A 122854-nucleotide genomic window follows, 5' to 3' on the forward strand; every position below is an offset into this window, starting at 1 on the left:
ACACACCACACCCCGCACGTTATGTACAAAATCAGTGACCCCACACACCCCACCCCGCACGTTATGTACAAAATCAGTGACCCCAACACACCCCACCCCGCACGTTATGTACAAAATCAATGGCGCCCCCACCTTCCCATAATTTCTAAGCATAATTTTAAACATATTTTTATGTAAAAATTGCTGACCCCCCATTGTACGTGTGTACAAAATGAATGACCCGCTAGCTCCCCAGAACAAAATGGGTGACCCCAACCCCCCTTAAAATCAACATGAGCCCTCCCCAGCCATAAATTATGAACGGTCCGTTACATGTGATACAATCGAAAGGTTAATACAGGATAATGTACATAATTTAAACGTTTATGCATTACATTCGCCAGCTGTAAAGTTCTCAGTTTGATATAGAATATGGCTGAAGGGGTCGTTGTCGGCACAGGTACTACAGATATGTACCCCAAGGTACTATGTCGGACAATCAGGTCATCACTACAGTATACTGAGTAACACCACTCTGTGAGAGTACTATGTCGGACAATCAGGTCATAACTACAGTATAATGAGTAACACCACACTGTCAGGGTACTATGTCGGGCAATCAGGTCATAACTACAGTATAATGAGTAACACCACACTGTCAGGGTACTATGTCGGGCAATCAGGTCATAACTACAGTATAATGAGTAACACCACACTGTGAGAGTACTATGTCGGACAATCAAGTCATGAGTACAGTATAATGAGTAACACCCACTCTGTGACACTGGACAATCAGGGTACTACAGTATAATGAGTAACACCACTCTGTCAGGGTACTATGTCACAATCAACATAACTACAGTATAATGAGTAACACCACACTGTGAGAGTACTATGTCGGACAATCAGGTCATAACTACAGTATAATGAGTAACACCACACTGTCAGGGTACTATGTCGGACAATCAGGTCATAACTAGTATAATGAGTAACACCACACTGTGAGAGTACTATGTCGGACAATCAAGTCATAACTACAGTATAATGAGTAACACCACACTGTGAGGGTACTATGTCGGACAATCAAGTCATGACTACAGTATAATGAGTAACACCACCACACTGTCGGACAGGGTACTACAGTAATGGGCTGTGATCAGGTCATAACTGACACAGTATAATGAGTAACACCACTCTGTGAGAGTACTATGTCGGACAATCAGGTCATAACTACAGTATAATGAGTAACACCACACTGTCAGGGTACTATGTCGGGCAATCAGGTCATAACTACAGTATAATGAGTAACACCACACTGTCAGGGTACTATGTCGGGCAATCAGGTAGTTCATAACTACAACTACAGTATAATGAGTAACACCACACTGTCAGGGTACTATGTCGGACAATCAGGTCATAACTACAGTATAATGAGTAACACCACTCTGTGAGAGTACTATGTCGACAATCAGGTCATAACTACAGTATAATGAGTAACACCACACTGTCAGGGTACTATGTCGGACAATCAGGTCATAACTACAGTATAATGAGTAACACCACACTGTCAGGGTACTATGTCGGGCAATCAGGTCATAACTACAGTATAATGAGTAACACCACACTGTCAGGGTACTATGTCGGGCAATCAGGTCATAACTACAGTATAATGAGTAACACCACACTGTGAGGGTACTATGTCGGGCAATCAGGTCATAACTACAGTATAATGAGTAACACCACACTGTGAGAGTACTATGTCGGGCAATCAGGTCATAACTACAGTATAATGAGTAACACCACTCTGTGAGAGTACTATGTCGGGCAATCAGGTCATAACTACAGTATAATGAGTAACACCACTCTGTGAGAGTACTATGTCGGGCAATCAGGTCATAACTACAGTATAATGAGTAACACCACAGGTCATCATAACTACAGTATAATGAGTAACACCACTCTGTGAGAGTACTATGTCGGGCAATCAGGTCATAACTACAGTATACTGAGTAACACCGCTCTGTGAGAGTACTATGTCGGGCAATCAGTTCATAACTACAGTATAGTGAGTAACACCACACTGTCAGAGTACTATGTCGGGCAATCAGGTCATAACTACAGTATAATGAGTAACACCACACTGTGAGAGTACTATGTCGGGCAATCAGGTCATAACTACAGTATAGTGAGTAACACCACACTGTCAGGGTACTATGTCGGGCAATCAGTTCATAACTACAGTATAATGAGTAACACCACTCTGTGAGAGTACTATGTCGGACAATCAAGTCATGACTACAGTATAATGAGTAACACCACTCTGTGAGAGTACTATGTCGGGCAATCAGGTCATAACTTCAGTATAATGAGTAACACCACTCTGTGAGAGTACTATGTCGGACAATCAAGTCAACAAGCCGATCAACTTAGTCGCTGCTCATCAGTATATGTTGCTGTGGCTGTATTTAACCTGGGAGACATGGTTGTATTATGTATGCTGTCTGATGTGTTCCATTTTTGAAATATGAAATCATTTCCTTGAAAACGATATGTATTAAAAACACAGATAATAACAAGAGGCGCCAACATGCATGGCAAGGCTTTATTCTGTGCTGGCTCTGTCTCAGTGGAATATGGGACGCCTCCTAAACTCCAAATACACCTGTAGACACAGTCACTGTATCACAAACAAGACACCGTTTGGTTTGTTTTCGTACTTGTGTGGCATACACTGGCAATCCTCATTCCAAGAAAATATCGAGTGTACAACCTAGCCTGTGTACACACCAGTGTAGCATGTACTCTACCCCCAGGGTACACCCTATCCTGAGTACACTCCAGTGTAGTATGTGCCTTTCTCCCAGAGTACACCCTATCCTGAGTACACTCCAGTGTAGTATGTGCCCTTCTCCCAGAGTACACCCTATCCTGAGTACACTCCAGTGTAGTATGTGCCCTTCTTCCAGAGTACACCCTATCCTGAGTACGCTCCAGTGTAGTATGTACTCTACCCCCAGAGTACACCCTATCCGAGTACACTCCAGTGTAGCATGTACTCTACCCCCAGAGTACACCCTATCCTGAGTACACTCCAGTGTAGCATGTACTCTACCCCCAGAGTACACCGTATCCTGATTACACTCCAGTGTAGTAAGTACACTTCTTCCAGAGTACACCCTATCCTGAGCACGCTCCAGTGTAGTATGTGCCCTTCTCCCAGAGTACACCATATCCTGAGTACGCTCCAGTGTAGTATGTACACTTCTCCAAAAGTACACCCTATCCTGATTACGCTCCAGTGTGGCATGTACACTTCTCCCAGAGTACACCCTATCCTGATTACACTCCAGTGTAGTACACACCCTTCTCCCAGAGTACACCCTATCCAGAGTACACTCCAGTGTAGTATGTACCCTTCTCCCAGAGTACACCCTATCCTGAGTACACTCCAGTGTAGTATGTGCCCTTCTTCCAGAGTACACCCTATCCTGAGTACGCTCCAGTGTAGTATGTACTCTACCCCCAGAGTACACCCTATCCGAGTACACTCCAGTGTAGCATGTACTCTACCCCCAGAGTACACCCTATCCTGAGTACACTCCAGTGTAGCATGTACTCTACCCCCAGAGTACACCGTATCCTGATTACACTCCAGTGTAGTAAGTACACTTCTTCCAGAGTACACCCTATCCTGAGCACGCTCCAGTGTAGTATGTGCCCTTCTCCCAGAGTACACCATATCCTGAGTACGCTCCAGTGTAGTATGTACACTTCTCCAAAAGTACACCCTATCCTGATTACGCTCCAGTGTGGCATGTACACTTCTCCCAGAGTACACCCTATCCTGATTACACTCCAGTGTAGTACACACCCTTCTCCCAGAGTACACCCTATCCAGAGTACACTCCAGTGTAGTATGTACCCTTCTCCCAGAGTACACCCTATCCTGAGTACGCTCCAGTGTAGCATGTACACTTCTCCCAGAGTACACCCAGTCCTGAGTACACTCCAGTGTAGTACGCACCATTCTCCCTGAGTACACCCTCTCCTGATTACGCTCCATTGTAGTATGTACACTTCTTCCAGAGTACACCCTCTCCTGAGTACATTCCAGTGTAATATGTACACTTCTCCCAAAGTACACCCAGTCCTGAGTACACTCCAGTGTAGTACGCACCCTTCTCATGGAGTACACCCTATCCTGAGTACATTCCAGTGTAGTACGCACCCTTCTCCCAGAGTACACCCAATCCTGAGTACACTCCAGTGTAGTATGTACCCTTCTCCCAAAGTACACCCTATCCTGAGTACACTCCAGTGTAGTATATACCCTTCTCCCAGAGTACACCTTATCCTGAATACGCTCCAGTGTAGTATGCACAGTTCTCCCAGAGAACTGCCTATCCTGAGTACACTCCAGTGTAGTATGTACCCTTCTCCCAGAGTACACCCTATCCTGAGTACACTCCAGTGTAGTATGTACCCTTCTCCCAGAGTACACCCTATCCTGAGTACACTCTAGTGTAGTATGTACCCTTCTCCCAGAGTACTCCCTCTCCTGAGTACACTCCAGTGTAGTATGTACCCTTCTCCCAAAGTACACCCAGTCCTGAGTACACTCCAGTGTAGTACGCACCATTCTCCCAAAGTTCACCCTATCCTCAGTACACTCGAGTGTAGTACGCAACCTTCTCCCAGAGAACACCCTATCCTGATTACGCTCCAGTGTAGTATGTACACTTCTCCCAGAGAACACCCTATCCTGATTACACTCCAGTGTAGTATGTACCCTTCTCCCAAAGTACACCCTATCCTAAGTACACTCCAGTGTAGTATGTACACTTCTCCCAGAGAACACCCTATCCTGATTACACTCCAGTGTAGTATGTACCCTTCTTCCAAAGTACACCCAGTCCTGAGTACACTCCAGTGTAGTACGCACCCTTCTTCCGGAGTACACCCTCTCCTGAGTACACTCCAGTGTAGTATGTATCCTTCTCCCAGAGTACACCCTATCCTGATTACGCTCCAGTGTAGTATGTACACTTCTCCCAGAGTACACCATATCCTGAGTACACTCCAGTGTAGTATGTGCCCTTCTCCCGAAGTGCACCCAGTCCTGAGTCCACTCCAGTGTAGTATGTACACCTCTCCCGGAGATCAACCTATCCTAAGTACACTCCAGTGTAGTATGTACACCTCTCCCAAAGTACACCCTATCCTAAGTACACTCCAGTGTAGCATGTACTTTACCCCCAGAGTACACCATGTCCTAAGTACCTTCCAGTGAAGTATGTACACTTCTCCCAGAGTACACCCTATCCTAAGTACGCTCCAGTGAAGCATGTACACTTCTCCCAGAGTACACCCAGTCCTGAGTACAGTCCAGTGTAGTAGGCACCATTCTCCCAAAGTACACCCTATCCTGAGTACACTCCAGTGTAGTACGCACCATTCTCCCAGAGTACACCCTATCCTGAGTACACTCCAGTGTAGTACGCACCCTTCTCCCAGAGTACACCCTATCCTGAGTACACTCCAGTGTAATATGTACTCTACCCCCAGAGTACACCCTATCCTGAGTACTGTCTAGTGTAGTATGTGCCCTTCTCCCAGAGTACACCCAGTCCTGAGTACACTCCAGTGTAGTACGCACCCTTCTCTCAGAGTACTCTCAATTCTGAGTACGCTTTAGTGTAGTACGCACCCTTCTCCCAGAGTACACCATATCCTGAGTACGCTGCAGTGTAGTATGTGCCCTTCTCCCGAAGTGCACCCTATCCTGAGTACACTCCAGTGTAGACGCACCCTTCTCCCAGAGTACACCATATCCTGGTTACACTCCAGTGTAGTATGTACACTTCTCCCAAAGTACACCCAGTCCTGAGTACACTCCAGTGTAGTACGCACCCTTCTCCCGGAGTACACCCAATCCTGAGTACACTCCAGTGTAGTACGCACCCTTCTCCCAGAGTACACCCATCCTGAGTACACTCCAGTGTAGTATGTACCCTTCTCCAAAAGTACACCCTATCCTGATTACGCTCCTGTGTAGTATGTACACTTGTCCCAGAGTACACCCTATCCTGAGTACGCTCCAGTGTATCATGTACACTTCTCCCAGAGTACACCCAGTCCTGAGTACACTCCAGTGTAGTACACACCATTCTCCCAAAGTACACCCTATCCTGAGTACACTCCAGTGTAGAACGCACCCTTCTCCCAGAGTACACCCTATCCTGAGTACACTCCAGTGTAGGACGCACCCTTCTCCCAGAGTACACCCTATCCTGAGTACACTCCAGTGTAGTATATACCCTTCTCCCAGAGTACACCTTATCCTGAATACGCTCCAGTGTAGTATGTACACTTCTCCCAGAGAACACCCTATCCGAGTACACTCCAGTGTAGTATGTACACTTCTCCCAGAGTACACCCACTCCTGAGTAAACTCCAGTGTAGTACGCACCATTCTCCCAAAGTACACCCTATCCTGAGTACACTCCAGTGTAGTACGCACCCTTCTCCCAGAGTACACCCTATCCTGAGTACACTGGAGTGTAGTACGCAACCTTCTCCCAGAGTACACCCTATCCTGATTACGCTCCAGTGAAGTATGTACACTTCTCCCAGAGAACACCCTATCCTGATTACACTCCAGTGTAGTATATACCCTTCTCACAAAGTACACCCTCTCCTGAGTACACTCCAGTGTAGTATGTACCCTTCTCCCAGAGTACACCCTATCCTGATTATACTCCAGTGTAGTATGTACCCTTCTCCCAGAGTACACCCTCTCCTGAGTACACTCCAGTGTAGCATGTACACCTCTCCCAAAGTACACCCTATCCTAAGTACACTCCTGTGTAGCATGTACTCTACCCCCAGAGTAGACCATGTCCTAAGTACACTCCAGTGTAGTATGTACACTTCTCCCAAAGTACACCCTATCCTAAGTATACCCCAGTGTAGTATGTACACTTCTCCCAGAGTACACCCTATCCTGAGTACACTCCAGTGTAGTATGTACACTTCTCCCAGAGTACACCCTATCCTGAGTACACTCCAGTGTAGTATGTACCCTTCTTCCAAAGTACACCCAGTCCTGAGTACGCTCCAGTGTAGTACGCACCCTTCTTCAGGAGTACACCCTCTCCTGAGTACACTCTAGTGTAGTATGTATCCTTCTCCCAGAGTACACCCTATCCTGATTACGCTCCAGTGTAGTATGTACACTTCACCCTGAGTACACCTTATCCTGATTACACTCCAGTGTAGTATGTACACTTCTTCCAGAGTACACCTTATCCTGATTACGCTCCAGTGTGGCATGTACACTTCTCCCAGAGTACACCCTATCCTGAGTACACTCCAGTGTAGTATGTACACTTCTCCCAGAGTACACCCTGTCCTGATTACACTCCAGTGTAGTATGTACACTTCTCCCAGAGTACACCTTATCCTGATTACGCTCCAGTGTGGCATGTACACTTCTCCCAGAGTACACCCTATCCTGAGTACGCTCCAGTGTAGTATGTACACTTCTCCCAGAGTACACCTTATCCTGATTACGCTCCAGTATGGCATGTACACTTCTTCCAGAGAACACCCTATCCTGATTACACTCCAGTGTAGTATGTACCCTTCTTCCAAAGTACACCCAGTCCTGAGTACACTCCAGTGTAGTTGGCACCCTTCTTCCGGAGTACACCCTCTCCTGAGTACACTCCAGTGTAGTATGTATGCTTCTCCCAGAGTACACCCTATCCTGATTACGCTCCAGTGTAGTATGTACCCTTCTTCCAAAGTACACCCAGTCCTGAGTACGCTCCAGTGTAGTACGCACCCTTCTTCCGGAGTACACCCTCTCCTGAGTACACTCTAGTGTAGTATGTATCCTTCTCCCAGAGTACACCCTATCCTGATTACGCTCCAGTGTAGTATGTACACTTCACCCTGAGTACACCTTATCCTGATTACACTCCAGTGTAGTATGTACACTTCTTCCAGAGTACACCTTATCCTGATTACGCTCCAGTGTGGCATGTACACTTCTCCCAGAGTACACCCTATCCTGAGTACACTCCAGTGTAGTATGTACACTTCTCCCAGAGTACACCCTATCCTGATTACACTCCAGTGTAGTATGTACACTTCTCCCAGAGTACACCTTATCCTGATTACGCTCCAGTGTGGCATGTACACTTCTCCCAGAGTACACCCTATCCTGAGTACGCTCCAGTGTAGTATGTACACTTCTCCCAGAGTACACCTTATCCTGATTACGCTCCAGTATGGCATGTACACTTCTTCCAGAGAACACCCTATCCTGATTACACTCCAGTGTAGTATGTACCCTTCTTCCAAAGTACACCCAGTCCTGAGTACACTCCAGTGTAGTTGGCACCCTTCTTCCGGAATACACCCTCTCCTGAGTACACTCCAGTGTAGTATGTATGCTTCTCCCAGAGTACACCCTATCCTGATTACGCTCCAGTGTAGTATGTACACTTCTTCCAGAGTACACCTTATCCTGGTTACACTCCAGTATAGTATGTACACTTCTCCCAGAGTACACCTTATCCTGATTAGTTTAATCATTAGATATCAATATCCACAGATAACCAGCAAATATGTTCAGACTACAATGTAAGATATGAAATGTAGTTAATTGTACCTGGTCATTACATACATGCGTACCAATAAACATGAGCCAGCAGAAGTAATTACATTGTATGGATGCATGAATTCAATAATGAATATATCTTCCGTTATACGAACACATATTTAGACGGGGGTAGTAAGAACAGGACATTATTATAATGAACCTGTAACATTTGTTCTAAATCAAAGTGAAACGTTTCTCTGTTGACATGAACCTGTACAAAATGTACAGATATCAAGACGTCGGTAGAACCTGCGGACTGCGGACAGCAAACACTAACAAGAAGCGGTTGTAAAATATATAAACGAAGTCTGAAACATCACACAACTTTATAGATTGTATTGACAAATATATTTATTATGTTTACATTACTTCTGCTTCTCATTATGACATGATTAATATAGGCAACAGATCCAGGTTAATGGAGGTTATTCTGCAAAGTGGATAGCACTGTTTGGACATCTTGGCCAGCCGTATCCCGAATAAGGACTGGCGTGTCGCGTATACCTTGCTGATAAACACCACGTGGTTTGCTCCTTCACTGAAAGGACAATTGAGTTTTATCAAAACGGCTCAAGTCCCTTCAATTTTTTTACGATAACCGACAGTGATCTGCGTCCAGCTAAATGTTAACAAGATTAGTGGCTTTATAAGTCAACATGAGCCCAATACTGTTGTGTGATACTACTTGGTTTATTCAGGAGTAAATAAGGCCACCGGCCCATATTACAACACAATCATACACTATATAAGGAGCAAAAGTAGTAATGATGTACAGGGGTTTGACAATAATCGCTTTGTGTTCTATTAAGAAACTTGGCACGTCTTTTAAGTCCCCAGAAGACATATTTAGTAAGGCAGTTTACAATATGAGAATTATCGCTTTTACAGAGCATAATCGATTTTTGTAAATATGGAGATTTACAATAATAGTCTGGCAAAATACTTTTCCTTAGATCTGAGTAAACTGGACATTGTAATAAAAAATGAAACTCAGATTCTTGCACAGGTACTATACAGAGTGGGCATAATCTATCCTCTGGTGTAATTATATATTGTCTACCAACTTCAGTCATTAGATTATGATTTGAGCAACGGAATTTACAAAGAGCAATGCGATAAGCGGTAATATTGATTGATAAGTAGTTTAACATGAGCCAAATAGTGTCGTGTAATGATGGCTGTGCCAGTCTCATTGTCCACACAACATCTTACAAACAGGTGATGATGGATTCCGCAAAAATCAACATAATCATACCGGGCTCGCTCTGCTTATATGGGTGAACACAGAGACACTGGTGTTTTACAGTAGGCGGCTGGTAGGTACGACTGACATTATTGCGGAGGCGGCCATATCAGCTTTGGCGAAGCAGCATCAGTGGCCAAGCTTCCAGGCAAGGATGGACATCTGAGCTGACAATACGAATCACCGCCGACTGAGAACGGCATTTGATGCAAAGAGATATCGGGGTAAGCGTGTGCCGCTCTATATGAAGGAACCTCCAAGACATGTCTGTACCGAATGTGAAGGAACCTCCAAGACACGTTTGTACTGAATGTGAAGGAACCTCCAAGACACGTCTGTACTGAATGTGAAGGAACTTCCAAGACACGTCTGTACTGAATGTGAAGCCCATTTCTGGTGTCCCCCGCCGTGATGTTGCTGGAATATTGCTAAAAGCGGCGTAAAACCAAACTCAGTCAGTCAGTCTGTACTGAATGTGAAGGAACCTCCAAGACATGTCTGTACTGAACGTGAAGGAACCTCCAAGACATGTATGTACTGAACGTGAAGGAACCTCCATGACACGTCTGTACTGAATGTGAAGGAACCTCCAAGACACGTACGTCTGTACTGAATGTGAAGGAACTTCCAAGACACGTCTGTACTGAATGTGAAGGAACCTCCAAGACACGTCTGTACTGAATGTGAAGGAACCTCCAAGACATGTCTGTACTGAATGTGAAGGAACCTCCAAGACATGTCTGTACTGAATGTGAAGGAACCTCCAAGACACATCTGTACTAAATGTGAAGGAACCTCCAAGACATGTCTGTACTGAATGTGAAGGAACCTCCAAGACACGTCTGTACTGAATGTGAAGGAACCTCCAAGACACGTCTGTACTGAATGTGAACGAACCTCCAAGACATGTCTGTACTGAATGTGAAGGAACCTCCAAGACATGTCTGTACTGAATGTGAAGGAACCTCCAAGACATGTCTATACTGAATATGAAGGAACTTCCAAGACATACCTGTACTGAATGTGAAGGAACATCCAAGACATGTCTATACTGAATATGAAGGAACTTCCAAGACATGTCTGTACTGAATATGAAGGAACTCCCAAGACATGTCTGTACTGAATGTGAAGGAACCTCCAAGACACGTCCGTGCTGAATGTGAAGGAACCTTCAAGACACGTCTGTACTGAATGTGAAGGAACCTCCAAGACATGTCTGTACTGAATGTGAAGGAACCTCCAAGACATGTCTGTACTGAATGTGAAGGAACCTCCAAGCCATGTCTGTACTGAATGTGAAGGAACCTCCAAGACACGTCTGTACTGAATGTGAAGGAACCTCCAAGCCATGTCTGTACTGAATGTGAAGGAACTTCCAAGACATGTCTGTACTGAATGTGAACGAACCTCCAAGCCATGTCTGTACTGAATCTGAAGGCATTCAGATGCCTGGGGTGTAAATATGTTTACAAGCGGCTGTCGGCTCCATTTTATTCATGAAAAGTGAATAACAGTCTAGAATTTCATAAGGCTGTGATCTCCAAGCAGAGAGTATATTACCACAAGTCGAGCAAGATGCATATACAGTACGTCTTAGAATATCAACGGAAATTGTTGGATAATGCATAGGGTAAGAAAGGTTAATATTTCAGATATTTAGATTACAAGGACAACATTATTTCATCCTCTATACCTGTAAGGACAGGTTCTTGAGAAGATGTTAGTTTCACTTCACTTTATTTCCGTAATCAGGCCACCGGCCCATATTACAATACAAAAAACATTATAGTTAGATCGAAGCAGCAACAGTTATGTTTTAAGCATTAAACATATAAGCACGCTTCTTCATGCCAAGAAATATGTATTTGGCAAGGCAGTTCAAAACAGCTGAAATTTGTGACATGAATAATATTGATATTATACTTGATAAATGATTTTCACAGAAATATTTAGGTAATTATAAAATGGACATTCAAATACGAAATGATATTCACTTTCACTTGGTACAATGTTTCAGATTCACTTAGGATACCAAGCATCTCAGAGCTCATCATCACCATCATCCACACAGAGAAAGTCTCTTCCATCTTGTGTCTTCGTCCATGATTCCTGGAGGTCTACAGCTGAACTGCCATGTAGTAGAGGAGGAAGTACCTCGATGCGGTGTCGGTAGAGGGCTGATTTCACACTTGGAAATGATGCCAGGGTAGCTGCATCATCGTCATCTTGATGCCCGAGGTCTTCATTGTACACCTGCTGGACTGGGGAGATGACTTCTTGAACACGCTGGCGGTGACGACTAACGAGACGAACATGCTCTGCGTTTTCAACAGGGGAATGAGTGTGATCACTGGTGGAAGTGACATGATCGCCCATGGTACTACAGCGGTCCCTACGTCCTTGAACAACACATTTACAATGTGTGGTAACATGTCGTCTAACGTTGAGTCGGTATCTGTAACCTGACGTGAATGACCTGCTGTCCGCCATGCTGAGAAATGAAGAACTCTGCTCTCTGTAGAAATGCCATTTTGCAATGGAAAGAAGACCTGGTATTTTATTAACATAATGGTGTCATGGCCCAGAGTACAAAAATACATGATTGTTTGTTTGTTTGTTTGTTTGTTTGTGCACAAACAATACATAAATATAAATATATTGCATCGATATATAGCAGTCAGACAGGTAAGTTTCTCTTCAGATAGATTGATAGGCTTTTAATAACATTCATATTTTTTTAGCATAACGACTGCTTAAACTAAAATACAGGTGGATTTATATGATAATACCCAGGAATAAATTGCATCCTACTTGTATGGTGGTAAGGACATACTAATAGAAAGTGGTATTCATCTTCTAAGACATCTAAATGACACTTGATACATATTGACATAGTATTGTCTACATTGTCTTTATTGAAACGCAACTGTGGGACACCCAATTTGTGCGATAACACAATCTTTCTGGAACTGGTATGTTGTGTTGTCTACCTTCATCAGTCATTAAATCATGATTACAACATCTAAGTTTACCCAAAGCTATTCTATATGATTTCATCGTTATCTATCTATCTATCCATCTATCTATCAATGGAAAAACGTATATGGCGCTATATCCAGAATTAAATGCTCTGCAACGCTTGAGACTCTGCCGGAAACTTAGTGTCATATGCTGTGCTTTGAATGAGTCCAGGTCGTGGTTAGATCTCAGATGTTATGTGTAATAAATATGAAGTTGTTAGTAGTAAATATCTAATTTTGATAAAATGTCAAAAGCACGTCTCCTTCACATGTTTATGAAATACCCCCTCCCCTCTTGCACTTGTTTGTGACACGTAAAACTAAACATCCAGCACATACCTTAACTTATCTGGCTACAATTGTGATGACGTCAGCATTTTACCATTGAAACCATTGGAGGGCACTAGTTTTGGTCGTGTGGCATCACCAGATAGTTGTCTGAAGTCACTAAAAGGAAACATACAAGCACGTTCGGTGCCGAACTAAATCTAGCGCTGTTAAATCTACATATAACCTAGCTTTACGCTAAAAGCACAACGTGTGTAATTAAAATACTGTTCAGTTCCGCATCAAGTCATTAACAATTAAATTACATTTGTGACGTCATTCCATTGTTTGCTCGCTCCATTACTTTTCGGAAATGGAGCGATGTGTACCAGTTTCAAATGAAAGCCTTCATTTTGTCATTTTGACATTTAATTTTGATAACAGAAATTACCCCAGTTCTTTGAATGTAATTTAAGCAGGGTAATATCCTCGTAACTCTCCATTCCTTACAAACAATGTGCCTCGGCCCCTCCGGGGCCTCGGCTCCATTATTTTAAAGGAATGGAGAGTTACTCGGACATTACCCTCTACGTAAACACTGTAGGTCTTCATGAGCTCCGTCCTACAGGTTAGCAATCCTGTATACAACACCAGGCCTGTGGTACACAGAGTATACTCTGTAGGTCTTTATGACATCCAACCTACAGGTTAGCAGCCCTGTACACAATACCAGGCCTGTGGTACACAGAGTAAACACTGTAGGTCTTCATGACATCCGACCTACAGGTTAGCAGCCCTGTACACAACACCGCGCCTGTGGTACACAGAGTAAACACTGTAGGTCTTTATGACATCCGACCTACAGGTTAGCAGCCCTGTATGCAACACCAGGCCTGTGGTTCACAGAGTAAACACTGTAGGTCTTTATGACATCCGACCTACAGGTTAGCAGCCCTGTATACAACACCAGGCCTGTGGTTCACAGAGTAAACACTGTAGGTCTTCATGACATCCGACCTACAGGTTAGCAATCCTGTATACAACACCAGGCCTGTGGTACACAGAGTAAACACTATATCTCTTCATGACATCCGACCTACAGGTTAGCAATCCTGTACACAACACCGCGCCTGTGGTACACAGAGTATACTCTGTAGGTCTTCATCACATCCGACCTACGAGTTAGCAGCCCTGTACACAATACCAGGCCTGTGGTACACAGAGTAAACACTGTAGGTCTTCATCACATCCGACCTACAGGTTAGCAGCCCTGTACACAACACCGCGCCTGTGGTACACAGAGTAAACACTGTAGGTCTTCATCACATCCGACCTACAGGTTAGCAGCCCTGTACACAACACCGCGCCTGTGGTACACAGAGTAAACACTGTAGGTCTTCATCACATCCGACCTACAGGTTGGCAGCCCTGTATGCAACACCAGGCCTGTGGTACAGAGAGTAAACACTGTAGGTCTTCATGACATCCGACCTACAGGTTAGCAGCCCTGTATGCAACACCAGGCCTGTGGTACACAGAGTAAACACTGTAGGTCTTCATGACATCCGACCTACAGGTTAGCAGCCCTGTACACAACACCGCGCCTGTGGTACACAGAGTAAACACTGTAGGTCTTCATCACATCCGACCTACAGGTTGGCAGCCCTGTATGCAACACCAGGCCTGTGGTACAGAGAGTAAACACTGTAGGTCTTCATGACATCCGACCTACAGGTTAGCAGCCCTGTATGCAACACCAGGCCTGTGGTACACAGAGTAAACACTGTAGGTCTTCATGACATCCGACCTACAGGTTAGCAGCCCTGTACACAACACCGCGCCTGTGGTACACAGAGTTAACACTGTAGGTCTTCATGACATCCGACCTACAGGTTAGCAGCCCTGTATACAATACCGCGCCTGTGGTACACAGAGTAAACACTGTAGGTCTTCATGACATCCGACCTACAGGTTAGCAATCCTGTATACAACACCGCGCCTGTGGTACACAGAGTAAACACTGTAGGTCTTTATGACATCCAACCTACAGGTTAGCAATCCTGTATACAACACCAGGCCTGTGGTACACAGGGTAAACACTGTAGGTCTTCATGACATCCGACCTACAGGTTAGCAATCCTGTATACAACACCAGGCCTGTGGTACAGGTAAACACTATATCTCTTCATGACATCCGACACAATCCTGTACACAACACCGCGCCTGTGGTACACAGAGGTCTACGAGTCATGTACACAATACCAGGCCTGTGGTACACAGGAGTAAACACATCCGACCTACAGGTTAGCAGCCCTGTACACAACACCGCGCCTGTGGTACACAGAGTAAACACTGTAGGTCTTCATCACATCCGACCTACAGGTTAGCAGCCCTGTACACAACACCAGGCCTGTGGTACACAGATGCAACACCAACACAGTAGGTCTTCATGACAGCCCTGTATGCAACACCAGTAGGTCTTCATGACATCCGACCTACAGGTTAGCAGCCCTGTACACAACACCGCGCCTGTGGTACACAGAGTAAACACTGTAGGTCTTCATCACATCCGACCTACAGGTTGGCAGCCCTGTATGCAACACCAGGCCCTGTGGTACAGAGAGTAAACACTGTAGGTCTTCATGACATCCGACCTACAGGTTAGCAGCCCTGTATGCAACACCAGGCCTGTGGTACACAGAGTAAACACTGTAGGTCTTCATGACATCCGACCTACAGGTTAGCAGCCCTGTATGACAACACCGCGCCTGTGGTACACAGAGAGTAAACACTGTAGGTCTTCATGACATCCGACCTACAGGTTAGCAGCCCTGTATACAACACCGCGCCTGCCTGTAGGTCTTCACACATCCGACCCACAGGTTAGCAGCCCTGTATACAACACCGCGCCTGTGGTACACAGAGTAAACACTGTAGGTCTTCATGACATCCGACCTACAGGTTAGCAGCCCTGTATGCAACACCAGGCCTGTGGTACACAGAGTAAACACTGTAGGTCTTCATGACATCCGACCTACAGGTTAGCAGCCCTGTACACAACACCGCGCCTGTGGTACACAGAGTAAACACTGTAGGTCTTCATCACATCCGACCTACAGGTTAGCAGCCCTGTATGCAACACCGCGCCTGCTGCACACAGAGTAAACACTGTAGGTCTTCATGACATCCGACCTACAGGTTAGCAGCCCTGTACACAACACCGCGCCTGTGGTACACAGAGTAAACACTGTAGGTCTTCATGACATCCGACCTACAGGTTAGCAGCCCTGTATGCAACACCGCGCCTGCTGCACACAGAGTAAACACTGTAGGTCTTCATGACATCCGACCTACAGGTTAGCAATCCTGTATACAACACCGCGCCTGTGGTACACAGAGTAAACACTGTAGGTCTTCATGACATCCAACCTACAGGTTAGCAATCCTGTATACAACACCAGGCCTGTAGTACACAGGGTAAACACTGTAGGTCTTCATGACATCCGACCTACAGGTTAGCAATCCTGTATACAACACCGCGCCTGTGGTACACAGAGTATACACTGTAGGTCTTCATGACATCCGACCTACAGGTTAGCAGCCCTGTATGCAACACCGCGCCTGTGGTACACAGAGTAAACACTGTAGGTCTTCATGACATCCGACCTACAGGTTAGCAGCCCTGTACACAACACCGCGCCTGTGGTACACAGAGTAAACACTGTAGGTCTTCATCACATCCGACCTACAGGTTAGCAGCCCTGTATGCAGCACCGCGCCTGCTGCACACAGAGTAAACACTGTAGGTCTTCATGACATCCGACCTACAGGTTGGCAGCCCTGTACACAACACCGCGCCTGTGGTACACAGAGTAAACACTGTAGGTCTTCATGACATCCGACCTACAGGTTAGCAGCCCTGTATGCAACACCGCGCCTGCTGCACACAGAGTAAACACTGTAGGTCTTCATGACATCCGACCTACAGGTTAGCAGCCCTGTACACAACACCGCGCCTGCTGTACACAGAGTAAACATTGTAGGTCTTCATGACATCCGACCTACAGGTTAGCAGCCCTGTACACAACACCGCGCCTGTGGTACACAGAGTAAACACTGTAGGTCTTTAAGAGCTGCGTCATCCGCTACGTGCGACCCATGTTCCGCTTACTGACACAGAGTGCAGCGCTTAACTCTACCAATAGGAGGAATCTGTTTTGGCACTAGTTTCACATTAACAAAGCACAAGCTGGCGGCAGTGTCTACAGGCAAATATATGTAAAAATATTTATTTAGTAAACTTGCTCGACATGAGGTTGTATACCAAGTCTTGTGTGTACACGATATCCTCAGGATGTATGTAGATACAATGTCGTGCACAGTTTCGCTGAATCACACGTGTAGTACAGTGTAGCGGAAGTACATCCTTCAGTAGATGTCACACACAAACATTGTGTTATGTCATAATCATAACTGAAGTATCTCATCCTGTATCCTGATCGATGTTTTATGAGAATATACGATAATTATGTTTATGTCACGCTTCCTCCGATACCTTCCAGTCATGTACACATGGCGCGTGACTGCAATTATGGACACTCATACATAGGAGAAACATCGAGGCCCGTCAACACCAGAATCAAGGAACATCAGACATCAACCATCAAATCGGACCAGAAATCAGCCATATCAGACCACATAGCAGCTCATCCTAATCACCAAATCAATTCACCATCCTCGCTACAAACCAACCAGACTTTACCAAACACAAGATAAATGAAGGAATTAACATCAACCGATACCGACCACTGATTAATAGAGCTCAAGGCTACTTCATCCCCACTGCCTCATCAATCAACCCTAGCCTCTTGTATAAACAGTATTGGCTTCTCCTGGCTTCTATGTGTATCCCCGTTGTCCTCTGCTACCCTTTATTCGCTATTATCACATTGTTAATCTAGTATACATTCTATGCCCTGTGTATCATCGGCTTCCGCTGGCCTCTATGTTTATCCCTGTAATCCCCTGTTATCCCTTTATTTGTCATCATCACATCGTTATTCCGCTTTCCCTTGTTAATTAGTCTGTACACGAGGGCTCCTTTCCACAAAATGATCTGTGCGTTGAGACAATGGTAGCCTATACTATAGGAGAGACTTATGACAGGCGTTGTGCTATGATATCTTCGTGGAACGGTGCTCTGGGTAACTCTTACGTATACTTGCACAGATAAGTGATTATGTCTGTTATTGTGAAACACTCTCAGAAGAAGCTAAGCGATACCTTGAAACAAAGAAATTCTTCGTATATGTTACGAAGAACCACAGGGGCTTGTAACGCTAAAAACTGCCATCAGGGTATATACTATCACTGACAGTAAGTTTAAATTTGGGGTCCAACCTAAATGGTAAATTTGGATTTCAATGTGTGATGAATAACTAAAGCGTTCCAATCTTCGTCCATCTATAACCACACACAACAGCTTATCGCCTTGTCATCTACTTTGTGACAGATGTAATCACCCTGAACCACCTTGTCCTCTACTTTGTTACCGATGTAATCACAATGAACCGCCTTGTCATCTACTTTGTTACCGATGTAATCACAATGAACCGCCTTGTCATCTACTTTGTTACCGATGTAATCACAATGAACCGCCTTGTCATCTACTTTGTTACCGATGTAATCACAATGAACCGCCTTGTCCTCTACTTTGTTACCGATGTAATCACAATCAACCGCCTTGTCCTCTACTTTGTTACCGATGTAATCACCATGAACCGCCTTGTCCTCTACTTTGTGACAGATGTAATCACCCTGAACCACCTTGTCATCTACTTTGTTACCAATGTAATCACCCTGAACTGCCTTGTCATCTACTTTGTTACCGATGTAATCACCCTGAACCGCCTTGTCCTCTACTTTGTTACCGATGTAATCACCATGAACCGCCTTGTCCTCTACTTTGTGACAGATGTAATCACACTGAACCACCTTGTCCTCGACTTTGTGACAGATGTAATCACCATGAACCGCCTTGTCATCTACTTTGTTACCAATGTAATCACCCTGAACTGCCTTGTCATCTACTTTGTGACAGATGTAATCACCCTGAACCACCTTGTTCTCTACTCTGTTACCTATGTAATCACCCTGAACCACCTTCTCCTCTACTTTGTTACCGATGTAATCACCCTGAACCACCTTGTCCTCTACTTTGTTACCGATGTTATCACCCTGAACTGCCTTGTCATCTACTTTGTTACGGATGTACACGTAATCACCCTGAACCGCCTTGTCCTCTACTTTGTTACCGATGTATTCTCCATGAATACAAATGCAGCAACAGGGTGAACACAACACGTTGAGCACTGATAACATCAGCCCTTCTGTAGGCGACATTTATAGCCAGTGTAACCGTGAGCTGTAGGAACGCCAGCCCACGCCGATGTGTGTTTTGGAATGTATATATCGTGGTTTTGTGTGCGTGCGTGTGTTCAGTATGGAATTATATTGTATTGTATAGTTCCTAGCAGTTAATTCTAAGTCCTTGACTTGTTCAGTCAAAAAAATATATATTTGTCCCTGGAACAACAATGCACGGTACCGTGCCTTATAGAATGTATACAATTGTATATCCTTCACAGGTTGTAGTTAATGACATGTAACATATTCATAAGCGTTCTCTAACAGATAACATCCTTGTCCACACTGTGTCCTACTGAACAAGGAAGAAAATCACCAAGGGTATATTACCGGTGACGGAGGGAGTCACTCACACGCTATGACTCGCCAGGGATACATCGCTGTCTGTGTAGGGCTCGTTATATCAGGTATGTGCATTAACACAATATTTTCAACACATTATGGAAAGTTCAGCAAATCACATGTGTCTTAGAAAAGCGCATTTCATTTTGAGAATATGATTACCGTCTGAAGGACGATTGGTCTAGCTCGGTCGGATAAACACTTCGTCACGACTTATTTAACATATACCAGACTTGTACACACAGACTTAAAAAATTTAAAATATAGTGACGGGCATGTTTGTATATATTACATTTTGGGATACGTTAATCAGAGGAGATATACCAGTCTGTTTTACTGTGTTTAGTTTGACCATCTCCTAGTCAGATTCATAGTCCACACACAATAGAAGAGGAGGGGAAAGGGGGAGGGAGGGGGGCAGATATTGTGTTTAGTTTATGTACAATGTACCTTGCTCATCACCAGAAAACACAGGCTAATATACCAGTATGGTTTCTCTCTGTTTGCTGTGCGTACCGAAGTAGACAATACAGGGGTAAAACAGAAGAGTATACCCGTATGTTCTACTTGTGTGCATTTTGTGTACCGGAGTCATCACATCACATACAACACAGAGGGGTATACAAGTGTGTTTTACTATGTTTAGTGTGTGTACCGGAGTCATCACATCACATACAACACAGAGGGGTATGCCAGTGTGTTTTACTATGTTTAGTGTGTGTACCGGAGTCATAACATCACATACAACACAGAGGGGTATGCCAGTGTGTTTTACTATGTTTAGTGTGTGTACCGGAGTCATAACATCACATACAACACAGAGGGGTATACCAGTGTGTTTTACTATGTTTAGTGTGTGTACCGGAGTCATCACATCACATACAACACAGAGGGGTATACCAGTCTGTTTTACTATGTTTAGTGTGTGTACCGGATCCATCACATCACATACAACACAGAGGGGTATACCAGTCTGTTTTACTATGTTTAGTGTGTGTACCGGATCCATCACATGGACAGAGCGGGATTGAGAAGGAACTGCATCCTCAAAATGGATTCTACAACAACCTATTTGAGCCTGAATGGGGGACCACAGGTAGGTCTTTAATAATACAAATAATAATGATGTTGTTGATGATGATGATGATGATGATGAGGAGGAGGAGGAGGAGGAGGAGGAGGAGGAGGAAGAGGATAAAAACGACCTTAAATACGAAGAGGGCGTCATGGGAAATGACTATAGATAATATTTCAGGAATTCCAGACCAACAAAGATACGCTTAGTTCTATAATACTGTTTTTTGCCGCTTTACAATTTTGATCAAACCACGGTTTCGACTGCTTACTATTTTTGGAAATATTTTTACACCCAATCGTTGCTTTTGCGGCAGATGTTATTTTTTCATATAGTGAGCTAGTGATACGAATAATGCATTCTTGAATATTGTCAACTTGAACATTGTCAATTTCATAACAAAATAATTCGATACATTTAGAATCAATATGATTGGAAAAATTCCTTTGTCATTGTTCAGCTTATTAATTTTAGACCGAGAGGAATATTGAGGACGATCACACCAGTTGATAACATACAGCCGTGGGACGATCCCGACTATGACTATGTTTTGAATAGACCTACTGCAGACTGGTATGCAAGTTACTTGCCTATCACATGTTCATGGAAAGCTGATTAGATACTGAATTAATTTTTCCGCGGTCACGGTAAAATTTGCAGTCATGATAACGGCAGTGTTCGATCAATGTGTTGAGCCTGTCTTCCGGTATACATCGGTATGGGAAGGTAAACACTGAAATAGTTACGTTCGAGGTTCATGATTTTATGAAGGTTATTAAGCAACTGTCAGCATTATTTCATAAAATGCGTCTTCTGCTAAATTTATCCGTAAAGGTTTAAGTATGGGGGTAATCTTTTCTATGAAATACGTACCGTTACGGAAGTCGATAAGTTCGATCTCACTACTGTATAGAGAAGTAACCTAAATTCTTTAGTGTATGTTTTCGGAGAAGTCGGTGTATCGATCGTCTCTGACATGGTATATCAAACATCAGTTTCATTACGTTTTCAATTTCCATACACGTGTAAAGCATCGGTTATATGTCGTGATACGTAGTCATATAAATCTGCAAAATATACGTAAAATGTAAAATGATAAAGACCTGTAACCTCCTTAACAGCTGATAATAGATATAATAAATAAATATAGATGCAAAAAATAGAACTGACAAATCCTTATCTATCTCTTTAATTGTCAGCTAGTGAAAAAGAAAATTCTTCATTGTGTTCTAGTAGTAACGTGTAAAGTGTGATCAGTCCCAAAGAAAGACCATGGATCAAATCAAGAAACCAGCACACAAAAAAATATAGCAAATAATTTATTTGCATACAAACTGTTTATGACAAAATAATGAATACAGTGTGTACACCAACATCATGAAGGCAAAGACTTGCATGTAACTTAACCGGATGGACTTTTAAAAGCCTAAGAAAACAAGATTGATCTCCAATAACACCATGTGACACAGTGGTGACTGCAATTTGGAAACATTTACCATCTGAACAAGTCCCAGGATTCAAACAGACGAATACAACAGACCTTAAGACATCAGGCACAACTGGTTTCAGTTCACACCCTAGACACATATACATGATTTCATTATATCTCGATATCAGTGAATTAACCAGTTCCTGTTTACTAGTTATAAATGAAAGTGTCTGGCAGAATATCCTGGGAAAATAGGCTGTTTGTGCTGCAAAGCTGTAGGAAGGAAACATGTTTCTTCTCTCGAGAATGGCCTACTGGGTAGGAATTCAACAAACTCTGTGAATAAATTTTACATTGAATTAGAGATATTTTGTAACACAATTTCAGTATATTTTGTTTTGGCAACATAATAATAATTTTCTTGGAAATCTCCGCTAAAAAAGTAAGTAATTTTGTCTTAACAAATGCTGAGAGGGAAAATAGATATGAGGATTAAAAACCAGTGTCTTTGCAAACAAGACTTAGTGTTAACTCATTGGTTTGGGAAAAACATGCAGTAAGAGGAACAGTGTTTTGTTTTGTTTTTCAAACTGGAGTGCACCAGTTCAACCAAAGATTATTGATTGTCTCAATTATATTTACCATGTACTTTCTTGTTCACTGGCTTGGCCTCTTGGTTTAGGCCTAGGGGTAGCTGATTGCCCAGTTGGGTTCTCCAGTCTTGGTCACTTCTAGGGTATTTAGGCTGTTTTCATTGATGTGAAATGCTGCCATGTACATCCTAAAAAATAGCATTAAAGTAGCATTTTCACATTTGCCAAAAATAAAACCCACAAAGAAATACATTATCTGAATGAACATATTTCCCTGATTTCCCATTTTTGAAAGTGGGTTAAAAGTTACCTATATATACAGCTGCCATGGTGTTTTTACAAGGGGTCCATAAATACCTAAGTTTTATGCCAGTGCAGAGCAGTCATTTTCATTTTGTTTATTGTACATTTCCTTAAAGAGAAAGAATGAGAATCAACATTTTAATCATGCCCTAACACACACATGCACACGCACACACACAAAATTCACAAATTCTACCCATTTTAACATGGTAGGGGACCAGTCCCTGGTGGATAATTATCTGATATGACTTATTTTTAATTACGTTTTAGTAATTATGTGCTCTCTCTTACCACCGCGCCCATATGGAAAGGGACAGCCAGGTGTTCGAGAAGCACGTTCACAGACACAGCTATTTATTCATTAACCTGCGCTGTGCCGTCTCCATCCGTTCTCGAACACCTGGCTGTCCCTTTCTCTGCACCCCTCCCTCGTAACAAATAGTGAACTGTGTCAATATTTTAATGATAGATTGTTAAACAACTTTTTTTATTTTTAGGACAAAAATTCGGCAAAAAACCTCACAGAGTGGGTATGATGTTTTGATTATGATCAGCGTTTCATTGAGTATTTTATGCTTATTAGTTTTCGAGTTAGATTGCAATTCATCTGTCCCCTTTTGAGCCAAACGGACTACAGAGGGATTCACAAAATCCGCACGACAACAGTAAACAATCTATGCCCTTCCTCTCTTGACTCTTGTCAAATAGAATTTCTTTCGAATTTCCAATTTCGAAATTGCGCTTCGTGTCACTTTCAACTCGATGGCGTATACACTAGATCTACTGAAATGTCACCACACTGAGCGGACTCACATGACGTCACACCCACAAACGGCAGACCGCTAAAAATAAAAATATGCATACGAGTGGGCGGGGCTAAAGTGGTTTTAGTTTTGGTTCATATTTATAATTTTTACGACTATTGTTCGTAAATGGATGGTGCAGATGTGGTATATATTCATGTTTGAATGGCATTATGTAATAAAAATGCATAGTGTTTAACCTTTTTAAAAATCATTTAAACCTCAGCATTTAAAAAAACCCGTGTTGACTGTAGTTATGCAACAGAGCGAAAATAGAGATCACCAACAAAACGAAATATAGTTGCAGGCAACGATGAGGTCTCCTTGGCTTTACCTTCTATCTATTGTATCTGAGGGCTAGATATCATCGTCCAAAACGGAGCCAGAACACTTGTTTTGACAGGCGAGCGGATCTTCAAAATACAGCCGGGGTCGCGGGGGTCATGTACCTTTTCAAGTAGTTTTGGAGAAGAAATAGTTCCCTCTTTAAAAGGCTGTATCTCAGTTGTTCTTGGGTCTACGTTCAAAACAATTAGTGTTCTGGAATCACCAGGACATCATCTACCATACTGACACGTTTTGTGCAGAATTTTCACATTTTGGGAGCAAACTACTCAGAAAGTGCTGAAAAACATGGCCAAAAACTGAAAACAAAAATAACTGCCAAACGGTACGTTTTAGCGACTTGACCATTCAGGCAAAATTGTTGGGAATTCGATTGTGCATCTGTCCCCTTTGCTATTGGGCCAAGAGCCTAGAGATTTTTAAGGGGAATATCTACACCTCGGTGCGCATCTGTGTGATTTTTTGTAAGCGATTCGGAGCATTGGTTTAGGAGTTATGTTTGTAACAAAAATCGGCGGAATAATAAATAATAATAATAATAATAATCCGAACGATTACAATAGGTCTCCTGCCTAGAGGCAAGGAGCCCTAACAAAGTTATGTTAGCCCAGTGATGGACTTCTCTGTTTGAAAAACAGATATCCCAACCAAAACAGTACAGGACACTGTTTATGAAGAAAGAGTAGCTTCATTACTTAAGCCGCTAGAAGCCAAAATAGCTGCTGTTTCTGGAAATGTAGAATTGAATACAGTGCCAGAATGCACTGTTATCAAGAGGTATAAATATTTCATAATGCTCTTTGAACCTGACACGAGTTCCACTTGGCGACCATGTTGTGAGCCACTGTCAACCTTTATTATGATATACATGTTACTATCGGCTTATGAATTACTATGTCATGACCATAACTTGTTAGAAATCAACTATATGAATTATGATTGTGGACAAATAAGAGGCAGAGCATTTGGGAGAAAGGATATTTTTATAAAATAGGATTTCCTAATTTTTTAAATAAAAAGTAGGATTTCCTATTTTTTTAATTTTCCATATATGCTTGAAATCAATTGTTCTAAAGTTGATTACACTTATGATGATAATACCTTTAATATATATCACTCAAAGCTTTCATATTAAGTAATACATTTATAAACTAGGATTTCCTAAAAAAAATTATAAAGTAGGATTTCCTATTTTTTAAAATTTTCCATTGTTAGTAAACAAAACACAGGAAATTTTACAAATATTCCTGACACTACATACTGTAGCCTCATCAAACTTTTTATTTGTATGAGGTCATGTTCGCTTAAAAAAAACATTTTCGTTCATACATGTTCCTTTCCTTCGTCGTGTGACCTCGGCTAATCATCACCTACTACATTTTTCCAGTGTTTGATGCATTTTGGGCTGTTTCATAGGCGTACCAATGTAATTCAGAAAAGAGAACAGAAAACCGTACTTATTCAAAACAAATAAAAACTATGTGTGGCACGTAGTCTAAGACATTTCTGTATTCTTGACTACACCTTGACAGTCGGACCCAATGTTTACATTACCTGCCACGCCTCTTGCCGCTTCGCCGACGTCACGCTCGGACCAAACTTCCCTTCCAACACTCTGGCGTTTGTTTTCACGAGTTCTGTCAAAAGCAGGACCTCGTCTTTAGTCCAATTAGGTTTTCTCTTCTTTATCTCAGACTCCGACATATGTTTCACAATGTATTACCGCGATATCTCAATGTGTCGTCTGCCGTAAATAGCAAAAGGGAGATCCCAACGAAAGCCATTTTCACACCTTTTTATAAAAGAGTTCCGCCGGAAGTCTAAAAATAACTCGGATTCACCCTAGTGATCACGTACGGAAGCGCTGAAGGGACCTCATGAAATAAAAATTATTTTGAGCGCACAAGTTAATATCTTGAGCGCTCAAGTTAGTTATCTTGAGCGCACAAGTTAGTATATTGAACACCATTCGGGTCCAACAACGACCGTACAGTATCCTGTTTCACGATTAAACCGCATAGGGTACATTTTTGATGCATCAACGATAACCATGTCTTTGTTCAGATCGTCGAAGTTGTCCGCAATAAAGTATGGGTAGCCTCGTGGTTAAAGCGTTCGATCGTCACGCCTGGGTTTGATTTCCCATATGGGTACAATGTGTGCAGTCCATTTCTCGTGTTCCCCACCGTGATATTGCTGGAATATTGCCAAAAGCGGTGTAAACCGTACTCACTCACTGTAACATTAGCAAATCTGGTATCTGGTGCGAAAGAGGGACATACACCTCAGAATACGCTTCGTATGGCGTACTATACTATACCATGATTTTTGACAAGAAGATGTGTTATGTGTTTGTATCGGAACCCAAGACCGAAATAAGCATGAATCAGCTCGCGTTTCCGCTCCTCCTTGCTTCCACATGAACTGCTTATGAAGCAGTGTATCTCAATATACGAAGTTGAGCGCTCAACATACTAACGTGTGCGCTCAAGATATTAACTTGTGCGCTCAAGATATTAACTTGTGCGCTCAAGATATTAACTTGTGCGCTCAATATATTAACTTGTGCGCTCAATATACTAACTTGTGCGCTCAAGATAAATTATATTTCATCAGGTCCCTTCAGCGCTTCCGTACGTAATCACGCGGGTATGCACTACGAAAAAAACTTAGTTTGTCTTTGGAAACTTAGCTAAGTTTCTGACTTAGTAGCTTTATGAATAGCATCTTAAGTCTTAGACTTAGCTAAGTCAGTTTTAAAAAGCTTAAGTTTGGACTTAGGAAAAATCTTAGTTTCTTTATGAATACCGCCGCCCCTGGGCCCTGTTCCTCAAAGCGATCGTAGCGCTGCGACAGTCGTAAGTCTATGTTAAAGTATGGGAGTTCCGACTGTCGTTGCGCTACGATCGCTTTGAGGAACGGGGCCCAGGTAGCACCATCACTGATAAAGGAAGTACAGTGAAACACGCAAAGAGTGGTAGCCATCCAGGTGAAGATGGTATGCCTATACCGTTGTTTAAACAGTTTTTCACAATATTCATACTATTTATGAACAGTGTGTTTAACTGTGGCAGCGGTAATGTCTGGGATTGTTGGAATGTCGGACTGATTGTTCCATTACACAAGTCAAGTGGTAACAAGAACCTTGACAACTGTGAAGGAATGATCTGTTATCTTATTAATGCCTATATTACTTTATAGAATAATATCGTACTGGATAAGATAACCATCAACAAAATACTCCTGAAGGTGATATACTGGACACACAAGATTATTGGGTAACGTGGAGAAAAGTTCATTTTTTTCTGGCTTTTTCCTTGAAGAAATTGGAATGAATATAAGGATATATGGTTGCCAAGTGACGTGTTCGTCTACTTGAACGACCTTTGAAAACTGCCATGATCACTCAGACGCCAATCAGAAAAACAAGCTTTCAAGCTTTATGTGCTATTTAAACTGACTAACGTATCAAACGAACATTTTCAGGTAAATATTTTTCTGTTCTGTTATTACTTTTCACTAAATAGATAAAAATAATTGAAGCATCGGGTTATCCTTATGACGATACACTGAAACCATTATACCCAACCAATGTCGAGTCACACATATTTGTCTGCTGACAACAAACTATGGTAGAATGGAGATCAACATACCGTGTATTTAATCCACACCCAACTGAACTTTAGATTCACCCAAGCTAAATTTAAAACTTAAAACACTAATCCCAACCCTATTGGTTTGTCAGTTGGACAACAAGGAAGTACGAAAAACCAACATGTGTTACTTATGGTCTATATATTCGTATTTCATTTCACGTGGACAGAACCCATCCCATCTGCACAAATATGACGTACTTCCTGGTTGCAGTCACCATACAAGTATCAGTATCCAATTGAAGCAGTGAATCTGGGTGTTGTACAATCAGATATATACATACATGAGCAGGTAAACAATGTCAGGTGATCTGGGTGTTCTACAACCAGATATATACATACATGAGCATGTAAACAGTGTCAGGTGATCTGGGTGTTGTACAATCAGATATATACATACATGAGCAGGTAAACAATGTCAGGTGATCTGGGTGTTGTACAATCAGATATATACATACATGATCAGGTAAACAATGTCAGGTGATCTGGGTGTTGTACAATCAGATATATACATACATGATCAAGTAAACAATGTCAGGTGATCTGGGTGTTGTACATTCAGATATATACATACATGATCAAGTAAACAATGTCAGGTGATCTGGGTGTTGTACAATCAGATATATACATACATGATCAAGTAAACAATGTCAGGTGATCTGGGTGTTGTACAATCAGCTATATACATACATGAGCAAGTAAACAATGTCAGGTGATCTGGGTGTTTTACAATCAGATATATACATACATGATCAAATAAACAATGTCAGTTGATCTGGGTGTTGTACAATCAGATATATACATACATGATCAAGTAAACAATGTGAGGTGTTCTAGGTGTTGAACAATCAGTTATATACATACATGAGCAGGTAAACAGTGTCAGGTGATCTGGGTGTTGTACATTCAGATATATACATACATGATCAGGTAAACAGTGTCAGGTGATCTGGGTGTTGTACAATCAGATATATACATACATGATCAGGTAAACAATGTCAAGTGATCTGGGTGTTGTACAATCAGATATATACATACATGATCAGGTAAACAATGTGAGGTGTTCTGGGTGTTGTACAATCAGATATATACATACATGAGCAGGTAAACAATGTCAGGTGATCTGGGTGTTGTACAATCAGACATACACATACATGAACAGGTAAACAATGTCAGGTGATCTGGGTGTTGTACAATCAGATATATACATACATGATCAGGTAAACAATGTCAGGTGATCTGGGTGTTGTACAATCGGATATATACATACATGATCAAGTAAACAATGTCAGGTGATCTGGGTGTTGTACAATCAGATATATACATACATGATCAAGTAAACAATGTCAGGTGATCTTGGTGTTGTACAATCAGATATATACATACATGATCAAGTAAACAATGTCAGGTGATCTGGGTGTTGTACAATCAGATATATACATACATGATCAAGTAAACAATGTCAGGTGATCTGGGTGTTGTACAATCAGATATATACATACATGATCAAGTAAACAATGTCAGGTGATCTGGGTGTTGTACAATCAGATATATACATACATGATCAAGTAAACAATGTCAGGTGATCTGGGTGTTTTACAATCAGATATATACATACATGATCAAGTAAACAATGTCAGGTGATCTGGGTGTTGTACAATCAGATATATACATACAATGTCAGGTGATCTGGGTGTTGATCAGATATATACATACATGATCAAGTAAACAATGTCAGGTGATCTGGGTGTTGTACAATCAGATATATACATACATGATCAAGTAAACAATGTCAGGTGATCTGGGTGTTGTACAATCAGATATATACATACATGATCAGGTAAACAATGTCAGGTGATCTGGGTGTTGTACAATCAGATATATACATACATGATCAGGTAAACAATGTCAGGTGATCTGGGTGTTGTACAATCAGATATATACATACATGATCAAGTAAACAATGTCAGGTGATCTGGTTGTGTTGTACAATCAGTATATATACAATACATGATCATCAGTAAACAATGTCAGGTGATCTGGGTGTTGTACAATCAGATATATACATACATGATCAAGTAAACAATGTCAGGTGATCTGGGTGTTGTACAATCAGATATATACATACATGATCAGGTAAACAATGTCAGGTGATCTGGGTGTTGTACAATCAGATATATACATACATGATCAGGTAAACAATGTCAGGTGATCTTGGTGTTGTACAATCAGATATATATGCATACATGATCAAGTAAACAATGTGAGGTGATCTGGATGTTGTACAATCTGTTGTATACATGCATGATCAGGTAAACAATGTCAGGTGATCTGGGTGTTGTACAATCAGATATATACATACATGATCAAGTAAACAATGTCAGGTGATCTGGGTGTTGTACAATCAGATATATACATACATGATCAAGTTAACAATGTCAGGTGATCTGGGTGTTGTACAATCAGATATATACATACATGATCAAGTAAACAATGTGAGGTGTTCAAGGTGTTGTACAATCAAATATATACATACATGATCAGGTAAACAGTGTCAGGTGATCTGGGTGTTGTACAATCAGATACATACATACATTATCAGGTAAACAATGTCAGGTGTTCTGGGTGTTGTACAATCAGATATATACATACATGATCAGGTAAACAGTGTCAGGTGATCTGGGTGTTGTACAATCAGATATATACATACATGAGCAGGTAAACAGTGTCAGGTGATCTGGGTGTTGTACAATCAGATATATACATACATGAGCAGGTAAACAGTGTTAGGTGATCTGGGTGTTGTACAATCAGATATCTACATACATGAACAGGTAAACAATGTCAGGTGATCTGGGTGTTGTACAATATGATATATACATACATGATCAAGTAAACAATGTCAGGTGATCTGGGTGTTGTACAATCAGATATATATGCTTACATGATCAAGTAAACAATGTCAGGTGATATGGGTGTTGTACAATCTGTTGTATACCTGCATGATCAGGTAAACAATGTCAGATGATCTGGGTGTTGTACAATCAGATATATACATACATGATCAAATAAACAATGTCAGGTGATCTGGGTGTTGTACAATCAGATATATACATACATGATCAAGTAAACAATGTCAGGTGATCTGGGTGTTGTACAATCAGATATATACATACATGATCAAGTAAACAATGTCAGGTGATCTGGGTGTTGTACAATCAGATATATACATACATGATCAAGTAAACAATGTCAGGTGATCTGGGTGTTGTACAATCAGATATATACATACATGATCAAGTAAACAATGTCAGGTGTTCTGGGTGTTGTACAATCAGATATATACATACATGATCAGGTAAACAATGTCAGGTGATCTGGGTGTTGTACAATCAGATATATACATACATGATCAAGTAAACAATGTCAGGTGATCTGGGTGTTGTACAATCAGATATATACATACATGATCAAGTAAACAATGTCAGGTGATCTGGGTGTTGTACAATCAGATATATATACATACATGATCAAGTAAACAATGTCAGGTGATCTGGGTGTTGTACAATCAGATATAATCAATACATATATACATGATCAAGTAAACAATGTCAGGTGATCTGGGTGTTGTACAATCAGATATATACATACATGATCAAGTAAACAATGTAAAAGTGTACTGGGTGTTGTACAATCAGATATATATACATACATGATCAGGTAAACAATGTCAGGTGATCTGGGTGTTGTACAATCAGATATATATACATACATGATCAGGTAAACAATGTCAGGTGTTCTGGGTGTTGTACAATCAGATATATACATACATGATCAAGTAAACAATGTCAGGTGATCTGGGTGTTGTACAATCAGATATATACATACATGATCAAGTAAACAATGTCAGGTGATCTGGGTGTTGTACAATCAGATATATACATACATGATCAAGTAAACAATGTCAGGTGATCTGGGTGTTGTACAATCAGATATATACATACATGATCAAGTAAACAATGTCAGGTGATCTGGGTGTTGTACAATCAGATATATACATACATGATCAAGTAAACAATGTCAGGTGATCTGGGTGTTGTACAATCAGATATATACATACATGATCAAGTAAACAATGTCAGGTGATCTGGGTGTTGTACAATCAGATATATACATACATGATCAAGTAAACAATGTAAAAGTGTTCTGGGTGTTGTACAATCAGATATATACATACATGATCAAGTAAACAATGTCAGGTGATCTGGGTGTTGTACAATCAGATATATACATACATGATCAAGTAAACAATGTCAGGTGTTCTGGGTGTTGTACAATCAGATATATACATACATGATCAAGTAAACAATGTCAGGTGATCTGGGTGTTGTACAATCAGATATATACATACATGATCAAGTAAACAATGTCAGGTGATCTGGGTGTTGTACAATCAGATATATACATACATGATCAGGTAAACAATGTCAGGTGATCTGGGTGTTGTACAATCAGATATATACATACATGATCAAGTAAACAATGTCAGGTGATCTGGGTGTTGTACAATCAGATATATACATACATGATCAAGTAAACAATGTCAGGTGATCTGGGTGTTGTACAATCAGATATATACATACATGATCAAGTAAACAATGTCAGGTGATCTGGGTGTTGTACAATCAGATATATACATACATGATCAAGTAAACAATGTCAGGTGTTCTGGGTGTTACAATCAGATATATACATACATGAGCAGGTACAATCAGATATATACATACATGATCAGGTAAACAATGTCAGGTGATCTGGGTGTTGTACAATCAGATATATACATATACATGATCAAGGTAAACAATGTCAGGTGATCTGGGTGTTGTACAATCAGATATATACATACATGATCAAGTAAACAATGTCAGGTGATCTGGGTGTTGTACAATCAGATATATACATACATGATCAAGTAAACAATGTCAGGTGATCTGGGTGTTGTACAATCAGATATATACATACATGATCAAGTAAACAATGTCAGGTGATCTGGGTGTTGTACAATCAGATATATACATACATGATCAAGTAAACAATGTCAGGTGATCTGGGTGTTGTACAATCAGATATATATACATACATGATCAAGTAAACAATGTCAGGTGTTCTGGGTGTTGTACAATCAGATATATACATACATGATCAAGTAAACAATGTCAGGTGATCTGGGTGTTGTACAATCAGATATATACATACATGATCAAGTAAACAATGTCAGGTGATCTGGGTGTTGTACAATCAGATATATACATACATGAGCAGGTAAACAATGTCAGGTGATCTGGGTGTTGTACAATCAGATATATACATACATGAACAGGTAAACAATGTCAGGTGTGTCTGGGTGTTGTACAATCAGATATATACATACATGATCAAGTAAACAATGTCAGGTGATCTGGGTGTTGTACAATCAAGATATATACATACATGATCAAGTAAACAATGTCAGGTGATCTGGGTGTTGTACAATCAGATATATACATACATGATCAAGTAAACAATGTCAGGTGATCTGGGTGTTGTACAATCAGATATATACATACATGATCAAGTAAACAATGTCAGGTGATCTGGGTGTTGTACAATCAGATATATACATACATGATCAAGTAAACAATGTCAGGTGATCTGGGTGTTGTACAATCAGATATATACATACATGATCAAGTAAACAATGTAAAAGTGTTCTGGGTGTTGTACAATCAGATATATACATACATGATCAAGTAAACAATGTCAGGTGATCTGGGTGTTGTACAATCAGATATATACATACATGATCAAGTAAACAATGTAAAAGTGTTCTGGGTGTTGTACAATCAGATATATACATACATGAGCAGGTAAACAATGTCAGGTGATCTGGGTGTTGTACAATCTGTTGTATACATACATGAACAGGTAAACAGTGCGAAGTGATCTGGGTGTTGTACAATCAGATATATACATACATGATCAAGTAAACAATGTCAGGTGATCTGGGTGTTGTACAATCAGATATATACATACATGATCAAGTAAACAATGTCAGGTGATCTGGGTGTTGTACAATCAGATATATACATACATGATCAAGTAAACAATGTCAGGTGATCTGGGTGTTGTACAATCAGATATATACATACATGATCAAGTAAACAATGTCAGGTGATCTGGGTGTTGTACAATCAGATATATACATACATGATCAAGTAAACAATGTCAGGTGATCTGGGTGTTGTACAATCAGATATATACATACATGATCAAGTAAACAATGTCAGGTGATCTGGGTGTTGTACAATCAGATATATACATACATGATCAAGTAAACAATGTCAGGTGATCTGGGTGTTGTACAATCAGATATATACATACATGATCAAGTAAACAATGTCAGGTGATCTGGGTGTTGTACAATCAGATATATACATACATGATCAGGTAAACAATGTCAGGTGATCTGGGTGTTGTACAATCAGATATATACATACATGATCAGGTAAACAATGTCAGGTGATCTGGGTGTTGTACAATCAGATATATATGCATACATGATCAAGTAAACAATGTCAGGTGATCTGGGTGTTGTACAATCAGATATATACATACATGATCAGGTAAACAATGTCAGGTGATCTGGGTGTTGTACAATCAGATATATACATACATGATCAAGTAAACAATGTCAGGTGATCTGGGTGTTGTACAATCAGATATATACATACATGATCAAGTAAACAATGTCAGGTGATCTGGGTGTTGTGTACAATCAGATATATACATACATGATCAAGTAAACAATGTCAGGTGATCTGGGTGTTGTACAATCAGATATATACATACATGATCAAGTAAACAATGTCAGGTCAGTGATCTGGGTGTTGTACAATCAGATATATACATACATGATCAAGTAAACAATGTCAGGTGTCTGGGTCTGGGTGTTGTACAATCAGATATATACATACATGATCAGGTAAACAATGTCAGGTGATCTGGGTGTTGTACAATCAGATATATACATACATGATCAAGGTAAACAATGTCAGGTGATCTGGGTGTTGTACAATCAGATATATACATACATGATCAGGTAAACAATGTCAGGTGATCTGGGTGTTGTACAATCAGATATATACATACATGATCAGGTAAACAATGTCAGGTGATCTGGGTGTTGTACAATCAGATATATACATACATGATCAAGTAAACAATGTCAGGTGATCTGGGTGTTGTACAATCAGATATATACATACATGATCAAGTAAACAATGTCAGGTGATCTGGGTGTTGTACAATCAGATATATACATACATGATCAAGTAAACAATGTCAGGTGATCTGGGTGTTGTACAATCAGATATATACATACATGATCAAGTAAACAATGTCAGGTGATCTGGGTGTTGTACAATCAGATATATACATACATGATCAAGTAAACAATGTCAGGTGATCTGGGTGTTGTACAATCAGATCATATACATACATGATCAAGTAAACAATGTCAGGTGATCTGGGTGTTGTACAATCAGATATATACATACATGATCAAGTAAACAATGTCAGGTGTTCTGGGTGTTGTACAATCAGATATATACATACATGATCAAGTAAACAATGTCAGGTGATCTGGGTGTTGTACAATCAGATATATACATACATGATCAAGTAAACAATGTCAGGTGTTCTGGGTGTTGTACAATCAGATATATACATACATGATCAGGTAAACAATGTCAGGTGATCTGGGTGTTGTACAATCAGATATATACATACATGATCAGGTAAACAATGTCAGGTGATCTGGGTGTTGTACAATCAGATATATACATACATGATCAGGTAAACAATGTCAGGTGATCTGGGTGTTGTACAATCAGATATATACATACATGATCAAGTAAACAATGTCAGGTGATCTGGGTGTTGTACAATCAGATATATACATACATGATCAAGTAAACAATGTCAGGTGATCTGGGTGTTGTACAATCAGATATATACATACATGATCAAGTAAACAATGTCAGGTGATCTGGGTGTTGTACAATCAGATATATACATACATGATCAAGTAAACAATGTCAGGTGATCTGGGTGTTGTACAATCAGATATATACATACATGATCAAGTAAACAATGTCAGGTGATCTGGGTGTTGTACAATCAGATATATACATACATGATCAAGTAAACAATGTCAGGTGATCTGGGTGTTGTACAATCAGATATATACATACATGATCAAGTAAACAATGTCAGGGTGATCTGGGTGTTGTACAATCAGATATATACATACATGATCAAGTAAACAATGTCAGGTGATCTGGGTGTTGTACAATCAGATATATACATACATGATCAAGTAAACAATGTCAGGGGTGATCTGGGTGTTGTACAATCAGATATATATACATACATGATCAAGTAAACAATGTCAGGTGATCTGGGTGTTGTACAATCAGATATATACATACATGATCAAGTAAACAATGTCAGGTGATCTGGGTGTTGTACAATCAGATATATACATACATGATCAAGTAAACAATGTCAGGTGTTCTAGGTGTTGTACAATCAGATATATACATACATGATCAAGTAAACAATGTCAGGTGATCTGGGTGTTGTACAATCAGATATATACATACATGATCAAGTAAACAATGTCAGGTGATCTGGGTGTTGTACAATCAGATATATACATACATGATCAAGTAAACAATGTCAGGTGATCTGGGTGTTGTACAATCAGATATATACATACATGATCAAGTAAAGAATGTCATGTGTTCTGGGTGTTGTACAATCAGATATATACATACATGAGCAGGTAAACAATGTCAGGTGATCTGGTTGTTGTACAATCAGAATCTCCGATCCTACTAGTAGAGATTGTAATCGTAGTCTCTACTGGTTGAATCGGAGATCTCTACTAGTAGGATCGGAGATTCTACCAGTAGAGACTCCGATCACAATCTCTACTGGTAGAGACTCCGATCGCAATCTCTACTGGTAGAATCTCCGATTCTACCAGATCGCAGTCTCTACCCTGACATATACATACATGATCAAGTAAACAATGTCAGGTGATCTGGGTGTTGTACAATCAGATATATACATACATGAGCAGGTAAACAATGTAGGGTGATCTGGGTGTTGTACAATCTGTTGTATACATACATGATCAGGTAAACAATGTCAGGTGATCTGGGTGTTGTACAATCAGATATACACATACATGATCAAGTAAAGAATGTCATGTGTTCTGGGTGTTGTACAATCAGATATATACATACATGAGCAGGTAAACAATGTCAGGTGATCTGGTTGTTGTACAATCAGATATATACATACATGAGCAAGTAAACAATGTCAGGTTTTCTGGGTGTTGTACAATCAGATATATACATACATGAGCAGGTAAACAATGTCAGGTGATCTGGATGTTGTACAATCTGTTGTATACATATATGATCAGGTAAACAATGTCAGGTGATCTGGGTGTTGTACAATCAGATATATACATACATGATCAAGTAAACAATGTCAGGTGATCTGGGTGTTGTACAATCAGATATATACATACATGATCAGGTAAACAATGTCAGGTGATCTGGGTGTTGAACAATCAGTTATAGATATGTACAATCAGGTGATCCGATTGTCGTAGAATCAGTTATATACATACATGAGCACTTAAACATTGCAATGCTTGTATTGTTATGAAGGGGTTGCGTTCAATATTTTTGCGGTGTAATGGTGTAGTGGAGTGTTGCCTGGTAGTGTTATGAAGGCAATGTTACAATGTTGTATTCTGCAGGGCTGGCATGTAACTATGTAAATCTTTGATCTGCTGTTGTACACGTTTGTCATGTGGAAATATGAGTAATATTTGACTTGTGTTCTGATTGCCTTGTATGGTCTTGTACTTTTGCATTGGGAAGAAACAGAGAGTGGTCAACCCTGCCAGGAAAATGTCCGCAGGACAATAAATCCGGACATCACATGCATACTGCTCATGTATTCCTGTTTCAAAAGTCGATAGGAAGTGAACAGTGGCTGTTAAATGAAACTGTTTGGATGCCAACGATCGTACCGCAGTGGCAATTTGGTGCCTGACTCTGAGGATGTGGGTTCGAATCTCATATGGGACTCAACCCAACAAAAGTACTCGAATATGTACTTTACTGAGAAAGTGTAATCCCAAATACAACATTTGTTATATTGACCACTTTCTAAATGTCATTGTGTATTCACAAGATCTCTTAGACTTGTAAAACCGTAGTGGGCAATCATCACAATCACGACAATAAATCCTTTGTGTTTCAGGAAACGAATTGCTCCGGTCAGCACTGGCCTCATACAGTGACCAGGTTTTTGAGATGAAGCAACGCGGACGTGCTAACCCACTGGACATAAGTCAGGCAGTTCACGACGCCGGCAGCAGCGGAGAGCCTTCAACAACAGGCAAAAATGCCATGCTGGTGTATTTTGGTACGTGGAAGTATGAGGTGAAACCTGATGGTGAAGTGGTGTTGTGTAGATAGTTATTTAAAGTATTGTGTAGTGTTGTGTGAAGGATACGGTATGTATCATAGAGTGGTGTTGTGTCAAGGATAGTTATATAAAGTATTGTGTAGTGTTGTGTGTAGGATACGGTATGTATCATAGAGTGGTGTTGTGTCAAGGATAGTGATATGAAGTGTTGTGTAGTGCTGTGTGAAGGATACGGTATATGTCATAGAGCGGTGTTGTGTCAAGGATAGTGATATGAAGTGTTGTGTAGTGTTGTGTGAAGGACAGGGGTATATAGCATAGAGTGGTGTTGTGTCAAGGATAGTGATATGAAGTGTTGTGAAGTGTTGTGTGAAGGATACGGTATATGTCATAGAGTGGTGTTGTGTCAAGGATAGTGATATAAAGTGCTGTGTAGTATTGTGTGAAGGATACGGAATATGTCATAGAGTGGGGTTGTGTCAAGGATAGTGATATAAAGTGTTGTGTAGTGTTGTGTGAAGGATACGGTATATATCATAGAGCGGTGTTGTGTCAAGGATAGTGATATGAAGTGTTGTGTGAAGGACAGGGGTATATATCATAGAGTGGTGTTGTGTCAAGGATAGTGATATGAAGTGTTGTGTAGTGTTGTGTGAAGGACAGGGGTATATAGCATAGAGTGGTGTTGTGTCAAGGATAGTGATATGAAGTGTTGTGTGAAGGATACGGTATATGTCATAGAGTGGGGTTGTGTCAAGGATAGTGATATGAAGTGTTGTGTAGTGTTGTGTGAAGGACAGGGGTATATATCATAGAGTGGTGTTGTGTCAAGGATAGTGATATGAAGTGTTGTGTAGTGTTATGTGAAGGACAGGGGTATATATCATAGAGTGGTGTTGAGTCAAGGATAGTGATATAAAGTGTTGTGTAGTGTTGTGTGAAGGATACGGTATATGTCATAGAGTGGTGTTGTGTCAAGGATAGTGATATAAAGTGTTGTGTAGTGTTGTGTGAAGGATACGGTATATGTCATAGAGTGGTGTTGTGTCAAGGATAGTGATATAAAGTGTTGTGTAGTGTTGTGCAGGGGTATATAGCATAGAGCGGTGTTGTGTGTAGGGGAGTGGCACAGAGTATGGAGTGGTGTTGTGTGCAGTGGGGTGGTACATAGTATTGAGTGGTGTTGTGTGTAGAAGTGCGGTACAGAGTATGGTGTCGTGTTGTGTGAAGAAGAGTGGTACACAGTATGGAGTGGTGTTGTGTGAAGGACAGAGTTATATAGAATAGAGTGATGTTGTGTGTAGGGGGGTGGTACAGAGTATGGAGTGGTGTTGTGTGCAGGGGAGAGGTACAGAGTATGGAGTGGTGTTGTGTCTAGAAGAGTGGTACAGAGTATGGAGTTGTGTAGGAGAATGATGCGGAGTGCTGTGTAGCGCTGTATGGAGTACATGTTTACATAACGAATGGTTATTCTGCTCAAAGCACCAGGCACTCGCCATGTTGCAGTTGCTACGACAGTCTAGTTCTGCAAATGAAGTACCCGGATGTACCAATCGTGCGCTGTAGTTCTAATGCATTGTCTTGCATGTCTAAGCCGATTTAGTATTGAATAGTCTGTTGTAATGGTTTGTTTGTCCAGTTAATGACTGATGGTACCCAGGTGAACATTTAGGGGACGTGCCACGGCAGCCAAAAGACGTCCAAAGGCAATGCCTCCATTTACAGCAGTATTGTATCCTCCTTACCGAAAAATACCAATTATTGTCTGAAAGCAAAGCGGCTTCATATAGACCATGTTCCTGCTCACGATTCCTCAGAACATTTGGTGTATATTGAGAACTTCTTTTTCTCCATGATATTTCCATGCAATTTGACACTTTCAAAAGGCAAACTTGTTTTTAAGGTACCAAAGATGTTTAGTAGGTGGTATTCGTTCCATGGACGCAAAGAACTTTGTGAAGGCGAACCTATAACAATCTAACACAATTGCGAATTATATTTGTAATTCCACCTTTGAGTTTCGTTTTTGGGAAAGTATGCGCTGAATTGAAGGACGAAGCTGCGATTTAGTTTGTATCCGCTTAACACGTCTAACTCGCCTGTCAACATTCTTCTCAATGCATGCCTGGGGGCATGGTGGGCGAGCTGTCTAAAGCGCAAGGCTAGTGATCCAGCGAGCTTCAGGTGTAAGGATCGAGCCCACCTATGACCGGTCGTAAAAACCCTTGGAGGCAACTTTGTCACAGCCCATAGTGTACAGTTCACAACCCTGTGCACTTAAAAGAGCCCACGAATCCGTTGGGATATAACCAGATGGTGGGCACATGAACACGTGCAAACACCTAACTGGACAAAGTACTGTGACTATGTGTCCCAGTCCACCCAGCTGTGAATGGGTACCTCGTGAGGATGGGAATGCCGCAATAACTCGGTGCTCCTAGTGGCTGCAAGAGTTGTAAGCTCCCCAGACAGTTGGGATCGATATTACGATGTGCCGTTGAGATTAACATCCAACGAATGAGGGATAGAGGGGGAAAATACTAGCGCCTTGAGCATGTACTTGTTGCGTGAATAAGTGAGGTATGTAAATATCATGTCATAATCATAAAATATCGTCTTCAATCCAGAAAACTCAGTATGGAGAGATACTACTTCGTCTCTGACGTACCCTCGCGCTGGCATCCCTCAATGATAGTGCTCATGCTGTCACTTTGGCATCAATATTCATACATTGATTCAGTTTTGTTTGATTTAGCTGATGTAGGTAAACAACTGTTTGAATACTGTAGGTTTATTTACACGCGCAGAGGAGATACTAGTAGTTACTAGTAGAAGTTAATGCCTCCGCCTACACAGCACATTTGTGTCAACAAAACTTTTGTACAATTGTTTGGTATTAATTGTAAAAAAGAAATCAGATATTGGTTAAGCAAATTGTGTTTCATATTTGCGATATGTCACCCGTTGTCAGGGCAACTGGTTGCTGATGAAATTGCCAGTGCCCGTAGTGCAGGGTGTCCACCCGAGTATGAAAATATTCCGGTACCCGAGGGACATCTCTACAAAGACACAGCTGATGAGATGGTCTTCAAGAGGGCTGGTTACAATCAGAGGACAGGAGTCTCCCCCAACTACCCCAGACAGCAGGTAGGTTGTCTAGGGGACTGGCAGGTATCTCCCACCCCCCTCCCAAACCCCCTACCCCCACCACTAAATACATCAGAGGGCAGACTAGGAGTCTTACCTAACTATACCAGGTAACCAGGTCACACGCCGCGGCTATCATAAATTGTACACACTTGATTCTTTGGTAAAATATTTTCGTAAAACAACACTAATATTTAAAACATGTTTTGATTCTGCCTAGTCACAAACATTGTGCAAGTGTTTCCAAAACACCACAGGTATCGTACCCAATTACAACATTGCTTGGAAAATATTCATATGTTTTTTTTGAAATAGTCCCAAAACATGTACGTCAGTATAGATGTCAGACAAGCATTCACTTTACCCCTAACTATCCCAGTTGAGGGTATATGAGTTTCTCATCGTAAAGGAAGCAGTGGGGGCATCTGTCTCTCCTGTGAGCCCCAGCCAACAGTGGTTGAATGTATTTCTACCTTATGAAGCAAAACATAAGCATACATCTACATTAAAGGAGCGACATCTAATGGGCATCTAAACCGTGTGGGTCGTTTGGACGATGTTTAACCCTGTGCCTTCAGAGCCAGCAGTAGCACTTCAATTACAATGTAGTACTTCTGGGTGTTACAGCTGTAGTACGTCTGAGTGTTACAGCTGTAGTACTTCTGGGTGTTACAGCTGTAGTTAGTCTGTGTGTAACAGCTGTAGTACGTCTGGGTGTTACGGCTGTAGTACTTCTGGGTGTTACAGCTGAAGTACGTCTGTGTGTAACAGCTGTAGTACGTCTGGGTGTTACGGCTGTAGTACTTCTGGGTGTTACAGCTGTAGTACTTCTGGGTGTTACAGCTGTAGTACGTCTGGGTGTTACGGCTGTAGTACTTCTGGGTGTTACAGCTGTAGTACGTCTGGGTGTTACAGCTGTAGTATGTCTGGGTGTTACAGCTGTAGTACGTCTGGGTGTTACAGCTGTAGTACGTCTGGGTGTTACAGCTGTACTTCTTCTGGGTGTTACAGCAGAATGATGTGACGCCGTACCTTGACGCAGGGTTCCTATACGGAACAACGCGATTCTGGACCAACGCAATCAGGGAATTTAGAGGGGGTAGATTGAAGAGGCTGTCGCCTGTGGGCGTTAAGACAAGTTTCCCTGATCTGAACACCTACCGTCTGCCACTGTCCAACCCACCAGTACCCCGGGACCACAGCTTACGGGAGGCCAGGCGATTCTTTCGTAAGTTGCAAGTGTAAATAACTTCTGTATAACATGTCATGTGAGTGATATGTAACATGCATGTAACCTCATGAACACATTCTGGGGTATGGAAACGATATTTCATATCCGCACTGCCAGTAACACAAAACCCTATACTAAATGCATCTCCATGTAGCAGTCATCTTCAAACTGGAGTAGATTTGTTTGGTTTCTCTGCAGTCATGGGCAACAGAAGAGGCCACGAGAACCCGTTCCTGTTGAGTCTCCAGATTGTCTGGTTCCGATGGCACAACCATCTCGCTGATGACATTTCCAGTAACAATTCCACACTAACAGATGAACAGGTGTTCGAGGAAGCCCGACGCCGAGTTATTGCCCACTTCCAGGTAGTTTCTGCCGGCAGACCATGTTGAGATGAAGGGAACATTGCTGACATTATACTGCTGACATTTTGAAATGTGCATATTACAAGGAAAAGAAATTTTTGAAAACATTATTACACTAAGAACCACCCACAACAAGTTGGTTTGTAACTGAAGAACGTGACAACTGTTCTTGTGTTATGCTGTAAACGTAACACCGAATAATGAAATTTTAATCCCCATGCTTTATTTTTGTTTTCAGAAAATTGTTGTAAAGGATTGGCTTCCCCAATACCTGGGGCCGGGCCCCGACAACCCCGCGTACAGAGGTCAGTCACGACTGGGTGACCTGGTCAGCAGGTTCCTGGAGATACCAGGCTGCATCTTCCTTTATTGTTCTTGTATAGCTATGCGTTTCCTACTCATCCATGTATCTCTTCGAGGGGACATCAGTCCAGATTGGTAGTGTATATAGAGCTTTTAACCTCGTACGTTTCCCGACTATGCGAGCCTTATATATGTTTTTTAAAATATCTATATATATGATATTAATGATACCGAAACACACGATTTTAATAATCTCTTTATCATAACATGTCATTCTTATAATTACTCTAAAAAATGAAGCAAATCGTATATGAATGTATTTGAAGAGAATCGGGCATTTGCGTAAGAATACTGAGCGGTACACCTAAGGTGTAGGCCGTTCCTGTCGGCGGCATATGGTTGTGACTAGTCGTTAATGTAGTGCGAACATAACAAATTATCTCTGTTATGCCATGTTTATTCTACCCACCCATGTATCTTCCCCGAGGGTGCCTATACTCAAATTATCTCTGTAATGCCATGTTTATTCTACCCACCCATGTATCTTCCCCCAGGGTAAAATCCGAGGGTGCCTATTCTCAAATTATCTCTGTAATGCCATGTTTATTCTACCCACACATGTATCTCCCCCAGGGTACAACCCCAGAGTACACCCAGGCATCACCCAGGAGTTTGCCATGGCAGCCATGAAGTACGGCCACACCCTCGTTCCTGCCGGAGTCTGGACAATCAGGTATACTCCATTTATACAATCAGGTATACTCTATTTATACAATCACACTATTGATACAATCAGGTATACTCTATTTAAACAATCACACTATTGATACAATCAGGTATACACTATTTATACAAACAGGTATACTCTACTTATAAAATGACACTATTTCGGCAGTCTGGTATGCACTATTTATACAATCAGGTATACACTTTTTATACAATCAGGTATACACTTTTTATACAATCAGGTATACACTAATTATACAATCAGGTGTGCACTATTTACGCAATCAGACATACACTATTTATGCAATCATGTATACACTATTTATACAATCAAGTATACACAACTTATACAATTAGGTATACGCTATTTATACAATCAGATATACAGTATTTAGACAATTAGGCATACACTATTTATACAAGCAGGTATACCCTATTTATACAATCAAGCATACACTACTTATACAATCAGGTATACGCTATTTATACAATCAGATATACAGTATTTATACAATCAGGTATACACTATTTATACAAGCAGGTATACCCCATTTATACAATCAGGTATACACTATTTATACAATCAGGTATACACTATTTATACAATCAGGTATACACTACTTATACAGTCAGGTATACCTTGTCTATACAATCAGGTATACACTATTTATACAGTCAGGTATACACTGTCTATACAATCAGGTATACACTATTTATACAGTCAGGTATACACTGTCTATACAATCAGGTATACACTATTTATACAGTCTGGTATACACTGTCTATACAATCAGGTATACACTGTCTATACAATCAGGTATACCCTATTTATACAGTCAGGTATACACTGTCTATACAATCAGGTATACACTATTTATACAGTCAGGTATACACTGTCTATACAATCAGGTATACACTAATTATGCAGTCAGGTATACACTATTTATACAAGCAGGTATACCCTATTTATACAATCAGGTATACACTCTTTATACACAGGTAATCAGGCATACATTATTTATGCAATCAGGTATACACTATTTATACAATCAGGTAGGCACTATTTATACAATCAGGTATACATTATTTATGCAATCAGGTATACACTATTTATGCAATCAGGTATACACTATTTATACAATCAGGTATACACTATTTATGCAATCAGGTATACACTCTTTATACAATCAGGCATACATTATTTATGCAATCAGGTATACACTATTTATACAATCAGGTATACACTATTTATGCAATCAGGTATACACTATTTATGCAATCAGGTATACACTATTTATGCAATCAGGTATACACTATTTATGCAATCAAGTATACACTATTTATGCAATCAGGTATACACTATTTATACAATCAAGTATACACTATTTATGCAATCAAGTATACACTATTTATGCAATCAGGTATACACTCTTTATACAATCAAGTATACACTATTTATGCAATCAGGTATACACTCTTTATACAATCAAGTATACACTATATGCCAGCGTGTTAGTGTATGTAGAATGATGTTTACCCATTGTTTGTTCCAGTAACGACTGCAGCAACACCACAACCTCCGACCAGGGCCCAGACGGCGAAAACAGGCCCGTACAGGCTATCAGGCTATGCAACACATACTGGGACTCGCGGGTACTTGGTCTTACCTATTCATTCCCAAGCTGAAACTGAAAGTTGATTGAGGAAAGAACTTGGTGTGAAACCACCAAACAACAAATGCAACACGATATGAGTAACAACTGTATTCTAACATTACCTCAATTTACAAATCATTGCCAAGGTATTACAGAGGCAGGACATATTTGAGGGGTAGTATAACACACCAGCAGCGGTTATAGCTATCAAAATAAAGATGATAATATTCACCCACCTGCAGCCTGGGTAGGAATGAGCTCCACTGGTTATCTTGAAACGTTAGGTGTAAAGTGAGATGAGAGGCAAGAGTTGAACAAGATTCCAGATCTTTTTTATAATGCTTTCTGCGTCACTGGGTAGGCTCCATAACGATGGTATGCAACAAAATCACGCTCTGGTACTTGGTGGAACACATAATGACGCTCTGGTACTTGGTGGAACACATAATGACGCTCTGGTACTTTGTGGAACACATAATGACGCTCTGGTACTTGGTGGAACACATAATGACGCTCTGGTATTTGTTGGGACACATAATGACGCTCTGGTACTTGTTGGAACACATAATGACGCTCTGGTACTTGGTGGAACACATAATGACGCTCTGGTACTTGGTGGAACACATAATGACGCTCTGGTATTTGTTGGGACACATAATGACGCTCTGGTACTTGTTGGAACACATAATGACGCTCTGGTACTTGGTGGAACACATACTGACGCTCTGGTACTTGGTGGAGCACATAATGACGCTCTGGTACTTGGTGGAACACATAATGACGCTCTGGTACTTGTTGGGACACATAATGACGCTCTGGTTCTTGGTGGAACACATGACATTCGGGTACTTTGTTCAAAGGTCCATGGCGTACCGCAAATTGATATTTGGGTGCATCTAGAAAGCTTTTAACTTCTCAAGTCTGTCTTCTCAAAGAAGACATAGAACACTAATCTGTGGAAGCTCACCTGGATATATTGTGTTCCAGGATCTGGTACAACAAAACATCAACAGTATTCTCCAGGGAATGACGCTTACACTGGCGAAGGCCGACAACCCGTCGTATGTGCCTGACTTGAGAGGTAAATGGCACAGTATATATACTGAAGCTATCCCTTTGATGTTCTGTCTCATGATCGTCAGAGGTCCGTAATGAGGGGTTTAACTTGGCTTTAGAGAATATTTCACTATGCATATACGTATGTGTGGTTTCTAGGTTTCTAGGGTATATAGGTCATTTGACACGACTCGGTGAAGGGATCTCACCAGTGGGCGAATGTCCACTACTCCAAGGTGCCAGTTGCTATCGACTTCATACATAAATCACACCATAGTGGTCCTACCTGCATGTTTCAGAGTATCTGTACGGACCGTATGAGTTCTCTCGGCAAGATCTAGCAGCACTTGATATCCAGAGGTCACGTGATCATGGACTCGCCAGCTACAATGCAGTACGTCAAGCTTACAATTTGTCGTCTGCTACGTCCTGGAGCGATATCACAAACGACGCAAGAACCCAAGATGTAAGTAATTCAGGGGAAGCGTACTTGATCGGCACTGGTTTAATTCATATTAGCGATGTGTTTTAATTTTTTTTTCAGTGCATTAACTAGAATATCTGTGCACCAGGGCCCCGTTCCACATCGCTGAGATGATCGTAACTCACATACTTTAACATAGACTTACGGCTGTCGTAGCGCTACGATCGCTTTGAGGAACGGGGCCGAGGAAGCAACAACATCTGGTTTATCTACGATGCATCCACAGCTGTGTTACCAGAATGTTTCTTCCACCCTGAACAGAGACTGCAGGCAGTATATGGCAACACGTCCTTCCCGGAAAACCTTGACCTTATCACCGGGGGACTGCTTGAGACAAGGGGTAACGGACCGGGGAAGCTATTTTCCCTCATCATACAAGACCAGTTCCAGCGCATCATAGACGGAGACAGGTTCTGGTACGAAAACCCGCGGAATGGGTACGTCATCAGTTAGGAAGCGAGTTTATTGTCATCTTCTTGTAGCAAAATATTGCCTTTGGAAACGGATTCAAACCAGCCTACATCGCGAGAAGACATGAGTCGGAAAAGATCGCGTATTCCGAGTTCGTATCAATCAATTTACAAGGCTGTCTTCATGGGACAAGGTCAAGCCAAATTCCAATCTGTAAACAGTTCTGTATATATACGAATTACTACTGGGAAACATAATCATCAGTCAGAGTCTTTAATCAGCTTGTTGTCAGTTAATGTATATACTTTCGTTTGTACCCTGCCGACTATAATAAAGAGTAAAATATGTTGCAGACTTTTCAGCCGAGATGAAATACGACAGATTAACAGTTTGACGTTCCGGCAAATCTTATTGAACGTCACAGACATTCAAGAAAATAATTTGCCCAATGGTGTCTTCAGCTGTCGAGGTGAGTGACCGAGGTTATTGTTGGTTGGAGTTTAAAGCAGCAGAGATGAAAGGCAATTGAAAATACTGCAGATGCACCAATTTGTGATACATGGAGGAGGGGGTGACAGAGATTATTTTAACTCCCTTCATCATGTAGTCCCATACATCAACTGAATGTATTCATCCACCAAATATGTCTCAGTGTTATTATTTACTTATTCATCATAGAACAAAATATTATTGAGGTAACATTTAATGTAATTTTTATGTAAATCCCCGTCGTGGGTTTCAGGGAATGTGTCATGTAACTGTCGGTCGCCTCCAAATGTCGACGGAAACAACAACACAATGTTTGGCGTCTGCAGCAAGCTACAAACATACGACTTCTTCACTGGCAGCGAGGCATCCTTTGCACTCTCAATCCTGGCAACCGGTCTCTCCATTCCAGGTATATATGGTTTGTTTTATCTCATTCCTTATCCATCCGAGATTATGAGAAAGAGATTTGAAACTTACGAGAAAATCAGTCAGTATAATATTGACAGGTAGCCTGTTCCACAGACATGGCGCTGGATGTCGGAAAGATCGCTTGCCGAATGAAGCTAAGCGGATATAGGGGACTGTTAACAGGAACTGGTTTTGAGATCCAAGAGTTCAGGTTGGGGTGTATTCTGTGAAAAGAGCCTTGAAATAAGCTGGTGCAAGATTATGTAGACACCTGTAGACAATGCAGAGGAGCTTAAAGCCAAAATGAGATGGAATAGGAAGCCAATGTAGGAAATGTTGAAAATAGGGCTAAGTGATCTGAGTTGGATTTCAAAGAAACAATGCGAGCAGCTGTGTTCTGAACTTTTTTCAGTTTGTAAAGCTGAGCGTTGCTACAAGTAGTGTATTACAGTAATCTAATCGAGAGGGAGACAAGACACCTGACAAGGGCCTGACCACTTTTTCTAGTAATCCAATTGGAAGTTTCCAATCATGCGCAGATGAATGTAGCATGTTATACAGAGTTTATCTAATTGAGCTCCCATTGGAAGATGTGAATTAATCCAGACACCTAGATCTTTCACAAATGTTGAAAACGTAGCTTCTGAAGATCCAATGTTAACTTTTCTGTCAATGATGCCATTCTGGGTGCCGTTCCACTAACCGATCTTAGCCCTATGCCAATCGTAAACCCCTAAAATCCCAATCTTAGCGTGACGTTACGATCGGCATACCGTTCCACTAACCAATCTTACCTAAGTCAATCGTAAAGTTAAGATTCAAAGTCTAAGTTGCTCATGACCAACTTAGGATAGCTATAATCAATCGTAGAGAAACCAAAATGGTGACTTTCCTATTCTTTGTGAAAAATAAGAGCGAGCATTTCACCGTAAGCGTCCCCTAAAGTCCCCCATGAAATGAATTTGTATATTTCTGTGATGTAAACAAACACTGCACTGAAGCCTTACAAATGTCAGACCAGTCTGACCACTGTCGTCATTGGAACACAACCGAGCGTGTCGGTGTAACACATTTGTACAACAATATTGCAACGTCATGGTTAAGAATAGGGACAGCCGTGAAGTGAACAATGTTCTGAAGCAAAAAGATACAAATATGTTTGATTTCACTGCGCATATTTGGTGTGGGATTCTAAAGACAGGCCGCGTGTTATTCAAGACCACTGACAGATTCTACATACTTTATATATAGCCTCGTCACGCCTTGTTTATTCTGATTGACAAGGTTCAGGCACATATTAAAAGCTCTGACACAATGACATTTTTAAAGTCCAGACTTAAAACCTGTTCTCAGTATATTACTTATAATCTCGGCTGTAAATATTCTCGTGTAAATTATCTGTACACAGCGCTTTGAGCATGCCCAAGGATGTGGAATAGGCGCACTATAAATATGCATTTATTATTATTATATTATGCTTGATACCCAGCGTTCTCACGCACTTGCACCTGAAACCAAGGTGCTCACTACCCTAATATTTTGCTTTAGTTTTTTTCTCCACGTTTACACTTGGTTGGAAAAATACCCATGAAGGCCCGGGTTAGAATATTGAACTTCAATAACCCATGCCTGTCGTAAGAGGCCACTAACGGGATCGGGTGGTCAGGCTCGCTGACTTGGTTGACACATGTCATCGGTCCCCAACTGCGCAGATCGATGCGCATGCTGTTGATCACTGGATTGTCTGGTTTAACCTCGATTATTTATAGCTAAGATACATAGCGTTCACTAACATGAACGCTCATGCTAGTGAACGCTATGCATCTTAGCTAGATTATTTACCGACCGCCGCCATATAGCTGGACTATTGCTGAGGGCAGCGTAAATCTAAACTCACTCACTCACTCAGTTGGTTCGTAAACTACTTCCATCATTTTCTAGACTATGCAAAGGGAGATAACTCGTGCCTCGCATTCCTCCATCTCTCGCACGAAAGAGTCTCGATCTAAGCTTGGATCGGATCGTAAGATCGGGACCGGCTACGATCGGCCTAAGATCGGTTAGTGGAACGGGTGTAACTTTTAGCTAAGACGATTGTAAAATTGGCGTAACTTGCTAAGATTGATCTTAGTTAAGATCGGTTAGTGGAACGGCACCCTGGTATTGCTGCTTGACAACACGTAGGACTTCAGTAATCATCATTGAGTTGGAGGGTTACTTGTCATCCGTGATTTTATCGCATGAGTACAATTATCGATTTGCTTGAAAGTGGACTGAGCTGAGTTTGACATAAATCATTTACCAGTTGATTATCATGGGCATAGGAGTAATGAGGAGTGTTGATTTTGTCTGTAATTGAGGAAAGCTGATTCACGTAGAGGAGGAATAGAATAGGTCCCAGAACAGATACTTTTGGGAAGCACCAAAGTTAACATTGCATCTGAGGTCCTAAATAATTGTGAAGAAGTGCCTTAGTGGAATGATGCGGTCGCCAAGCGGACTTATAGCCATCCAAAATATTGCTCACTGACAAATACTCATACCCCATAAGCCGCTTTGTACCAGCTCGCTCAATCAGCTTTGACAGGAATGATAGATTTGAAACTGGTCTATAGTTCTTGATGATGTTAGAATCCAACTTTTCGTTTTTGATGACATGTTTAACTATTGCACCTTTACAAGATTTCCGTACCTTGCATCCGCCCTTATCTCTCTTCTTGCCTCAGGCCTCTGTACCTTGCATCCGTCCTTCTATCTCACCTTGCCTCAGGCCTCTATACCTTGTATCCGCCCTTATCTCTCTTCTTGCCTCAGGCCTCCGTACCTTGCATCCGCCCTTATCTCTCTCTTCTTGCCTCAGGCCTCTGTACCTTGCATCCGTCCTTCTCTCTCTTCTTGCCCCAGACCTCTGTACCTTGTATCCGTCCTTCTATCTCACCTTGCCTCAGGCCTCTGTACCTTGCATCCGTCCTTCTCTCTCTTCTTGCCCCACGCCTCTGTACCTTGCATCCGTCCTTCTCTCTCTTCTTGCATCCGTCCTTCTCTCTCTCTTCTCTTGCCCCAGGCCTCTGTACCTTGCATCCGTCCTTCTCTCTCTTCTTTGCCTCAGGCCTCTATACCTTGCATCCGTCCTTCTCTCTTCTTGCTTGCCTCAGGCCTCTATACCTTGTATCCGTCCTTCCTCTCTGTACCTCCTCTTTGCCTCAGGCCTCCTCATGTACTTTCTGTATCCGTCCTTCTATCTCACCTTGCCTCAGGCCTCTGTACCTTGCATCCGTCCTTCTATCTCTTCTTGCCTCAGGCCTCTGTACCTTGCATCCGTCCTTCTCTCTCTTCTTGCCTCAGGCCTCTGTACCTTGTGGGTACCTTGTATCCGTCCTTCTCTTCTCTTCCTTGTGCTTGCCTCCTCAGGCCTCTGTACCTTGTAGTCCTTCTCTCTCTTCTTTGCCTCTATACCTCTCTCTTTGCCTCAGGCCTCTGTACCTTTGTATCCGTCCTTCTATCTCACCTTGCCTCAGGGCCTCCTTGTATCCGTCCTTCTATCTCACCTTTGCCTCAGGCCTCTATACCTTGTGCTGCATCCGTCCTTCTCTCCTCTCCTTCTTCTCTCTGCCTCAGGCCTCTGTACCTTGTATCCGTCCTTCTATCTCACCTTGCCTCAGGCCTCTGTACCTTCTCTCTTCCTCTATCCGCCTTCCTTCCTTCTCTCTCTTCTTGCCTCAGGCTCTTCTCTTCACCTTGCCTCAGGCCTCTGTACCTTGCATCCGTCCTTCTATCTCTCCTTGCCTCAGGCCTCTGTACCTTGCCATCCGCCCTTATCTCTCTCTCTCTTGCCTCAGGCCTCTGTACCGTCCTGCATCCTCCCCAGGCCTCTGTCCTTCTCTCTTCTTGCCTCAGTCCTCTATTCACCTTGTGATCCGTCTGTACCTTGGCTCCTCCGTCCTCCTTCTCTCTCATCTTGCCTCAGGCCTCTGTACCTTGCATCCGTCCTTCTATCTCACCTTGCCTCAGGCCTCCTTCTCTCTTCTTGCCCCACCTTGTATCCGTCCTTCCTCCCCTTCCATCCTTGCATCCGTCCTTCTATCTCACCTTTTGCCTCAGGCCTCTGTACTCCTTCTGCTCTCTCTTGCCTCAGGCCCTCTACCTTTGTATCCTCCGTCCTTTCTCTCTCTCCAGGCCTCTGCCTTTTATCCGTCCTTCTCTCTTCTTCTTGCCCCAGGCCTCTGTACCTTGCATCCGTCCTTCTATCTCTTCTTTGCCCCAGGCCTCTGTACCTTGTATCCGTCCTTCTATCTCACCTTGCCTCAGGCCTCTCTGTACCTTGTATCCGTCCTTCTCTCTCTTGACCCAGGCCTCTGTACCTTGTATCCGTCCTCTCTCTCTTCTTCTTGCCTCAGTCCTCTGTACCTCCTGTCTCATCCCTCAGTCCTTCCTTGTATCCGTCCCTCATCTCACCTTGCCTCAGGCCTCTGTACCTTGCATCCGTCCTTCTATCTCTGCCTTGTCTCCTCAGGCCTCCTTACCTTTGCCTCAGGCCTCCTCTATCTTGCATCCTCCCTTCTTGCCTCAGGGCCTCTATACCTTGTATCCGCCCTTATCTCTTCTCTTCCTTGTCCTTCTATCCCCTGTGCTTGGTCCTCTCTCCACCTTGCCTCAGGCCTTGCCCCAGGCCCCTCTCTCTTCTGCCTCAGGCCTCCTCCTTGTCCGTCCTCTCTCATCTTTCTCTCAGGCCTCTGTACCTTGCATCCGTCCTTCTCTCTCATCTTGCCTCAGGCCTCTGTACCTTGTATCCTTCTATCTCCTTCCTTCTATCTCACCTTGCCTCTCATCTCTATACCCTCTGTACCTTGCATCCGTCCTTCTCTCTCTCTCTTGACCCAGACCTCTGTACCTTGTATCCGTCTTTCTCTCTCCCATCCGGCCTCTGTACCTTGCATCCGTCTTCTCTCTCTCTGCCCGAGGTCCCTGTACCTGGAATCCCTCCTCTCTGCCCGGGGTCCTCTGGGATCCTCCCAGCATCCCTCTCTCCCTCTCTCTCATTTTACAGAGTTTCTTTGATGATGTAGAAACAGGTACTGTAACAGGAACTGTGATTTGTCTGTTTGTATGTGTGTAGGGTCTATCGGCGTGTTGATGCTGCTGGTCTGGTTACGGAAGAGAAGGGAGGCACAAAGGAACATGATGAGACCGAGGAAGACCGGGAAGACCAACACGTTTGCAGGTAGGAATCAGTCAGTTCCAGATATGTCAAGGCTGTCCAGTGTTGATGCATCACACGTTTAGTGGACCTTTTATAAGGTACAGGCTGAAGTCCTCCAAAAGTAGTGCTTGCACAGCCATGTTCCAATTAAGATAAACTATACTCTGCTTTTTAATGTACATTGGTAAATTACCTGTCTATTTAACCGAACTCAGTTATTAGCCCGGAACAAGCAGTTATACACCTGCATAAGTATCTGCTGGTATAATGGTGTATTTGTGTGCCAACAGCATGTGAGTGGTTGGGGCCAGAATCCGGGAACAGAAATGTCACAGTGGAGTTCGACAATCAACGGAAAAAGATAAAGGTGACGGACATGCGAGGCAGAGATGTTCGATACATTGACCTGCGCAACACAGAGAAGGCGACTCTCAGGTTATCTTACGACAAGCAACTTGACCTTCTCTCCCTGCGTGTACCCGGGGAGGTGGACCTGGTGAGACACTACATATACTAAATCTATAGGAGCAGGGGCAGTTAAGACACTACTTGTACTGGAGAAGGGTAGCTAGGACACTACATGTACACTAGCAATGGTGGTAAGGGCACTACATGTACACTAGCAATGGTGGTAAGGACACTACATGTACACTAGCAATGGTGGTAAGGACACTACATGTACATTAGCAATGGTGGTAAGGACACTACATGTACACCAGCAATGGTGGTAAGGACACTACATGTACACCAGAAGGGTAGTAAGGACACTACATGTACACCAGCAGTGGTGGTAAGGACACTACATGTACACTAGCAATGGTGGTAAGGACACTACATGTACACTAGCAATGGTGGTAAGGACACTACATGTACTGGGAGCAATGGTGGTAGGACACTACATGTACACTAGCAATGGTGGTAAGGACACTACATGTACACTAGCAATGGTGGTAAGGACACTACATGTACACTAGCAATGGTGGTAAGGACACCACATGTACACTAGCAATGGTGGTAAGGACACTACATGTACACTAGCAATGGTGGTAAGGACACTACATGTACACTAGCAATGGTGGTAAGGACACTACATGTACACTAGCAGTGGTGGTAAGGACACCACATGTACACTAGCAATGGTGGTAAGGACACTACATGTACACTAGCAGTGGTGGTAAGGACACTACATGTACACTAGCAATGGTGGTAAAGACACTACATGTACATTAGCAATGGTGGTAAGAACACTACATGTACATTAGCAGTGGTGGTAAGGACACTACATGTACTGGAGAAGGGTACCTAGGGCGCTACATGTACACTAGCAATGGTGGTAAGGACACTACATGTACACTAGCAATGGTGGTAAGGACACTACATGTACTGGAGAAGGGTAGCTAGGAGCACTACATGTACACTAGCAATGGTGGTAAGGACACTACATGTACACTAGCAATGGTGCTAAGGACACTACATGTACACTAGCAATGGTGGTAAGGACACTACATGTACACACTAGCAATGGTGGTAAGGACACTACATGTACACTAGCAATGGTGGCTAGGACACTACATGTACACTAGCAGTGGTGGTAAGGACACTACATGTACACTAGCAGTGGTGGTAAGGACACTACATGTACACTAGCAATGGTGGTAAGGACACTACATGTACACTAGCAATGGTGCTAAGGACACTACATGTACACTAGCAGTGGTGGTAAGGACACTACATGTACTGGAGAAGGGTAGCTAGGACACTACATGTACACTAGCAATGGTGGTAAGGACACTACATATACACTAGCAATGGTGGTAAGGACACTACATGTACACTAGCAATGGTGGTAAGGACACTACATGTACACTAGCAATGGTGGTAAGGACACTACATGTACACTAGCAATGGTGGTAAGGACACAACATGTACACTAGCAATGGTGGTAAGGACACTACATGTACACTAGCAATGGTGGTAAGGACACTACATGTACACTAGCAATGGTGGTAAGGACACTACATGTACACTAGCAATGGTGGTAAGGACACTACATGTACCAGCAATGGAGGAAGCTAGACACTGGTACTAGGAGCAACTACATGTACACTAGCAATGGTGGTAAGGACACTACATGTACACTAGCAATGGTGGTAAGGACACTACATGTACACTAGCAGTGGTGGTAAGGACACTACATGTACTGGAGAAGGGTAGCTAGGAGCACTACATGTACACTAGCAATGGTGGTAAGGACACTACATGTACACTAGCAATGGTGGTAAGGACACTACATGTACACTAGCAATGGTGGTAAGGACACTACATGTACACTAGCAATGGTGGTAAGGACACTACATGTACACACTAGCAATGGTGGTAAGGACACCACATGTACACCAGCAATGGTGGTAAGGACACCACATGTACACTAGCAATGGTGGTAAGGACACTACATGTACACTAGCAATGGTGGTAAGGACACTACATGTACACTAGCAATGGTGGTAAGGACACTACATGTACACTAGCAATGGTGGTAAGGACACTACATGTACACTAGCAATGGTGGTAAGGACACTACATGTACACTAGCAATGGTGGTAAGGACACTACATGTACTGGAGAAGGGTAGCCAGGACACCACATGTACACCAGCAATGGTGGTAAGGACACCACATGTACACTAAGCAATGGTGGTAAGGACACTACATGTACACACAGCAATGGTGGTAAGGACACTACATGTACACTGGAGAATGGTGGCCAGGAGCACCACATGTACACTAGCAATGGTGGTAAGGACACCACATGCACATGTACACCACCACATGCAATGGTGGTAAGGACACTACATGTACACTAGCAATGGTGGTAAGGACACCACATGTACACTAGCAATGGTGGTAAGGACACTACATGTACACCAGCAATGGTGGTAAGGACACTACATGTACACCAGCAATGGTGGTAAGGACACTACATGTACACTAGCAATGGTGGTAAGGACACCACATGTACTGGAGAAGGGTAGCTAGGACACTACATGTACACCAGCAATGGTGGTAAGGACACCACATGTACACTAGCAATGGTGGTAAGGACACCACACGTACACCAGCAATGGTGGTAAAGGACACCACATGTACACCAGCAATGGTGGGAAGGACACTACATAATGTACACCAGCAATGGTGGTAAGGACACTACATGTACACTAGCAATGGTGGTAAGGACACTACATGTACACTAGCAATGGTGGTAAGGACACTACATGTACACCAGCAATGGTGGTAAAGGACACTACATGTACACCAGCAATGGTGGTAAGGACACCACATGTACACCAGCAATGGTGGTAAGGACACTACATGTACACACTAGCAATGGTGGTAAGGGACACTACATGTACACTAGCAGTGGTGGTAAGGACACCATACATGTACTGGAGAAGGGTAGCTAGAGACACACCACATGTACACTATGCAGCAATGGTGGTAAGGACACCACATGTACATGTACACTAGCAATGGTGGTGGGACACTACATGTACACCAGCAATGGTGGTAAGGACACTACATGTACACTAGCAATGGTGGTAAGGACACTACATGTACACTAGCAATGGTGGTAAGGACACTACATGTACACCAGCAATGGTGGTAAGGACACTACATGTACACTAGCAATGGTGGTAAGGACACTACATGTACACTGGAGCAATGGTGGTAAGGACACTACATGTACACCAGCAATGGTGGTAAGGACACTACATGTACACTAGCAATGGTGGTAAGGACACTACATGTACACAAGCAATGGTGGTAAGGACACTACATGTACACCAGCAATGGTGGTAAGGACACTACATGTACACCAGCAATGGTGGTGAAGGACACTACATGTACACTAGCAATGGTGGTAAGGACACTACATGTACTGGAGAGCAATGGTGGTAAAGGACACTACATGTACACCAGCAATGGTGGGTAAGGACACTACATGTACACCAGCAATGGTGGTAAGGACACTACATGTACACTAGCAATATGGTGGTAAGGACACTACATGTACACTACAGCAAATGGCAAGGACACCTACATGTACACTAGCAGTGGTGGCTGGGGACACTACATGTACACTAGCAATGGTGGTAAGGACACTACATGTACACTAGCAATGGTGGTAGGACACTACATGTACACCAGCAATGGTGGTAAGGGCACTACATGTACACCAGCAATGGTGGTAAGGACACTACATGTACACCAGCAATGGTGGTAAGGACACTACATGTACTGGAGAAGGGTAGCTAGGACACTACATGTACACTAGCAATGGTGGTAAGGACACTACATGTACACTAGCAATGGTGGTAAGGACACTACATGTACACTAGCAATGGTGGTAAGGACACTACATGTACACTAGCAATGGTGGTAAGGACACTACATGTACACTAGCAATGGTGGTAAGGACACTACATGTACACTAGCAATGGTGGTAAGGACACTACATGTACACTAGCAATGGTGGTAAGGACACTACATGTACACTAGCAATGGTGGTAAGGACACTACATGTACACTAGCAATGGTGGTAAGGACACTACATGTACTGGAGAAGGGTAGCTAGGACACTACATGTACACTAGCAATGGTGGTAAGGACACTACATGTACACTAGCAATGGTGGTAAGGACACTACATGTACACTGGAGCAATGGTGGCTAGGAGCACTACATGTACACTAGCAATGGTGGTAAGGACACTACATGTACACTAGCAATGGTGGTAAGGACAGTACATGTACACTAGCAGTGGTGGTAAGGACACTACATGTAATACATAGCAAGGTGGTGCTAAGGACACTACATGTACACTAGCAGTGGTGGTAAGGACACTACATGTACACTGGAGAAGGGAGGACTAGGACACTACATGTACACTAGCAATGGTGGTAAGGACACTACATGTACACTAGCAATGGTGGTAAGGGACACTACATGTACACTAGCAATGGTGGTGGTAAGGACACTACATGTACACTAGCAATGGTGGTAAGGACACTACATGTACACTAGCAATGGTGGTAAGGACACTACATGTACACTAGCAATGGTGGTAAGGACACTACATGTACACTAGCAATGGTGGTAAGGACACTACATGTACACTAGCAATGGTGGAAAGGACACTACATGTACACTAGCAGTGGTGGTAAGGACACTACATGTACTGGAGAAGGGTAGCTAGGACACTACATGTACACTAGCAATGGTGGTAAGGACACTACATGTACACTAGCAATGGTGGTAAGGACACTACATGTACACTAGCAATGGTGGTAAGGACACTACATGTACACTAGCAGAAGGGTGGCTAGGAGCACTACATGTACACCAGCAATGGTGGTAAGGACACTACATGTACACTAGCAATGGTGGTAAGGACACTACATGTACACTAGCAATGGTGGTAAGGACACTACATGTACACTAGCAATGGTGGTAAGGACACTACATGTACACTAGCAATGGTGGTAAGGACACTACATGTACACTGGTGGTAAGGACAATGGTGGTAAAGGACACTACATGTACACTAGCAATGGTGGTAAGGACACTACATGTACACTAGCAGTGGTGGTAAGGACACTACATGTACACTAGCAATGGTGGTAAGGACACTACATGTACACTAGCAATGGTGGTAAGGACACTACATGTACACTAGCAATGGTGGTAAGGACACTACATGTACACTAGCAATGGTGGTAAGGACACTACATGTACACTAGAAGGGTGGCTAGGACACTACATGTACACTAGCAATGGTGGTAAGGACACTACATGTACACTAGCAATGGTGGTAAGGACACTACATGTACACTAGCAATGGTGGTAAGGACACTACATATACACTAGCAATGGTGGTAAGGACACTACATGTACACTAGCAATGGTGGCAAGGACACTACATGTACACTAGCAATGGTGGTAAGGACACTACATGTACACTAGCAATGGTGGTAAGGACACTACATGTACACTAGCAATGGTGGTAAGGACACTACATGTACACTAGCAATGGTGGTAAGGACACTACATGTACACTAGCAATGGTGGTAAGGACACTACATGTACACTGGAGAAGGGTAGCTAGGACACTACATGTACACTAGCAATGGTGGTAAGGACACTACATGTACACTAGCAATGGTGGTAAGGACACTACATGTACACTAGCAATGGTGGTAAGGACACTACATGTACACTAGCAATGGTGGTAAGGACACTACATGTACACTAGCAATGGTGGTAAGGACACTACATGTACACTAGCAATGGTGGTAAGGACACTACATGTACACTAGCAATGGTGGTAAGGACACTACATGTACTGGAGAAGGGTAGCTAGGACACTACATGTACACTAGCAATGGTGGTTAGGACACTACATGTACACTAGCAATGGTGGTAAGGACACGACATGTACACTAGCAATGGTGGTAAGGACACTACATGTACTGGAGAAGGGTAGCTAGGACACTACATGTACACTAGCAATGGTGGTAAGGACACTACATATACACTAGCAATGGTGGTAAGGACACTACATGTACACTAGCAATGGTGGTAAGGACACTACATGTACACTAGCAATGGTGGTAAGGACACTACATGTACACTAGCAGTGGTGGTAAGGACACTACATGTACACGAGAATGGTAGCTAGGACACTACATGTACACTAGCAATGGTGGTAAGGACACTACATGTACACTAGCAATGGTGGTAAGGACACTACATGTACACTAGCAATGGTGGTAAGGACACTACATGTACTGGAGAAGGGTAGCTAGGAGCACTACATGTACACTAGCAATGGTGGTAAGGACACTACATGTACACTCGCAGTGGTGGTAAGGACACTATATGTACACTAGCAATGGTGGTAAGGACTCTACATGTACACTAGCAATGGTGGTAAGGACACTACATGTACACTAGCAATGGTGGTAAGGACACTACATGTACACTAGCAATGGTGGTAAGGACACTACATGTACACTAGCAATGGTGGTAAGGACACTACATATACACTAGCAATGGTGCTAAGGACACTACATGTACATTAGCAGTGGTGGTAAGGACACTACATGTACTGGAGAAGGGTAGCTAGGAGCACTACATGTACACTAGTAATGGTGGTAAGGACTCTACATGTACACTAACAATGGTGGTAAGGACACTACATGTACACTAGCAATGGTGGTAAGGACACTACATGTACACTAGCAATGGTGGTAAGGACACTACATGTACACTAGCAATGGTGGGAGGGACACTACATGTACACTAGCAATGGTAGTAAGGACACTACATGTACTGGAGAAGGGTAGCTAGGAGCACTACATGTACACTAGCAATGGTGGTAAGGACTCTGCATGTACACTCGCAGTGGTGGTAAGGACACTACATGTACACTAGCCATAGTGGTAAGGACACTACATGTACACTTGCAATGGTGGTAAGGACTCTACATGTACACTAGCAATGGTGGTAAGGACACTACATGTACACTAGGAATGGTGGTAAGGACACTACATGTACACTAGCAATGGTGGTAAGGACACTACATGTACACTAGCAGTGGTCAGATCTGTCAGATCGGATATTTTCAGAATGTTTCATTGGTTCAAAGTAACTTGGTTCTCGATGAGTAACAAGGGCGATAAGTGTTCATATTCCGGTGATGAACGCAGGGCTCATAACATGGCAGTTAGTGTATCGTAGATACTGGCGTGCCAGCTTCATCACTGTCCTCTTGTGGAGCTGAGAGAATGGTCTATCCTGACACGTGCTTCCTTCTAGATCCTCCGGTTCCGACATCTGGGTGAGAGGCAGGAGATGCTGCAGTGCACAGAGGACTTCCTGCAGACGCTGGGCGTCCAGACGGAGAAACAGGAACAGCCGGAACAGATCATCATCAGCCACTCCAACAACAAGGACGACAGACAGAAGCTGCTGGACAGGTTCTTTAGGGTCGTGTGTCTACAGGTAATACGTGTACACGGTTATGTAATGCCATGCTTTGTAAATTCAAAACATCTTAAAGCATCATTTGCAGGCTGAAGTATCAGTGAAGAAAGGCTAGGTTAGGTTCGGGTCCCTTTCTTTGATGTTAAAGCCTGAAGGTGTTCCTTTGTTGAACAGAGGTGTAAATATGTGGAACATATGCAAAGTGTTTATGTTGAATATATGTGTTGTCATGTTGAACATCTGCAAGATGTTCGAGTGTTGAATATAGGTGCCTATTAGTCGAACATTTGCGAGGTCCATGTGTTAAATGTTGGCTACATATTGGCCATATGGGATGAACATATGCAAAGTTCTTGTGTGTTGTGTGTAAGTGTTTATATGTTGACGATGTATACGGTGTTGGTGTGATGCATGTAAGTGTTTATATGTTGACGATGTATACGGTGTTGGTGTGTTGAATATCACTGTCGATGTTTGCAGGCTCTGAAAAAGGACCCGACTGCGGAGCAGTGGGATTTTGATGACGATGCTGCCAACGATGTTATAAAACTGAAACTAACAAGAACAGAGTTTGCCGAATCTCTGGGCATGCAAGCCTCGTCCATCTTCATCAGGAACGTCTTCCTTCTCGCCGACACCAACAACGACGGGTACCTATCGTTCAAGGAGTTCCTGGACTTGTTTGCTGTGTTCGCCAGAGGTATCTATACATTATGTTCCGTGTTCGCAAGATCGAGGTATCTCTACATTATGTTGCGTATTCGCCAGAGGTATCTCTACATTATGTTCCGTATTCGCCAGAGGTATCTATACATTTTGTTCCGTGTTCGCCAGAGGTATCTCCACATTATGTTCCGTGTTCGCCAGAGGTATCTGTACATTATGTTCCGTGTTCGCCAGAGGTATCTGTACAGTATGTTCCGTGTTCGCCAGGGGTATTTTTTTACATTATGTTCCGTGTTCGTCAGAGGTATATCTACATTATGTTCCGTGTTCGCCAGAGGTATCGATACATTATGTTACGTGTTCGCCAGAAGTATCATGTTTTGTGTTGATCTGTTGGAGCCAAAGGTAATCAAAGAAATACGTTCGGCGTTTGATAGAGGTAATCATTCCATGTTCCCCATTTTATCCTGATTTGACTGCGATGGTTATTCCTGCCGCCAGAAGTAGGTAAACTCTCGTGATGTAGATTCATTCCAGTTCCAATCATATTACATTAACTATGGCTGTCCTGGTGGAAGCGGTCTGGTATCTAGTAGTTTTCTTACTCTGCACCTGTGCTTTGGAGCTCTCTCCATGTACCTTAAAAGCTTTGACACAATTGACACTTTTAAGTTCAGACTTAAAACCCACCTTTTCTCAGTATATTATTTATAATTTCAGCGGTAAATACTCTAGTGTAAATATTCTGTAGCGCTTTGAGCATGCCTTAGGGTGTGGAATAGGCGCATTATAAATAATTATGCATTTATTATTATTATTATTAATATTTATTATCTATAGAAACGTGTTTTGACAAGTTTGCTATTGTTGTCGTATAATACGTGTTACTGTAGAAGTGTTGGTTTGCAGGCACAGCTGAACAGAAGGCCCAGATGATGTTCAACATCTATGACATTCGCCGGCGTGGCTATCTCACTAGGGAGGATTTCTTTAAAATGATACGGTAAGTATAGCGGCTTACGTGTTTTCCGGTACACATACAACACCTGCCCGTTTTAAAATCCGTTCAGTCATATGCGGACTGTAAACATAACACGTGTACACGTGTCCAGTTGACTGACTGCACGATGATGGAGAAGGAAGAGGAGGACGGTCAAGGCGACCTAGGTGTTTAGTACACTGTAATTACGCACAGTTAAGGAAACATTAAGGGACTTAACGTGGACTGGTCCTCTCGGGGCTGGAGTATGGTATGCGAGTACAAATGTGACCACTATGGAAACCTGATTTCCCCTGTTCTGTATACAGCTCTCTCCTGGACCTGTCCGCTGCCAGCCTGGATAACGCCCATGTGACCAACCTGATGGACGTCATGTTCAGAGATGCTGGCATTGCCGACAAGGACAAAATGGACTTCCAGGACTTCAAGAAAGTATTTGTATCAAAAGATTATGAAGCTACTCTACATGCAGCCTCCCTTGCAGAGGGTACGTACTCTGTGCGAAATAGCCATTGCCCGCTAGCCCGTGGCTAGTAAGAATCGAGTCGGGCCAATAAATCTCCACAGTCACTGGTCCGACTGGCTAGTGAATTTTCGCTGGGTCATTTTGTAAATATATCACTCTCTCCGACTTTAAATTCATGCAAGATTACAGCCTGATAAAAGATGGTATTTTACCTTTTTGTAATCTTTTGCTTAGTTTCTACATTCAGATTTCGGGCTAGTGAAACATTTTGTGGCCTAGTAACTTTCAGACATATCTAGCTCGACTGGCTAGCAAACCTGGAAACTCTTTCGCGCACACTGGGTATGTACAGTAATGTGAATGGCTGGTTTATATGAAAGATGAAGGCAGTGCCGTCCAGGTTGTCTTTGTACAGCTCCACCTGATTCGGTGCACTGGTCGTACGAAATACTTCATAGTCAAAACTAACGTGTGTAACCAAAATACCAACGCCAGTGTCCGACCAGCCGTCCGCTGCTGGAACATGAAGTCAAAGTATAGTCCGTGGCTATAGCTCGACATCAATTATTGTCCGTTGCTATGACATCAGATATTGTCTGTTCCCAGATGGGGCAGTCTCGAAACACACCAAGGAGGAGTCGACATTTAGGAACAGACGCAAAACTTTCATACAAAGCTACAGGTAGGGAAACTCAACACGGCTTGTGTTACAGTACACTCGTCCGTTGGTCAAACGGCCAATATGTAGTTGTTTAAGAACTTCTGAACACTACTGCTAAATCACCGAACCGAGGTATTTTTTATGTGTAGGGAAGTGTTGGACAGGTGTGCAATACTGCGGAGCGTTTTTGCGCGGTGAGGGGATCGAAATTGGATAGGGAGGGCTGAATGGTTCAGAGAAAGTGTAATGGATTAGTGGAGGTTGGAGGGGGAAGTATCATGGATTAAGGTGGGTGGTGGGGAGAGGGACGTGCACTGGGATAGGTGGGATGCTGGGAGAGGGACGTCTAATGTGTACCCACATTGATATTTAACTCACTCTCACACACAGTGATATTTAACTTACTCTCACCCACAGTGATATTTAACTCTCTCACCCACATTAATATTTAACCTCTCTACCCAAAGTGATATTTTTAACCCTCTCACCCACAGTCATATTTAATTAACTCTATGTTACCGACATTGATATTTAACTCACTCTAACCCACACTAACACATAACTGTTCATCCCTCTCTCACCCAAAGCGATGGATCCTCTCAACCCACAGTCATATTTAAACCCACTCTCACACACATTGATATTTAACTCAATCTAACCCACATTAACACTTAACTCTCTCATCCAAAGAGGAGCCATATCCCTGTCACCACAGTCAGTGATGAATCCGACCCAGCATCTGCCCACATGGACCACGACCACACGACGGAACGACCGACCACAGTCAGAACTTATAAACAGCTGACATGGACCACTGACCGGACCACCACAGTGGAGGAGTGGACCCCAGGACCCCATGCCGAGATGCACCCCAGCACCACATTGACATCCACGCCCATCCTGAGCCACACCACGAACTTGTGGATCCACAGAGAGGAGACACCACGAAGAACAATAGTTATAACGGAAGCCCACGCCCAACGACCCAGTGGACGAGCCCCAGCCACAGGACCACACACCCACATGACATCTTTAACCTGAAGGACCCACAGATGGACCCCGACCCACAGATAACCGTGAAGAGCCACACAGCCACCAATGGAGCGGACCAACACACACAATGAGAGATGGACCCACGAGAATCAAAGAACCCGACAGGGCAACACCGGATGTAACCCCACTGAATGGACCCCGACACACAGGACAAGCATGTGGAAAACTACCAGTGGATCTGACCAAGAACAATATAACGAGACCACGAACGACCCAGAACGACTGACCCAGACAATGGAAGGAGAGACACGGAATGAGACACACAAGGAGGAGGAACTGGAGAGGAAGAAATAACAAAACAACAAAGATGTAGGAAGAACACAGGAAAGCACAACACACAAAGGAATGGACGCACACCAACACACACAGAAGCCAGACACGGATCAAACCCCAAGGAAAAGAGTGGACACGAACACGAAACACACACACACAACACGGAATATGGAATGATCCGAACAGCCACACAACGACACAGGAACGAATACACATGGAGGAAATGAAAGACACAAATGAGAGGAATGGATAAACACAATACTGGAGGACCACAGAGATCCGACACAGAACCAGGTGATCCCAAGGAACACACCGAGACAGACATGGACAGACACAACACACACAGGACCAAGGAACACACAGGAACACAGGAAGGACCGGAGGCACACAGACACAACGGAATGGAAGAAAGATGGAATGGCCCAGAGGAACGGAGACAAGGACACAACGGACAGAGAAACGAGACAGGAACAGGAAGGAGGACAGGACACGGAATGGACAGAACATGGAACAAAGAAAATAGTGGATGGAACGAAGGAAACAGAACAGGAAGAAGGAGAGAAAGGAAGAAGGAGGTGGTGGTGAAAGAGGAATGGAGATAGGGTGAATAGAGAGAAAGGACAAGGAAGGAAAATGGAAATGGTGAAAGAGGAATGGAAGGGTGGTGGTGAGAGAATAAGGAAAATGGAGAGGAATGGACAGGAGGAAAGGATCAAGGAATGGAATGGTGGTGAGAATGGAAGAAGGAGGTGGATGTGAGAGAATGGACACGGAATAAGTAGACGGAATGAATGAACAGGAGGAAGGGAATGGAAGGACGTGAGAGTGGATGAAGGTGTGTGGTGGAGGAATGAAAATGGTAGGTGGAGGGAATGGAGGAATGAAAGGACAGAATGAAAGGAGGGAATGAAAGAGAGGAATGAAATAGTGGAATAAAGGGTGGAGGGAAGAATAGGTGGTGGATGGAATGAATGGTGGAAAGAGGGAATGGAAACAGAGGAAGGAAAGAGGAAGAATGGAATGAAGAAGAGTGGTGGAAGAATGGAGGGAAGGAATGGAAAAAGAGTGGATGGAAGGAAATAGTGGTGGAATGGAATGAAAAGGAGAGGAAGGAATGAAAGGAGGGAATGAAGAGTGGAAGGAAGGAAGAGGAAGAATGGAAAGAGGGTAGTGGTGGAGAAGGAAGGAATGAGGAATAATGGAGGCCAGTGTATACTCTTTTTTTTATCTCCCGAATACACAAATCCTATCAGTGACGTCATTTATAAGTACTTTAATCAGAGTGTGTACAAGTCAGTGTATGTTCGTATGTACGTATATATGCACGAACACTCCAATCATTATATGCTTAGTATTCCGTATGAATAATAAAGCTGTTGATAAGGATTATGTCGCTCTAATATGTGTCAGGTTATTGTGGTCACGAACACAATCTTATCAAGACATGTTTAAATGGTTTGGGAGCAGGAAACTCAATATTTGGATTGTCTGAGGAGATATGGAATTAACCTAATGCTTATCCAATAGGTGAGTGCTCCTTTCAGAAATTGTGCAATACGGTTCGTGATCCTGATACAGTTTGTCAGGTAACATATGACTCGATTCATCTACAGCCCAGTAACTAGCCGCTCCCTTACTGCTATGTGTTTCTCTTTAAACTACAAACATGGCATTACCTTGTCCTTTGGTTCTCAGACTTGCCAGCAGGTCATGTCATATTCTCGATAGGAGGTTGAGTTCAACATCTTCATGACATTTAATGTGAGTCGTTACTGGCCAGTTCAAAAGATACATTCACTTCAACATGCCCTGTCCTAATCCCTCCCACCGGTTGGCAATCTCCCACGCGACATCTCCTTCAATCTGAAATGTCTCGTTATTATAATTATCTGTGATTTCTTTTCGGAATTTCCAGTTTGTAGGGTTATGTTTTCGCCATTTTAAGTTGTGTTGACTATTTCCTCCGTATTTTGTTTATTTTTACCATAATTGTCTAATTTTATACGTTATTTAATTTTTTTTTAAAACATCAGAACATCGCAATATTCGAGCTTTTCCTCTTATAACTTCAATTATATTTACGCTGTTTCAAGATCCTTTCAGATACTCTTGTAGGATTTTCTCCTTGCTCGATTATTTAAGAAGTAAAATAGTTAGACAGTAATCGAATGTACGACAATACATCTGAGAGAGAGCAACGAGACAAAACTCGAATTGAAAAATACACAGAAAATATAAATATTTCAGATTAAGAAAACAAGTGTACTACCAAACTGGCATCACTAAACGTTCGTGTAGTTTGTAGTTTGACAGTGCTACCAAACTGTCTCCATTAAACGTTCGTGTAGTTTGTAGTTTGACAGTGCTACCAAACTGTCTCCATTAAACGTTCGTGTAGTTTGTAGTTTGACGGTGCTACCAAACTGTCTCCATTAAACGCTCGTGTAGTTTGTAGTTTGACAGTGCTACCAAACTGTCTCCATTAAACGTTGGTGTAGTTTGTATTTTGACAGTGCTACCAAATAGTCTCCATTAAACGTTCGTGTAGTTTGTAGTTTGACGGTGCTACCAAACTGTCTCCATTAAACGCTCGTGTAGTTTGTAGTTTGACAGTGCTACCAAACTGTCTCCATTAAACGTTGGTGTAGTTTGTAGTTTGACAGTGCTACCAAACTGTCTCCATTAAACGTTCGTGTAGTTTGTAGTTTGACAGTGCTACCAAACTGTCTCCATTAAACGCTCTTGTAGTTTGTAGTTTGACGGTGCAACCAAACTGTCTCCATCAAACGTTGGTGTAGTTTGTAGTTTGACAGTGCTACCAAACTGTCTTAATTAAACGTTGGTGTAGTTTGTAGTGTGACAGTGCTACCAAACTGTCTCCATTAAACGTTCGACGGTGCTACCAAACTGTCTCCAGTTTGTAGTTTGACGACGTGCTACCAAACTGTCTCCATTAAACGTTGGTGTAGTTTGTAGTTTGACAGTGCTACCAAACTGTCGGCATTAAACGTTCGTGTAGTTTGTAGTTTGACGGTGCTACCAAACTGTCGGCATTAAACGTTCGTGTAGTTTGTAGTTTGACAGTGCTACCAAACTGTCTCCATTAAACGTTCGTGTAGTTTGTAGTTTGACAGTGCTACCAAACTGGCATCATTAAACGTTCGTGTAGTTTGTAGTTTGACAGTGCTACCAAACTGGCATCATTAAACGTTCGTGTAGTTTGTAGTTTGACAGTGCTACCAAACTGTCGTCATTAAACGTTGGTGTAGTTTGTAGTTTGACAGTGCTACCAAACTGGCATCATTAAACGTTGTGTAGTTTGTAGTCTGACAGTGCTACCAAACTGTCGTCATTAAACGTTCGCGTAGTTTGTAGTTTGACAGTGCTACCAAACTGTCGTCATTAAACGTTCGTGTAGTTTGTAGTTTGACAGTGCTACCAAACTGGCGTCATTAAACGTTCGCGTAGTTTGTAGTTTGACAGTGCTACCAAACTGTCGTCATTAAACGTTCGTGTAGTTTGTAGTCTGACAGTGCTACCAAACTGTCGTCATTAAACGTTCGTGTAGTTTGTAGTTTGACAGTGCTACCAAACTGTCGTCATTAAACGTTGGTGTAGTTTGTAGTGTGACAGTGCTACCAAACTGTCGTCATTAAACGTTCGTGTAGTTTGTAGTGTGACAGTGCTACCAAACTGTCGTCATTAAACGTTCGTAGTCTGTGACAGTGCTACTCAAACTGTCGTCATTAAACGTTCGTGTTTGTAGTCTGACAGTGCTACCAAACTGGTTGTCCCATTAAACGTTCGTGTAGTTTGTAGTGTGACAGTGCTACCAAACCGTCGTCATTAAACGTTGGGTGTAGTTTTAGAAGTCTGACAGTGCTACCAAACCGTCGTCACAAAACGTTGGTGTAGTTTGTAGTCCGACAGTGCCGCATCAAACTGTCGTCATTAAACGCTCCGTGTAGTTTTACAGTGTGACAGTGCTAGTCTGACAGTGCTACCAAACTGTCGTCATTAAACGTTCGTGTAGTTTGTAGTGTGACAGTGCTACCAAACTGTCGTCATTAAACGTTCGTGTAGTTTGTAGTGTGACAGTGCTACCAAACTGTCGTCATTAAACGTTCGTGTAGTTTGACAGTGTCAGTTCTTGTATTCCCTGTTGCAGACTATGCGGTGGGACGAGAGCATGCGGGACTGAGACGCCTGTCTGGTGCGTGGACGACGGCGATGATCCGTGGGTCGGCAAGCGTCATCATGTTCAACCTCGCCAGCCTCCTCGTGACCATGTCTCGCAATACCATCACGAGACTCCGAGAGACGTTCATTCATCGTTTTGTACCGTTTGACTCGGCAGTTGACTTCCACAAATACATAGCCGCTGTGTTAATGATAGCCTCCAGTAAGACACTTTACCTACACATCATTACAGCACAGCAGATGTTGGTCGTTTACACTCAACCTCACTTGCCCTGGTTAAATAAAGAAATAACGTGCTCCTCATTGTAACCTGGTAACCCTCTGTAAGTCAATGTCGAGACTAAAGTAGTAGTCATTGCTCGTCGCTGTGCAGGGTTGCGCTGTTTAAATCCCAATCTACCCATTTGTGTTAGTGCGTGTGTCAGCACAATACCGTTCTTGTGGATTTTGTCAGAGTCGTCAAAGCTTTAGAAATTCAACTGTTCTGGCTTTCTTCTCCAATCAAACTGACATAATTGACATATTGTTCAAAGCGGTCAGTCAACCACCACATTTATGTATATAATATGATAACATATTTTCCTTTATACGTCAAAGCACACTGCAGTCTTTGGACTTGACAAACATGGCGGAACTGAGACGACCCAGTGTGTACAATGGAATGTGTGATCAAAATCCAATAAAAGGCTTTCCTTTATTCTGTAGTTTCACTCCCCAACTCAGATGTCAATGCACGTCTGGCAATGGTATAATGCTTTACATGTTTATCTATTGCAGTCGTGCATATCGTGGGTCACTGCGTCAACCTGTACTGCATGAGCACTCAGCCAGCGCAGGACCTCAGCTGTCTGTTCAGAGAGTTCTTTAGAGCGTGTGTATTACCTATGTAATTCTCTTGTGCCCATATATTCCTCTTGTACCTAGGTACTCCTCTTGTACCCATGTACTCCTCTTGTACCCATGTACTCCTCTTGTACCCATGTACTCCTCTTGTACCTATGTACTCCTCTTGTACCTATGAACTCCTTTTGTACCTATGTACTCCCTTGTACCCATGTACTCCCCTTGTACCTATGTACTCCTCTTGTACCTATGTAATTCCTCTTTGTACCTATGTAATTCCATTGTACCTATGTACCCCTCTTGTACCCATGTACCTTACCCATGTACTCCCTCTTTGTACCATATGTACTCCTCTTGTACCTATGTACCCTCCTTGTACCTATGTACCCCCTTTGTACCCATGTACCCTCCTTTGTAGCCAGGTAATTCCCTTTGTACCCATGTACTCTCCTTTGTACCTATGTACCCTCTTGCACCTATGTACCCCTCTTGTACATATGTTCTCCCTTGTACCCATGTACCCCCTTGTACCCATGTACCTTACCCATGTACCCTTTGTACCTATGTAATTCCTCTTGTACCTATGTACTTCCTCTTTGTACCTATGTACCCCCTTGTACCCATGTACTCCTCTTGTAGCCAGGTACTCCCATTGTACCCATGTACTCTCCTTGTACCTATGTACTCCTCTTGTACCTATGTACTCCTCTTGTACATATGTTCTCCCTTGTACCTATGTACTCCCCTTGTACCCATGTACTCTTACCCATGTACTCCCCTTGTACCCATGTACTCCCCTTGTACCTATATACTCCCCTTGTACCTATGTACTCCTCTTGTACATATGTTCTCCCTTGTACCCATGTACTTCCCCTTGTACCCCATGTACCCCTCTTGTACATATGTACCCTCCTTTGTACCCATGTACCCCTTGTACCCATGTAATTCCCCTTGTACCCATGTACTCTTACCCATGTACTCACCCTTTGTACCCATGTACCCCCTTGTACCCTATGTACTCCTCTTGTACCTATGTAATCCTCCTTGTACATATGTAATCCCTTGTATCTATGTAATTCCCTTGTACCCATGTACTCCCTTTGTACCCATGTACTCCCTCCTTTGTAGCCAGGTAATTCCCTTTGTACCCATGTACCCCTTTGTACCTATGTACCCTCTCTTGTACCCATGTACTCTCTCTTGTACCCATGTACTCCTCTTTGTAGCCAGGTAATTCCCTTTGTACCCCATGTACTCTTACCCATCTACTCCCCTTGTGCCCATGTACCCCCTTGTACCTATGTACTCCCTTTGTACCCATGTACTCTCTTTGTACCTATGTACCCCTTTGTACATATGTCCCCCCCCTGTACCCATGCACCCCTTGTACCCATGTACCTCCTTACCCATGTACTCCCCTTGTACCTATGTACTCCCTCTTGTACCCATGTACTCCCTTTGTAATTCCCCTTGTACCCATGTAATTCCCCCTTGTACCCATGTATTCTTACCCATGTAATTCCTCCTCTTGTACCCATGTACCCCCTTTGTACCCATGTACCCCCTTTGTACCCTATGTACCCCTTTGTACCTCCATGTACTCCCCTTGTACCCATGTATTCTTACCCATGTACCCCCCTTGTACCCATGTACTCCCCTTGTACCTATGTACTCCCCTTGTACCTATGTACTCCTCTTGTACCTATGTACTCCTCTTGTACCTATAGACTCCTCTCTTGTACATATGTACCCCTTGTCCCTATGTACCCCTTTGTACCTATGTACCTTACCCAGGTACTTCCCTTGTACCCATGTACCCTCTCCTTGTACATATGTACTTCCCTTGTACCCATGTACCCCTTGTACCCATGTACTCTTACCCATGTACTCCCCTTGTACCCATGTACTCCCCTTGTACCTATGTACTCCTCTTGTACCTATGTACTCCTCTTGTACATATATACCCCTTGTACCTATGTACCCCCTTGTACCCATGTACCTTTGCACCCATGTACCCCCCTTGTACCCCATGTACCTCTTTGTACCTATGTACTCCCCTTGTACCTATGTACTCTTACCCATGTACTCCCCTTGTACCTATGTACTCCCCTTGTACCTATGTACTCTTACCCATGTACTCCCCTTGTACCCATGTACTCCCCTTGTACCTATGTACTCCCCTTGTACCTATGTACTCCTCTTGTACCTATGTACTCCTCTTGTACATATGTACTCCCTTGTACCTATGTACTCCCCTTGTACCTATGTCCTCCTCTTGTACCCATGTACTCCTCTTGTACCCATGTACTCCTCTTGTAGCCAGGTACTCCCCTTGTACCTATGTACTCCCCTTGTACATATGTACTCTTACCCATGTACTCCCCTTGTACCTATGTACTCTCCTTGTACCTATGTACTCCCCTTGTACCTATGTACTCTTACCCATGTACTCCTCTTGTACCTATGTACTCCTCTTGTACCCATGTACTCCTCTTATACCTATGTATTCCTCTCGTACCTAGTACTTATGGACCCCTCTTGTACGTAGGTAGCTGTGGAAACTATATGTCGGGACCACTGAAAATGAAAAATAGCTGTTGAAACTGTGTGGGAACCACTGAAAATCAGAAATACCTTTGGAAGCGGAATGTACAGGGACCATTGAAAATAAAAAAAACATAGCTGTTGAAAGTATGTGTAGTTACATCTAAAAATCAGAAATAACTGTTGAAACTATGTTAAGGAACCACTGAAAATAAGAAATAGTTAGGGAAATTATATGTAGGGACCACTGAAATTCAGAAATGACGCAGGTAGTTATGTATGAATTTCACGTTTTTGTTTATGTATTTACTTTAGTTTACTGAGACAGTTGACGACACAAAATCATGTTAAATGCCCATCCATACTACATTATGTTCAATACCCATACATACTACATTCTGTTCATTACCCATCCATACTACATTATGTTCAATACCCATCCATACTACATTATGATCAATACCCATCCATACTACATTATGTTCAATACCCATGCATACCACATTATGTCCGATACCCAAGCATATGACGTTATGTTCCATACCCATGAATACTACATTTTGTTCGATACCAATACATATTACATTATGTTCAATACCCATACACACTACATTATGTTGGATACCCATACATACTACATTATCTTCAATACCCATACATACTACATTATCTTCTATACCCATACATACCACATTATGTTCGATACCCAAACATATTACGTTATGTTCCAATAACCATACATACTACATTATGTTCAATGCCCAAACATACTACATTATGTTCAATACCCATACGTACTACATTCACCAAATTAAGACAAATGCAACTATGCACCGCTCTATGTTAAATAAATATAAATACCCCGTTATATTAGATACCCATACATACCATATCATGTTAAATACCCATATATACAATATAATGTTAAATTCCCATTTATGGTATGTTATATACCAATACACTTTGTATATGCCACACAGTCAACAGAACTTACATCCTCTAACACCATCACAGACAGAAACAGCCAACAGAACTTACATCCTCTACCACCATCACAGACAGAAACAGCCAACAGAACTTACATCCTCTACCACCATCACAGACAGAAACAGTCAACAGAACCTACATCCTCTAACACCATCACAGACAGAAACAGCCAACAGAACTTACATCCTCTACCACCATCACAGACAGAAACAGTCAACAGAACTTACATCCTCTAACACCATCACAGACAGAAACAGCCAACAGAACATACATCCTCTACCACCATCACAGACAGAAACAGTCAACAGAACTTACATCCTCTACCACCATCACAGGCAGAAACAGTCAACAGAACTTACATCCTCTAACACCATCACAGACAGAAACAGTCAACAGAACTTACATCCTCTACCACCATCACAGACAGAAACAGTCAACAGAACCTACATCCTCTAACACCATCACAGACAGAAACAGCCAACAGAACTTACATCCTCGACCACCATCACAGACAGAAACAGTCAACAGAACTTACATCCTCTAACACCATCACAGACAGAAACAGCCAACAGAACTTACATCCTCTACCACCATCACAGACAGAAACAGTCAACAGAACTTACATCCTCTAACACCATCACAGACAGAAACAGTCAACAGAACTTGCATCCTCTAACACCATCACAGGCAGAAACAGCCAACAGAACTTACATCCTCTAACACTATCACAGACAGAAACAGCCAACAGAACTTACATCCTCGACCACCATCACAGACAGAAACAGCCAACAGAACTTACATCCTCTAACACCATCACAGGCAGAAACAGCCAACAGAACTTACATCCTCTAACACTATCACAGACAGAAACAGTCAACAGAACTTAACAGTCAACAGAACAGAACTTTCTGCTATATTTGTCGGCAATGTATGTTTATGAAGGCAATGTCTTGCTTCAGTAATGATTGTCTTATGCTGCAGGAATGATTATCTTATGCTGCAGTAATGATTGTCCTATGCTGCAGTAATGATTGCCCTTGTCCTATGCTGCAGTAATGATTGTCATATGCCGCAGTAATGCTTGTCCTATGCTGCAGTAATGTAATGCTTGTCCTATGCTGCAGTAATGAGCGTCCTATGCTGCAGTAATGAGTGTCCTATGCCGCTGTAATGATTGTCCTATGCTGCAGTAATGATTGTCCTATGCCACACTAATGATTGTCCTATGCTGCAGTAATGGTTGTCCTATGCTTCAGTAATGATTGTCATATGCTGCAGTAACGATTGCCCTTGTCCTATGCTGCAGTAATGATTCTCATATGCTGCAGTAATGATTGTCCTATGCTGCAGTAATGATTGCCCTTGTCCTATGCTGCAGTTATGATTGTCCTATGCTGCAGTCATGATTGTCCTATGCTGCAGTAATGAGTGTCCTATGCTGCAGTAATGAGCGTCCTATGCTGCAGTTATGATTGTCCTATGCTGCAGTCATGATTGTCCTATGCTGCAGTAATGAGTGTCCTATGCTGCAGTAATGAGCGTCCTATGCCGCAGTAATGAGTGTCCTATGCTGCAGTAATGATTGCCCTATGCCACACTAATGATTGTCCTATGCTACAGTAATGATTGTCCTATGCTGCAGTAATGATTGCCCTTGTCCTATGCTGCAGTTATGATTGTCCTATGCTACAGTAATGATTGTCCTATGCTGCAGTAATGATTGTCCTATGCTGCAGTAATGATTGTCCTATGCTGCAGTAATGATTGCCCTTGTCCTATGCTGCAGTAATGATTGTCCTATGCTGCAGTAATGATTGTCCTATGCCGCAGTAATGAGTGTCCTATGCTGCAGTAATGATTGTTCTATGCTGCAGTAATGAGTGTCCTATGCTGCAGTAATGATTGTCCTATGCTACAGTAATGATTGTCCTATGCCACAGTAATGATTGTCCTATGCTGCACTAATGAGTGTCCTATGCTGAAGTAATGAGTGTCCTATGCTGCAGTAATGAGTTTCCTATGCCGCTGTAATGATTGTCCTATGCCGCAGTAATGATTGTCCTATGCTGCAGTAATGATTGCCCTTGTCCTATGCTGCAGTTATGATTGTCCTATGCTACAGTAATGATTGTCCTATGCTGCAGTAATGATTGTCCTATGCCGCAGTAATGAGTTTCCTATGCCGCAGTAATGATTGTCCTATGCTGCAGTAATGAGTGTCCTATGCTGCAGTAATGAGAGTGTCCTATGCTGCAGTAATGAGAGTGTCCTATGCCACAGTAATGATTGTCCTATGCCGCAGTAATGCTTGTCCTATGCTGCAGTAATGATTGTCCTTTTGCTTCAGGTCACATGTCCTATACACATTCCACTTCTGGGCATTCCAGACTATCACAGGTGAGACTTATAACGCGTATCTCACTGCGCGGCCGGCCATTACCTGACATCGTCTTTCATGATCTCAGAATACAATCTAAAACAATGTTTCGATGACGAAGGTATAAGAGAATTGTATAATGATGTTGTTGTTGTAGATGTTACGTGGTTTCATCGAGGTACATACCTTGACACGATTGAGCTGATTGTTTCGCTGTAACACATCATTACGTGAGACAGGATGCAGTGACCTTTGAACAATAGGCCATACTGAGGAACCTTTCTAAATCACTACTCGATCAACTGACCAGTTGGGCCTACAGAATATAGGAGCGTATTGCTGGTAGTTGTGGACATATCTGACTGTGAATATAATTGTTCCGTTTCACACTAACCCCCTTCACTGTTTTGCTCTGATGTTCCCAGGACTTGCCGGAATCCTGGTGACGGTGCTCATGTTCGCCATGTACGTGTTCGCCATGCAGTTCGCTAGGCGCAACGTCTTCAACGCCTTCTGGTTCACCCACAGCCTCTACATCTTTGTCTACATTTTGACGTTCCTCCATGGCATCGGGAGACTGGTGCAAGATCCATTGTTTCCATGGTACCTGATAGGACCCCTGCTGGTCTACCTAGTTGACAGGATTCTCACGTACAGCAGACACAAGGTCGAGATTGTTGTCAAGAGAGCTGAGCTGCTTCCATCAGGTAACGTCAGAAGTATATATTTGCATACACCACAGTCAGGTAACGTCAGACGTATATATTTCTATACCCTACAGTCATTTAACGTCGGACATATATGTTTGTATACACCGCAGTCATTTAACGTCGGACATATATGTTTCTATACCCCACAGTCATTTAACGTCGGACATATATGTTTGTATACACCGCAGTCATTTAACGTCGGACATATATGTTTCTATACCCCACAGTCAGGTAACGTCAGACGTATATATTTCTATACCCCACAGTCATTTAACGTCGGACATATATGTTTGTATACACTGCAGTCATTTAACGTCAGACGTAATATATTTCTGTACCCCACAGTCATTTAACGTCGGACATATATGTTTGTATACACTGCAGTCATTTAACGTCTGACATATGTATTTATATACCCCACAGTCATTTAACGTCGGACATATGTTTCTATACCCCACAGCCATTTAACGTCGAACATATATGTTTCTATATCCTCGTAGTCAGATGTATATAGACACATACGGCGGAACGGTTTCCATAAATATGTCGCCTGTTGTGCATGACCTGAAGTAAAAACTCTGTCGTCGGTGATGTCACAGTGATGTAGCTATCGAAGATGAAGATATGTCAGTGATACCATTGTAGGTGATGTGACGGTGATGTAGCTATCGAGGATGAAGATATGTCAGTGATACCATTTTAGGTGATGTCACAGTGATGTAGCTATCGATGATGAAGATATGTCAGTGATACCATTTTAGGTGATGTCACAGTGATGTAGCTATCGAAGATGAAGATATGTCAGTGATACCATTGTAGGTGATGTGACGGTGATGTAGCTATCGAGGATGAAGATATGTCAGTGATACCATTTTAGGTGATGTCACAGTGATGTAGCTATCGATGATGAAGATATGTCAGTGATACCATTGTAGGTGATGTGACGGTGATGTAGCTATCGATGATGAAGATATGTCAGTGATACCATTTTAGGTGATGTCACAGTGATGTAGCTATCGAAGATGAAGATATGTCAGTGATACCATTGTAGGTGATGTGACGGTGATGTAGCTATCGATGATGAAGATATGTCAGTGATACCATTTTAGGTGATGTAACAGTGATGTAGCTATCGGTGATGAAGATATGTCAGTGATACCATTTTAGGTGATGTCACAGTGATGTAGCTATCGGTGATGAAGATATGTCAGTGATACCATTGTAGGTGATGTGACGGTGATGTAGCTATCGAGGATGAAGATATGTCAGTGATACCATTGTAGGTGATGTGACGGTGATGTAGCTATCGATGATGAAGATATGTCAGTGATACCATTTTAGGTGATGTCACAGTGATGTAGCTATCGGTGATGAAGATATGTCAGTGATACCATTGTTTAGTAGCACATTTCAGGTAATGAAATACAAAGTTTCAGTTTGAAAGGGTTTACCATAACGCAACCCACATGCATTGGATTCCATTTTTCAGCCGTGATATTTCTGGAGTTCAAACGTCCCGCAAATTTTGACTACAAGTCTGGGCAGTGGGTCCGTATCGCCTGTCTGAACCTGGGGAAGAGCGAGTACCACCCTTTCACTCTCACGTCAGCTCCTCACGAAGAAAACCTCTCTTTACACATCCGGGCAGTTGGCCCGTGGACTACCAACCTGCGTGAGACCTATGACCCAAGCAATCTGGACATGAACAAGTTACCAAAGGTGGGATACGATATAACGTACCTTTTAGACTCGTCCAAGCATATCATTCAATGCATGGTATATCGGCTTGGTAGACCCAGAGCGACATAGTAGCCAGAGAGCGACATGGTAGACTGTGAGCGGCATGGTAGACAGAGAGCGACATGGTAGACTGTGAGCGGCATGATAGACAGAGAGCGGCATGGTAGACTGTGAGCGACATGGTAGACAGAGAGAGGTTAGGTAGACTGTTAGTGGCATGGTAGACAGAGGGCAGTAAGGTAGACTGTTAGTGGCATGGTAGACAGAGTGCAGTAAGGTAGACTGTTAGTGGCATGGTAGACAGAGAGCAGTAAGGTAGACTGTGAGCGGCATGATAGACAGAGAGCGGCATGGTAGACTGTGAGCGGCATGGTAGAAAGAGAGAGGTTAGGTAAACTGTTAGTGGCATGGTAGACAGAGCGCGGTAAGGTAGACTGTTAGTGGCATGGTAGACAGAGAGCAGTAAGGTAGACTGTTAGTGGCATGGTAGACAGAGAGCAGTAAGGTAGACTGTTAGTGGCATGGTAGACAGAGCGCGGTAAGGTAGACTGTTAGTGGCATGGTAGACAGAGAAGGGTAAGGTAGACTGTTAGTGGCATGGTAGACAGAGTGCAGTAAGGTAGACTGTTAGCGGCCTGGTAGACAGAGCGTGATAAGGTACACTGTTAGTGTCATGGTAGACAGAGCTCGGAAAGGTAGGCTATTAGTGGCATAGTAGACAGAGCGTGGTAAGGTAGGCTGTGAGTGGCATGGTAAACAGAGCGTGGTAAGGTAGACTCTTAGTGGCATGGTAGACAGAGAGTGGCATGATAGGCTGTGAGCGATGTAGACAGAGAGCAGCATGGTAGAAAGAGCGGCATGGTAGGCTGTGAAAGGTGGGGTTGACCGAGAAGTATGGTAGACAGAAAACAGCATGGTAGACAGAGCGGCATGATGGACTGTGTGCGGCATGGTAGACAGAGAGCGGCATGATAGGCTGTGAGTGACGTAGACAGAGTGCACCATGGGAGACAGAGCGGCATAGTAGACAGTGATTGGCATTGTAGACAGAGCGGCTTGGTAGACTGTGAGCGACGTAGACAGTGAGCGTAGACAGAGAGTGGCATGATAGGCAGCAGAGAGGCAGCAGAGCGGCATGATAGACTGTGTGCGGCATGGTAGACAGAGAGCGGCATGATAGGCTGTGAGCGACGTAGACAGAGTGCAGTATGGGAGACAGAGCGGATTGGTAGACTGTGAGCGGCATTCTAGACAGAGCGGCATGGTAGACTGTGCGCGCTGCATGGTAGATTGTGAGCGGCACAGTAGACAGAGAGTGGCATGATAGGCTGCGAGCATAGACAGAGAGCAGCTTCGTAGACAGAGCGGCATGATAGGATGTGAGCGGCATGGTAGACAGAGAGCGGCATGATAGGCTGTGAGCGACGTAGACAGAGGGCAGCTTGGTAGACAGAGTGGCATGGTAGACTGTTAGCGGCATGGTAGACAGAGAGCAGCATGGTAGACAGAGCAGCATGACAGACTGTGAGCGGTACGGTAGACTGTGAGCAGCATGGTAGACAGAGGGCAGCAGCACAGATAGGCTGTAGACTGGACATGTAGACAGAGGGCGGAACAGCAAAGTAGACAGAGAACAGCATAGTAGACTGAGCGGCATGGTAGACTGTGAACGGCATGGTAGACAGAGCGCAGTGAGGTAGGCTGTTAGTGGCATGGTAGACAGAGCATGGAAAGGCAGGCTGTGAGTGACATGGTAGACAGAGTGCAGCTTGGTAGACAGAGCGACATGGTAGACAGAGAGCGGCATGGTAGACTGTGAGTGACATGGTAGACAGAGAGTGACATGATAGGCTGTGAACGACGAAGACAGAGAGCAGCATGGTAGACAGAGAGCGGCATGATAGGCTATGAGCGGCGTAGACAGAGAGGAGCATGGCAGACAGAGCAGCCTGGTAGGCTGTGAGTGGCATGGTAGACAGAGTGGCATGATAGTCAGTGAGAGGCGTGGTAGACAGAGAGCATCATGATAGTCTGTGAGCAGCGTAAACAGAGAGCAGCATGGTAGACAGAGCGGCAGGATAGACTGTGAGCAGCATGGTAGACAGAGCGGCATGGTAGACTGTGAGCGGTATGGTAGACAGAGAGCGGCATGATAGGCTGTGAGTGACGTAGACAGAGAGCAGCTTGGTACACAGAGCGGCATGGTAGACTGTGATGGCATGGAGAGAGCAGAGCGGCATGGTAGACTATTAGTGGCATGGTAGGCAGAGCGTGGTATGGTAGACAGAGATATGGTGACAGAGCTGAGCAAGACAGAGAGAGCATCATGGTCTGTGAGACAGAGTAGACAGCTTGATAGGCTGTGAGCGACGCGCAGCATGGTAGACTGTGAGCGGCATGGTAGACAGAGCGGCATAAGATAGGCTGTGAGTGGCATGGTAGACAGAGCGTGGTATGGGTAGACTGTGAGTGACATGGTGACAGAGAGCGGCATGGTAGACAGAGCGACATGGTAGACAGAGAGCAGCATCATAGTTGTGAGACAGACAGAGCGGCATGATAGGCTGTGAGCGACGTAGACAGAGTGCAGCATGGTAGAGAGAAGCGGCATGATAGACTGTGGTGGCATAGCAGACAGAGAGCGGCATGAGATAGAGCTGTGAGCGACATAGACACATGGTAGACAGAGCGGCATGGTAGACTGTGAACGACATGGTAGACAGAGAGCGGCATGATAGGCTGTGAGCAACGTAGACAGAGTGCAGCTTGTAAGACAGAGCAGCATGGTAGACTGTGAGCGACATGGTAGACAGAGCAGCATGGTAGACTGTGAGGGACATGGTAGACAGAGCAGCATGGTAGACTGTGAGCGGCATGATAGGCTGTGAGCTGCATTGTAGGCATGATATCCCAGATAGCATTCAGACGTTGGCCCGAAGTTATCAATGGTTTTGCCAACGTTGGGCCAATGACCGAATGCTATCTGGGGGGCTGTGATGGGCATGGTAGGCGGTGATGGACATGGTTGGCTGTGATGGACATGGTAGGCTGTGATGGACATGGTAAGCTGTGATGGACATGGTAGGCTGTGAGGGGCATGGTAGGCTGTGATGGCCATGGTAGACTGTGATGGGCATGGTAGACTGTTAGCGGCATGGCAGACAGAGAGCAGCATGATAGGCTGTGATCGACGTAGACAGAGAGAAGCATGGTAGACAGAGCAGCATGGAAGACTGTGAACGGCATGGTAGACAGAGAGTGGCATGATAGGCTGTGAGCCGCGTAGACAGAGAGCAGCATGGTAGACAGAGGGGCATGATAGACTGTGAGCGGCATGGTTGACAGAGCGGCATGGTAGACAGAGAGCGGTAAGGTAGACTGTTAGTGGCATGGTAGACAGAGCATGGTAAGGTAGACTGTTAGTGGCATGGTAGACTGAGATGGACATGGTTGGCTGTGATGGACATGGGAGGCTGTGACGGGCATGGTAGGCTGTGATGGGCATGGTAGGCTGTTTTGGACATGGGAGGCTGTGATGGGCATGGTAGGTTGTGACAGGTATGGTAGGCTGTGACGGGCATGATAGACTGTGATGGGCATGATAGACTGTGATGGGCATGATAGACTGTGATGGGCATGGTAGTCTGTGTTGGACATGATAGGCTGTGATGGTCCAGGACATGGTAGGCTGTGACAGGCATGGTAGGCTGTGACGGGCGACATGGTACACAGAGAGCAGCATGGTAGACAGAGCCGCATAATAGACTGTGAGCGGCATGGTAGACAGAGAGCGGCATGATAGGCTGTGAGCGGCGTAGTCAGAGAGCAGCATGGTAGACAGAGCGGCATGATGGACTGTGAGCGGCGTGGTAGACAGAGCGGCATGGTAGACTATGAGTCACATGATAGACAGAGAACGGCATGATAGCTTTGAGCGAAGTAGACAGAGAGCAGCTTGGTAGACAGAGCGGCATGGTAGACTATGAGTGACATGATAGACAGAGAACGGCATGATAGCTGTGAGCAACGTAGACAGAGAGCAGCTTGGTAGACAGAGCGGCATGGTAGACAGAGAGCGGCATGATAGGCTGTGAGCGACGTAGACAGAATGCAGTATGGGAGACAGAGCAGCATGGTAGACTGTGAGCGGCATGGTAGACAGAGTGGCATGGTAGGCAGTGATGGGTATGGTAGGCCGTGATGGACATGGTAGGCTTTGATGGACATGGTAGTCTGTGTTGGACATGATAGGCTGTGATGGTCCAGGACATGGTAAACAGAGAACTGTATGATTTGCTGTGAGCAGCATGGTAGACAGAGAGCGGCATGGTAGGTTGTGAACGAATTAGACAGAGTGCAGCATGGGAGACAGAGCGGCATGGTAGGCTGTGATCGGCATGGTATCCCTTCACTGGCTGTGAAAATGGAGTGTGATAGCTTTTATGCGGGATTTCTGTGTTTGTTCTGAATTTCAGAGCTTTTTGCGGAATTATCCCGTTACGTTCTGTACATCAAGTGAATGTATGGGCGTCTTTGACGATCTTCGACCGGCATAAGTGTTTTCAGCTGTATGATAGTCTATGAGTGGACTGGTAACCTTGAATAGCTGAACCAGTTTGAGCGATGTGCCAGGCTTTTAATATTGTGCCATGACTGTCTTTGAATGACCCATGAAGCATTAAATTTTGTGGTTGATTCAAAGACAAAATGTCATCAGATTATAAAGGGGTTATTTTTCATCAAAGCCAGTGCATTGTATGATATAGTCTTATTATGTTGTCGTATTATATTTTGTAGTCTACATGACACGTGTTTTCTAGTTGTACCTTGACGGGCCATTCGGTGAGGGACACCAGGACTGGTACACATTCGACATCGCAGTGCTTGTGGGGGCGGAATTGGCGTTACACCGTTTGCCTCTATACTCAAAGATATCGCGTTCAAGTCACAGACGGGAGCTCGCTTTACATGCAAAAAGGTAAGCATTCATTACAAGCAGAAATGTTTTTGTACTGATAGTTATAACAAACGGGAGATAACTGTATGGAAACATATAGGGCGTGGTGGGCGAGCTGGCTAAGGCGCCAGACTAGTGATCCAGCGAGGTTGAGCTGTTAGGATCGAGCCCACCTGTGACCGGGTGTAAATGCCTTGGAGTCAACTTTGTGTGCAGACTCTTTCAGTGTTGTCACAACCCCAGTGTACAGTACACAACCCTGTGCACTTAAAAGAACCCACGGATCCGTTGGCATATGAACAGATGGTGGCCACATGAATACGTGCATACACCTAGTTGCAGTTAGCAACGTGCAGTGAACTTGGACAAAGTACTGTGACTATGTGTCCCAGTCCACCCAGCTATGAATGAGCATGCACTATTTGCCTGGATATGTGCGCTATATAAATACCCTCTAATAATATGCGACGCCATTGTGCGTATGTCAACACGTCACTACACCTACTTGTGTAGCTAACGTGTGGCGTGATCCAATAGGTGACAACTTCACGTTATCAGAATGTACGTCACAACATCTACTTGTGTAGCATCTACTTGTGTAGCTAACGTGTAGCGTGATCCAATAGGTGACAACTTCACGTTATCAGAATGACCGTCACAACATCTACTTGTGTAGCATCTACTTGTGTAGCATCTACTTGTGTAGCTAACGTGTGGTGTGATCCAATAGGTGACAACTTCACGTTATCAGAATGTACGTCACAACATCTACTTGTGTAGCATCTACTTGTGTAGCTAACGTGTAGCGTGATCCAATAGGTGACAACTTCACGTTATCAGAATGTACGTCACAACATCTACTTGTGTAGCATCTACTTGTATAGCTAACGTGTGGCGTGATCCAATAGGTGACAACTTCACGTTATCAGAATGACCGTCACAACATCTACTTGTGTAGCATCTACTTGTGTAGCATCTACTTGTGTAGCTAACGTGTGGCGTGATCCAATAGGTGACAACTTCACGTTATCAGAATGACCGTCACAACATCTACTTGTGTAGCATCTACTTGTGTAGTAACGTGTAGCGTGATCCAATAGGTGACAACTTCACGTTATCAGAATGTACGTCACAACATCTAACTTGTGTAGCATCTACTATGTGTATCTTATCAGAATGACCGTCACAACATCTACTTGTGTAGCATCTACTTGTGTAGCTAACGTAGCGGCGTGATCCACATCTACTTGTGTAGCTAACGTGTGGCGTGATCCAATAGGTGACAACTTCACGTTATCAGAATGACCGTCACAACATCTACTTGTGTAGCATCTACTTGTGTAGCTAACGTGTAGCGTGATCCAATAGGTGACAACTTCACGTTATCAGAATGTACGTCACAACATCTACTTGTGTAGCATCTACTTGTCTCCAATAAGTGACAGCTAACGTGTGGCGTGATCCAATATCTACTTGTGACAACTTCACGTTATCAGAATGACCGTCACAACATCTACTTGTGTAGCATCTACTTGTGTAGCTAACGTGTAACGCGTGATCCAATAGGTGACAACTTCACGTTATCAGAATGACCGTCACAACATCTACTTGTGTAGCATCTACTTGTGTAGCTAACGTGTGGCGTGATCCAATAGGTGACAACTTCACGTTATCAGAATGACCGTCACAACATCTACTTGTGTAGCATCTACTTGTGTAGCTAACGTGTGGCGTGATCCAATAGGTGACAACTTCACGTTATCAGAATGACCGTCACAACATCTACTTGTGTAGCATCTACTTGTGTTGCTAACGTGTGGCGTGATCCAATAGGTGACAACTTCACGTTATCAGAATGACCGTCACAACATCTACTTGTGTAGCATCTACTTGTGTAGCATCTACTTGTGTAGCTAACGTGTGGCGTGATCCAATAGGTGACAACTTCACGTTATCAGAATGACCGTCACAACATCTACTTGTGTAGCATCTACTTGTATAGCTAACGTGTGGCGTGATCCAATAGGTGACAACTTCACGTTATCAGAATGTCCGTCACAACATCTACTTGTGTAGCATCTACTTGTGTAGCTAACGTGTAGCGTGATCCAATAGGTGACAACTTCACGTTATCAGAATGTCCGTCACAACATCTACTTGTGTAGCATCTACTTGTGTAGCTAACGTGTGGCGTGATCCAATAGGTGACAACTTCACGTTATCAGAATGTCCGTCACAACATCTACTTGTGTAGCATCTACTTGTGTAGCTAACGTGTGTGTGTGGCGTGATCCAATAGGTGACAACTTCACGTTATCAGAATGACCGTCACAACATCTACTTGTGTAGCATCTACTTGTGTAGCTAACGTGTGGCGTGATCCAATAGGTGACAACTTCACGTTATCAGAATGACCGTCACAACATCTACTTGTGTAGCATCTACTTGTGTAGCTAACGTGTTGAATGATCCAATAGGTGACAACTTCACGTTATCAGAATGACCGTCACAACATCTGCTTGTGTAGCATCTACTTGTGTGGCTAACGTCTAGCGTGATCCAATAGGTGACAACTTCACGTTATCAGAATGTCCGTCACAACTTCTACTCGTCATCATATTGTCCTGGGCACACACATCTACTCGTCATCGTATTGTCCTGGGCACACACATTGAATCGTCATCGTATTGTCCTGGGGACACACATTGAATCGTTATCGTATTGTCCACACGGACTGCGTGCATTGACTGTCCACCTGCTGCATAGCAAACACTCACTTTACCAGACTCCTGTCGAGTAACCTCAGATCATGCTGTTGCAGACATATTTCAGTGCCTTGAATTCAACCGTCTGTCAAGTAAACTTGCAACAGCAATTACTAGTACTACGGAAGTAGATGACTGTTTATATCTTGTACACAGGTGTACTTCGTGTGGGTGACCCGCACCCAGAAGCACTATGAGTGGCTGGTCGACATCATAAGGGATGTAGAGGACAAGGACAAGCACAACATCGTCAGCGTCCACATCTTCGTCACTCAGTTCCAACAGAAGTTCGACCTGCGGACCACCATGTTGGTATGGCACATACTGCGATTACTACAGTAGATAATATCGTTGTGAAGTAAACTTGTAAAGCATGAAGCCACTTATCATGGTCAAATATGTCCCCATGTAAAGGGGGAAGGTAGTAGTATAGCAGACATAAAACTGTTTCGCGTCCGGTAATTCAGCGCAGCTGCAATAGCTTACTTCCGTAACGAAGGTAAATATCGTCTGCTACCACATTTACGCTTGAAATCGGGACATTTCTACAAGGGACTGGCTTTTAATCACTAAAGGTAAGTAAATAACAGTAATTAACAGATAAATTGACAGTTTTATGAAATTCGTTTTCTTCAGACTTTTGAACCTTTTTCTTCATTATTCATGATTGGATTTAATATGAAACACCCTTCCTTACATTGATGAAGTTATTTTTAACAATAATCTGGCCCTAATGCGCTCCATACTTCGGATCTCCAGCATGATGCTATGCGCATCAGTTGCTGCGCAGAATTACCAGACAGCAAGCGATGTCGTCAGAACATCAGTAAGGTCAACCGTATGGCATAATGCAACGTTAGAATCTTATAGTCGTCAATAAAACCTATATTTCTAGGTAAATATGATGCATACCAGCATGTTTAGTCACGTAAACCACCAAAAATAAGAGACGTTAGTTGCCTTGTTGCAATTGATGTGCTTAGGTGCGCGGAGTTACCGGACGGCATTGTAAGTATAACCACCCCTCGTCAGAGTCAAAATGCGTTCCATGAAACCCCAGCTGCTCGGGATGAGAGGATCTGTGATCTGGTTTTTGGGTCGGTATTCACAATATCAAGCTCTAGACTGTCTGGTCCAGACTCTATTATTTACACACACCAAGCCACTGTCAAGCAACAAACAAGCCGGACATCACCATATCTGTTTCAGTACATCTGCGAGCGACACTTCCAGAAGGTGGAGAACCGCAGCCTGCTCACCGGTCTCAGGGCGATCACGCACTTCGGCAGACCTGAGTTTGATGAGTTCCTCAACTCTCTTCACTATGAACACCCACAGGTCTGTACAAGTAGACATATCACCTCACACCTATTCCAGCCGTAGTTCATGATGTATGTCCAGAAGTACGGGTTGTCGTGTAACTCCACGTTATTTGTGTTGTGACAGGTGCGCCGTGTGGGTGTATTCAGCTGCGGTCCAGGCCCTATGACCAACTCAGTCCAGGCAGCTTGTAGTTACCTCAATACTCTAGAGGGGCCCAGCTACACACACCACTTCGAGAACTTCTAGACCGTCCCTGGATGATACCCAGCTTTCCGACAGAGCTTCTACACCATCGACTGACCTCTGTATCACTAACAGGATTGAGTGTACATGTACACCACTGACTGACCTCTGTATCACTAACAGGATTGAGTGTACATGTACACCACTGACTGACCTCTGTATCACTAACAGGATTCAGTGTACATGTACACCACTGACCGACCTCTGTATCACTAACAGGATTCAGTGTACATGTACTGACTGACCTCTGTATCACTAACAGGATTCAGTGTACATGTACACCACTGACCGACCTCTGTATCACTAACAGGATTCAGTGTACATGTACTGACTGACCTCTGTATCACTAACAGGATTGAGTGTACATGTACACCACTGACCGACCTCTGTATCACTAACAGGATTCAGTGTACATGTACTGACTGACCTCTGTATCACTAACAGGATTGAGTGTACATGTACTGACTGACCTCTGTATCAATAACAGGATTCAGTGTACATGTACACCACTGACCGACCTCTGTATCACTAACAGGATTGAGTGTACATGTACTGACTGACCTCTGTATCACTAACAGGATTGAGTGTACATGTCCACCACTGACTGACCTCTGTATCACTAACAGGATTCAGTGTACATGTACACCACTGACCGACCTCTGTATCACTAACAGGATTCAGTGTACATGTCCACCACTGACTGACCTCTGTATCACTAACAGGTTTCAGTGTACATGTACACCACTGACCGACCTCTGTATCACTAACAGGATTGAGTGTACATGTACACCACTGACCTCTGTATCAATAACAGGATTCAGTGTACATGTCCACCACTGACTGACCTCTGTATCAATAACAGGATTGAGTGTACATGTACTGACTGACCTCTGTATCAATAACAGGATTCAGTGTACATGTCCACCACTGACTGACCTCTGTATCAATAACAGGATTGAGTGTACATGTACTGACTGACCTCTGTATCACTAACAGGATTCAGTGTACATGTACTGACTGACCTCTGTATCACTAACAGGATTGAGTGTACATGTCCACCACTGACTGACCTCTGTATCACTAACAGGATTGAGTGTACATGTCCACCACTGACTGACCTCTGTATCACTAACAGGATTCAGTGTACATGTCCACCACTGACTGACCTCTGTATCACTAACAGGATTGAGTGTACATGTACACCACTGACTGACCTCTGTATCACTAACAGGATTCAGTGTACATGTCCACCACTGACTGACCTCTGTATCACTAACAGGATTGAGTGTCAATGTACACCACTGACTGACCTCTGTATCACTAACAGGATTGAGTGTACATGTCCACCACTGACTGACCTCTGTATCACTAACAGGATTGAGTGTACATGTACACCACTGACCGACCTCTGTATCACTAACAGGATTGAGTGTACATGTACACTACTGACTGACCTCTGTATCACTAACAGGATTGAGTGTACATGTACACCACTGACCGACCTCTGTATCACTAACAGGATTGAGTGTACATGTACACCACTGACCGACCTCTGTATCACTAACAGGATTGAGTGTCAATGTACACCACTGACTGACCTCTGTATCACTAACAGGATTGAGTGTACATGTCCACCACTGACTGTCCTCTGTATCACTGACAGGATTCAGTGTACATGTACACCACTGACCTCTATGCCAATGTAAAGGAAATATGTTGAGCCCATAACTTTAACCTGTAAGCTGATTTGGTTATTTTATTATATTTGACATCACAAATCTCTTCTCGCCACATTGTAACAGGAAGATGTCAGGCACTGTAATTATCCGCTATAAATTACTTCAAGTCCTTTCGTCGTGACATGGACGTTGGGCTGAGTTGTGCCCCGATCACCGGAAGAGTGCATGTGTCTTATGGCACATCTGGTCTTCCTTCAGCTGGAATACCCTTGCACGAAATCCTCTCACTGTGTATCACTGAAAAGTGGCGACGGTTTCCAGACAAGCGACGTGGCCACTCTGAGGCACAATGTCGTTTTTAACAAACCCTGAACGCTTTTTTGACATATGCAGCTTATGTGTTGATGTCATGTGTAATAACAGAATATATATTGTCTCAGAATGTGTGCTCTATTTCATAATGTATCTTCGTTCCTCCAAGACACTTTCAAAGCATATGAAAACCTCCCTATTATAAATGTTCCCTAAACCCTGATGAAACACGTCTCTGAAATACACAATGCCATTGTAGAAGTGGTCAAATGTAACGTTTGTTATATTTGAGATTACACTTTCTTAGTAAAGTACAGATTCTAGTACTTTTGGGGTTGAGCCCCATGCGGGATTCGAACCCACACCCTCAGAGTCAGGCACCTAATCGCCAGCACACAAAAGTCAGACGCCTAGACCACTCAGGCACCGCGGCTTCCACCGCTGTCACATACAATATCTTGAACATCACAAATAGGTCAATGCGTCAATATCTTGTACATCACAAATAGGTCAATATGTAAATATCTTGTACATCACAAATATGTCAATATCTCTACATCACAAATAGGTCAGTGTTTCACTATATGTTACAGGGATACCATATACTTATAGATACATATAATATGTAAATTCACTTTCACATGTATACACCAAGGCAAATGTATCTCATCTTCAAATATAACGTATAACGTACTTCCAAAGCAAACGCCTCTAAATTCCTCTTTGAATATTTGAAGATTAACAATCTACTGTTTTCATTGGGCTGTAGATGGCAGCAGTATGCCTTGTGAAAAATATGATGTATGATCTACCGAACAAACTTAATATTATTAGCAAAAGAATGACGTTACTCATACTATTTTCATGATAAAACCAGTTTGAAATCACACACAGGAGGCCTGGTTTTCTGTAGAGGCTGTATCTATATGTTCACATATAATGTCATGATGATTATCATTAACCCGGATAACAATAAATATTGTTTTATCACTTATACCTTTGACTGTGATATGTAAAATCCAGATATATTACGGGGTGTTAGGGAGGAAGGCAGACTCAAAGTGATGCAGGCCTCCCACGTTTGCCACGAGTTTTGGGCGCCGACAAACTAAATAACAAATCGGGACGGACCGGGATTCAAACCCAGTCCTGCCCAAGGATATAGCGAATTGCCTACGTTACTCAACACGGCCACCCGAACATGCCATAATATGAAGTGATCCTGTGAAAGCGACGGAACGTACGTATGCAAATGTATCATCCAAAACTGTGTTGCACAGGAGATATTGCGTGTGTCAGATATAGAGGATACTAAACGACCTTCCGTGTGATACCATTTTTATTAAACGAGTTAACGATTTGGTATCAAACGAGCGAAAGCGAGTTTGATGCTAAATCTTTCACGAGTTTAATAAAAATGGTATTTCACGGAAGCGAGTTTAGTATTTTGTTCATTACTCTCCAACATAAACTGATAAAAGCTGCCTACGAAGTGTATTGACTTTCAGCTTTCCACGAGTCAAGCAAGGTCTAATGCCATTGTGACAGAGGTATTAGCATTGTGACGCCATAACTGTAAATCATTATGACGTCATACGTCTAGCGGTATTACACTAGTGTAATATCGCCGTAAAAATATTACACTGCAGTATCTTCCACGGGCGAGTAATAACAAACGATATCTCCTAGGAGATATCGTTTTGACAATAGGTTTTGTACAATACCCTGACAATGCTATGATGTCATGAACTTGATGACATCACAATGCTATGACATCGCTGCACTGAAAGTCTAATGGCAGAACCGTGTTCAGAGATTTCATGTAAAACTGAGGAAGCGTGATTTTTTATGATAAATAGAATATCACCCTCGTCTCTTTGATATCAGATATATCAACACTCCTTGAAAAAAAGTAAAAATATCCTCGGCAAGCTTCGGAACTTGTAACTTTATCAATTCTTGGTGATATATTTGATATCAAAAGACACTCGGGTGAGATTCTCTATGCATCTATAGACTTGTTCATCAAAGAGGGAGTGCCGTATAGGCTTGTGTTATCGTTGCACACATGCGGTGGTAATCGTCAACAGAGTGCGACAACCATTTTATTGATTCTCATTTAGAACCCAAAGAACTTAAAGGATATCTATACAAATGTATGAATACAAGTATCTATATTTTATGTCAGCATATGTAGTATCACGTTTGACTGTATCAGGAAGTCGCCTGTGTCTACTCAAAAGGACCCTTGAAGGTCCGGGTCTATTAGAATAGCCCTTCAGCAACCCATGCTTGCTATAAAAGGCGACTATGCTTGTCGTAAAAGGCGACTAACAGGATCGGGTGGTCAGGCTCGCTGACTTGGTTGACACATGTCATCGGTTCCCCATTGCGCATATCGATGCTCATGCTGTTGATCACTGGATTGTCTGGTCCAGACTCGATTATTTACAGACCGCCGCCATATAGCTGGAATATTGCTGAGTGCGGCGTAAAACTCAACTCACTCACTCACTCTACTCAAAAGATGGAAAGGATGGTTGAATCATGTATGTACCGCATTTACTTAATATACATGTGTACAGTTGAACACTAGTTTCCCACGTCCCTGTATGTGTTGTATGAGTAGCCGAGTGACGTGACTGGTCACGGGTGAAGGAATCCACTTCCTTGTAGGTCGGAGAACAATGTCGCGTCACACTACATTGTCTGTAGGTCATGCATAGCGGATGTATGACGCCCCCAGGGCAGTCGAACATGGACTGTAAACAACATGACTTTGCTTATTCTTTCGCACATTGATATGTTTCCATTTTGATCTCTATGAGTCAGCACATGTGTGATAGGGGAGGGAGCATACACCTGCCGTGCGGGAACCCCTGGTGTCGTCACATGTGTGATAGGGGAGGGAACATACACTTGCCGTGCGGGGACCCCTGGTGTCGTCACGGGTGTGATAGGGGAGGGAGCATACACTTGCCGTGCGGGAACCCCTGGTGTCGTGACAGGTGTGATAGGGGAGGGAACAGACACTTGCCGTGCGGGAACCCCTGGTGTCGTGACAGGTGTGATAGGGGAGGGAACACACACCTGCCGTGCGGGGACCCCTGGTGTCGTCACAGGTGTGATAGGGGAGGGAACACACACCTGCCGTGCGGGGACCCCTAAAGTCGTCACAGATGTGATAGGGGAGGGAACATACACCTGCCGTGCGGGGGGCCCTGGTGTCGTCACATGTGTCATAGGGGAGGGAACATAAACTTGCCGTGCGGGGACCCCTGGTATCGTCACAGGTCTGATAGGGGAGGGAACACACACCTGCCGTGCGGGGACCCCTGGTGTCGTCACAGATGTGATAGGGGAGGGAACATACACCTGCCGTGCGGGGGGCCCTGGTGTCGTCACATGTGTCATAGGGGAGGGAACATAAACTTGCCGTGCGGGGACCCCTGGTGTGGTCACAGATGTGATAGGGGAGGGAACACACACCTGCCGTGCGGGGACCCTTGGTGTCGTTACATGTGTCATAGGGGAGACAAAAACACACACCTGCCGTGCGAGGGGCCCTGGTGTCGTCACAGATGGGATAGGGGAGGGAACACACACCTGCCGTGCGGGGGGCCCTGGTGTCGTCACAGATGTGATAGGGGAGGGAACATACACCTACCGTGCGGGAACCCCTGGTGTCGTGACAGGTGTGATAGGGGAGGGAACATACACTTGCCGTGCGGGGGGCCCTGGTGTCGTCACAGGTGTGATAGGGGAGGGAACATACACTTGCCCTGCGGGGGGCCCTGGTGTCGTCACAGGTGTGATAGGGGAGGGAACACACACCTGCCGTGCGGGGGGCCCTGGTGTCGTCACAGATGTGATACGGGAGAGAACACACATCTGCCGTGCGGGGGCCCTGGTGTCGTCACAGGTGTGATAGGGGAAGGAACATACACCTGCCGTGCAGGGGGCCCTGGTATCGTCACAGATGTGATAGGGGAGGGAACATACACTTGCCGTGCGGGAACCCCTGTTGTCGTCACAGGTGTGATAGGGAAGGGAACATACACTTGCCGTGCAGGGGGCCCTGTCGTCGTCACAGGTGTGATAGGGGAGGGAACATACACTTGCCGTGTGGGGGCCCTGGTGTCGTCACAGGTGTGATAGGGGAGGGAAAACACACCTGCCGTGCGGGGACCCCTGGTGTCGTCACATGTGTCATAGGGAAGGGAAAACACACCTGCCGTGCGGGGACCCCTGGTGTCGTCACAGGTGTGATAGGGGAGGGAACACACACCTGCCGTGGGGGGACCCATGGTATCGTCACAGGTGTGATAGGGAGGAACATACACCTGCCTTGCGGGGGGCCCTGGTGTCGTCACAGGTGTGATAGGGGAGGGAACATACACCTGCCGTGCCGGAACCCCGGGTGTCGTCACAGGTGTGATAGGGGAGGGAACATACAATTGCCGTGCCGGAACCCCGGGTGTCGTCACAGGTGTGATAGGGGAGGAACATACAATTGCCGTGCGGGAACCCCTGCTGTCCACACAGGTGTGATAGGGGAGGGAACACACACCTGCCGTGCGGGGACCCCTGGTGTCGTCACAGATGTGATAGGGGAGGGAACACACACCTGCCGTGCAGGAATCCCTGGTGTCGTCACAGGTGTGATAGGGGAGGGAACATACACCTGCCGTGCGGGGACCCCTAGTGTCGTCACAGGTGTGATAGGGGAGGGAACATACACTTGCCGTACGGGAACCCCTGGTTTCGTCACATGTGTCAGAGGGGAGGGAACATAAACTTGCCGTGCAGGAAACCCTGGTGTCGTCACAGGTGTGATAGAGAAGGGAACATACACCTGCCGTGCGGGGACCTCTGGTATCGTCACAGGTGTGATAGGGGAGGGAACATACATTTACCGTGCGGGGACCCCTGATGTGGTCACAGATGTGATAGGGGAGGGAACACACACCTGCCGTGCGGGGACCCCAGGTGTCGTTACATGTGTCATAGGGGAGACAAAAACACACACCTGCCGTGCTAGGGGCCCTGGTGTCGTCACAGATGGGATAGGGGAGGGAACACACACCTGCCGTGCGGGGGGCCCTGGTGTCGTCACAGATGTGATAGGGGAGGGAACATACACTTACCGTGCGGGAACCCCTGGTGTCGTGACAGGTGTGATAGGGAAGGGAACATACACTTGCCGTGCAGGGGCCCTGGTGTCGTCACAGGTGTGATAGGGGAGGGAACATACACTTGCCCTGCGGGGGGCCCTGGTGTCGTCACAGGTGTGATAGGGGACGGAACACACACCTGCCGTGTGGGGGCCCTGGTGTCGTCACAGATGTGATAGGGGAGGGAACAAACATCTGCCGTGCGGGGGGCCCTGGTGTCGTCACAGGTGTGATAGGGGAGGGAACATACACCTGCCGTGCAGGGGGCCCTGGTGTCGTCACAGATGTGATAGGGGAGGGAACATACACTTGCCGTGCGTGAACCCCTGTTGTCGTCACAGGTGTGATAGGGGAGGGAACATACACTTGCCGTGCGGGGGGCACTGGTGTCGTCACAGGTGTGATAGCGGAGGGAACACACACCTGCCGTGGGGGGACCCATGGTATCGTCACAGGTGTGATAGGGGAGGGAAGATACACCTGCCTTGCGGGGGGCCCTGGTGTCGTCACAGGTCTGATAGGGGAGGGAACATACACCTGCCGTGCCGGAACCCCGGGTGTCGTCACAGGTGTGATAGGGGAGGGAACATACAATTGCCGTGCCGGAACCCCGGGTGTCGTCACAGGTGTGATAGGGGAGGGAACATACAATTGCCGTGCGGGAACCCCTGCTGTCCACACAGGTGTGATAGGGGAGGGAACACACACCTGCCGTGCGGGGACCCCTGGTATCGTCATAGGTGTGATAGGGGAGGGAACACACACCTGCCGTGCGGGGACCCCTGGTGTCGTCACAGATGTAATAGGGGAGGGAACACACACCTGCCGTGCCGGAACCCCGGGTGTCGTCACAGGTGTGATAGGGGAGGGAACATACACTTGCCGTGCGGGAACCTCTGCTGTCGACACAGGTGTGATAGGGGAGGGAACATACACTTGCTGTGCGGGGACCCCTGGTGTCATCACAGTTGTGATAGGGGTGGGAACATACACTTGCCGTGCGGGGGGGCCCTGGTATCGTCACAGGTGTTATAGGGGAGGGAACATACACTTGCCGTGCGGGGACCCCTGGTGTCGTCACAGGTGTGATAGGGGAAGGAAAACACACCTTCCGTGCGGGGACCCCTGGTGTCGTCACAGATGTGATAGAGGAGGGAACATACACTTGCCGTGCGGGGGGCCCTGGTGTCGTCACAGGTGTGATAGGGGAGGGAACACACACCTGCCGTGCGGGGACCCATGGTATCGTCACAGGTGTGATAGGGGAGGGAACATACACCTGCCGTGCGGGGACCCCTGGTATCGTCACAGGTGTGATAGGGGAGGGAACACACACCTGCCGTGCGGGGACCCCTGGTGTCGTCACAGATGTGGTAGGGGAGGGAACACACACCTGCCATGCGGGAACCCCTGGTGTCGTCACAGGTGTGATAGGGGAGCGAACACACACCTGCCGTGCAGGGACCCCTGGTATCGTCACAGGTGTGATAGGGGAGGGAACACACACCTGCCGTGCGGGGACCCCTGGTATCGTCACAGGTGTGATAGGGGAGGGAACACACACCTGCCGTGTGGGGACCCATGGTATCGTTACAGGTGTGATAGGGGAGGGAACATAACCTTGCCGTGCGGGGGGCCCTGGTATCGTCACAGGTGTGATAGGGGAGGGAACATACACTTGTCGTGCGGGGACCCCTGGTGTCGTCACAGATGTGATAGGGGAGGGAACACACACCTGCCGTGCGGGGACCCCTGGTTTCATCGCAGATGTGATAGGGGAGGGAACATACACTTGCCGTGCGGGGACCCCATGTGTCGTCACAGGTGTGATAGGGGAGGGAACATACACTTGCCGAGCCGTGGTGTGTGTGCAGGTATCGTCACAGGTGTGATAGGGAGGGAACATACACTTGCCGTGCGTGCGGGGGTTGAGGGTCCTGGTATCGTCACAGGTGTGATAGGAGGAACACACACCTGCCGTGCCCATGGGACCCCTGGTATCGTCACAGGTGTGATAGGGGAGGAACACACACCGTGCGGGGACCCCTGGTGCCGTGTAGGGGACCCATGGTATCGTTACAGGTGTGATAGGGAGGGGAACATACACTTGGCGTGCGGGGGCCCTGGTATCGTCACAGGTGTGATAGGGTGATAGGAACATACACTTGTCGTGCGGGGACCCCTGGTGTCGTCACAGATGTGATAGGGGAGGGAACACACACCTGCCGTGCGGGGACCCCTGGTATCGTCACAGGTGTGATAGGGGAGGGAACATACACTTGCCCTGCGGGGACCCCTGGTGTCGTCACTGGTGTGATAGGGGAGGGAACACACAGCTGCCGTGCGGGGACCCCTGGTATCGTCACAGATGTGATAAGGGAGGAAACATACACTTGCCGTGCAGGAACCCCTGGTGTCGTCACAGGTGTGATAGGGGAGGGAACATAAACTTGCCGTGCGGGGATCCCCGGTGTCGTCACAGATGTGATAGGGGAGGGAACACACACCTGCCGTGCGGTAACCCCGGGAGTCGTCACAGGTGTGATAGGGGAGAGAACATATACTTGCCGTGCGGAAACTCCCTGCTGTCAACACAGGTGTGATAGGGGAGGGAACATACACTTGCCGTGCGGGGGTGCCTGCTATCGTCACAGGTGTGATAGGGGAGGGAACATACACTGGCCATGCGGGGGGAGGGAACCCTGGTATCGTCACAGGTGTGATAGGGTGAGGGAGGGAACACACCTGCCGTGCGGGGGTGGGTGGGTGGGTGGGCCCTGGTGTCGTCACAGCTGTGATAGGGGAGGGAACATACACCTGCCGTGCGGGGACCCCTGGTGTCGTCACAGGTACGGATAGGGAAGGGAACATACACCTCCTGTGCACGAACCCCTGGTGTCGTGACAGGTACGGATAGGGGAAGGAACATACACCTCCTGTGCAGGAACTCCTGGTGTCACAGGTGTGATAGGGGAGGGAACACACACCGGCCGTTCGGGATCCCCTGGTGTCATCACAGGTGTGATAGCGGAGGGAACATACACCTGCAGAGCGGCATCGTCTGGTGTCAGCACAGGTGTGATAAGTGACGGAACATACACACTTGACGTGCAGGTATCCCTGGTGTCGTCACAGGTGTGATAGGGGAGGGAACATACACACTTGCCGTGCAGGGACCCCTGGTGTCGTCACAGCTGTGATAGGGGAGGGAACATGCACCTGCCGTGCGGGGGCCCCTTTAGTCGTCACAGCTGTGATAGGGGAGGGAACGTACACTTGCCGTGCGGGGGGGGGCCTGATGTCGTCACAGCTGTGATAGGGGAGGGAACATACACTTGTCGTGCGGGAACCCCTGGTGTCGTCACAGGTACGGATAGGGGAGGGAACATACACCTCCTGTGCACGAACCCCTGGTGTCGTGACAGGTACGGATAGGGGAAGGAACATACACCTCCTGTGCAGGAACTCCTGGTGTCGTCACAGGTGTGATAGGGAAGGGAACACACACCGGCCGTTCAGGATCCCCTGGTGTCATCACAGGTGTGATAGCGGAGGGAACATACACCTGCAGAGCGGGAACGCCTGGTGTCAGCACAGGTGTGATAAGTGAGGGAACATACACACTTGCCGTGCGGGGGCCCTGGTGTCGTCACAGCTGTGATAGGGGAGGGAACATACACTTCTCGTGCGGGAACCCCTGGTGTCGTCACAGGTACGGATAGGGAAGGGAACATACACCTCCTGTGCAGGAACTCCTGGTGTCGTCACAGGTACGGATAGGGGAAGGAACATACACCTCCTGTGCAGGAACTCCTGGTGTCGTCACAGATGTGATAGGGAAGGGAACACACACTTGCCGTTCAGGATCCCCTGGTGTCATCACAGGTGTAATAGCGGAGGGAACATACACCTGCCCTGCGGGGACGCCTGGTGTCAGCACAGGTGTGATAAGTGAGGGAACATACACACTTGCAGTGCAGGTATCCCTGGTGTCGTCACAGGTGTGATAGGGGAGGGAACATACACTTGCCGCACGGGGGGCCCTGGTATCGTCACAGGTGTGATAGGGGAGGGAACATATACACTTGTCGTGCGTGGACCCCTGGTGTCCTCACAGATGTGATAGGGGAGGGAACACACACCTGCCGTGCGGGGACCCCTGGTGTCGTCACAGATGTGATAAGGATGGGAACATACACTTGCCGTGCGGGGGTCCCTGGTTTCGTCACAGGTGTGATAGGGGAGGGAACATACATTTGCCGTGCGGGGGGCCCTAGTATCGTCACAGGTGTGATAGGGGAGGGAAAATACACTTGCCGTGCGGGGACCCCTGGTGTCGTCACAGGTGTGATAGGGGAGGGAACACACACCTGCCGTGCGGGGACCCCTGGTATCGTCACAGGTGTGATAGGGGAGGGAACATACACTTGCCGTACGGGAACCCCTGGTGTCGTCACCGGTGTGATAGGGGAGGGAACACACACCTGCCGTGCGGGGATCCCTGGTGTCGTCACAGATGTGATAGGGAAGGGAACACACACCTGCCGTGCGGTAACCCCTGGTGTCGTCACAGGTGTGATAGGGGAGGGAACATACACTTGCCGTGCGGGAACCCCTGGTGTCAACACAGGTGTGATAGGGGAGGGAACATACACTTGCCGTGCGGGGGGCCCTGGTATCGTCACAGGTGTGATAGGGGAGGGAACATACACTTGCCATGTGGGGGGCCCTGGTATCGTCACAGGTGTGATAGGGGAGGGAACATACACTTGCCGTGCGGGGGCCCCTTTAGTCGTGACAGGTGTGATAGGGGAGGGAACACACACCCTGCCGTGCGGGGACCCTGGTGTCGTCACAGATGTGATAAGGATGGGAACATACACTTGCCGTGCGGGGTCCCTGGTTTCGTCACAGGTGTGATAGGGAGGAACATACACCTGCCGTGCACGGGGCCCCTGGTATCGTCACAGGTGTGATAGGGGAGGGAAAATACACTTGCCGTGCAGGGACCCTGGTGTCGTCACAGGTGTGATAGGGGAGGAACACACACCTGCCGTGCAGGGACCCCTGGTATCGTCACAGGTGTGATAGGGGAGGGAACATACACTTGCCGTACGGGAACCCCTGGTGTCGTCACCGGTGTGATAGGGGAGGGAACACACACCTGCCGTGCGGGGATCCCTGGTGTCGTCACAGATGTGATAGGGGAGGGAACACACACACCTGCCGTGCAGGTAACCCTGGTGTCGTCACAGGTGTGATAGGGAGGGAACATACACACTTGCCGTGCAGGAACCCCTGGTGTCAACACAGGTGTGATAGGGAGGGAACATACACACTTGCCGTGCAGGGGCCCTGGTATCGTCACAGGTGTGATAGGTGAGGGAACATACACTTGCCATGTGGGGGCCCTGGTATCGTCACAGGTGTGATAGGGAGGAACATACACTTGCCGTGCGGGGCCCTTTGAGTCGTGACAGGTGTGATAGGGAGGGAACACACTTGTCGTGCCGGAACCCCTGATGTCGTCACAGCTGTGATAGGGGAGGGAACATACACTTGTCGTGCACGAACCCCTGGTGTCGTCACAGGTACGGATAGGGGAAGGAACATACACCTCCTGTGCAGGAACTCCTGGTGTCGTCACAGGTGTGATAGGGGAGGGAACACACACCGGCCGTTCAGGATCCCCTGGTGTCATCACAGGTGTGATAGCGGAGGGAACATACACCTGCCCTGCGGGAACGCCTGGTGTCAGCACAGGTGTGATAAGTGAGGGAACATACACACTTGCAGTGCAGGTATCCCTGGTGTCGTCACAGGTGTGATAGGGGAGGGAACATACACACTTGCCGTGCAGGTATCCCTGGTGTCGTCACAGGTGTGATAAGTGAGTGAACATACACACTTACCGTGCAGGTATCCCTGGTGTCGTCACAGGTGTGATAAGTGAGGGAACATACACACTTGCCGTGCAGGTATCCCTGGTGTCGTCACATGTGTGATAGGGGAGGGAACATACACACTTGCCGTGCGGGAACCCCTGGTGTCGTGACAGGTGTGATAGGGGAGGGAACATACACTTGCCGTGCGGGAACCCCTGGTGTCGCGACAGGTGTGATAGGGGAGGGAACATACACTTGCCGTGCGGGAACCCCTGGTATCGTCACAGGTGTGATAGGGATGGGAACATACACACTTACTGCACGGGGACCCCTGGTATCGTTACAGCTGTGATAGGGATGGGAACATACACACTTGCTGCGCGGGGACCCCTGGTGTCGTCACAGGTGTGATAGGGGAGGGAACACCCACTTGCCGTGCGGGGACCCCTGGTATCGTCACAGGTGTGATAGGGGAGGGAACATACACTTGCCGTGCGGGGACCCCTGGTGTCGTCACAGGTGTGATAGGGGAGGGAACATACACACTTGCTGCGCGGGGACCCATGGTATCGTCACAGGTGTGATAGGGGAGGGAACACACACCTGCCGTGCGGGGGGCCCTGGTGTCGTCACAGGTGTGATAGGGGAGGGAACATACACACTTGCTGAGCGGGGACCCCTGGTGTCGTCACAGGTTTGATAGGGGAGGGAAGTACACCAGCCGAGCGGGAACCCCTGGTATCGTCACAGGTGTGATAGGGATGGGAACATACACACTTGCTGTGCCGGGACCCCTGGTGTCGTCACAGGTGTGATAGGGGAGGGAAGTACACCTGCCGGGCGGGAACACCTGGTGTCGTCACAGGTGTGATAGGAATGGGAACATACACACTTGCTGCGCGGGGACCCCTGGTATCGTCACAGGTGTGATAGGGGAGGGAACATACACACTTGCTGCTCGGGGACCCATGGTGTCGTCACAGGTGTGATAGGAATGGGAACATACACACTTGCTGCGCAGGAACCCCTGGTATCGTCACAAGTGTGATTGGGGAGGGAACATACACACTTGCTGCTCGGGGACCCCTGGTGTCGTCACAGGTGTGATAGGTGATGGAAGTACACCTGCCGAGCGGGAACCCCTGGTATCGTCACAGGTGTGATAGGGATGGGAACATACACACTTGCTGCGCGGGGACCCCTGGTATCGTCACAGGTGTGATAGGGGAGGGAAGTACACCTGCCGAGCGGGAACCCCTGGTGTTAGCACATGTGTGATAGGGGAGGGAACATACACCTGCTGGGCGGGAACCCCTGGTGACGTCACAGGTGTGATAGGGGAGGGAACATACACTTGCCGTGCAGGTACCCCTGGTGTCGTCACAGGTGTGATAGAGGAGGGAACATTCACTTGCCGTGCAGGTACCCCTGGTATTGTCACAGGTGTGATAGGGATGGGAACATACACACTTGCTGCGCGGTGACCCCTGGTGTCGTCACAGGTGTGATAGGGGAGGGAAGTACACCTGCCGAGCGGGAACCCCTGGTGTTAGCACACGTGTGATAGGGGAGGGAACATACGCTTGCCGTGCGGAATCTGGTGTCGTGACCATTTTATAAGCTTAATACAGACTTAAACTGTTGTCGAAATCAAACAACAGAATCTCTTTTGATTAGATTGAGACACCGACCAGTTGACTATACTGAAAGGTAACAGAAACGTCATAGTATTGGAAGTATTTGAGCCTATTATTATTTTTTGAAAATATACACAGGAAGTCAAGTTTGAGGAAAACATGAATTGTGGTCGAATAGCATGTAATGCTCAACAAATTATTGTTTGAGATTGAGGTTTGAAGTGAACCACCAGCCATGTTGTGGAGAAACCGACCAGAAACCACCAGACACGTTGTGGAGTAACCGACAAAGACAACATGTTCACAAAACAGAACACCCATAAAGTAAACATGTTTACAGAACAACACGTCCTCAAAGACATGTTCACAGAACAACACGTCCACAAAGACATGTTTACAGAACAACACGTCCTCAAAGACATTTTACAGAACAACACGTCCTCAAAGACCACATGTTTACAGAACAACACGTCCTCAAAGACATGTTTACAGAACAACACGTCCTCAAAGACATGTTTACAGAACAACACGTCCACAAAGACATGTTTACAGAACAACACGTCCACAAAGACATGTTTACAGAACAACACGTCCACAAATACATGTTTACAGAACAACACGTCCACAAAGACCACATGTTTACAGAATAACACGTCCTCAAAGACATGTATACAGAACAACACGTCCTCAAAGACATGTATACAGAACAACACGTCCACAAATACATGTTTACAGAACAACACGTCCACAAATACATGTTTACAGAATAACACGTCCACAAAGACATGTTTACAGAATAACACGTCCACAAATACATGTTTACAGAATAACACGTCCACAAAGACATGTTTACAGAATAACACGTCCACAAAGACATGTATACAGAATAACACGTCCACAAATACATGTTTACAGAACAACACGTCCACAAATACATGTTTACAGAACAACACGTCCTCAAAGACATGTATACAGAATAACACGTCCACAAATACATGTTTACAGAACAACACGTCCACAAATACATGTTTACAGAATAACACGTCCTCAAAGACATGTTTACAGAATAACACGTCCACAAATACATGTTTACAGAATAACACGTCCACAAAGACATGTTTACAGAATAACACGTCCACAAAGACATGTATACAGAATAACACGTCCACAAATACATGTTTACAGAACAACACGTCCACAAATACATGTTTACAGAACAACACGTCCTCAAAGACATGTATACAGAACAACACGTCCACAAATACATGTTTACAGAACAACACGACCACAAATACATGTTTACAGAATAACACGTCCTCAAAGACATTTTTACAGAACAACACGTCCTCAAAGACATGTTTACAGAACAACACGTCCGCAAATACATGTTTACAGAACAACACGTCCACAAAGACATGTTTACAGAGCAACACGTCCACAAATACATGTTTACAGAACAACACGTCCACAAATACATGTTTACAGAATAACACGTCCACAAAGACATGTTTACAGAATAACACGTCCACAAATACATGTTTACAGAATAACACGTCCACAAAGACATGTTTACAGAATAACACGTCCACAAATACATGTTTACAGAATAACACGTCCACAAATACATGTTTACAGAATAACACGTCCACAAAGACATGTATACAGAATAACACGTCCACAAATACATGTTTACAGAATAACACGTCCACAAAGACATGTTTACAGAATAACACGTGCACAAAGACATGTTTACAGAATAACACGTCCACAAATACATGTTTACAGAATAACACGTCCACAAATACATGTTTACAGAATAACACGTCCACAAATACATGTTTACAGAACAACACGTCCACAAATACATGTTTACAGAATAACACGTCCTCAAAGACATGTTTACAGAACAACACGTCCTCAAAGACATGTTTACAGAACAACACGTCCACAAATACATGTTTACAGAATAACACGTCCTCAAAGACATGTTTACAGAACAACACGTCCTCAAAGACATGTTTACAGAACAACACGTCCACAAAGACTTGAAATGACTGAGGCAAAAGTGAGCTGACAATGAATATCATCCTCACCTGTAGCAGCAGCATGAGCTTGACCAAGGGCTCATGTAGCTCATGGGGTGAAAATATTTCATTATAATCTTCACCATTATCCGTCTAAAAGACAGTGTTTCTATTCGTCTCGTTTGTAAAATTCTGGACCATAATTAGTTGTTGAAGAATGACTGGTGAGTTACCAATAATCCGTCACCAAACCGCCATATTTGGAACCTTTTCCTTTAATCTTCGGAACCATATTCCACACCTTGGACGTAGGTGTCCAGGATTGTATCTTTTAGACAAAATTCCTCCATGTCTGACGTTAAACCGTTAACCTTTTAACCGTTTTGAAATTGTGAACAAATGGGTTTCGTCTCAAATATTTTACAGCCTTTTCCGATTCGTTCTGGGTTGTTTGCAAGTATTGTCGAACCATGGTTTTCGAATGTGCTGATGTACAGAGGGCTTAGGTATTGTCTTATCAACAATCTCATTCAGTTGCTCGGAGAACAGTAACGTTCCTGAAAAGATCATGTTTTATCTTACTGGTACTGAGGCTTTGAAACAGTGACCAGGTCGCCTTAGTAGAATTCCGAGGATTGATGAAAGTTGAACGTCAGAAAGGTTATTTGTTCTCAGAATAGTAGGGAAATTAATGTAAAAAGTTAGAATCTGTTATCGACAGATCTTAAGTAGAATAGGATGTAATTTTGTGGTCGAAACATCAATTAATAAACATAAAGTCGTTATCAGCGACAAAATCCTCAAGGAGCTTCCTTAAAGATAGATTGATACTATCGGGGTTTGGGGCGGTTAGGGCACCTATTATAACACAGGACAGGAAGCTGGTCACATGAAGATTGTAAATCACAATGCAAGGAAAGGAGGAGGAAGGAAAACACACAGAACACAGAGTGACTGCAATGTGCAGGGTAAGTCGTTCTGACATAGCTTGCTGATTAGTGTAAAGGGACACAGGATTGTGGATCATACCAGGATGATCCTCCGGTGGCTTTAGTACCTGGGGCAGAACAAGATAGTGAACTGTCCTGACGTACATCACATGGATCTGTTTACTTGAGCTGTATTTCTTGAGGACATTTTGATTCTGGCCTAGGATCCTGTACCAGTAACTGAATTTCATGAACACTTCTTCCTTAGTCCTCTGCAATTCCACTGAATTAAAGAGTTATGATTCATGTTGATGGTGGGAGTACTGGGGTGACATTCATGTCTTCCAGTATCTGAAATTTATTGAACATCTGTACTGGGTCTCATGAACCCTCGGGAATTCGATCAAATTACATTTGGTGGAATCTACTTTCTGGCTTGCATTTTTCACATTAGAAAATGATACCATTGAAGGAGGATCAGTCTGTGGATTTGATGAGTTCAAAATGGTTTGATGCAGGAATACCTGTCTGTTTTTCGTTTTTGTTAGAGGGTGTGAGACAGTTGCAGAATATGACTTACCTGCTGTCGAAGAGGATGCTGCATTTAATAAAACCGTTTAACTTCGATTATTTCATACTCGTATTTCTAGATGGGATGGGACTTCGTGTTCTTTAAGGCAATGTACACATTTGGGAAGTATAACCACACGAATCTATTATTTTTTCTAATTCCTTTTATCGTTATGAAATTAAACTGGCTTGAGCAATCAGTGATGACTGTGTCAACAAATGTGTAAATATCGTTGCCTGGTAACACTGGTACATTTACTGAAGAGATGCGACAAGTATCATGTACCGTCTTGCAGAAATATCTGACACGATTACATCAGTTCCTGTCCATTGTGAGCCCGATTTGTCTCGTGGATCCATTTTCAACCGCGAGCTACTATGTGCGGAAGCTTTTTAGGGTCATTCCATTTATATGTTTTTTTCTTGAAATTTCAAGATATGTAAGCAGACGATTCAAGATATTTAGTTGAAGTTTCAGGAAAAAAATTTAAGATGATAGTTGATACCATAAGAAATGAAAATACATTTGAAGTTATTATCTTGAAATTTCAATACCATGAGAATCATATTGGGGACCAGCTATATAACTGGGTTATAGGTTGTAGACTTTTTATAAGAGGAAGGTTTTGAGTCCCGATTTTAGTGCTTCCAAGGATGACTGTTCCACAGGGATGGTGCTGTAGATTTGAATGGCCTATGGCCAAAGTGTTTGAGATGAACATGGGGAACCGAGAGAAGATCTTGATTCTGGGAGCGGAGAGAACGGGCAGGCATAATTATGTTGACAACATCTCAGAGAGGTATGGAGGAGCTCGGCCGTGTCTGCAGCGGAAAACAGGGATTGGGGTCTTGAACTGAATTCTGGTTTCAACCGGCAGCCTATGCAGACTCTTGATGATTGGGGTTATGTGAGACCATGTGGATGTTTTAGTGACACCTCTGGCGGCAGCATTTGGAAGTTTTTGAAGTCTGAAGAGAAGATCACTCAGATTCCAAACAGTAGGCTACAGCAATAGTCAATCCTGGAGAGAACAAGTGACTGAGTGAGATGTTTAGCTGCAAGACGGTGATGTTACCAATGGCGGTAACAAGATGGCGGATGTTACCAATAGAGTGGAGATGGAAGTAGCCTACTCTACAGAGAGGGTTCACATGTTGCTCCATGGTAAGACAAGGATCAAACACCTGGGTTCCTGACATTGGATGAAAGTGGGAGTTGGCTGCTGTGATGTCCGTAGAGTTGATCCTTTTCAGGCGTTGCGATGTGCCATCCTTAACGCTGTGCGCCACTACGATAAGAAACTCCTAAATTTGAATAAATTCGACACTAAAATGATGCGATTTAATGGTGTATAAGAATAGATTACTGTACTCATGTCCGTCAGATACCATCTATTTTACAACCCGCTTTCGTTAGTTAGATACGTTTTAAAACAACTCGTCGTGAGATAAATGTCAGCCACACGTGTATTCCACATACGGACAGACATGCTGATTCAATATATGCAAACATTATCGTGAAGGTCAGAAGCTTCAACTCCCTGGAGTAATGCAGAATTGGTCCATCTGGAATAAAAACAACATCATCGGTGTTGAGTTTAACCCATACATATTCCGTCCTTGTTAGTGACTAAATGCGCAGTACAAATGTAACATATGTGCGTATTTAAATCCGTGTATATAACCTGTATCATACCGTCCCGCGCCATGTACACAGTATACGTAGCCTCCCCTGCCTTGTTGATACATGTATATATCTGTATCATTCCCACCACACGCCATGTACACAGTAGCCTCCCCTACCTTGTTGATACAGGTACATATCTGTATCATTCCTGTCCCCCGCCATGTACACAGTAGCCTCCCCTGCCTTGTTGATACATGTATATATCTGTATCATTCCCGCCCCACGCCATGTACAGAGTAGCCTCCCCTGCCTTGTTGATACATGTATATATCTGTATCATTCCCGTCCCACGCCATGTACACAGTAGCCTCCCCTGCCTTGTTGATACATGTATATATCTGTATCATTCCCGCCCCACGCCATGTACACAGTAGCCTCCCCTGCCTTGTTGATACATGTATATATCTGTATCATTCCCGCCCCACGCCATGTACACAGTAGCCTCCCCTGCCTTGTTGATACATGTATATATCTGTATCATTCCCGCCCCACGCCATGTACACAGTAGCCTCCGCTGCCTTGTTGATACATGTATATATCTGTATCATTCCCGTCCCACGCCATGTACACAGTAGCCTCCCCTGCCTTGTTGATACATGTATATCTGTATATCTGTATCATTCCCGTCCCACGCCATGTACACAGTATCCTCCCCACCACCTTGTTGATACATGTATATATCTGTATCATTCCTGTCCCCACGCCATGTACACAGTAGCCTCCCCTACCTTGTTGATACATGTATATATCTGTATCATTCCTGCCCCACGCCATGTACACAGTAGCCTCCCCCTGCCTTGTTGATACATGTATATATCTGTATCATTCCCGCCCCACGCCATGTACACAGTATCCTCCCCCATGCCTTGTTGATACATGTATATATCTGTATCATTCCTGTCCCACGCCATGTACACAGTAGTTGATATTAGCATGTATATCCTCCCCCCACGCCTTGTTGATACATGTATATATCTGTATCATTCCTGTCCCACGCCATGTACACAGTAGCCTCCCTGCCTTGTTGATACATGTATATATCTGTATCATTCCTGCCCCCACGCCATGTACACAGTAGCCTCCCTGCCTTGTTGATACATGTATATATCTGTATCATTCCTGCCCCACGCCATGTACACAGTAGCCTCCCTGCCTTGTTGATACATGTATATATCTGTATCATTCCCTGTCCCACGCCATGTACACAGTAGCCTCCCCTGCCTTGTTGATACATGTATATATCTGTATCATTCCCCACGCCATGTACCCCTCCCCACGTTGATACATGTATATATATCCCCTGCCCCCGCCATGTCCTCCCTGCCTTGTTGATACATGTATATATCTGTATCATTCCTGTCCCCACGCCATGTACACACAGTAGCCCCCTGCCTTGTTGATACATGTATATATCTGTATCATTCCTGTCCCCACGCCATGTACACAGTAGCCTCCCCTGCCTTGTTGATACATGTATATATCTGTATCATTCCCGTCCCACGCCATGTACACAGTATCCTCCCCACCACCTTGTTGATACATGTATATATCTGTATCATTCCCTGTCCCCGCCATGTACACAGTAGCCTCCCTGCCTTGTTGATACATGTATATATCCCCTGCCCCACCTTGTTGATACAGGTATATATCTGTATCATTCCCTGTCATTGTACACAGTAGCCCCCTGCCTTGTTGATACATGTATATATCTGTATCATTCCCACCCCACGCCATGTACACAGTAGCCTCCCCTGCCTTGTTGATACATGTATATATCTGTATCATTCCTGTCCCACGCCATGTACACACAGTAGCCTCCCCCTGCCTTGTTGATACATGTATATATCTGTATCATTCCTGCCCCACGCCATGTACACAGTAGCCTCCCCTGCCTTGTTGATACATGTATATATCTGTATCATTCCCTGTCCCCACGCCATGTACACACAGTAGCCTCCCTGCCTTGTTGATACATGTATATATCTGTATCATTCCCGTCCCCCGCCATGTACACAGTAGCCTCCCCACCTTGTTGATACATGTATATATCTGTATCATTCCCGCCCCCGCCATGTAGCCTCCCTGCCTTGTTGATACATGTATATATCTGTATCATTCCCGCCCCACGCCATGTACACAGTAGCCTCCCCCTGCCTTGTTGATACATGTATATATCTGTATCATTCCTGCCCCACGCCATGTACACAGTAGCCTCCCCTGCCTTGTTACATATATATATCTCTGTATCATTCCCTGTCCCCACGCCATGTACACAGTAGCCTCCCCTGCCTTGTTGATACATGTATATATCTGTATCATTCCCGTCCCACGCCATGTACACAGTAGCCTCCCCTGCCTTGTTGATACATGTATATATCTGTATCATTCCCGTCCCACGCCATGTACACAGTAGCCTCCCCTACCTTGTTGATACATGTATATATCTGTATCATTCCCGCCCCACGCCATGTACACAGTAGCCTCCCCTGCCTTGTTGATACATGTATATATCTGTATCATTCCCGCCCCACGCCATGTACACAGTAGCCTCCCTCCCATTCCACCTTGTTGATACATGTATATATCTGTATCATTCCTGCGTCCCACGCCATGTACACAGTAGCCTCCCCTGCCTTGTTGATACATGTATATATCTGTATCATTCCCGCCCCACGCCATGTACACAGTAGCCTCCCCTGCCTTGTTGATACATGTATATATCTGTATCATTCCCGTCCCACGCCATGTACACAGTAGCCTCCCCCCTGCCTTGTTGATACATGTATATATCTGTATCATTCCTGTCCCACGCCATGTACACAGTAGCCTCCCCCACACCTTGTTGATACATGTATATATCTGTATCATTCCTGTCCCCACGCCATGTACACAGTAGCCTCCCTGCCTTGTTGATACATGTATATATCTGTATCATTCCCGTCCCACGCCATGTACACAGTAGCCTCCCCACCACCTTGTTGATACATGTATATATCTGTATCATTCCCGCCCCACGCCATGTACACAGTAGCCTCCCCTGCCTTGTTGATACATGTATATATCTGTATCATTCCCGTCCCACGCCATGTACACAGTAGCCTCCCTGCCTTGTTGATACATGTATATATCTGTATCATTCCCGTCCCACGCCATGTACACAGTAGCCTCCCCTGCCTTGTTGATACATGTATATATCTGTATCATTCCCGCCCCCACGCCATGTACACAGTAGCCTCCCCACCACCTTGTTGATACATGTATATATCTGTATCATTCCCGCCCCACGCCATGTACACAGTAGCCTCCCCTGCCTTGTTGATACCTTCCCGCCCCACGCCATGTGTATACATTGTATATATATATCTGTATCATTCCCGTACCAGTAGCCTCCCCCTGCCTTGTTGATACATGTATATATCTGTATCATTCCCGTGTCCCCACCTTTTGTTGATACATGTATATATCTGTATCATTCCCGCCCCACGCCATGTACACAGTAGCCTCCCCTGCCTTGTTGATACATGTATATATCTGTATCATTCCCGTCCCACGCCATGTACACAGTAGCCTCCCCACCACCTTGTTGATACATGTATATATCTGTATCATTCCCGCCCCACGCCATGTACACAGTAGCCTCCCCACCACCTTGTTGATACATGTATATATCTGTATCATTCCCGCCCCACGCCATGTACACAGTAGCCTCCCCCCACCTTGTTGATACATGTATATATCTGTATCATTCCCGCCCCACGCCATGTACACAGTAGCCTCCCCACCACCTTGTTGATACATGTATATATCTGTATCATTCCCGCCCCACGCCATGTACACAGTAGCCTCCCCCACCTTGTTGATACATGTATATATCTGTATCATTCCCGCCCCACGCCATGTACACAGTAGCCTCCCCCTCCACCTTGTTGATACATACATGTATATATCTGTATCATTCCCGCCCCACGCCATGTACACAGTAGCCTCCCCACCACCTTGTTGATACATGTATATATCTGTATCATTCCCGCCCCACGCCATGTACACAGTAGCCTCCCCTGCCTTGTTGATACAGGTATATATCTGTATCATTCCCGTCCCACGCCATGTACACAGTAGCCTCCCCTGCCTTGTTGATACATGTATCAACTGCACTGGTGGCCTGGGTACTGAATGATGTTCAGGTATTTGGGAGTATTCATGACCAGTGATCATCATTGTAATGAATGCTTAATGTGCTTGTTGTTGGATAAGATACTGAATGAAGTGCGCTATGGAAGTAGCTACTGATAGAATGTGAAGGATAGAGAAAGTTTGTGTATCTGTTTGTGAATGTGCCAGTTGAGACTCCAGTTTCGGCAAATCTTGCATTAGTATCACATGTGTAAATCTGTGACTTCAAGGATACATTAATGTTAATTTCAGGATTTTATCCTTTTAGAATAATCATAACGCTGTCATCATTTTGCAAGTAAGGGTGAGTTGCCAACTGCGTGTGAAGCCACAGTGTACGTTCAGCACTGATGCCTGCATCCGGTCCGCTGATTTGTGTTCTCGCTATGTCGCTTGTCAGCGCGGGACGGAAGGAATGACGGCGGGGATGTTGCAATACCATCCTAGTGTCAACCACAGGATGTTCAAAGTATCTGATCGTTCTTGGAAATGCATCATCATTCTCATTTATATGCAACATCGTGCTGTCTAATAGTCCTTACATACATGCTGTGATCAGTGTATGGTGGGGAAGAGAAGGACTTGGGGTTGACGTGCCACGTGCTTAAACATTCTATATGTCCTCAATATACTATATATGTATGTACTCTACGGTGTTGTCAAAAGGCTTGTTTCATCAGATGTAAACACCAAAAGGCTTGTTTCATCAGATGTAAACACCAAAAGGCTTGTTTCATCAGATGTAAACACCAAAAGGCTTGTTTCATCAGAGGTAAACACCAAAAGGCTTGTTTCATCAGAGGTAAACACCAAAAGGCTTGTTTCATCAGATGTAAACACCAAAAGGCTTGTTTCATCAGATGTAAACACCAAAAGGCTTGTTTCATCAGAGGTAAACACCAAAAGATTTGTTTCATCAGAGGTAAACACCAAAAACACCAAAGGCTTGTTTCATCAGATGTAAACACCAAAGGCTTGTTTCATTAGAGCATAAACACTTGTTTCATCAGATGTAAACACCAAAAGGCTTGTTTCATCAGAGGTAAAACACCAAAGGCTTGTTTCATCAGAGGTAAACACTTAGAAAAGGCTTGTTTCATCAGAGGTAAACACCAAAAGGCTTGTTTCATCAGATGTAAACACCAAAAGGCTTGTTTCATTAGAGCTAAACACCAAAAGGCTTGTTTCATCAGAGGTAAACACCAAAAGGCTTGTTTCATCAGAGGTAAACACCAAAAGGCTTGTTTCATCTCCTTCCTTCCTCCTACAGAACACTGTAGTGTTATATTACAACCCGTCAAAATGCAGAAGTCAATCTCACTCACTCACTCATGCAGTAGGTGGAAATGGCGACGTCATCACTCTCCGCCGTGGACAGCAACACAGCCTGTCCGTTTAAAATGATTGGTATTGACAGCGAGTTATCTTAACAATAGTTGTTAGAGGGTGCTTGTACAGAAGGCTGATAGATAACCATCGGTTCGTGACGGTGGCTGATAAGGTTCTATTCCTATGCTCTCCCCACTTACTCCAACCCCACCCTCTACCAACTTTCCCTTTTCCCCATACACGCATTTAAAGGTCACACCCGGGTACGTTTTGTCTGTTGACATTACCGTGACATTGTACTGTTCAAATGTTTGGCCTGGCCAATATATACATGATAAGAACCTTCCCCCTGATAAGAGCGTACTTCCTGGGACATGAACCGTCAAACAAAAGTCAACGCTGCTGCGACAGTCGTAATTAGACACAAGCATCCACACTAACCCTATAGATGAACACAAACATCCCACCTGCTTTTAGTGAACACAACATCTTCGCTAATAAGTCGCGCGCCTGGTCTGCCGAATCTGCGCGCAATGCGGTGCGGCTTTATCCACGCGCGGTGTGCCTTTAAAAGTCGCTAACTATGGTGCGCATCCCAGCACCGTGGTAGGTGGACGCGACGCGTGCGGTACGTATTGAGTGCGTAAATGCTATAAAGTAAAGATCCTGCAGTACTGCCCCATGTCGTCACCATGACGTCTCCGCCATCCGGGTCTTTGGCACCATCCCACGGCACCGTGGCGGTCGCCGCGATACTTCGTGGCAGTGAACACTTAATCTGCATTGGTCGCCACGACGCATCGCCATTGGTGCCATGGCAAATTACCTGCGGCGTGGTGAAATCCGCAGCGTGCCACTGCTATGGTGGTGCTTCGCGGCATTACCTTTATCAGGTCCCGACGTCGCGTAGTCACCACAACATCATCCCCCACTTTTATGTGGTCACCTTCAAACATCCCCACAGCATGTAGTCACCACAACATCCCCACTTTATGTCGTCACCACAACATCCCCACTTTATGTGGTCCCCAAAACATCCCCACTTTATGTGGTCACCACAAGATCCCCACTTTATGTAGTCACCACAACATCCCCACTTTATGTGGTCACCACAACATCCCCACTTTATGTCGTCACCACAACATCCCCACTTTATGTCGTCACCACAACATCCCCACTTTATGTAGTCACCACAGCATACCCTCTGCATGTAGTCACCACTACAAACCCTCTGCATGTAGTCACCACAACAAACCCTCTGCATGTAGTCATCACAAACATCCCACTTTATGTGGTCACCACAACATCCCCACTTTATGTAGGATCTCCGCCCTTTTTGTATCTGCTTGGCATAAACTATGGCCGGAACCCGCGACAACTGGAACCAACTGTCATGACCATTTAACCCCAGTTCTTCACGATCTTCACTGGTTAGTACTTGGAGCACTGATCGTAGGCACTGATCGAGTTCCGAACCATATAATGTACAAACTGTATCGTCAGTGAACTGATTTAAGATGTACTCTACCTTACGTACACAAATTCCCCACATATCGGCCTTGCTGGGAATCATTAGTGGGGTTCCTTGACAACAGTCTCTAACGGTGGGATAGCCAAAAACATTTACCAAACCGCAGAATTTGATGCTGTTGTAAAATATTCTTATCCGTCGTTTTAATGGGTCGCCAAAATGAAAAACATGTAAGGATGTTTTCGATAAATGTCCAGTTGACAGCGTCAAGGCTTTTTAAAAATCTATTTGAAGTAACAAACCATGGACCTGGTATGTATCAGTTTGCTCAATCAAGTCGTAGATCTGTTGAGTTATCTCTCCTGATTTATTGTATCGTATTCTTTCGTGGACTTGAAGCCAAGTACACGTGTTTACACGGATGTGTCCTCAAGGCTTAGTCTTAGTAACTAGCCTTGCAGCTTTATTCTGTAATCATTGCAATCTGTGAAGTTGATCCATAGAAATGCCATAGAGGAGCTTGTTGCTGTGGTCCAGGCGAGTGATCGCATGGGTGTTGCGGTGGCATTTCTAGTAAGAAAATGCCGAATAGAATCAATGTTGAAGTGGAAATGTGGGCTGGTTAGGGACGAGTCAAGGTAGACTCCATTATCTTTAACGCACCGTGAGAATGAATTCATGACCAACGGTTAGGCTTCTAATACAACGTTTCAGATCCATCACTAGTTGTATGTTGAAGGCTTGTGTCAAGATAGCCCCACAACAACGCTTAGATGCAGTTATAGGGAGTATGTCAAGATAGAACCATCACTACACTTAGCTCTATTTCTGAGGATTGTGTCAGGATAGAACCACTTAGCTATATGTCTTAGGATTGTAACACAAATTCCCTACATATCGGCCTTGATGGGAATCATTAGTGGGGTTCCTTGACAAGAGTTTCTGGCGGTGGGATAGCCAAAAACATTTACAATCACAAGAGGTGCAGCTGAGAGTAGTGATGGAGTTTTGTTGATACAATCCCTAGATATCAAACTACGTGTTGTGATGGATCTATCTTGACACAATCCCATCCCTATAATTTATCTTGACACAATCCTTTAAAATATAGCTAAGAATAGTGATGGACATATTTTGACACAATCCCTAGATATCCAACTCACAATCCCATGATATATAATTATGTGTAGTATGGGAAATATCTTGACACAATCCCTGGATATACAACTATATGTAGTATGGGAAATATCTTGACACAATCCCTGGATATACAACTCCCTCGTTGACATACAACTGTTTAGTGTGTATCCCTGGATACATCTCTGTATGTTGATGGATACTGACACAAGCCCTAGATATACATCAATGTGTAGCATGGGAAATATATTGACATAATCCCTTGATACATCTCTGTATATTGATGGATACTGACACAATCAGTAGACAAACAACTGTTTAGTGTCAAATATCTTAACATAATCCCTGGATACATCTCTGTATATTGATGGATACTGACACAATCCCTAGATATACAACTATGTGTAGTATGGGAAATATCTTGACATAATGCCTGGATACATCCCTGTGTGCAGATAGATACTGACACAATCCCTAGATAAACAACTATGTGTAGTATGGAGCATATCTTGACACAATCCCTGGATATACAACTCACAATCCCTAGCTATACAACTATGTGTAGTATGGGAAATATTCTCATTTCTGTGTGTTGATGGATACTGACACAATCCCTGGATATACAACTATGTGTAGTATGGGAAATATCTTGACACAATCCCTGGATACATCTCTGTGTGTTGATGGATACTGACACAAGCCCTAGATATACAACTATGTGTAGCTTGGGAAATATATTGACATAATCCCTGGATACATCTCTGTATATTGATGGATACTGACACAATCCTAGATATGCAACTATGTGTAGTATGGGAAATATCTTGACATAATCCCTGGATACATCCCTGTGTGTAGATAGATACTGACACAATCCCTAGATAAACAACTATGTGTAGTATGGAGCATATCTTGACACAATCCCTGGATATACAACTCACAATCCCTAGCTATACAACTATGTGTAGTATGGGAAATATTCTCATTTCTGTGTGTTGATGGATACTGACACAATCCCTGAATATACAACTATGTGTAGCATGGGAAATATATTGACACAATCCCTGGATATACAACAATGTGTAGCATGGGAAATATATTGACATAATCCCTGGATACATCTCTGTATATTGATGGATACTGACACAAGCCCTAGATGTACAAGTATGTGTAGTATGGGAAATATCTTGACGTAATCCCTGGATGCATTTTTGTATGTTGATAGATACTGACACAATCCCATGATATACAACTATGTGTAGTATGGGAAATATTTTGACGTAATCCCTGGATGCATTTTTGTATGTTGATAGATACTGACACAATCCCATGATATCCAACTATGTGTAGTATGGGAAATATCTTGACGTAATCCCTGGATGCATTTTCTGTATGTTGATGGATACTGACACAATCCCATGATATACAACTATGTGTGGTATGGGACATATCTTGACACAATCCCTGGATACATCTCTGTGTGTTGATGGATACGGACACAAGCCCTAGATATACAACAATGTGTAGTATGGGAAATATCTTGACACAATCCCTGGATGCATTTCTGTGTGTTGATGGATACTGACACAAGCCCTAGATATACAACTATGTGTAGTATGGGAAATATCTTGACATAATCCCTGGATGCATTTCTGTATGTTGATGGATACTGACACAAGCCCTAGATATACAACTATGTGTAGTATGGGAAATATCTTGACACAATTCCTGGATGCATTTCTGTATGTTGATAGATACTGACACAAGCCCATGATATACAACTATGTGTAGTATGGGAAATATCTTGACACAATTCCTGGATTCATTTCTGTATGTTGATAGATACTGACACAAGCCCATGATATGCAACTATGTGTAGTAGGGGAAATATCTTGAAATAATCCGTGGATACATCTCTGTTTTTTATGGATACTGACACAATCCCTAGATATACAACTATGGGTAGTTTGACTTCTTTGATTGGCATTCTAGTAGTTGGGTTGATGAAGAATGAGGACTATTTTGTACGGATAGACAACTTCTTTATTCTATATAGGCGACGTTTCGACATAGATTCTAATGTCGTTGTGAAGCAAGTGGTACATGGGAAGTAATTTGGGTGATATATATACATAAGATGTTTGAAGAATAGATGAGGGATGAGGCAAAACTGAGTTGTTTATACAATAGAAGAGGTTAATAACACAGGTTTAAGTAGGTTGATAAGAGGCCAGTAAAGAACATGTACATGGTTGTATACCTAAGAGATTAAGAATGTTGATGGGCAGCCAGTAGGGAATGATGTACATAAGTTGTTTGCATAAGTCAGTGGTGGTGGGAAGGCAGTGGTGAAGTGATGTTTACACAATGGATAATGTACATTGTTACACAATGGATATTGTACAAAGGTTGAGTAGGGTTACATGAAAGTAACTGAGCAAGTGGTGATAGGCCTTGGGTATGATATATACTTCATCTCTGTTGATGGCTGGGCAAATCTTCTTTATGTGGACAACTTCAAGTAGTTTTCGGGTTTTGAAATCAGGCTGGTTCCTCTGGTTGACTTTGGTGGTGTTCCAGCTGCAGGCCACAGGCAGACCAACCCCGGTAAAGAAGCCAGATCCTGCAGGTGTCGTCTACCAGATATAATACGAAATATCTTGACATAATCCCTTGATACATCTCTGTATGTTGATAGATACTGACACAAGACCTAGATATACAACTATGTGTAGTATGGGAAATATCTTGACATAATCCCTGGATACATCTCTGTATGTTGATGGATACTGACACAAGACCTAGATATCTACATACATGTACTGATATAACTATAGCGACAAATTACAGATATTTAGGGCTGACCAGGTAGGGTCTGTGATCGATGTACAGATCGGCGCACACTCAGCTGAAGTAAGCAAGTGGGGCTGACGTCATACACCGGAGGAAATGTGTTGCCTCTTAGGGGATGAGGAGATAGCAGATGTCAAAGGAAGTAGAGAGTTAGTTAGCGCTCCTCCTCAAGCGGCGCTTCTGCTGGTGGGGACACAGCGCTGGAGAGAGTGGGGAGGTGGTGTACAATTGCTGTACCTCTGTACTCATTTGCCACTGACACTGAATAATAGCTGCAGGACAATCATGCCACGTAGATTACTACACAATAGAAACTTGTAACTGTAACCTACACTGGCGTTATAATCACTCCTTGAATATTTCAACACAAATGTGAGGTGACCAATTCACACATCACCTCTTATATCATGTTCACATGCAATCATGTGTAAATGTATACTCAGTCAAATTCATAACATGACACTTGCTAAAATGAATCCCACACTCAAAGTAATATGCCACCATCAACTCTAAACAACAACCAGAATGGTTTGATAAACAGTGTCAGACGCTCAAACGTGAAAAATATAAACTGCTCAACGTGTTTAGAAAAAACCAAAAACATGTGAGAATCTAAGTTCCAACGGACTTGTACAACTGAAACAGATAGCTATAAACGTTCCATTACTCAACCAATACATGATGCAGCGAGTTCCAGAGACTGCTCAGCATTTTGGCGACTTTGGAAACAATATACGACAACTCGCGCCATGGAAGAAAGTGTAATGCCATCAACATGGGCTGAGTACTTTTAGGACTTGTTAAACCCAACATTGCCAGAAGATGGCAGCTTTTCAGAAAATGCTAAATCTGATATTGATAAACATGACTTTAATATATGTGTTGATTGTTGTAATGACGATGATATTTCATCATGTGACTTTATTCAGATCAGGATGTAACAAATGCTATTGATATCTTAGATCAACAAAGCCCCAGGCGATGATGGTATTACCGCCGAGTTTTTCAGAGCTTCTGAGCACAAAATAGTTCCTTATTTAGTATTACTGTTCAACAAGATATTCATCCGGCTGTTAGCCAACTTCATGTTCTACTGGCAGTAGTATCCCACACATAAGAAAGGTAGCACCTCTGACCCGAATAATTACAGGAGGATCTCTCTTCCGATTGTAATGAGCAAAATATTTGTTTCTGTTCTGAACAAAAGATTGGAGTACTTCTTGGAGCTTCGTGGGATAACTGGAAAATATCAGACCATTCGACTGTGGACAGTATTCTTATTCTCCAGAAAATCATTCAGAAGTTATCCAATCTCCATGACAATAGGGAAATCTATTGGTTACATCGAAGATGAATTTCTCCACTAACTTGAGGGAACCAACTGCAAATCTTATGGAGATGAGTTGCAGAGGATCATGCATCAAATTGTTAAAACACATGTGCACATATGGTGCATGTGAACAGCATACGAATTTGTTTTACAATACATCAGTTCATGTGCAAACAGTACCATTTAACAGTATGGAATATTTTGCAAAATCTAGTTAAGAACAGTTGATTGAAGTAAGTGGCTACATTTAGACTAGTGAATCTAAACTTTTGAAGGGTAGTATATTTGTAGCAGGGCGTGGAATCATCCCATAGATGACATCCTTACCTTTTTAGCTTTTTGACGGGTTTAACCTCTTTGGTCATGTGGACAAGGCGTCCGACTTCGAATGAGAAGGTCCGTGGTTCGAATCCCAGCACGGGACACGGAAATGTTACGGCCGCTACATATTCAGTCCATATAAATTACGTACAACTGATCAATCCCTATGACAATATGAATAACTGATCAAGATGATATATTGTTATGCATAAAGTCGTATGCTTTATTATTGACTTACCAACTTCTTGAATGCCGATCAAACAATTGATAACTCTACAGTCCTTATGATAAGACATGCATTATTATGCACGCTCTCATATCACACATGCATGACTATCACAACTGTGGGGTTACAGGCTAGGATTCTTACCTTTCACTTCCTTGTTCCTGCTTGTGCATAGTGATATGCCTTCACATCACGCAGGGACTAAAATAACCTCACCACGAACAGGCTAATGCATGTATGTACCCACGTAGATCTGACAAGCCTCGCCTCGTGGCCTGAAACCTGTCAAGTGAGACTCAATCACAGGCGTTGCATGACATGTATTTGTGTGGACGATATAGTTATTTGAATATATTTCTTATAAATACTTAGTTAGTTCATTAAGCTTTACGAGTCAGCAACAACGCACTTTATCTGTATTTTTGTGTCCCGAGCTCACACCTGGTGTTTAACTGCATGTTTTGTTCAACCTGTAAATCTATCAGCACATAACAGAACATAGTTGTGAGTGAGTAAGTTCTATATTCATTATATCGAAATAAAACAGTATGTTTGCATTTTTTCTTTAAGTAAACAAAATATATGTGATATAAGTTATGAATGATTAATTAAATATTGACATAGATCACCAAATATTCCATCACTTCTTATTCTGTGTATATGGTGTATCTTATAGCGTAAGGAACTGTATCCTAATTGTGTGATGTTATGTATTTCAGGGTGTAACTTAACAACAAACAACACATCATATGTTTTTGACAGTCATTCAAACAGGATTCAGACCCGTAGCTGTACTGGACATTACTCCTTCAACAACACACTCCCCTGTAACATATGTTATATTTGGGATTACACTTTCTTAGTAAAGTACATATTCTAGTTCTTTTTGGGTCCAATCCCAGTCGGGATTCGAACCCACCACACCCTCGGAGTCAGGCACCTAATCGCCAGCACGTAACTCACTCCCCTGTTATATCAGTTTGACTACATAAGACTGTGCTGTGCAGCAAAGTCACCACTGTATGCAGTGTTGTATAAGTGCGCGCCTATTTATAATATCGTTAAAGCTAAGATGACTGATATGGGTGAGCTTCAC

The 122854-nt window shown here is 44.0% G+C and overlaps 1 protein-coding gene and 1 long non-coding RNA gene across 3 annotated transcripts; both read left to right on the forward strand.

Moving 5' to 3' along the window:
• Window positions 1-19784: 19784 nt before the first annotated feature.
• LOC124291869 (dual oxidase 2-like) lies at window positions 19785-89802 on the forward strand. The gene is given in 33 exon segments (XM_046728935.1): window positions 19785-20010; window positions 20937-21041; window positions 38530-38694; window positions 41669-41844; window positions 42856-43072; window positions 43274-43440; window positions 43679-43745; window positions 44377-44476; window positions 46023-46122; window positions 47112-47205; window positions 47480-47646; window positions 47926-48101; window positions 48429-48544; window positions 48818-48973; window positions 54089-54193; window positions 54463-54668; window positions 62046-62231; window positions 62694-62913; window positions 63789-63882; window positions 64188-64366; window positions 64952-65027; window positions 65839-66082; window positions 66608-66913; window positions 70431-70734; window positions 71310-71403; window positions 77254-77303; window positions 77709-77990; window positions 79483-79712; window positions 84554-84617; window positions 84620-84711; window positions 87612-87767; window positions 88665-88793; window positions 88902-89802. Coding segments are annotated over 33 exon segments (4995 nt in total). The 5' UTR covers window positions 19785-19961; the 3' UTR covers window positions 89025-89802.
• LOC124291822 lies at window positions 80000-81942 on the forward strand. 2 transcript variants are annotated; one of them, XR_006902284.1, is made up of 3 exons: window positions 80000-80314; window positions 80429-80466; window positions 81791-81942. It is a non-coding gene; the product is annotated as an uncharacterized LOC124291822 (long non-coding RNA). The 2 variants fall into 2 exon arrangements; XR_006902285.1 differs by lacking the exon at window positions 81791-81942 and adding an exon at window positions 81430-81728.
• Window positions 89803-122854: the final 33052 nt, after the last annotated feature.

The sequence above is a fragment of the Haliotis rubra genome, unplaced genomic scaffold, assembly GCF_003918875.1.
Source record: "Haliotis rubra isolate DU_JTF1 unplaced genomic scaffold, ASM391887v1 Scf50, whole genome shotgun sequence".
NCBI lineage: Eukaryota > Metazoa > Mollusca > Gastropoda > Lepetellida > Haliotidae > Haliotis > Haliotis rubra.